The 138344-nt window shown below is 42.2% G+C and overlaps 11 protein-coding genes and 3 long non-coding RNA genes across 28 annotated transcripts in view; 3 read left to right on the forward strand and 11 right to left on the reverse strand.

Moving 5' to 3' along the window:
* Positions 1–1907: 1907 nt before the first annotated feature.
* On the reverse strand, positions 1908–13459 carry LOC125988571 (potassium voltage-gated channel subfamily H member 7). 3 transcript variants are annotated; one of them, XM_049753907.2, is made up of 16 exons: positions 13159–13455; positions 12183–12413; positions 9410–9565; positions 8886–9338; positions 7758–7972; positions 7251–7676; positions 6252–6483; positions 6019–6186; positions 5589–5788; positions 4268–4511; positions 3998–4203; positions 3771–3855; positions 3414–3605; positions 3206–3344; positions 2929–3101; positions 1908–2861 (listed from the first exon to the last, which is right to left on the reverse strand). In XM_049753907.2, exons 1-16 carry the CDS (start codon positions 13232–13234, stop codon positions 2779–2781), a joined length of 3279 nt encoding a protein of 1092 aa, XP_049609864.1. In that variant the 5' UTR covers positions 13235–13455; the 3' UTR covers positions 1908–2778. The 3 variants fall into 3 exon arrangements, with proteins under 3 accessions (XP_049609864.1, XP_049609863.1, XP_049609865.1); XM_049753906.2 differs by having other exon boundaries at positions 4268–4520; XM_049753908.2 differs by lacking the exons at positions 1908–2861; positions 2929–3101; positions 3206–3344; ... (1 more) ...; positions 3771–3855; positions 3998–4203 and adding an exon at positions 5259–5402 and having other exon boundaries at positions 4383–4520; positions 13159–13459.
* A 54-nt stretch (positions 13460–13513) lies between these two features.
* Positions 13514–16929, reverse strand: LOC125988572 (uncharacterized). Its single transcript, XR_007488405.2, has 3 exons — positions 16834–16929; positions 16291–16417; positions 13514–16191 (listed from the first exon to the last, which is right to left on the reverse strand). It is a non-coding gene; the product is annotated as an uncharacterized lncRNA (long non-coding RNA).
* A 9444-nt stretch (positions 16930–26373) lies between these two features.
* Positions 26374–44231, reverse strand: LOC125988667 (fidgetin). The gene is made up of 3 exons (XM_049754119.2): positions 43411–44231; positions 42890–42932; positions 26374–31676 (listed from the first exon to the last, which is right to left on the reverse strand). Exons 2-3 carry the CDS (start codon positions 42924–42926, stop codon positions 29437–29439), a joined length of 2277 nt encoding a protein of 758 aa, XP_049610076.1. The 5' UTR covers positions 42927–42932; positions 43411–44231; the 3' UTR covers positions 26374–29436.
* Positions 44232–48485: 4254 nt separating this feature from the next.
* cenpe (centromere protein E) lies at positions 48486–62249 on the reverse strand. Of its 2 annotated transcripts, XM_049754078.2 has the most exons (50): positions 62108–62249; positions 61749–61861; positions 61576–61665; positions 61382–61500; positions 61166–61285; positions 60814–60895; positions 60675–60742; positions 60460–60534; positions 60224–60275; positions 60038–60125; positions 59813–59951; positions 59366–59485; positions 59120–59272; positions 58894–59044; positions 58707–58803; positions 58402–58636; positions 58284–58325; positions 58001–58168; positions 57803–57877; positions 57564–57632; positions 57156–57287; positions 56858–57035; positions 56624–56778; positions 56407–56505; positions 56177–56326; positions 55853–55936; positions 55605–55721; positions 55402–55518; positions 55118–55333; positions 54814–54891; positions 54251–54361; positions 53963–54136; positions 53593–53787; positions 53295–53507; positions 52987–53220; positions 52731–52922; positions 52557–52652; positions 52401–52481; positions 52133–52258; positions 51861–52055; positions 51584–51781; positions 51148–51360; positions 50861–51064; positions 50549–50725; positions 50336–50436; positions 50157–50254; positions 49902–50037; positions 49500–49837; positions 49385–49423; positions 48486–48617 (listed from the first exon to the last, which is right to left on the reverse strand). In XM_049754078.2, exons 1-50 carry the CDS (start codon positions 62161–62163, stop codon positions 48556–48558), a joined length of 6621 nt encoding a protein of 2206 aa, XP_049610035.1. In that variant the 5' UTR covers positions 62164–62249; the 3' UTR covers positions 48486–48555. The 2 variants fall into 2 exon arrangements, with proteins under 2 accessions (XP_049610035.1, XP_049610036.1); XM_049754079.2 differs by lacking the exon at positions 49385–49423.
* A 437-nt stretch (positions 62250–62686) lies between these two features.
* Positions 62687–72497, reverse strand: arhgef19 (Rho guanine nucleotide exchange factor (GEF) 19). Of its 2 annotated transcripts, XM_049754121.1 has the most exons (16): positions 72242–72497; positions 68312–68948; positions 67778–68233; positions 67353–67479; positions 66869–66954; positions 66553–66791; positions 66328–66488; positions 66105–66257; positions 65584–65713; positions 65378–65452; positions 65224–65313; positions 64772–64935; positions 64446–64604; positions 64290–64369; positions 63868–63972; positions 62687–63800 (listed from the first exon to the last, which is right to left on the reverse strand). In XM_049754121.1, the coding sequence occupies exons 2-16, from the start codon at positions 68925–68927 to the stop codon at positions 63646–63648; spliced, it is 2796 nt and encodes a 931-aa protein (XP_049610078.1). In that variant the 5' UTR covers positions 68928–68948; positions 72242–72497; the 3' UTR covers positions 62687–63645. The 2 variants fall into 2 exon arrangements, with proteins under 2 accessions (XP_049610078.1, XP_068506012.1); XM_068649911.1 differs by lacking the exon at positions 72242–72497 and having other exon boundaries at positions 68336–69156.
* Positions 72498–73500: 1003 nt separating this feature from the next.
* plekhm2 (pleckstrin homology domain containing, family M (with RUN domain) member 2) lies at positions 73501–85109 on the reverse strand. 4 transcript variants are annotated; one of them, XM_049753111.2, is made up of 21 exons: positions 84960–85109; positions 84608–84820; positions 83285–83391; positions 83095–83204; positions 82928–83027; positions 82262–82349; positions 82010–82184; positions 81736–81795; positions 80550–80817; positions 79799–80476; positions 79659–79728; positions 79003–79093; positions 78844–78908; positions 78495–78583; positions 78285–78417; positions 78019–78191; positions 77807–77872; positions 77567–77726; positions 77190–77369; positions 76997–77113; positions 73501–76914 (listed from the first exon to the last, which is right to left on the reverse strand). In XM_049753111.2, the coding sequence occupies exons 2-21, from the start codon at positions 84665–84667 to the stop codon at positions 76777–76779; spliced, it is 2928 nt and encodes a 975-aa protein (XP_049609068.1). In that variant the 5' UTR covers positions 84668–84820; positions 84960–85109; the 3' UTR covers positions 73501–76776. The 4 variants fall into 4 exon arrangements, with proteins under 4 accessions (XP_049609068.1, XP_049609069.1, XP_049609070.1 ...); XM_049753112.2 differs by having other exon boundaries at positions 84608–84772; positions 84960–85107; XM_049753113.2 differs by having other exon boundaries at positions 80550–80814; positions 84608–85109.
* Positions 85110–85388: 279 nt separating this feature from the next.
* On the reverse strand, positions 85389–89088 carry ddost (dolichyl-diphosphooligosaccharide--protein glycosyltransferase subunit (non-catalytic)). Its single transcript, XM_049753115.1, has 11 exons — positions 88807–89088; positions 87599–87709; positions 87449–87535; positions 87268–87371; positions 87093–87187; positions 86854–86947; positions 86634–86782; positions 86396–86543; positions 86197–86317; positions 86016–86117; positions 85389–85923 (listed from the first exon to the last, which is right to left on the reverse strand). Exons 1-11 carry the CDS (start codon positions 89030–89032, stop codon positions 85919–85921), a joined length of 1242 nt encoding a protein of 413 aa, XP_049609072.1. The 5' UTR covers positions 89033–89088; the 3' UTR covers positions 85389–85918.
* Positions 89089–89757: 669 nt separating this feature from the next.
* On the reverse strand, positions 89758–96165 carry zbtb17 (zinc finger and BTB domain containing 17). The gene is made up of 15 exons (XM_049752066.2): positions 95890–96165; positions 94780–95030; positions 94529–94708; positions 94123–94428; positions 93891–93977; positions 93597–93823; positions 93378–93520; positions 93006–93306; positions 92818–92905; positions 92283–92399; positions 92100–92220; positions 91566–91696; positions 91241–91501; positions 90908–90997; positions 89758–90691 (listed from the first exon to the last, which is right to left on the reverse strand). Exons 2-15 carry the CDS (start codon positions 94982–94984, stop codon positions 90291–90293), a joined length of 2658 nt encoding a protein of 885 aa, XP_049608023.1. The 5' UTR covers positions 94985–95030; positions 95890–96165; the 3' UTR covers positions 89758–90290.
* A 240-nt stretch (positions 96166–96405) lies between these two features.
* On the reverse strand, positions 96406–98901 carry LOC125987707 (uncharacterized). Its single transcript, XR_011085600.1, has 2 exons — positions 98697–98901; positions 96406–98022 (listed from the first exon to the last, which is right to left on the reverse strand). It is a non-coding gene; the product is annotated as an uncharacterized lncRNA (long non-coding RNA).
* On the forward strand, positions 97904–103596 carry fam131c (family with sequence similarity 131 member C). Its single transcript, XM_049752076.2, has 6 exons — positions 97904–98039; positions 99012–99064; positions 100195–100279; positions 101865–102101; positions 102256–102345; positions 102753–103596. Exons 1-6 carry the CDS (start codon positions 98009–98011, stop codon positions 103019–103021), a joined length of 765 nt encoding a protein of 254 aa, XP_049608033.1. The 5' UTR covers positions 97904–98008; the 3' UTR covers positions 103022–103596.
* Positions 103597–103791: 195 nt separating this feature from the next.
* clcnk (chloride channel K) lies at positions 103792–113831 on the reverse strand. 8 transcript variants are annotated; one of them, XM_068648635.1, is made up of 22 exons: positions 112796–113831; positions 111878–112700; positions 111444–111570; positions 111217–111353; positions 110706–110837; positions 110431–110559; positions 109716–109855; positions 109554–109631; positions 109134–109206; positions 108806–108931; positions 108207–108291; positions 107919–108020; positions 107643–107727; positions 107264–107410; positions 106651–106720; positions 105756–105854; positions 105437–105653; positions 104812–104948; positions 104660–104733; positions 104159–104239; positions 103993–104079; positions 103792–103920 (listed from the first exon to the last, which is right to left on the reverse strand). In XM_068648635.1, the coding sequence occupies exons 3-22, from the start codon at positions 111485–111487 to the stop codon at positions 103882–103884; spliced, it is 2082 nt and encodes a 693-aa protein (XP_068504736.1). In that variant the 5' UTR covers positions 111488–111570; positions 111878–112700; positions 112796–113831; the 3' UTR covers positions 103792–103881. The 8 variants fall into 8 exon arrangements, 7 of the variants coding, with proteins under 7 accessions (XP_068504736.1, XP_068504732.1, XP_068504734.1 ...); XM_068648631.1 differs by having other exon boundaries at positions 107919–108026; XM_068648633.1 differs by having other exon boundaries at positions 109134–109209.
* Positions 107543–108307, forward strand: LOC125987706 (uncharacterized). Its single transcript, XR_007488143.1, has 3 exons — positions 107543–107679; positions 107930–107989; positions 108168–108307. It is a non-coding gene; the product is annotated as an uncharacterized lncRNA (long non-coding RNA).
* Positions 113832–113904: 73 nt separating the features above from the next.
* hspb7 (heat shock protein family, member 7 (cardiovascular)) lies at positions 113905–116799 on the forward strand. Its single transcript, XM_049752077.2, has 3 exons — positions 113905–114185; positions 116287–116411; positions 116538–116799. Exons 1-3 carry the CDS (start codon positions 114026–114028, stop codon positions 116715–116717), a joined length of 465 nt encoding a protein of 154 aa, XP_049608034.1. The 5' UTR covers positions 113905–114025; the 3' UTR covers positions 116718–116799.
* Positions 116800–122237: 5438 nt separating this feature from the next.
* Positions 122238–138344, reverse strand: part of epha2b (eph receptor A2 b) — a 22669-nt gene continuing 6562 nt past the window's right edge. Inside the window, exons 4-17 of the mRNA XM_049752065.1 lie at positions 131027–131182; positions 130017–130358; positions 129797–129927; positions 128895–129066; positions 128727–128826; positions 127682–127737; positions 127479–127604; positions 126869–127054; positions 126736–126797; positions 126330–126539; positions 126099–126248; positions 125821–126014; positions 124573–124728; positions 122238–123581 (exon numbers count right to left, since the gene is read on the reverse strand). Coding sequence (XP_049608022.1) covers positions 123473–123581; positions 124573–124728; positions 125821–126014; positions 126099–126248; positions 126330–126539; positions 126736–126797; positions 126869–127054; positions 127479–127604; positions 127682–127737; positions 128727–128826; positions 128895–129066; positions 129797–129927; positions 130017–130358; positions 131027–131182 — 2150 coding nt within the window. The 3' untranslated portion in view covers positions 122238–123472. The remainder of the gene's footprint in view (positions 123582–124572; positions 124729–125820; positions 126015–126098; positions 126249–126329; positions 126540–126735; positions 126798–126868; positions 127055–127478; positions 127605–127681; positions 127738–128726; positions 128827–128894; positions 129067–129796; positions 129928–130016; positions 130359–131026; positions 131183–138344) is intronic.

Consider the following 138344-nt stretch of genomic DNA (forward strand, 5'->3'; position numbering starts at 1 on the left):
GTGCTTCCCTCGTTAAGCGCACCTGCGTGAAAAGTTTTAGCATCTGCAGAAGCTAAAAGGAGCTAAAACTTTTCACGCAGGTGCACTTAACGAGGGAATCACACGGACACTCCATTAGGTACACCGCCATTTTCAAGTATACCTAATAAGAGGCCTCTTTATTAGGGAAGTATCATGGTCATATCACGGTGTACCTAATGGAGTGTCCGTTTGCTTCCTTCGTTAAGCACACCTGCGTGAAAAGTTTTAGCTTCCGCAGAAGGTAAAAGGAGCTAAAACTTTTCACGCAGGTGTACTTAACGAGGGAATCACACGGACACTCCATTAGGTACACAGTGATATGACCATGATATTTCCCTAATAAAGTGGGCTGTTATTAGGTAAACTTGAAAATGGCGGTGTACCTAATGGAATGTCCGTGTGATTCCCTCGTTAAGTGCACCTGCATGAAAAGTTTTAGCTCCTGTAGCACGTGAAAATGACCAAAAACTTTTCACGCAGGTGCACTTAATGAGGGAATCACACGGACACTCCATTAGGTACACCATGATATGACCATGATATTTCCCTAATAAAGTGGCCTGTTATTAGGTACACTTGAAAATGGCAGTGTACCTAATGGAGTGTCCGTGTGATTCCCTCGTTAAGTGCACCTGCGTGAAAAGTTTTAGCTCCTTTTACCTTCTGCAGAAGCTAAAACTTTTCACGCAGGTGCACTTAACGAGGGAATCACACGGACACTCCATTAGGTACACAGTGATATGACCATGATATTTCCCTAATAAAGTGGGCTGTTATTAGGTAAACTTGAAAATGGCGGTGTACCTAATGGAATGTCCGTGTGATTCCCTCGTTAAGTGCACCTGCGTGAAAAGTTTTAGCTCCTTTTACCTTCTGCAGAAGCTAAAACTTTTCACGCAGGTGCGCTTAACGAGGGAATCACCCGGACACTCCATTAGGTACACCATGATATGACCATGATATTTCCCTAATAAAGTGGCCTGTCATTCGGTACACTTGAAAATGGCAGTGTACCTAATGGAGTGTCCGTGTGATTCTCTCGTTAAGTGCACCTGCGTGAAAAGTTTTAGCTCCTTTTACCTTCTGCAGAAGCTAAAACTTTTCACGCAGGTGCGCTTAACGAAGGAAGCAAACGGACACTCCATTAGGTACACCGTGATATGACCATGATACTTCCCTAATAAAGTGGCCTGTTATTAGGTACACTTGAAAATGGCGGTGTACCTAATGGAGTGGCCGTGTGATTCCCTCGTTAAGTGCACCTGCGTGAAAAGTTTTAGCTCCTTTTACCTTCTGCAGAAGCTAAAACTTTTCACGCAGGTGCGCTTAACGAGGGAAGCACACGGACACTCCATTAGGTACACCGTGATATGACCATGATATTTATATTATATTGATACAGATCAAACAGCCAATCAGGAGGTGGGGGTGAGGGCGGGTGTGGCACTTTTCACTTAAGCTTTTTCCCTATTGAAGTGGCCTGTGATTAGGTACACTACACGAGGTAAAAAAAAGAAAAAAGAATAAATAAATAAAGTGTAGTGAACGATTCTTTTGAACAAATATTTTGAGTGACCCGATTCTAGATTAACTGGAATGCACATCACTAGTACAAAACAGTGCAGGCGAGCAGTAACTGGCAAGTCGACATAGCTGACTGGATAATGACATGAACTCTGACTCGGTAAGATCTTAGTTCGAGCCCAGGTCTGAGAATATACTTATGTCCTTTTATTGTGCAATTAACTCTATTTATTTTGTACCTTTATGTAGTGTACCTATTGAAGTGCCCATGAGGTATACCTACACATATAAAGCAGTTAACCAAATGTCAGATTTTTATGTTTTAATTGGCGAATAAAAAAAACAAGGAATAAAACACCAGACAAGTTTTAACATAAATGTTTATTTGAAAATAATAATAATATTAAAAGTAAATTTCAAAGCAGCAATCTAATGTGAAATTGCAGTAGATATATTGGATAACAATATTTAGGCGAATATATGCATACACGTTATTTAAAAACTACAAGTGTTATAAAACCAAGATGACCCAAAGAGAAGCATCATCTATCTCCCCGTTGTTGCATAACGGCGCATCCCTTCATGCAATAAAGTTAGCCGTTAGCTTGGAGAGAACGTGCATAAAAGAAGTGGTGCTTCTTTCTTTCCTTGGAAAATCGTATATCGACATTCTGGCTTACATAGTTCACGCCAGGAGGGAGACGCAACACGTTCACTGACTGATCCGTTGATGCACGGGAAGGAAGGCGGTTCACCCATTAACTCGTTCGCGAACGGGAAAGTCAGGATTCGTTCCCGGGAAGTGACGTCATTTTTTTCTTCGTTTTGATTTACGGCGTGGTGGCACCAGCTTCAATGCGCATTACCGACATCTACTGGTTGAAGTCGCAGCACACTGGTTGGGAAACACTGCAATAAAGAACATGCACCAGAAAATAAAAATTCTCTCTGGAAAAAAAAGAACATGCGCATTGTACTTGAAATACATTTAGGTCGATTATCTTCAGTATATAAATGGACTTAAGAAATCCAAATTCCAATTAGGAAAGGATATTCTGTACAGGAATGGAAGTCGTGTTTTGTTCCTTTGCATATTCTTCGACCCTGAGTCCAACTAAAAAAGTCCTTGGTCATCTTGGGGAGTGCCAGAGGTCAGACACACGGCTTGGTCCACGGAGTCCCGCTGGTACTGAGCTGCTGGTGACGTTGCTGGAAAGCTGGTTCGGGCATCACTCAATAGACGACGTGTTCCCCACTGGAAGTCTCTGCTCCACTCCAGCTGTGTTCACACCTTGACGAGTCTCTGTGCCAGGACCCTGAAAACAATCCAGAATGAAAAAGTCAGGGAAGTTCGTTTCAAAATCAAAAGCTTGTGTCGTCTACCAGAAGTGGATGTCGAGTAGGACTCGTCCGGATGTCCGACTCTTGCCGCACCCTGATGGTCAACCTCGGTTCCTCCGGGCTGGACGGCGCTGTAGGCAGGCGGGAAAGAAGAAGTTTGCCTCTGGAGGAGGTGGAGGACGGCTTGTATGTCGGCCGTCATCTGGGACTCCAGCCTGTAGTCAAAACAGCACAAGGGGGCACAGAACTGGAGTTGCACGGTCGTAGATGATGGTCATATCCCACCGGGCTCTCCTCGTCCTTTGTGCCCCTCCCGCACCTGTTGAGGTGCTGTTGCAGCCTGTCCAGCCGCTGCTCCACTTCCACGTAGCTGACGTCGGTATCGGTGTCGTCCTCTTCGACTCCGGGGAGTGACTCCTTTTCATGGTTCGTAAGTGTCCACTGGTCTTCGAGATGCTCTGTTGGGAAGAGTCACGGTCACCATGGTAACAGTCAGTGTTGTACGAGAACGTGTTGAATGAACCAACCAGAAGTGTCGAGCCCAGCGGCAGAGCTGTGCTGGTCCGAGTTGCCCCGTGCGCTGCAACGCCAAGGTTTCAGTTTCTCTTCCTCCTCCTCCTCCTCGTGCTCTCCAGCAGCCATGGCAGAATCTCGCCGCTCCATGGCTGTGGAGGAGGTTTGCTCTGGAGTGGAGTTGCAGAATGTTGATGCTGGAAGACCTACAACAAATCAGAAGTATTAATGATTTGTAACATTTTTGAAACGAGAGGTCGCAAGAGTTGATGAATCGAAATCCCATGGATTGAGAGTTTTTAGGTCAATTTGTTTAAATGGACGTGTTGATTTGAGCATTCACGAAAGTGAATAAACAAAAATGAGCATACCAATGGAAGACTTCCTAGCGCATGACATTCTCCTCCAACTCATTTGAGGGTCCACGCTGGAATCGATGTCTTGCGTGTTGGGTCTCTAGAGAGACAAATGGAATACTCAGAAGGAAGTCAAGTTGAGTTCAATGACGTTTACACAGGTCAAAGTTTAAAAACAAACAGTCCATAAGGATTGAGTGCAAATACTTGAACTCAACTTTTGTTGCAAACGGAATCCATACCTTGGCATTCTCATTACAGAGGTCAAAGGTCAGCTCCAGGTTTGTCATAAAATGGTCAGCAAATTCTGGATACATGTCCAGAACCTCCAAGAGCTCCCCCCGCTGGATGGTGTGCAGGTCGCAATAGCTCAGCACCCTCACGTCAGCGCACGATTTTCCTGGGTTGGCCGACGGGTAGATCATTTCTCCAAATATATCGTTCTTGCCTGCAGACCACACATTCATGTCAACTTTGTCACATGTTGCTAACTTTAAAGTTGTTAGACTCACCCAAGATGGCCACCACAACATCTTCTTTGAGGATCTCGATGGAGCCACGTGTGACAAAATATAACACGCTGAGCACGTCTCCGCAATGAACCAGTGTGTCTCCGGGGGGTGCGTGCGTGGTTTTGAACCTCATGGCCAGCGCCCGCAGGCAACCTTTGGTGGCACCGCCAAATGCCTTGCAACCTTGCAGGAGGTTCTTGTTGAGGTGAAGGCAGATATCTGCCTGGAGGCACTCCGGGAAACCCTTCAGGACCTACAAGCAGATGGATTTGTGGTGAGAGCCAGTGAGGAATTGGAAATAAAAATTTAAAAAAAGTAGCTTTCTGTGAAGTTGCAGTTTGGACAAATATCACAATTGCAAACTTGTAGTTGAATTTACATGATGCAGTGTACAAGTGGTTTGCTGATCAGCCTCGCAGTTCTGAGTTTGTGAGTTCAAATCCGGGCTTCAGCTTTTGTAGAATTAGTGGCTTTCCTCTGTTTTATAGTTAACTCAAGAAAAGCAATAACAATGTTTTTTTTTTTTTTTAATCAACTAATCATGTTTGTTTTACATATTAACAACAAGTTGGCTTAATAAAATTGTACCTTGTTAATGAAAGAATTTTCATTAGCTGGGAAGTCTTTCCATCATTTTAGTACTTTCACACTGAATCCATCATTGTTCCTGCTATAACTTTAATTTTCCATATTTACTCGAGTATGTATGAATATTTTCGGCTGAAGCATTCTGTGAGCATCAAAAACTGTCAAACTTTGTGCTAGTGCCGGACACGGCTAGTGAAGCTTTTTTTAAAAACCTAATCCAAGTCCAATGATGCCTAAATAATTGACTAGTCGTACAACTTTGCATTTTCAAACAAGACTGATACTAATATGCTTTTTTAAAAATTTTTTTTACAGTAAAGCGAAAAACTACACTCTGTGATTTTATGATTACCAAATGGACTCTCACTTGCATGATGCTTTTGAAAACACCTCCTCATTTTACCTATTGATGATGCAGCATCAGGAGCAACAGAGCCACAAGGGCCGAGGGGATCGAAACCACAACTTTCGGGTCGGGAGACGACCACCCTACCACCTGAGCCGCACCGCCCCGAGTAACAATCAACAAATGGTACACATGTACCTCCTGCTCTTACCAGAGTGGTCCAATCATTCCATTAGGCATGAGGCAGACATGGAAAAAGACAAACTTAAATAAGTACTGTGATGAATAGAAACACAAACAAATATTGTAACGCATATCATAATGTTATCGGATCAAATACTGGTCGTCGGCGCACATTGCTGTTGCCAGACGGCACGGCTCTCATACCATATTCATGTCAATGCCGTTGGTGTACGTCCACGCGTGTTCAAAATACTCCTCGAGCCGCTGCCTAAGCGGGTTTGGGATCTGGTGAAAGCGGATGAATTCTTTGACTCGCAGCATCTGGAGGTGGTAACGGGCCGTACTGGAATACACCCTTTGGATGATGGCCGACACGTTCCCAAAGATGCTGGCGTACATTAGTGCTGAAAAAGTCACATGAAGCTTTGAATGGACAACATGTCAAAGTCAAGGCCCGGGGGCCAAATGCGGCCCGCCATATCATTTTATGTGGCCCGCGAAGTTACCATTCATCTTTTTAAAATATTTGTCTTCTCTATCATGGATCAAACAGGAAGTGGATGCTAAGCTTAGAATTGAAAAATGAAGGCCTAGAAGTGTGAATTAATGAGAATATTTCTAGGTTGTCACTCACATCCAATTAGCATGACGCAAATCGAAAAGATCTTCTCTGAGTTGGTGTTGGGGGAGACGTTGCCAAAGCCCACGCTGGTCAAACTGCTGAAGGTGAAGTAAAGTGCAGTGACGTACTTATCTTTGATGGACGGCCCGGAACCTGGGTCACTGTAGTTGTATTTTTTGCCTGGGATGAAAAATCACAGCGGTATGAAGTGTCAAAGGTCACCAGTTTGATGAAGTATAACTCACCTATAGATAAGCCCAGGTTATCCAGCCAGCCAATTTTGTGCTCCAAATACGGCTTCTCCACATTGCCGATGGCATACCAGATGCAGGCTAGCCAGTGAGCGATGAGGGCAAAGATACACATGAGCAGCATGAGCACGGCAGCGCCGTACTCGGAGTAGCGGTCCAGTTTGCGTGCGACGCGTACCAAGCGCAGGAGGCGGGCCGTCTTCAGCAGACCAATCAGGGTGGTGGTCTGCAAAGCAAGGCCAATACGCCATCAACAATTTCAAACTACAGTCAACAGAATCAACACAAACCCACCTTGTTGGTTTTTTTTGGTAGAAAATAAGCATTTTTGGAGTGTCCCAAAAGCGCTATATAAATGTGATGCCTTATTATTTTGTTTATTATTTTTTTTAAATAATCTATATTAATCCAGTGGAAGGTGTGAGTGAGGAGGCCCAAGTGGTTGTCATAAATAGTTGTACTCTACAGAGATGATAGCGAGAGTGCCTCGTTGTGGACCAGCCACTTCTTAGGACCAGAACCTTATGGAAGGAATTTTATAAAGAATGTTTGGTTGGATTGTCTTTCTTTGATTAGCAAAACCTAATGCTTAGCCTGCTAGCTAACACCAGCTCTAGTTTAGACAGTGCTAATGTTAGCTAGCTTTTGCCCAGCCATAAAGTACAAATATGGCCCAGGCCTTGCCTAACAAATAGCGTTTTTATTTGAAAGATTTGCACACTGTTTTCATCCCCACGAGTTTAGTTTGAATTAATGTTTAGTCTAAAGAACGTTATCCATTTTACCGTCAAAATCATTCATGTCCAGTCTCTCAATTATCGCAGAAACAATTTCTATTTTCCCTATGTCTACTTTGGAATCAACTTAGCTGTTAAAATGTTCAAACTATGATGGTAAACATCATCATTTAAGTCAATGACCCCGTTTTTTTTTGGGGGGCAAATGACATCCAAAGCCGCCATTGGTGTACGCTACACATGACTATCATCTCACCTCATCAGATCCCGATCCAAAGATGAGTAGGTCAAAGGGAATGGCGGCCACCATATCTATGAGGAACCAGCCTTTAAAGTAGTGGACGGCTATCTTGCCTGGGTGGCTGACCACCTCCTCGTTGTTGTTGACGTACGTGGTGCGGAAATTGATGAGGATGTCCACGATGAACATGATGTCCACGATCAAGTCCACCACATTGAGCGGCGAGCAGGAGTAGCCGCACTCCCGTCTACTCTGCTCCTCCACGTCGTTGAGGAGGAAGGCGGCCGAGTAAGGCGTGAAAATGGCCGTGTAGATGACTAAGAGGAGGATGAGCCAGTCCCACACTGCCTTGAAGGGGCTGTAGTGAAGGATGGTGCACTTATCCATGCGCTGGCTCTGGAGTTTGTACTCAGGCAGGACGTCGGCACCCAGCGATAGAACCTGGAGACGGTGACACGAGGTTGAGGATGATTTATTTATTTATTTATTTATTTATTTTCATTCTTAACGATATGACCTTACCTGCGTGACCTTATCGGTGACATTGTGCGTTCGGTCTTTGACCTTGGGCGCAATCACGGTTTTCTCCGAACACGGTGGCGATGGGCATTTCTTCTCAACGTTGGTCTCTGAGAAGTTAAGCGTGATGAGGGGAATCTTGTTGATGGTGCTGTACTTGTTGAGATTGGAATCGGAGGTGGAGCAGAGCAGACTTGATTTGATCTGGATGAGAGGCCCTGAAGATGTAAAGGCAACGGTGCACATCAGAGGACAGTTTGTCATTACCATGAAAGTGGGAGGGAGTGATGAACCAAGCACATCTCAGCCGAGACCATCCAATATTTGTTAGCTTGTTTAAAATGGCTGCAACGATGCATAGTGAGAAATCAAGCAATGTTTGGGATGAAGTAAAATGGCAACGAGTATTTTTTTTTTTTTTTTACTTTTGCTGTAAGTCAAGGTACCTCTGTAAAGTTGTCTCCGCAATATTCAGCACTTCATTTCTATTTCACAGTGACAAGAGTGACCAAAGGTGAACTCTGGCTGACACAGAACCGACCCACTCCCCGCTTCTGCCGCTGCCATGGCCGTAGAATATCGTGATTGATGGTATAGGACAGCGCAAGAGACACATGAGGATGAACTCTGCTTGCGCAGCCTGTGGAGGAAAAATGGCTCAAACCATAGCTGCAGGGTACTCAAGGTGAAGGGTGGGGGTAGGGGGGGAAACCCAGGACTGACCGATTCTGATTCATTTTTAACCTAGGAGTAATAACCCAACAATCAGACCAAATTTATTCAAACACATGCTGATTTCAATAATTTGTCATTCAGCACAACTCATGCGGTAAACCCGCATTAGAGCTAATGAAGATGCAGGAAGCTTGTTAGCTTTCATATGGTGTCCTTTGTCAGATGGCAGCAATTAATAACAGAGAAGGTGGAGGGGACACGGAGAGGAGAATAGACCAAGGAGCTTGTGCGCTTCAATGTATGCAAATTGGAGCTGATATTAAGCGGCCATTTTGTAATACTTGGAATATCGGACAGGAGCTTTGGGGCTTTATTTTCTCTGACAGGCACGAGATGAGTTAAATAGAGTGCGAGCCTCAAAACATTCATCCAACCATCCTTTTTTTATTGGCCTACCTTCACTGTCGTGGCGATCCCTGAAGGCCTCCTTGGAGTTGGATCTAAAACCGTCCACGTCATAGAGGGATGAGGCTTTCCGAATGCTGCATACGCTCTCCCTGGATGCGGTGGGAGTGAGGCCCGGGATGGATGGCGTGGCCATAATTGTGTCCTCCTGACATTTGGCATCTGGATATAATCTGTCCCAAGGACCTTTGGGCGAGGAGTGATCCAGCGGGCCAGAAACGGGTGTGGAAGAAAAACTCGGGACGATGAGGGTGTCGTTGGGGTTCGAACGACTCCAGCTCTCCTGGATGTTGGCCAGTTGGTCGTTACACATTGTTATGGAGTCGTCACTGTGGCAAGGAGATTCCACCATCACATCGTCGGGGTCTTCCTGAGGCAGGGACTGCTTGCTGATGCCCAGAAGTGGTAAAACTGGCAAACGGAAATGGAAGAATCTTCTTTTTCCTGAACGAGGAGTAGATCATAGTTACAGATGGTTACATTTGAGGGTGGGCTTCCATTGCATTTTCACTTACGTTGGTCCGCTTTGGAAGGGGAAGCGCGGTTTAGCTTCTCCACCGAGTCGCTGCTGCCCTCGTCCAGAATGTAATCGAAATTAAGAATGAACATCATGACCACGCCGTCTTCATTCTTCACCGGAATGATATGTGTGGCACAGAGAAACTTTGAACCTGACCAAAAAGAGATTGAGTCATGGTTAGTCAATCTCTAGATCCATCAATTACATTTATATCATGTGACAACACTGAAATGAAGAAATGAAACTTTTATGATTGGACCATCAAATTTTATGACCTTATTGAATGTGACTTATCGAGTATCTTGACAACGGGCTCTGGAATAGGTTTAAAAGGATTTGAGTGATTTGGCCCAATGTGACCTCTATAAAAATGGATCATAGCCAAATGCGGGTTCCGAGCGAGAACACCTGCTCTGTCTAAAAATAGGATTTTATTTTATTTATTTTTTCTTAAACCTGCTTCAGAAGGAGGCTCGATTCTAATGCCAATATTTGCATGGAATGTTTCCATGTATTGTCAGGAAGTACTGCAATGCATATTCAGTTGTAAAATGGACATTTATAGAAGATCCCTGCCGTCGAATCAGGCTGCAAGTCTGCAGGCGAGTTATTTATAGCTCACGCTGCCTCAACTCATACAGCAGGATTTTTTTTTTCCGACAGGAACTTAACATTCTGTCCGCATATTCATTAGAATGCAGAACTGAAATTACCCATCCATCCATCCATCCATCCATCCATCCATCCATCCATCCATCCATCCATCCATCCATCCATCCATCCATCCATCCATCCATCCATCCATCCATCCATCCATCCATCCATCCATCCATCCATCCATCCATCCATCCATCCATCCATCCATCCATCCATCCCTTTTTTTTTTTAGCACAATTCTAGAAAGCATGTTATCTAAACAAAATTTATTTTGTGCAGCAAGGTAATAAATCAAATACTCCAGCTAACTTTAGGCAGCAAAGGGTAGTTTTTTATGTATTGGTGAGCCTTGATTCTGCTGGGCTAAGCTGTATTATGCCCATAATCGTACATCACTGTCATCACAAAAGGAAAAAGACATTAATAAGTCATGATAAATCTGCTGATATGAGGAGGAGGAGGAGGAAGCAAGGTGATCACTCATGAGGGAAAGTCACTGAATTTCCTACTAGTTTGCCCGATTACACACATTAACACACAAATATAAAACGAATGGTGTCCTCTGAGTATTTTTTTTAATTTATTGGTAGCTCTATTGACAACTCTGTTAACAGTAATATTATTGCTAATATTGGAAACTGAAATTAGGCAGAGTCCTGCAACGATTGAATGCACTAATAATGAGATTAGAGAGATGCACAAATTAATGAGTGCTTCCTGTTTGGCGATCAAACACAGAAACACAGAAATCCAGCTTGTGAAGAAGGTACTTGTACTCATAAATATGCAGGTGCAATTAAATGTCTGTAAAACTCCCCTAACAAGAAAAAACAGTGTTACCCATTACATTTTGAATGTACTACAGTGGCTATAATACATTTCAAATTATTGAGGAAATGAGGACTTGAGCGTGTCATTCGGTTTCATTTAATTTCACTTCCACTTTGAATAATTAACACACTGTAGCTCAGCGTTCATTTGAAACAGTTAGCTAGCTAGCTAGCAATGCATAAACCCTAAAAAGCATTGTGAGCAAGCTAGGTGGCTATGAGCTAACGATGAGCTAAAGTGAGCCAGCTCGCCTCACGATGACTCAAGGGATGTATTAACACCACCAGAGGCATATTTTCGTGGCTCAAACATCGAAGCAATTACAGGAGGGCAGATTTTGAAGCGCTCTGATTGATGGGGAAAACATTGTAATGCTCTATTAACTCTGGCCAAGAAATCAATCACTTTGACCTGAAAGCAAGACAGCCAAGGGTCAGAATTCTGTATGCTCTTTTCCGATTGCGCTGCCGTCATTTCATGTTCACGCGGTTGTCAACTTGAAAGTGTATACGTGTGTTTTGTTCATGTCGCATTGCAACCGCATGTGTACAGTGATAATACAGCAAAGAGCTAATCCATGCTGATACAAGAACTTATATGTAGCACATGCTTGACATTCCTTAGATATACAGCAGCTAGTATGAAGTGTTCCAGTGGGCAGAACACAGGCAAAAACTTGTCTTCTCATAGCCTGTGACACAAGTGTAGGGCTATTAAATATTTATAATTCTGACCAAAGACAAACTGCATTTTCATCAATACTATATTTTGGAGTAAACAATTGGACTGTGAAAAAATCTTTTGACCTCAGCTTCAGCCGCCACTTTAAAAATATCACTTTGACAACAGCAGCAACAAGTCTAAAGCGACAACATGCCTGATTTATGCTTGCCATGTAAACGTACACAATGTCAGTTTGTTTATTTCGAAGTACGCGTAGAAGGTACTAATAGTCTGTTTTCATCCCAAACTGGGAAAATTCTGGATTTTACAGGAACTCCTTTCAAATTGAACTGTGGTCTAAATGTCCCCAGGAATAGAAACAACGAGCAAAAGAGGCTGATGGGAGGCAATAAATGAAATGAAGTGAATTCGCTCTCAAAGATTCTATGAGGAGCCATCAACTCAAAAAGGACGGCAATTTAGATCTCTTAACTGTAATAATGAATCATTATAGAATGTTCTCTGAATAAATTATGCTACAAAGAGAAGTAGACAAACAAAGTAAGCACCACATCTTAGCTGAACCTTTTCACGCAAAGTCAGTCAAGGTCACTCACCGTCTTTACGTTGGTACATGATCTCCACCTTGCGTTCCTCCGATCCCAGGAGGGCCTGAGCGACTTGAGTGATGGCATAGCGGCTTGTGGACTGACCGTGCAGGAAGTCGCATATGCACGACTTCTGCATGACATCCGGCCTGGAGAAACCGGTCAGCTCGCAGAATCCATCGTTGCAGTAGATGATGGCGCAGTTTTGCACACAAGCATTGGCGATGATGAATTTCTTGTCTGTCAACAATAAAAACAATTTGCCAAAATGTCAGTTCAGGGTTTATTTAATTCGCCCAACTAACTTTCATAAAACTTTCAGACCCCACATACTTAGAGCTTGGTTCTTTTTTGTATTTATTTTGTTCATATTCGATCAATGACCTCTACAAAAATTTGTTCTAGTGGTATAAGTGACAAAACAGTGAAACTCATTTATAGACTCATTAAAAGGAGTGCAGTATTCCAAGATTTAATTTCTAACAACTTTGGTGATTATATTTGCTTATAGTTTATGGCCCCAAAAAAGATTTGCATGCAGTCAACGCCTGATTGGAACTCATTTGGAAAATGCATGTTCGAGGAAATGGTGGAATAATCATCATGATGATGACGCTAACATTAACCCCAATTATGATTAATATGTCCCAATAAATACCGCCAAATTACAGCAGAAATTGTCCCAATAAAATTGAGCAATAAATAAATAAATAAATAAATAAAATGACATAAAATTAATAAATAGATAAAAAAATAAAAAAATGTCCAAGCTTATTAATAACGACTTAATGTTCTAAGTGTTCACGTGGATAAAACTGAACTGAAATTCAAAGATAACATTCTTGCACCTGTACTCAAAAGGACAATAAATCACATTTAGTGCGAAAAAAAAAATCATTTAAAGAGGAATGAGACTCGTGCTTTTTACAGGCGCAGCATGCAGCGCAGCGCAGCGCAGGACACACACTTCATGCACTGTACTCACTTTGTCCTTCGAATTTACGAATTATGACTCCGAGAAATGTATTATGTGGCGCTACGTGGCCCCTGCGGACCGGCATTATTTCCTTCTTCACCCCCCCTCCAAAATAAATCCGTTCCTTTTGTCACCAGTCAGTCATGATGGTCAGAAAATTTCCCCCATGACGCACGCTTGACGGGCTTGGCTGATCGCGTACATGCGGCAGCCAAGCATCAGACAAAAGCAATCGCTTCTCATTTCCGAGATGCTCGTGTGGTCGTGCGGTCACGGGCGCGGTGCATTGTTTGTGGAAACGTGTGACAGAAACGGGGGGGGGGCTGTGCCATCGCTGCTGACCGACCAAGGTAGGCGTGTCTTCTGCCAAGCTATTTCATGGAGATATAGGCATTTTTTTTTTCCAGAGTTGAAAATAATTCCCAAACACTGACCATTATCCAATGGAACAAGAGTAATAAACTACATATGCTCACAAAATGCGTGCCTGACGCTCATAAACGGATGAACAATATTTAATCAACATTTTAGAAAAAATGAAAGTGTTATTTGATTAAACCCTTCCCTTTTTACACCCATTTTGCTACAGTAATCCCTCGTTTATCGCGGATAATTGGTTCCGCCCGCGATAAGTGAAATCCGCCAAGTATGGTCATCAACAAGAAGTACTGGGCAGGCTAACGAGTTAGCGGAAAGATGCAAATTCGCGATCGTGCTAACACGCGAAAACAGACTTCTAATGGAATGTAAACGAACATTTGGAGCAATACTACGTTGTCCTAAAGGTTAGACACATGTTAATTCAATTTAGAAGTTTTATTTTGACTTTTAAATGTTTTCTTAATTTGGAAAAAAAAATTCCGCGATGTAGTGAAGCTGCGATAAACGAAACGCGAAGTCGCGAGGGATCACTGTATATTGCAAGTACGTACATTGGTGGCTTGACTTTAGGGGCGGAGCTACGGTGGAACGTCAGAAAGTCAGGAAAACACAACGTGAGGGTCCTTGTCTATGTTCCAGCTATCTTCTGAGAGCTACACAGTTCGGTTCTGGTTGCATCAAGTAGCTGCTTTGTCTTGTCTGTCACATTGGCAGCTCAACCATCTGGCAAGTGCAGCCCACAGATCCTTGTTCATGACCTGGCTTGTCCTCTTCAAGGACTTTTGGAGTAAGATTAGATTAGTATTGGAGTCTGTTCCCACATTTTCCTTTCATCAAATAACACTTCCCTTGGGCCAACGGGTCAAACCAACTCACATGAACAGTCGATTAAAAAGTCTACACACCCCTGTTGGAATGACAGCTTTTGATGATTTAAATAAAATGAGAACAAGCTTTGACGTTCATTAAAAAAAAAAATCTACCATTGCGATCTATGATCTGTACAAAAATGGAAAATGATCATCTTTTTAAAAGTAAAAAAATGTATACAATGTAATTGCGTAAGTGTGCACCCCCCTCATAACTGGAATGGTCAATTTGAGATCATTTATCCCAAAGTTTACTTTAGCATCTAATTAACCAACCCTTTTGCAAGCAGAACTTGTGGTCTTCACCTGATTGAAGAAACCCCCTAGTGTGCTTCTTGTTAATCCTTTTGTTTCCTTTCCATGCAAGATCCACAGGAGTGCGGGAGCCACAGTTGCCATGGAAACTGTTATATACCCGACCATGAAAACTCAAAAGAAATATGTACAAATTCCTTTTGACATCAATTTGTATGGCCATATTATGTCTAATAACACTTGAAATTAATTTGGTTCTTGATTTGTATCACGTCAGTTCCGCTCTGGAGCAAATATTTCATCTAATGTTGTCAAAAATCTGTTCATGCATGGAGAAAATAGAGAAAATGTTACAATGATAGCCTCTACACTATTTTTTGTTTTAGCAGGACATGCTCCAAAATATTCCCAGTGCTTGAGGACAAGCTAAATCTGGACCCTTCCATGCAGACTCCATATTTCCAATACCTTGACAGAACAATCAATTTAGCTGTTGTCTTACAAGGTTAATAAGCCCACAAATCAATAGTCTATATTGATTGATAGCTAATGACGTTGCAAAATGCTGCAAGCAAGATTAGTGCTAGATTTGTAGCTGGCTGACACTCTGTCGCGGCGTTCGAATATTCATGTTGTCGTAAAGCAATCACACTCCTCTCCAAAAGTAGTTGAACTGTTTGTTAACTATTTGTTCTTGTACTCTTTCACGTACCTTACACATGACCTTTCCCCTCTTAAAAACATGGAGCCTACATTGTATGACTTGACTCAGATGTCTCCAATTTAGAAAATTAAATGTAAATCTATACTGCCCTCTGCTGGCGATATTATGAACAAGCGTGTGACAAAATGACTGACTGGAGGAGAAATCATCTGTTCACAGCTTTAGCATTAACATTAAACATCTTGGAGATGATTTGATTTCGTTTTTGAAAAGCAACTCAAGAGAAAAAAAAACTATATTTTGTATATGTGGCGAACTCAAACAACTCAGGCTCAGAGGCCAGCCTACAAAATTTCAATATACTCTGATATCAATTACTACTTTCTGATTGATCACAATTTTGGCATAGCATCTAAGGGAATTCAAGAAGGTTCACAAAAAAAAACGTGAATAGGAAGGAGCCTATTTAAACCGACTCTTGGCAAGAAAAATCAATGACATGAAATGAGCATTTTTATTAACATGCTGTTCCAGCTTTCACCAAAGGAGAGCAGTATTTTTGCATAAATATAAAAAATCCACGAGCTAGTATCCAGTGGCTAGTAAAGACTTTAAATATTTATTTATTTATTTTCAAGTTTCTTTTTCATTACTGGAAATTTTACAAACTAATCAAATTTTAATAGGAATTGGAAAAAAACAACTATTAGATAGCATGTTAAAAATGGTTCTGTGGAATTCCTCTTAAATTGTTCATTTTTATTTTAAAACAAGTGTTCATTGTCATTGTTGCACAAAATCCAAAATAATCCAAATGCTCCGCCTTTCCTCAGCATGTCCGCTGGATTAACCTTTACATGGACGTTTCCTTTCCTGATGTGTGGGAGTTTTTACGAGGATCAATAATACCTTCTTATTAACATTTCCTACTAATTACGTGATAAAGATATTAATAATTAAGGGAAAAATTACCTGTTTTCCTCCCCTCCTTCCTGCCTCGAGTCCATGTTTTCAATTGGAGGGCCACTTGAACCCATGACACAATAAATCTGTTCTGTGTGGTCCAAGGTTCCTCCTCTTCATTTCATTTCACGTGCTCCTATTCCAAATGAAGTCCAAAAACAAATCACAGCAGTTAGGAATGGCTACATTATTACAATAGATTATTCGACCAGAAATTCCTTGACACCCACACTTAAATCCAAAAAGACTGTCCGACTAACACAGGCAGCCTGGCACCTCTGGCCACTGGGCTGTCTTTCACAGTTTCAGAATAAAGATAGGGCCTCACGTCCACCCACACTTGTCCACAATACTGTAAAATTGCATTTCAGGATTTTGCATGGTGAAGTTCCTGCCACAACACTAGCTTACTCAAAGAAGCAAATGCCGCAGGATCTTTTGGTAAACATTTTGTTTTTCAGACACCAGGTTGCTTTCACATGGTTAGCAAACATTTAAAGGCAAAAGAAAACATTTGCAGGTAAAATGATTTTAAAGCAATAGTGCACTTACTTAGCCATTTTTAGCAGTAAAAACTTATTTTGTCTACCTTCGACTAAAAATGACATCACTTGTGCTAAGGGCTCAGCTAACAACCAATCACAGCTCACCTGTTTTCTAGGTGTGGTCATGTGACAGCTGTAAACTGAGCCATGATTGGTTGCAATCCATTTTACTTTTGGAGCCAGGCCACAAACGATAAAGAAATGTTTCATCTGTATGACATCTTGTATCGTGTGGTAGCATTTTGAGCTGACCTGGTAGAATCTTTGTGTTCTGATGCTCTTTATCAACTTCTTGTATGCTCAGCTGAGAGGACTGCTGGTCTTTGGATGTTCCTGACCCGACATTCAGTGATCACATTGGTGGCTTGCTCCATGCGCCCGTGTGTGCCAAATGTCACTACTACAACAGAGGCAAAGATCAGCTCTTTGCAAATAATTGCCTTCCTTATTTCATGAGAAAATAGCCCTGGAAAAGAAATGGGCAAAATAAAAAAGACATAGCAATGTTAAATGGAACCCCAGAGATGGTTAAAGGGAGCAACCTGATTTTCAAGAAGAAGTGAGGGTGGGGGTTGTAATTGTGATGTGAGCCTACCTTACAGTTTTGATTTTTTTTTTTTTTTTTTTTTTTCCGTTTGCCTCCGAGCCAGGCTATGAACTTTCAAAAAGGCAGCAGGGTAAAGCTGCCATGAAAACATTGGCGGAGTTGGGCAATGGATTTTAGCCTGTGGCTCTGGAAAAAAAAAAAAAAAAAAACAGGAATGCAGGTTTGGGGAATGAACGAAAGAGGCAATTTTATCAGGGGCATTTCCAAAAAGCCAAATTAAATATGGGTCATAACAGGGACTGACAAGGCCGCCTACCGAGATGGAAAGGCAAAGGTGACAGATGAATGCCACTTGCAACTCAAATCTCCCTGCATGAAGCCATTGTGCCCATAAAGTAACCCCTTTCTTCAACAATAAAGTCGTTGCTTGGTATCTCTCTAACCTCCACAAATAGCAACATGAAATATCAAACTAAAAAAAAAAAAATCTGAAAACACTGTACCATACATTTTTACCTGGTACATTACAAAAATCTTTCTTTAGAAAAATCTTCATGAATTTGTTTTAAAAATACCATACGTTAGCTGCTACATTTGAACATGCTTAAGAAAAATCCTTCTTTTCAAATTTTCTTCATCTGATCTAAAACACATCCAAAGAAGATACTCTCAGTTATTCTCATTTGTATATTTTATATTTCTTTGTTTTCAGTTTAGTAAAGCTATGCCAAAAGTCCAGCCTAGCGAGTTCTCAAACCTCAACATGCAATGTGAGTTGTATTTACTTCTTCTAAGTAAAAAAACAATTCATACTAAGTGGAGAATTTAGCTACTTTTTATGATCTATTTAATTAATTGCATTCAACTTCCAATAAAAATTCTTCTACTATTGCTCTTGGGTACACCATTTTGTTTTTATTATTTGTTTTGTCATCTGGACAAAAATGCCGTGGCGACCCCTTTGGGGAAAAAAATGAAAGGAGCCAAACTTGAATATGGAGGTTGAATCACTACTTCTACTTTCGTTTTTATTCAACAAGTGTCTGTGTTTCAACATGATTTAAGTACAGCGAGAAAGAAAGCACACTCGTGCTATAGAAAAGTGTGTGTGTGTGTGTGTGTGCGTGTGTGTGCGTGTGCGTTGGGTCCATCAAGGTTACACTCTTGTTAAATTTACAGGCCAGCCTTGCACAGGATGTAAGGACACAATGCATCGCTGTGTATTCATTAAAAAAAAAAAAAAAAAGGAAATCTGTTATAACTCAGGCACTTAAGATCCACATAGCGAATGTGCAAATTAAACTAGCTTTTGTGTGTATTCCAAAAAAAAAAAAGCTCATCTTCAAGAATGTTGCTTTAAAAGCTTGAGGTGAGCGTCAAACAAGCAATTACCTCTCGTCTTGTTAGAAACATTTGCTCAGTATTTGGCCACTCTTTTCTTTGTGTTAAAAAGCCTTGCGGTGATTAAAATGATGTCCCTGAACTTTAAATGCATGCCTACTTAAAAAATGCATCAAATATGGATTGAGCCTGTGCATTTTCTGTTTGTTTTTTTCCTAGCTGACTATCGGCAAAAATACATTTTCTAAGAAATCCATTCAATTCTCAAAGAAGCAAACTCTTAAATGAATTGAATAACAAATGATCTCATGATTAAATCACAGCAATTTTATTTTATGCTTAGTGAGCAATTAGAAACAACAAAGTCGTTTTACAAAAACATGCATATACAGTATAAATATATTTTTTAATGAGCATTGTCTGACAATAGTCTATGAAAAGGAAATGATGTCATCCAGCTGTTCTGTCAGAGAAAAACTAACAGGACTTCATAATCAAGCAATTATAACATTATATAGGTCACTCCAAGTATAATGAGTGTGCATTAGCAATTTAGTAAGATTTTTTTAATTGAGGAGATGGTGGCATAATATTGATTGCAAGTCATTTAAACCATGCACCGATCGATTGTGGACGCACACACGCACACACACAAACACTTAAATGTCACGAAGGTGGCTTTTCATAGACGCGTCAATTAAATTTATAATGCCAAGAAATTTGGTTACGTGACGGCTAATTGCAAGGAAATATAAAGATGATTTAAGTCAAGCGTTCATTTTATGATTACATTTAATAGCTTGCTTTCTCATTCCAGGGTAAACTGGATTGAAATGATCACAGGTAGAGAGATGTTCTGAGTGCAGGCCATTCATCTCACAGGAGGTCATTTTTAATTGGTGACGCACGCACGCATGCATGCACACATTTCTTCTTTATCTCCAAATGCTCCACCCAAGAATACAATACAGACACGCTTGCTTTTTTTATGGGCTCCTCGTTACGAGTTGATTTTGCATTCCAGACAGACGGCCATCAGCCTGCTCGGAGACAATTAGACAACACAGAGGTGGCGCTACATCACAATGAGGCCCCCCTCAAATCATTAAAACATCAGCAGCTCTCTAAATAACGCTGATGGCCAAAGAGAGAGTGGAAATTGGACCATTTAGAGAGAGACCGAGAGAAAAAGCTCTCTCTCTCGCTCTCTCTCTCACTCTCTCTCTGTCCATCCATCCGTCCGTCCGTCCGTCCGTCACCGCTGCCTTGGGGGGTCCGGTATCATTTTCTTGCGGCATATCGACAAATTTTTCTTCTGCTTTTTCCATTGGTTACCTGTCAGTGATGTGACCTGTTCTTGAAAAGGTTAAAAGGTGACACCCAACATCTATTTTTCCACTGGCAAGCCAGTTTTGTATTTTAAGCTTCTTTTATGAATTTTCTTTGCTCCCCACCCCCCGTCACTCGTGCGTCTCTCCTTTTTTGTTGTGGTTTTAAGTTGAAAGAACACGGCGCGTTGGAGATGTCGCTATTTGAGGATGTTGATCGCTGCCAAATTCTGCTAATTTCAACAAAGCGCACCGTGCAGCCATCAGCCATCTGAAGGACGGTGCCGCACTCGGGCTTCTTTTTTTTTTTTTTTTTTTCCTCCCCCACTCTATCTCATCATCTGTCGAGCTATTAGCATTCAAAAGTTTTCATGGACATCACACAAGTCGATTCGGATGATCTCAAAGCAGCAGAGTCAATCTTTTATAAAAGCCTTTCACAGTTTGTTTACCTAACCAGAGGTTACTTAATTCCTTTTTATTTTATTCTGTGAAATGAAGTTTTTTGAAGAGCACAATGTGAATAACCGTCATTGGAGCTAGGGTGACCTCTTATTGAACATATTTAAATGCTCTTGACGTATTTGTTAGACCACCAAAATGACATATCAATTCTTATATTTTCGAACGCACTATATTTCAACTTATTAGTATTAACTTAAGGTGATTCTTCTAATCCATCCCTGCATGTCTAAATTGTCTTTGTTTGTCTCATTTTTATTCCTACCTTATCTGGCTGTCCCTCGCTCTTGTCTCGCTCTATCAAATTCCACGTCACTCCCCTTCTTCTTCCATTCTCTCTCCATCTGCCTCAACATTTCAAAAGAATGAATTACTCAGAGCTGTCACTTGGCCCTGGCAAAGAATTCATTTTTGTGGGTCAAGTGTTTCAAACTGTCATCCTTGACAGGGACCATCTCATACAATAACTACATGGATGGACCTTGACTTTTGAGTGCTTTCGTTTTAATCCCCCCCTCCCCCCCTTCCTCCTCCTCCTCTTCCTTGTGTGTATACTCAAAGAATCTCGGCCATTGCGGAATACAAGACAGGAGTGACCGAGAAATCCCGTATGAATAGCTTCAACTCAACCACAAGCCAATAAATGAAGGGCTGAAAATGAAATTTGAATCCTAACCCTGTCCAACGTCGCCACCATTAGTATTCAGCAAGCACAATTACGGAGATAACAGATCACATGATCCAGCGGGCGGTAAAAGTCACATTCACTTTTCCCCATTCAAATGATTTTCAAGAGCAGGATTGAACTGACAAACAAGCAAATGAATTTTCACCTTAACCTTTGAAAGAGAGGCGGCCTTTTAGTTCATCTAATCGATGTCGCTCACACCCAATGCATATTTCGCCCCATCAATTGACATTCACAAGGAATCGAACGAGCGGCTTTTTTCTTTCCCCCACAGGCTTCATAATTGCATCGAATTATTATTGCGATAGAATCATTTGGGTCAAATCATCCCTTAAACTCTATTGTGCTAGTCACGTTGATTTAGATGAGCAACCTTCACTCTAAATGAAGTTTAAAGCCACACATGAGCGTCTTGATTAAATGCATGCGCTAAATGGGATCAATTAATTATCCGTGACTAATTCATGGCGCTGGCTGGAAACAATGGCAGCGATAGATTAGTCCCTTGTGGATATAGAACAGCCCTCCAGGAGCGGCAAATGAAAACACAGCCGCTAATTGAAATGATCTCATGAAGCCTAATTGAGTCCAATTATGTGGCATGAATTATTCCTTTATCGGCCCGCGTATCTCTGGCAATGTCGAGTACGCAGTCAAATTTCAACCTAAGGGAAATGACTCACAGATGTGGCGCCACGATGATTGAGAGTCAAAACGAGGATTTAGGGAGATTGAGACGAGGACAAAGATGAGGAAGAACAGCTGTCTGATGTTGCCGTTAAATGTTGGGCATCAGAAACTTCCTTGTTTGACCTGAACTCAGTTAGATGGAGGATATTCAAATGAGAATATAGAATTCTTTCTCGCTTCTTCTTCTCACACCAGGGTGATGTTGTAGGAATGTTGAAGTTCAGTTGAGTGTTTCAGTGTCACCCGCCACCTCCATCCATCCATCCATCCATCCATCAGTGGATAAAAACAACAACCTGTCTTGTCGCAGGAGGCTACCTTCGGGAACTTGTTTGGGTGTGTGTGTGTGTGTGTGTCAGGGTGGCGACGCTTCCCACAATGTTCGCAGTCACTCTGGGAGTCGGACGGGTTAGCAGAACGACTGACATGACAGCTAGCTTGCTTGTTTTCTGGAGGGTTCTGACTGAGTGGGTGTCACTGAGTAGACTAGCCGTACATTTCTTGTGGGTCATTTTCCCTTCCTTATTTTTGCATCAACCGTGTCTTCTTTTTTGTCAAATATTTTGTGTTTGATCAATTGGATTAATCAAATAAATTATTATGTTTTAATTTCCAGACACATAGCAAAGCTTTAGAGTTGTTTGGAATAATGAAGTGCTTTTATTCGCTTATATTTATTTATATTTATTTATGTTCATTTTAATTTAATTTAGTTATTTTATTATTATTTTTATTCTGTGTTTTAAATTTAATAAGCATCCAATGGGATTGGAAATATTTGCCTTTTTTTTTCTTTGAACAATTGTTGACGATTTCCTGCAATCAGCCGGTGACCAGGGTGGGCTAGGCCCCCGGAAATCCGAAAGCGTGACAGAGAATGGACGGCTGGATGGAAGGATGTTGACTACCTGTCAAACTGCTGCTTGTGGCCAAATATAAATATCTGGAAAATGTTGCTCTCAAGTCAAAATCCCAAACAAATTCCTAATGACAGCTTGCATCTCAATGCAGCACTATAATCACAGAAACATTGCTATGGTAATTTGTAGCCATGACTGAAATTCTTTGCTTGGATAAAGAAGTCAATATTGCGTGGGGGTTGGGCTCTTTGGCGGGGACTGAAAATCGTACGCAATCATGCGTGCTGACAACGGCCTTGGAGAAGTCCAGTAGCAGCGGAGAAGCAGCTTTGGGGTCAAACAATGGAGTAGTATTGGGAGTGACTGAATCCTTCTTTATCTGGCATGTGCTGGAGGAATCTAAATCAACAGCTGTCACTTGGATGGACCCCAGGGCAAAAGCCGTGTGCCATGTTTAGGACTTGCAGGATTGGGGTGGGAGGTTAGGGCCATTCCAGGGGTGGAGGCCTGACTGACGAGTACGCAGTCTCCTCCACGGTTTATCGCCTCATCTTTGTGCATCTCTATCTTGAATTCATTAAACCACAACGTATCTGCACTGCTGGTTTTTGTTTTGAGTTCACACTGGTACATAATGAGGAAAATAGAATCGCCGGTGTTGCCATGGCAACAGCTTGATGTCTTAATGGACTACGGAAAGTTTTAAGTACACAGTACTGATGGAATGTCCACCTTTGTTCATTTCAACTTTGGCCATGTCAAAGAAGCGAGATGGCTCTTTTCACTCCCACGACGGCGCAAATGCCCCTTTCTAATGGCGGCCATTTTGGAAAATACCAAAACAAAGAAAAAAGACTTGCCTGGGTATGCATTTTTAGGTCCATTTTTTTGTCATAACCAAATCATGTGCAAGGCATGTTTAAGATGATTTTGAAATGATTGGGATCAGTCTGTGGATTATTCAACAGGATGATCTTACTGATCTAAGCAGTTTTTAGAGGAAACTTTTGGAAGATGTGTCACCCCCCCCATCATCGATAGAGTAGCAAATTCTACGATCGACTGTGCACACGGAGGTTTTCATTCAGTCTTTCTTAAGCGAACAATTGATTGCAGAGCTTAGAGGAAAAAAAAGGAGAATCCAAGCGTGTATTGAGGCCAAGGGGAGTCACATTAAACGTTGTTTAGAATGCTTGTTCGATATTGAAGAGCGTCTGTTAATTAAAATGCGCTTTCTCAACTTGTCTGCATATTTAAATGAAAACATTTCCCTCTATGTGATTATATTGTATACAGTTTGTTCTTCCAGGGCAGCTTATTTGAATGATATCAGATTTCATTTCATCTCATGAAAAATGTCTTTATCTCAATGAATGCTTTTCAGTGTTTTTTGAGACAATAATTGAGTGTAATTCAATCTGAATTATGTGTGGGGGCATCTGCAGGGCGAAGAGTTTATATAGTCGTAAAAATTCTAAATGGTGGCTCTCGTCAGACATTTCTATTCTGAGCATTACATTGAAGTCAAATAAGAATTTGGAATTTTTTTCTGAACTTTTTGTGACATCTGGCCACTCTGCTCTTATTTCATCCAATCCTTCTTTAGTACACGTTCAATTTTATGAAGAAAAAAAATGCCACAAAAGATAGCAAATCTTTGGCCCTTTTAGTTTACAACATTCATAAAAATGACACTAATTGTATGAATACTGTATTTTTCTGATGGTATAGACTTACATATTGTATGGAGCGAGCCGCTGATACAACAAAGCCAAAGCACTTAGCATGTGTTCTCCTCGTTAAGCTTCCCTCTCAGCAGTTAGACACCGTTTGCTGCAAAACAAGGGGAAGGTCACCAGCATCAAGAATAGATGTTGATTCCAATTATGTGTAATGCATTGGACAAGACGCGCTAATGATGCTGTCGTCAGTAGAGGGGAAAAAAAAAAAAAAAAAAAAAAGACGATAAAGGTGTTTATGTGCACACTCAACGAAGGCGGCCGCAAACATTTCCATAAAGGCTTCAAATGACAATTGAAAAAAAACTATTTTTACTTCAGCACGGCAAGTGTTTTGTGCATTTACCTTGACGACCATTCCATCAAGATAGAAAAGACCAGATGAAAAGTCATAATGAGGATGCAGCTCTGCTACAATGACAACTGGCATATTTAAGGGGGGGGAAAGGAGATGTTTTCAATTAATTTCAAGGTGACGGAGGATTGGTGTCCTGTGGGATGTGGATTAACCACTCTTGATGATTCCAAAGCTCAGTCTCCCACTGCACGACCCCCAATTCACCCCTCTGACCGCACCTCAATTTCGTTCCATTCTCTTCCTGATCTGAAGCTGGTTGCAGAGGCGCAAACGGAGCCGAGTGGTGGGAAGATGCTTCGGCCATTAGTGCATCCTCAACTGGTTTATCACAAGCAAAGCAAAGCAAAGGGGGGCGGAGAAAAAAAAGGAACGATTGAATAAAATAGAGAAAGCATAAGCAGGTAGTAAAGAAGGGATGGCACAAAGGAAGGAAGAAAGGAAAGAACGGACTCAAGAACACAAGTCAGAAACTTCACTTCGCAAACGGTGAAGCAACACATGTAGACATGAAAAATATAAAGATATTCAAACATTCTTTTTTTTGGGCTTCTAGACAAGCCAACAGATGCTAGCTAACTTCACCCATTCGCCAACACAGATCTTTACAAAAAAAATCATTTTTTAAATAAATAAAACTAATAGAAATAGTGAACACTCATTAAAAATCCTTTTGATACTTTAGTACAGCAAATGTCAGACACTTTAAAACCTTGACTCAAGTTATACTGTAAAATGTGTTTTCCATCATACCATGTACACAAAAGACGAGGGTCATAAAGAAAAATAGAAAGTGGATTGGTATGCTTACCAATGCGTTGAAGATGAAGTGGCACAGAGACTGAATACAAAAAGAGAATGCAATCAGGGTCAGGTGGCACCATGGTTACCAACTTAAAAAAATAAAATTAAAAAATCAGCCTTTAGTGACTTCTGTGATGTTTCTCGCTTAAAAATTGAATCTTGAAGGGTAGCATGAAATGATCTGATTATTATTATGCTATACGTACTAGCAATGCTGTTACTATTTGACATGATGTGTTATTTGTTGTACTCACCATCGTCTTGGGTGGATCCGCCTTGTCGCATCACTTGTGCCTCGTTGTCCTGTAAGTGTCAGCCTTAGTTTGGAATCCATGGATCTTTCTTGACTTTTTATTAATTACTGATTATGTTTTAGAGTGAAATCGCAAGGCGAAATATTATCAAAGGTCACATGCACATTCACTGGCATCAAGATGCTGTTTCTTTTTTTTTTTAACATTTCTGATTTACTTTTGTGCAATAAGCATTTCTTTGTTTTTTTGCTTTTGACAAATTTGACAATTTAAGTGAGGACTGAAAAAACAAATGCTTGAACACAAAATTTTTAAAGTGTCTGTCAGTACCCATTGTGGGTTTTTTTTTCCCGCTCACTTTTAAAGACCAAATACGTGCAAATTATCATTTTATTTTTCTTCAGTAATTTTTGTAGACTTCAGGGACCACTCGTGGAGTTGTAAAGTATTTCTTGGATCAAGCAAACTTTCGTACACGGTTGTTGGGAAATGTGTTTTATTACAAGTGATAGGGATCACACACTGTACACACTTTAAGCATTGTTTACACTTGAAAGCTTTGGTTGTGTAAAACTGCAGTATGTAAGTCGGTTTAAAAATCAAGTCTGGTACAGCTGCCGATCATTTTTCTTCCCAACCAAATATCACCACTTCTGCCAATTCCCATTGCCACCATCGGACACCTTTAATTTCTTCATTGTCCCCGGAATTCTTTATCATTTTTTTTTCTCCTTGAAAAGACTTTTGATTTGCTGCCGTCTCTGCTGCTACTACTCATCTATTTTCACCCCCCCAAATAAAAAGTCACAACTTCATCAAAAAGATGTTGAAATTTTGTGTACTGATACAAACGGCCGTTCAACAAAATTTTCGTTTCAGATTCTGAATATCCGAATGATGTATATTAAAATATTATAATTTACTGGCAACAAGAAGGGCAGTAAGTGAAAACTCATAAGTGCACATTTGGATTTTCATGTATTTACAACAAACACGACACACCGGTTAAATGTTGAGCAGGTGTGTTTTACTGGTAAATTTAACACCCAAACAAAAAAAAATTGTAAATAAGTGTCAAAAAGGTGCTCGGGTATATACACAATGACTGCTCGCAAAAGATTAGACATCAAACTGAATGTGTGTTTCTGTGAAAGCATCAGTCGAATGCAAATTGGGGATGTGATGGGGAAAAGTTCCGTCAGTTGAGGTGGACTGCACCAAATGTTCCATTTTGTCGTTACTATTTTTTGTTTTACTTCTCAATGCGTTTGATCCGAAATCTGCGATATTTTGAAAGAATTACAGTAAAGTAAACAGCATGAGGGTTTCCATAGCCTTGAGGTAGAAAAAAAAATTTTTTTTTTAGGAATTTCACTTTTTGTTTCGATCACTGCACTACTCCTCGTCTTTTGTCTTTCCTACCCATCAACTGTAGCTGCAACACAATGCGGCGCTGCCCGCGTCACGTACTAACTTTTTCCATTATTTTTTATTTTTTTTTTTACATCAGAGGTTAAAATAAAACACAAGACTTACTCGTATAATGTTTGAAGGCATTGACGGAGCATAATTCCTCCCAAAATACATTTCAGTGCGACACAATGGACATGAAGAAAAAAAAAAAGAAAATCTCAATTTTCTCCATAAATTTCACGATTTAGCAAATATGTATAACTATTTTGCCAAGCGTTCAAATTGACAACTTTCATTATTTCATCAATGGGGAACATCTTAAGTGCTGTACATTCATCGTCACCTGTGTAGTTTGCCAGGAACCGCTGTTTTGCAACCACAAACAGATATTTAAAGAAAAACATACATTTTCAAACTGTACCTTGTACATGCAAAGCGCTCAGTGAGGTCAGTGAGTTGGCTAACTTTTTGGAGGCGTAAACAAATTTGCCTTGTAGACAGAGAAAAAAAAAAAAAAAGCTTTTTCTTGATTGGCCATTGTTGTCATTTCTGCCGAAAGCTAGAGGGATTTATTAACCCAAGAATTATGAAATTTCATTTTAAGTACATACTGTGTACGATCTATCCACACTTCTATTTAGAGATTACAGTAGGTTTCACAAAATCTTTCCTGAGTTTTTGCTTGGTTGGAGGGATCAGGGCCAAGAATATTGTTGCGCCGATAAAGACGTAAAAAATTGGACTGTCAATTGTTAAACACGCTGGTTTAAAGCTCAAAATTTGACATCAATTCCATCTAGGAATGTCAACTATGGTATAAATGGAATCAGAAAGCATCACTTCAGGCACTTGGATAAGCAACTTCATCTCCTGGAGGATTGATCTGATTTCTTTATTTTTGCTGCCAATGAAAACATTTGGGTTTGACAGCAATCTTAAAACATCGTCTACACTCGGTTTTAGATTTGGCTTCTGTATTCCAAGACTAAATTGATACTAGTTAGCGATGACAACTCTACATAACATGATGGCAGTAGCAAAATGAAAATACCATATTTACTTTCTCATGTCAAACCCAAATGTTTTCCAGTTTACAGTTAAATGAACAATATTTTTAGAAGGGAGTGTATAAATAAATACTTGCATGAACAATATATATATGCAATATATATAGACAGTGCTATACAAATTTGTCGGCCCACCACAAGTTGTGAGGTTTATGGTCAATTCCCACCAAATTCCCAAAATGCTGTTTATGTGCTTCCTCTGTCTGGAATCTTTTTAAATAAAATATTTGTCAAGCAGAATGATCCAATCTATCGCGGAGCAAATTTGCTGGCAAAAAGAACAGTAATATGTTTGTCCTTGATTCCGATGTCAACTTATAATTATTTTTCGAACATTCGTCTACAAAAAAGTGTTTCAGTGACTGAATGAAATGCTTAATTAATTAGCGCCGTTTGATAACTCACTAAAATCAAAAATCAGCATTCAAGCACTTCATAATGCCAGATGGTCTAATAAATTCATTAAAACTCAGATAGACTAGGGGTGTAACGATAAGTCAATTTTCAAGAAAGCAGTGTTTAAACATATTGATTCATTGCCATTTGTGTGTTTACTGTATTGCTCTCTTTTCTCTCTTAATCACTATCGTTGCTCATTTACAGTTTGTAGCTCGATACGTTCCGCTGTAAAATGATTTGCAGTTGGAATACTCATGTTGATTTGCAACATTACATAGACGTTAGCTTTGGCAGTTAGCGTGTCTCCTGCCATTCTCATTGGCTGCGTGTCACATGTTACTCCTCAAACCTTTGTAGCGTTAATGGTACTTGTAATAACTGAAAGGAAAGACTTCAAGCTAACACGCTCGGCCGTCAATAGCAAGTTAGCTTATCAATTAGCGTTTGACTAGCATGAAACCGGGGAAGCTGGGTGACTCTTTGGATAGTCTTCTGTCGCGAGGAACAAACAATCAGATACATGTAGCTTACCGTTACACCCCTAGGACATACACATATACAGTGTATATACAAATCCTGTGGTGTGAATGATTTTCCGTGAGGCCCTTACTGTTGTTGTTGTTTTTCCCACTCCAGTACAATGCTTACATCAACGATGTCCTTTCATTGTCTGCATCCAAACATTTTGTTCCACTCGGTGTGCATATCCATCTCTTTTTGCGAGACACTGGCGCAGAATTTACAAAAGACCCTTTCAAAGTCCTGGTAGGTCAGTGGCCGAATCATATTGGCCATCTCCATGCCCTGTTGCGTGGATATGTGTAACAGACCCACATGGGCTTCCTGGCAAAGTCTGGACAGGTCAAGTCCCGAGAAACCCTCAGTGCGTTGGACAAGCAGTGCTAGCTCCTCGTCACTCATGCAGTATTTGTGCTGGTATTGGGCGAGGAACTGGCTGACAATCTGGTGGCGAGCTGCACTATCGGGCAGAGATACCAAAACCCGCCGAGCAAAGTACCTATGCAAGCCCTCATCTATGTCCTGGGGTCTACTTGTGGAGCAAACCACTAATACTTGGTGTCTTCCATCCACACCGGAGCCCATTAAAAGTGAGTCCAGCTGGGAAAGTAGCTCCCCCTTTAGTCTGTTGATGGGACTTTCTTCAGTGAGGTGTGCCGATAGAAGCACGTCCACCTCACTAATGAACAGTACAGAGGGTTGACGGCAGCGAGCTACCAGGAAGGACGCTCTGATAATGTCCTTGCCGTCCGTCAGCCACTTGGTGACTAAAGTTGACGCGCTGAGTCGAAGTAACGATGCCCCAAGCTGGATGGCCAGGCAACGTCCTAGCAACGTCCTGCCACTGCCTCGCGGGCCAAACAGCAGCACACAACGTGGACTGGCGCCTAAGGATCTGAACATGTCAGGGCGTAAAATGGGCCAGAGAACCTCCTCTTTCAGGGTCGCTTTGGCCAATTCTAAGCCTGCAATGTCACTCCAGTCCATGGGAGGGCCCTGTTGAACAATTTCAGAGGTGACCATGTCCAAAAGGTGCGGGTCACAGGTTTTCAGTTGCTCTTCAGCAGAGCGTGAGGAGCACATGGTTGAAGAGGAGGGAGCACCTGAGTGGGAGTGATGGATATGATGATCTTCCGCACTTTGCTCTCTGAGGGGTGGGGATATAAAGTTGACGAGAGAGTCGGCCATGCGGGAACCCCCGAGTGACGAAGTGACGTAGGCTGATGGAGACAGTGGGTTGGGTGTTGCCCGACTGCTATACTTCCTATGCTGCTGCTCCTCCGAAGGCAGTATGGACTGCTTCTGCGGATTAAAAGGTAGAGATGGCTTCTCAGAACTAAGATTAAAACCACTACCGACGGGACTGTTACAGTTTCTGTTTGTGCTGCTGCTGTCTGCCACTCTGTACATTGGGCTTTCGGTCGCGCTTCGAGTCTGGTCGTAGCCAAAGTTTGCATAAGAGGACTCCATATCTCCCTGGCCTGTCACGTAGAAGGCTTTCCTCTTCAGCAAGTTGGAGGGGCAACTGTTAAGAGGGCTTGGGGTGATTGGGGTCAAGTTATGGTTGTGGTATGGATAAGGGGGAAGGGGGGTTGGTGCAGCGATGCCTGAGGGGAGGTATGAAGACGGTCGGGGCACTCCTCCACTGTTGTATCCGGGTCCGACTGAGCTCTGGGTAGGGTATGCCGCAGGGGTGTAATTATAAGTAGACAAGTTTGGGGAGCCTCCGTTGTACGCTGGCACTAATGTCGAGTGAGATGGCGGTGGTTGCATGAGGCCAGAGCTGTGCAATGGGGCAGGATGTGCAGGGGCAGGGACAGATTGGGAATTGTAACTAGTGTGCAAGTAGGAACCGCTGTAAGTGACATCAAATTCCTGAGAAGGCAATGAGGACGAGTGGAGTGTGGTGGTAGGGTGGCTCCCGCAACTGCTACTGGAGAAGATGGGCTCACTCAGAGTGCTGGAGGCAAGACCGGGAGAGCTACACAAACCGGTTAGCACCTCAGAAGCTGCTGCAACACCTCCCTTGCGGACGGGAACCCCCTCAGGTATGCAGCTCATAGGATAGACGCCGTCCTGCCATGATTCCGATTCACCTTTCCGTCCGTTTATCCCTCCTGGGACACTGGGGGCTTCGGGGTACGAGACGGGCAATTCCAGGATGCCGGAATATTTCTCCGCATATTTTTTGAGCATGTTGGAGGCGGTGAGGGCTGAGATGTCATCGTTCGCCCAGGCGTACTGGTAGGCGACGGAGCACTGTAGGTGGCCGGGTACCACGCGGTACGGCTCTGCCTTGTGGGCCGGCGAGCATGTGGTCGAGGAGATGTCAAAATGCTGTTCGGCCCACTGGCTTTGCTCGGGATGCCACTGCATCTTCAACCCTGGTGAGAAATAAAAAGCACAAGGGGAAATACAGTAAATGCAACAAGGACTCAGCCTTCAAACGATTCCACACTATGGCTCTGCTATTTGGAAAATGGTCATTTATATATATTTAGCTAAATATACATATAGTAAGACATTCAAAAGTTGTTCACGATTCCAAGTACTGTGGTAACTCGACTAACAAATTCAGTTTGCCCCATGGCTAATTTGTGTCTTCGTTTTCTTGAAAGTCAAATAAATGTTTCCCTATCCAAAAGAGCTAAAGAGAGAGAAAAGAAGTGTAATTGTAAAATATAAATATTAAATAGGGCAAAACTAGAAGATGTGAAATAAGGCAATGTTAATAAACAGGTCACAGGGACCTTTAAGGGGCGTGGCCTAGTGAGTGACATCACGATAGAGTGATTCATTTATGTTTCCTGCAAGTATTTTCATTTTCTATTGTAGAACTGAAACTAGATTTGAACTCAAAGCCAAAAAAAAAATACATAGATGAAAATAAAAGTGATGACAACATAAGTTGAAGCACACGTTAGTCAAGGTGGAAAGCTAGCAGCTATATGATCACGTAAGAGAGGCTGGCTTATGCTCCCCCATGCAACCTTGGCTGGACTATTAAGAGCCTGGATCTTGGAGGCTCACGCTTTAATTGCCCGCTCATCTAAGGTGTCTAGGGGTGGGCTTTTAAAAAAATGTCTGGACCAGCAGCCGCTTCACACAAAGCCCTCTGATTTCTCCAAACACATAATCAGACACACGCGAGTGAGCCAGCCAGCCAGCCAGCCAGCCAGCCAGCTTTCGTTCAGTGACCCAGATGAACAAACACGAGCATGCGATTGCCGCAGGCTATGAATCACAATGGATTTGCTTCCTTCCTGCACAGTTCCACCTTGACCTCTTGTCAATCTGTAGTACCTCTCCCGGTCTGCTGGCTAGATCAACTCCATTATTTGATTTCCTCTAATCACCATCTTTTATTTTCACAATATTTCTAATTCCCATTCCTTGTTTGCTAGCCGCCGCCACCCCCGTGTCTCTCTTATTTCCTGCACTCACTCCTGCTTCTTCCCCAGCTCCCTTTGCTCTCTCGCTCTCTCGCTCTCTCTCATGTCTGGCTACTTTCACCTGCCCCCTGCTAGCCCTTTTTTTTTTTTTTTATTGCCTCGGGAGGCTGTTGAGGGACTGTTTCCTTTAATCCGAGCCAGCGCCATCTGTAAACATGGACAGTCTGCCATTGACTCACTCCACAGAGTCCGACGACCAAAGGCGGTGGGAATTCATCACAGCAGATTTCAACCCTTAGTCCCACAAAATATAATAAAGGTGTCTTGCCTTGGTTATTGATTGTTAGCGAGAAATCCACAGTTGGGCATAATTCATTTACGCTAGAGCAATTCAGAGCTAGCGCTAATCCACTTAAACTACGGCAAATTAAAAATAGACTGACACATCTTGTGCTTTGTTTGGTAACAAAACAGCTCAGGTGAGGGATCACAAGTCCCCAGACTATTTTCTCCTCTGCGAATCTCCTCTCCAAACATCTCTCAGCAGTCGCAAGTGGCTAATTAGCACAACGGTAATCTGATAATTGCATTCACTTTGGCCGAGAGGAGTCTGGCAGAGGCCCGCGAGCCTGTCAGACACTCACTCGATGCCTGACAAGTCTGCCAAGTCCCAAAAGACTAACCTGCACCCCGACAGTAAACAAGCCACTTTTGCGGTTGATCTTTTGACGGTATTTTCATGATCATATCGTGCTAAAGCAGAGTCTGTACCAAAACATTTACAACTTTCTGCAGTTGTGTTGAAGCTCTCCATAAAAATCTAAAACTTGCATTTATAATCATTGAAAATGGAGCACCCTGGCCTGGGCCATGTCAGTGGACGACAATAATAGACTTGCATCACTCCTCTCATCCTGGATTTCGGAATACCGCAGGGATTAGTCCTCAGTCCCCTTCTTTACTCATAACAGTTTTGCAAAACATCTGATGATGGCACCCTCAACAAAATTATTTTACCCAGGATTTGTCATTTTGCATTAAATTAAACCTCTACCCTTCCTTTTTAATTATACCCATCACTTCCAAAGTCCACATGTATCAAGCTAGTTGCCCATTAGTGTGTGTGTGTGTGTGTGTGTGTGTGTGTGTGTGTGTGTGTGTGTGTGTGTGTGTGTGTGTGTACGGTAGTAAACAGATCTTTAGCAGAGGTGCTAATGAGCTCTTTTAAGTCCAGCACGACACCAATATTTTGCCAGAACGGGTGGAACTGGAGCTTAACTGCCCGTTTTGGTCCCGTCGCACTAATGTGTGTGTGTGTGTGTGTGTGTGTGCGTGTGTGTGTGTGTGTGTGCGCGTGTGTGTGTGTGTGTGAGTGACAAAGTGGTACATGGTGTTATGTACAATGGGGAAGTAAGTGGGCGTCAGGACATAAGTTAGGATTATCACTCGCTCGCCCACTCACTCACTCACTCACTCACTCACTCACTCACTCACTCACTCACTCACTCACTCACTCACTCACTCACTCACTCACTCACTCACTCACTCACTCACTCACAATACTACAAATAAAAAGTACGCTGGTCTTTGAGTGTTGATAAAAACAACATATGCATTTTCAAAAAAAGAATTAAAAGCACTAAATATAAAGAAGAGAAATTTGAAAATTCAGAAACTCATCTTTGCCTCAAAGCACTGCGTTTGAGAAGTGCTCCAAAAACAACGTCTCTCACTTTTTCCTCGGAACAAAACAAAACCAAATGCACTTTGAAGTGGAACTTGAGCTCCGCCTCAGCTCACTATGATGACAACCAGTCTGTCAAAAGCAAAAACAACAACAGATGAGGGAAGTAAACAGAGTGAGTTCAAAGTCTCCCATGCTTGAGCGCTGACCCGAAGAAATGAGCTGTCACTAATTCAAAAGACACTAAGGGCTGCTGGTGCTTGGCTGCTGCAAAGATGACAGCTTGCGCTGGCAATAGAAAGATACTTGACACATGTCAGCATCTTTTAAGAGAAAAAAAAAAAATGTAATATTCATGGTAATCAATGCTCTTTGACATCACGGTGTGACCATCAAACTCTAATCAGTGGAATCATCAGAAGATCAGCTTTGACAAGTTTACCGGCGCTAGATAAATCCAAAATATCATGAAACAATCGGCAAAGCTTTTAACAATGTCGCTAAATTTAGTCAGACAAACTCGACACGCATACAAAGCAATCTTTTTTTTTTTTTTTTCCGTCTGGCTGACAGGTGAAAATGTCATTGACATTGATGCTCACGCATTTCCCAGAAAAAAAAAAAAATGGTGTCGATGCTAACAGTAGAAATATTAAGACTGTTTCTATGCAAATAAAAAATTTAAACACTTGCAGGGTGCATGGCTGCTGGAGGGGGCTCCTGACACCCCTTCACTGGGCAATATGCCAACACACACAAATACTACAGTGCATGCATGCATGTTTGACATTTGGCATGATTTAAAAATACACTTTATATATTTGAATTTTACAATGTAATGCTATGTTTTTATTCCTATCTTTTTGGAGGTGCTGGAATGGATTCATTGCTTTGTTTAAATTGATTGTTATGCAGTAGAGTAGCCCAGCCCATAATTAACATAACAATAAATTTATTGGGGTGAAAAAAAAAAAACTGTCAAAAAGTGTTAAAAAAATATATTTACCACCACCGCCTCACATAAATATGCACAAATAGGTGAATCCGTGGGTGCCAAACTGAGATATGACCTTGTACAAAAGCAATTTATATGCTGCACATATTTTTATGCACCAATATTTTGTTCTATTATTAATGCGCACAATTTTTATGCTACTGCAAACTATTCCAATGTCAAAATCTCCGTTCATTCGGGACATGTTGGGAAATATTTGCATTTCTGAAAATGTCTACATTCTTCATCACATTTTAAACCCAAAGAAATAAAGGCATTGAAAGCGACTTACCGTCTTTCAAGCTATTTTAGTCACATACTGAAACGATCTAACTATAATAAAGATTTTTGTGTATTTCCAAAATCATATTTTATTTTGGCTTGAATTTGCCTTGTGGTTGGCAGATCAACTCCCTCTCGACAGCCCAGAAATTTGGGAAAACTTATGTAAAACTGAGCTATGTACGGAATACCCCAAGGCGTGCTTTTTGTCTTTTTGACAAAGTCTATTTAGCTCATTCGAAACTTTTTCTCCCCCAGACACATTTAAACAAATACACAAATTGGTGTCACTTTCAATAATCCTCCTATCTGCTACTTGACACCTTTTCTATTTTTAGCCGGAAACGTGATTAAAACACCGTCAATCGCTGCTAGCCGTAAAATCACAACAAAAGATTGAAGACACCATCTCGGTAAATTTGCTTGGACAAGACAGACACGTGAGCGGGGTGGGTTAAACGGCTAGGGCGCCGTTAAACAAACGCTCGGCATCAAGGAAATTGCGCACGGCTATGTTTCAGTAGAAATTGACAGGAATTCTATCTTGTACTTGTGTAGTCACTAAAAAAAATGAAAATGAAAACACAATACAGTCACCTATCCACAAAAAATTCTCAAATAGTCTTCAATTAGTTAAATAAGGCATCTAGAAGAGATAACGTATCTAATACCATTTTTAAAAATTGAGCTTAAACTGTTTTTTAGGGAACAAACAATGCAGACAGGTGCAATAGTCGTAGTTTAAGTCAAAATGATTACACTGCACCGATCTTCACGTTCGATTTGATAAGTTTGACGTACAAGGAAACAAATTTGTCTGTAGTATCACGATAACAAGAAAGCACAGTACAAGATGGAGGAAGTGCTGATCCAGTCCCATTCCAACAAGCTTCCGCTAATGGTGGCAAACCTCATCCCGGGAAGTCACCTCACGGCAAACATAATAACGGGGGATCAACAGATTGAAGAAAAGTTTCTCTCGGTGTAACCCGGAGGTTAACTTGGGAGGCCCAGGTCTGGGAGCCACTTTGTTTACCTGCGTGTCAGCCAAGTCAAATAGATTTTATTAATCCTTTAAGAAACGAGACGGAGCCTGAAACTAATGGGGGCCAAAAAAAGACGAAGAAGGCGGCGGATAATAGAGAGGGCGCCTGTGTAAGCTCATCTAACGGTGTCCATCCCCGTAAATAAAATGAGATAATCGTTTTTAACCCCACCTTTCACGCCACTGTCACCTTCCTGTCGCCCGTCTTGTAAATCTCAGCAAATGTGGCGCTTTTAGACATTAAGTGCTCGCTTAGCGTACTGCGTGCATCATATTTCAAGTGATGCTGAGGAGCAAGTGTGTGTGCGTGTGTGTGTTGTAATAGTTATCCATTATCATACTGTACATGGCGACGACGGCCCCACGATCATTTTCAAGTGACTCATTTCTAGAAGTAGCAATCCACTGGCCACTTGGAGGGACGTGCTGGACGGGACTAATCCCAAAACAACCATTCAGGAGGTCACTGGGCGACCCCCCCCTCCCCTTGTTATTTGTCTCAGCACGAAGTACAGTGTTGCCGCGACTGTTTGGTAGCTCAAGAGAAAGATTTTGGAAGACGTCCATCTGTTCATTTTCTGTTCGTCTGTCTATATTTCGAACAAATTTCTCTCAAGGGTTTTTCAGGGGGTTATGGTCATTTTCATGCAAATATGTCTTTGGTTACTATGACGACCAAGGGCACGAGATGGAGCGAGCGGCCTCTCCCTGTTGCCAACTCACGTGGCTATATTTATGAACTATTGCAACTCCTCTGGCAACTACTTTTTGGTGACGCTTGATGATTCTCAAACTCCCTTCGTGTCCAGACTCTAAATTAAAAGGCGCTTACTTTGAATTTGGAGTTTGAATTTTTGCCAAACAATGAAAAAGTAACAATATTTACGTCCCCTTTCTTCTCTTCTGGTCCACAAGAGATGAAATCAAGGACTCGTAGAAACAGACGACATGAGAACACGGCGAAAACGACAACTTGTGCTCTTGTATGCCGCTTATGTGTTCCGATTGATTAAGAAAAAACAAATGCTAATCATAATAAGAGTCGAAACGACGTCTTCCTTGTCAGCTCCTCTTTGTTCGTCCTGGAGTCAACAAAACACAGATCACAAAGCTAACAAACATCACTTTGGGCAAATAAAAATGAAACACTTTGTAATTTGTTCACTGCTTACTGATTGAAGTTTACTGAAGTTCACCGCTCACTGATTTACATACCAGAGGCGGAAAAAAAACCCCACATCAATTACCACGTGTGCTTTAAAAGAAAAACTAAAAAAGACGGTTATTTTGGAGTAACTCACAAAGGGGGAATAAAAAAAAAAAAGAATGTCGGGCTGCTTGATATCAGATCTCGGAGGAGAAACTTGATGTGAGCTGATGAGCAGAAGGTATCTCAGGAGGGGGTCCGATGGTGGTGGTGGGGGGGCTTAATGTGATCATAGGGGACGCTCGACTTTCAGGGAACGGGCCCGTAATGAGCAATCAATAACATCCTTAACGGAGTTAGAGCGAGTGGCTGACAGCAGATGCGAGGCTACGACTAACAGGCTACGTCTGATCTCGCATTACCGCACGCACACGCACACACATGGTCTCCTCGGGTGTTAGCCATCCACATGGTGTCATTGTCTTACCATCGATCGTTGTAATCACATCCACAGCTGATGCCCCGCTACCTTTCACGGTTTCATCCCACCAACTGTTGGAGATCATTTATAATCATGTTAGCTTGTCGCGAGAAGAGGTAAACAACTGTTGCAGAGCTCAGCGTGTGGCCTGCCAGGAATGTTGATGACATTGCTATCATCTAAGTACCTGCAGCATAAGTTGGGTGAGCGGAGAATATTTTAAAGTTTGAAGATCATCAAATGAGTTGGCGACAATATGGCGCTGAAATCATGGCTAACAGGAAAGTAGTAATGGTGTCAAGGAATTATGTTGAAGTGAAACATCTTAACTGAGACACGAAGCTCTTTTGGATGCTTGAAAGTGTCTGCATGAATTCTCGATCGGTGCTTGTGTGAACAAAATGTGAAGATTTGTGAATCTTAATGGTGTAAGGAACCTTACCCACCTTCCTGGACCAATGAATTTTCTTTACAATCTATAATTCAATTTATCTGACTTGGAAGAAGCAAAGCTAAAAATAATATTTTAATTATAATTATATTTAATTATAATTCATTATATTTTAACCTGCTAGCAGTGAGTCATTGTTTATACTAAATTAAATTTTAAAATGTATATATATATATAAAAAGTAAAAATGTGAAGACAGCACCCTCAGAAGAGCGCCCAAACTTCATGTGAGCAGACCATAATTCCACATTCTCCACAGTTATTCATTCTTGATGAGCATGAAAATCCATTTATCGACAAAAAAGAACTGTATACGCCGGCCTCTGGACAATGTCGCTTTTATTGTCCCGTTACAAGGCCCAATTCTGGTCCACAAAGCCACCCAAGTGACTTGAGCCTGTGCAGAAAAGCCAGCCGTCTTTCATTTGATGTACACATCAAGAGGGACGCCATCACAAAGAAGCAGAACTGAAAAATGTTAAGAACACAAAGCAGACCTGCTTTTCAAATAAATTAGGCTGACCGTATCCAAAAAAGAAAATGGTGCGGGTCAGACAGCTGCTTTAAAGAACCATAATATCTTAATTAGGCTCATTTGGAATCATATTTGGGATAAAATACCATTGAAGATGTGTCTGTTCCATCTTAGGCTAGCGCCGCTAATAAGTGACAAATGCACTATCAAGGTCCGAGCGCTCCGATCGTCCTTCTCAAGAGATCACGTTGCGGCGCGGAGACGGATCAATACCATTTGCTCACCGCGTAGGAGGCCCAGAAATCTATTAAAAGGTGGCTTTTATTGAGTAATTAAACGGCCATTAGTGTCCCGTGCAGCCAAACGATAAATGTGATCAGCCTCTCGTCAAGGGCAATCATCCAAATGGCTTGAATGCACAGTGTGTGGGAGACTTATTTCAACTAAAAAGTCTCATGGTGACTTAAGAAAAAGGGGGGGGAATAATCAAATCAACTGCAACCATTTGAGAACCACGGAAACATTTTTACATGCACGCCTAAATTGATAATAATATTCATTCCAGTCAATTAGATGAAATGGCATCTTTCCATCATGTGTCCCCTGCCTGCACCCGACGAGAAGTTTTCCCCACCGGCACAATTCAAGAAGCTGTGACAATCCCACTTTTGTTGCATTTAATTGTTGTTGAACCAACAATACGGCATCTGTGCAATTGTCGGGAAAAAAAAAAAATATGAATGAGCCATTCAGGCGGCCAACTCAATGGAGTTGCTTGACAGCGGCCACCTAGTTTCTCTCCTTGCCTTCAAAACATTCCCAATGCCTGGGCACTTGACACTTCCCCTGGAAGCCGGTACTAAGCCTCTCTCGGATTCAAGGGCTTGGCGCAAGCGTCGCCACAAAGGGACAAATCGGAAGGTGCTTTGTGAGACTTGGAGGACAAAGCCCACATTAGTGAGCATGTCATCTGGGCTCCCAAGAGGGGGATCGGGGTGGCCTTGAGGAATGCGGTGTGAAGAGGATAAATATATGTTAGTGAGCACCAAGATGGAGAATGTGGCCCTTCATCGAGCAACAATAAAGAGGGAGGAGGGGGGGTTCTTTTATTTGATTTTTTTTTTTTTTTATCTTGGGCCATCATGACAGATGATTTTTGCATAATAGACTTCTTTTCCAAAATGCGCTAAATCAATTTGAACTAGCATTGCAGCATTTTGTTAAATGATTCATTTTTAAACATGCTAGTGTGCGGCAAGGGTTAAAAAGTGTGTGCAAAAGTGCAATCCAGGATTGGAATTGACATGTATAATTCTTTAGTTTATTTTTATCATTATTAATCATAGGGGGAAAATCTACTTTTTGTTGCATGCATTACACTAGACAAAGAACCAGCGCAGGCACAGAAAGCGCTTCTCCCGCCAAACATCTCACATCAGCACCCCCGAGCTCCATATATCATTTCCAAGCGCATCCAAAGAACATGGAATGTGCAATATTGTCTGGTCAAAAAGCTGAATATAAATAATCGCACTCCCACCATATCATCATATGGACTTTCTGCCAAATGAAAAATATGAGGGTTTTTTTTTAATTTATTTTTTATTGTGTGCTTGTATTTTTTTATTTTTTTTACCTAAATACTGCAATTTGCGAAACACCTGATTTTCATTGTTCCTGTGTAAGCGGCAAAAAGTAACAATTGAAGAGTGATCAAGAGTATAGAAAGCGCTATACAATAAGCTTTTATTAACAACGTTAAGAAAGAATGTTATAGCTCCAGCTCTGGCAGCTATTGTGACCTCTGCAATAACACGGAGGCAACCGCGGAGCAGCGGACACCTACTCAAAAGTCAATACCATGCGTGAATCCTCATTCTAGTGCATGATTAATGCATCACATAGGGGAGAAGGTTGCGGGAGGACACACTCATGCATGCTGCCATTAGAATTCCGCCCTCCTCCTTGCCTCCAGGGGACAACCGTGTACGACAGCAACGATATGTACAGGGACTGAACACTGATAGCGAAAAACGGACTTTTTCTGCCATGGCAATGACAAAGAACGTCTGCGCCTCTTCTGAATTCAATTGAAAGGGAATGAAGGGGAGCTGCAAGTCATCTGTGTTTACTCCCACAACAGCGCAAACATCCCTTTTGACACAGCTATGACAATATTGTGTGTGTCGGGGCGGGGGGGACACATGCTTAATATTTTTTGAGACTCTTTTTTGATTAAGGCCTTCATAAATACACTTGACTTAACCACAGACACAATGACTTCAACTGGAGCATGCAAGAAGCATGCAATTGTGGAAACGGATCCTTCAACACACACACCTACGCAAAAAGACAATGCAGCTCGTATGCTTGCTTCCCGAACAAAATAACAGACACTTAACAAATTTGCCCAAAGATGACAAAAAAAAGCCTTTCCTGGCCTTGAAGGCATCACATGTGGGAGAAATCCACTGACGCTGACATAAAGAAGCGCACATCAACTACTTTACATCTGTCAGGGGTCCCGTGGGGCAGGCGGAACCCGGGATGGTAAAACAGCTTTTAATGGTAAACATTACAGACTGATAGAAAGTGTCAGGATAATTTATCTATATGGCCCCACTGGGAGCCGCTTAAACACCTTTAGCGCTCTTTGCAGGGGAGGGAAAGACTCGGGAGACAGACGCTCCCCTTTCTGTAGAGCACTCTCCTTCCCTCGGATTTACTCAGCTATACTGAGATGTGAGACGATACGCTACAAATATAATCAGGCCAATTATTCTTCAGAGGAAAGACATTGTACACTCGACACGTGGTTTCGGCTTTAGCATAATCAGCCAACATGCTATGGTAGAAAAAATGTGCTGCACTTCAGCAATCTTCGCATCTTTCCATTTAAAGTTACAGAAATAATGCGCCTTTTCATACAGAGAAAACAGTTTTTGATCAATTTGAAATGGTCCAGACCAAGTAGATGGCGTTCCTATTGGGACTTGATGGCATATTGGGCCAGTTGTGGTCATTATGATGGAACCAATTGATGAGATATTTACTACTGGATGCTGCTGTGCCTGCTCATCACCTTCAGTTTTATTCACTTTGGAGTTTTATACATTATATAATCAATGTCTGGTAGAAATTTGAATTAGAAGATCATTAAATAGTGATAGAGACTCAGACTCTATTTTTAGATAAACACAGTGATGTCAGTGATTAAATGCAAATGCATGTTCATTGCTTGTAAAATGAATTATTGTCCTAGTGTAAATTTAATGTTCAAACCTCAAGTACTATAAGTGAAATATATATCATGACATTTGAATAATACAAAAAAAACATCTAGTTTGATACTTCTATCAAATGTTACACAAACATAAGGTGAGGTGAAAGGTTGTAATGACCAATTTGCATATACTTCCATTTTAAACAAAGGGGGAGGAGGTGCTAATTCAGGCATGACATTGCATGCAACAGAATAATGTTTATTATAATTCCATCCAATTATGCTAGATTTTCGAGACTTTTTCTTCTATTGAATAAAAAGTGTCGAATTGTACTTTTTTTTGTTGAACTTGTTGACACGAGAAGTCTACTAAATGAACAATTACGAACAAAGTGACAGGGAAAGGAAAGAAAATATCCTTACCATAGACGCTACTGCTGTTACTGCTGCTGCTGATCATTTCGTGCTGCATGGAGGAGAGCAATTATTTAGTGGAGGAGAGTTTTATATTAGAAAAAACAACTTCGACACAAATTTCCTGTGCTGACTGGGCGAGATTAATATACCATGATTGTTTTTTTTGTTTTGTTTTTTCCATCTACTCATGTCAAGTTGAAAACGCAGTTAAGGAGCCAAATCAATTTGCATCGCATTCACGCCAAATTGTTGTAAAGCAGATGCGGCTTATGTTTAAAAAAAATAAAATAAAAATTGCGCAAATTGCCTTAATTGAAGGGTGGCTGAGACAAACAAAAACACGGGAAATCCTGATAGGAGCGTATGACGATCAAAATAATCGTAATTATTTTTACAATCAAAATAAAACAATGACGCGTCGATGAAAAACTTGTTGAAATAATTCCCCGTTCGTTTAAAACGTGGCCCTCTTTATAAAAAAAAAAAAAAAAAAAAAGATCCGGTGGTTAATCCACCTTTCTCCTTACCTGTTATTTTAGCCACAGGTTGAGGTGGGATTGTTTGTCGTTCTCGGACAGCATGGGAACCCGGAGAGGTTCGCTTGTTCGGGCCGGGCGGGCGGGCGAAGCATGCCTCCCTCCTGGGTGTCTCAGCAGACGCTGTCCACAGCCGCCACTGCCATGTTGAATCACGGCGGCGGCGGCGGCAGCAGCGGCGGCGGCGGCGGCGGCAGGAGCAGCACTTCTCCCCAACCAACGGATGCTTCTCACCCTCATTGACGCCACACCACGCCAGCAACAGCGCGCATGCGCATGCGCAATGCTTGCATTCACACCAATCATTGGTGGTAGAGTCACCAAGTCCAAATACTGGATTTTGTGTATTCATTTTTCTTGCTTTTTGTCTTTGTGTCTATATTATGGCGGGGAAAGCATTATTTCATAGTTAATTGGGTTTAATTAAACCTTTAAGGTAAAAGCGTTTCACAAAATGTTAACTAGTTTTTACAGGTTTTGTTATTGTCCAAGAATGAAATGCAACATGATTTAAGCACATCAACGTCTCCTTCTGAAATTGCCAAGTCAAGAGTCATACGACAGCCACTGAACCCTTTTTTTGTATAGCCTGACCACACCGTCCTGACTGGGATTAGCTCATAATTAAGTAGTGCCATGACATTATTGTACAATCAATGAAAAACATTTCATGTCTTCACATTGGCACAAATCAATTGTATCTTGTCCTTTACTACTGTTTTAAAGTCGTTATTTTATGTCAGCTCAAATAATTGTCGTCACTTAACCCTACCCCTTTGATACGTATCTGCAGACTTCAAACAACGTGTCAAAATAAAATGAAGCAGACTTATAGCATAAAAGTGCTGTGGTACACTTACAATAAAATCGATCTCATTCCCATGGCAATTAGGAGAAGTAGTCTTTTATCCTCACAATTAAAAACATTTTACAGGTGCACGATTAAAATGTATCGGACATTCTTTGGTCAAATTACGCAAAGGATTCCACTTTGTTGATTTTCTAGCAAAAGTACGTTTTGTTATCGCATCTCTGATAACAATCATTATTACATTAAGGTTAAGTTAGTATCATTCATGTTTCTAATTCATTGAGAAACAGGAAGTGAACTCTGCTTCCGTATGCCCCCTGTAGCACATCCTGACCTCTGACCTTTATTGTGCCGTGGCCTGCTTGTATAAGCAGGGCACCAGCTTTTCCTATTCTCATTTTGAGCAGAAAAAAAGATGCCCTGAGGAAGTAACAGTAAACAACACAATTGGGATGGCTGAATGCTCGGACACTCATGCAAAATTCAGCATTTTGTGCAGAGACGGACGGAGCCAATGCAAGACAGGGCTTATTTGAACAGGCGAAGCCGTCTTGATTCATTTGAATTCTGCAGTAAATGTTTGGAATTTTGAAACTTAAAAACCTCCTAATGCAATGAATTGGATCAGATGCACCAACGAGTTTACCTCTTAGCAGTCTCCATCTTTGTGCTAAATGGTATGATCACCATTACGTATGCTATAAATCTATCAGGGAAAGCCTTATGGTTCAAATTAACCCCCACTCAAAGTGTTTGAAATTCATGAATTGTGGTAATACTTACATCACAAGATACATGAAGTCATGTCTCTGTCTCCACAGTTCAAATATTGAAAGTACAAAGTGGTCCCTTGGTAGGCTTGTGATGTATTCTTACAGACTGGAGTGGCCATGCAACCCCCACTTGCTCATCGTTATGATTAATATTTGACAAGTGAAGAACATTCAAATGGGACAAAAGTAGTCGTTATGTATTTTGTCTTCACCACCATGCTTTAAGATAAGGACTTGGTGTTGTGGGCCATTACACAGCGAGGACCGAAGCAACCACTGACTTGCTAGCAAGAACTAAAGAGCGCTACAGCTAATAGCTAAACTGAATTTGAGCATTTTTCTCATCTTATTCCTGTATATTACTCTTTCTTCTTCGCATTATAGGTCATCTTGAGGCCTTTAGACATTGTGCATCATGCATCAACTTCTTTTGTTAACCCTTACCAGATATTCATTATGCTCACAGTGGCGGATGCGAATTAGCATCAAGCTAGCAGACCTTTCTTTAATCACTTGTTTGGTGCTTTTAATTTTGTCAGAATATGGAGCGAGCCAGCATAAATAAATAAATGAATAAATAAATGAATAAATAAATAAATAAACCAGTCATTTCTGGGCCTATACTTAGGACATCGTCAAAGTCCTTGTGAATCCTTCTGATGAAATCGTTAACACCCAAAGACACGCACACGCACACATATACACACACGTCTTTGCTTCAGCGGTCTCAACAAAACAGAAGACTAGAGGAAGCATCAGAAGATGCCGGGAGGTGCCCTTACCTGCTCTTTTACTCGTATGCCTCGAGGAGCCTGAAGGCAGCGCTATCACGTGAACACACACATACCTGCCCAAATCAATAAACACACAAAATTTCACCCACATTGTCTGTTCCTGCTGGGGTTTTTTTTTTCCACAAACACCCTCAACCCATATCCTTTTGTATGGCATACACAAATACACTTCCCCACCTGTCAGGTAGGAAAGACACAGCAGCTCTCTGGCTTAACCTTTATGACAAGCTTTATCACATGCACTCATTTTTTAGCTAACAGCCAATCACCAACAGTTGACGCCATTTTGCCAACCATCATTCAAATTGTACCGAAGAAGCACAATGAACTGTAAATGTTACTTTTTACTTAGATTTGTTGTCAGCTGCAAATATAGCCACAAAAGCTCCAGTGAAGGAAAACACTTGCAGAAAATTTGCAGAACAAGAAGCAATCCAGAAGACTTGGAAAATGGAAGCATACCCATAAGACACTAAGCAAGAGTGGGCTGTTGCGTTTGTCTAGGCTAGGGGAGGTGTCTTCCTGCAACTAATTACTTAAGCAGTTGTCAAAGGTTCCAAGCAAGCTCTTGAATTCCAATGAAGAGGGCCGGGTGAACAAGCTGTGGGTTTTGCATATTTTATCACGAGTTCAACTTCTCTCGTGTAACCTTGGTGTTGTCGAGGCTGGCAGAGAGCCATTGAAAATCTACGCGTGTTGCCAATGGCGGGAGGCAATACTTGAAGGCATATCTGCGCTTGGCAAAAGGACATTTGTGTTGGAAATTGCGAATAAGAATCATGAATTTGTTTATTCTAGCAGCGGCGGAATTAACGAGCGGAATTTAGTCCACGGCTGAGATGCTGCAACTTGAACGTGCCTTTATTGTAATTGGAGTATTTTTAATTTGATGAGTTTTAATTAGTTGGACAAGCTGGTTGCTTTCTAAAAATGCTTAGTTTTTATTTAGCTTTAAGTAAACATATCTATTTTTTTCAGCAGCAGCCAAGCCCATGAAGTTTGAGAGCGAGATTTTTTCTTTTTTTTTTTTAATACTTGCCGGTGTTGATAAGACATTTTGTGAGGTGTCAAATTTACAAGACGTTTATTTTCACTTTTCTTTAAATGTCTCCCCTACCTTTGTTTGCACTTTCAATTTGCATATCAAAGTAATCCCATTGGGACTTTCTTTGCATATTTACATCTGATTTGGAACGTTAAATGAACATGTCAAAAACAGTCGTGTTTGTATCGTTCTCAAGGTGCGAAGACTCGCGAGCTTGTATAATTAGCAGCAGAACATGTAACATTGCCAAATGAACAAAAGAAGCAAAATTCAAACGGGATTCAAATAACACCAAGAGGCACCTTTCATATGTTGCCTTTCATACACATACTATTCAAATATTCCCATTTCACCTTTGGACCATAATGCTTGCTGAAATGATAGCTCTCTTTGAATAATAAAAGTCCAAAATATATATTGTGGCTATGCTTCTTAGCCAGTGGTGACATCAGGTCTCCTAAATTCCATCAGTTTCACTTTTGAAAGGGGGCAGAATGAATATTTTTAGATTGTTCACATTTGTGAAAGGTTCAAGGTCGTTTTTTTTTTGTTTTTTTTCTCTCTGCTTGACAAAAACAATCTGTCTCCTTAACGTCCCAGAGTTCAAAGTCACGATACAGTAAAAGCGATCTGTCATTTTACCTGACAGCGGAACGTCTACGCACTGATATGTTCATCCTCTGAAACCAGATTTAAACTTTTTTTTGTCACATGTTGATGGGGGCAGAAGATGGGGGGGAGGACTCAGAGGTCCCCCATTCGTGGTGACATGTTTGATGTGTGTTTTCTCACAAGTCTACAAATGAAATCGTTCGTTCGGCTTCTCCCTGCTGAAAGATAAGCTTAAAAATGGGATTATTGCTGGAGCCAGTATTTTGGATTGGCACACTGGTCTCCTGGGCTTACAAACATGATGGTTTGGTTTCTTCTATTGTACCATTAATTTGGCTTATTATTATTGATTAAATAGTCTCCTGTCATCAGTCTAGAAATGGTAACAAAGTCAAGCTTTAGCGAAACATGCCACAAATGGAGAAAACCAAGAACAGCCAGTTCGTAAAAAATGACCCCCGTCGCCCGGGAGGCCACAAAAGACCTCGGGACCAAGATTGGAACAACTGACTGGAAGCCACCCTCGCTTCAGCGAAACCTAGTTTTCATGACTCAATATTGAGGAAGAGACTGAACAAAAATAGCATAGTTCCGAGAAGTAAACCGGTTTTAATATTCACCTGGGTTATCTTTCTCTGATAATTCTAATTGTTTGATGATATCAAACATTAAAGTGGTGAAACAATGGGTAAAAGGAGTTGAGAGGGGCAAATCCTTTTTTTTTTTTTCCACGCCACTGTTTAATTCCAGAAATCTGTTGCATTTTTGAACGGTTTGATTTATACAATTCTGTAACTGAGCTCAGTGTGCCCCCTGTTGGCTTGAAGGTGACACTGTTATAGATTATTATGGCAACCATCCCAAAAAAAAAATAAAAAATCTTACATGACGGATGTTTAAGATTAAATGCACAGACCAGTCTGTTGAAAATTTGACCTCTCATAAGAGCACGCTCTCACTAGAAGAGAAAAAGCAAAAAGGTTTCCTCAGTCAATTTGCAGTTCCCACTGTGGAATCAACAAAATGGCAACTACAAGACCTCGGTTCTTTATTTAATTCTAAAAATACCTATTTAAAAGGAAAGAAGGAAAAATGTTGCGTTCACTGCGTGACACAATCTGGGACGTCCGACGACTGAGAGGCGCACCCATCCGAGGTGGCATCTGCAAAAACAAGGGGAAAAAAAAAACACTTTTGAATAACTGGTGTTCAGGAAGTAACCCCAAAAGTGCTCGTGGAAATACACCACTTTTCAAAGACTCGTAAAATTGTGCTTAAAACATCCCCCCCCCGGTGTGTTTGTTTTGCAACGGATCAATTACTTTGCCTTTCAGAAAAGCATTCAAGACCGATACCGATATATTGCATACTTTATATTTCGACAAACATTTTGGTAGAGGTTAGTTAACAGACATAAAATAATGCGGCGTGCCGGATTTGGCCCACGGTCCTCGAGTTTGACACCTGTGCTATAACAACATTGCTGGCGTCGGGCCGAAACCTCATATGTCTTTAGTCAATTTGGTAAATGAAATATTTTATCGCACAAATCTATACTTTGTACAAATATTTGACCAATCTAAAGTGTTGAAAATGGCTCGCTCTCTTTGCCAATGCCACGTTAATGGTTGAACATGCACGCCATTTTTGGCGTCTCCAGAAAAATGACAGTTTTGGAGACACGAGGATTTCTGCCCAATGCCAGCGATGTGTTACACGTCTGCCTGTCTGGCATCACCGAGGTAAAAAAAAACAACAAAAAAATCGCCAAGTGACACCTGTGGAGAAAAGTAAAGTCACCCAAAAAGGAAGACGGTTGCAGGCCCACTTGAGTGTGTCAGTGCAGTCGAATGAAAATGGTCACCTTCTAACTAAGCATTATTTTAAGAAAGTGACAAAATCCGCAATGCGACCGACGGCAGTTACCGACCGGTCTCTGAATCCGTTTCGACGGGAACGTGGGCAACCTCTGCCAGAGATAAACAGCCTTAAATTGCAGCTGAAGTGCACCCACTTCCAGCTATGATTTGTTCATGGCGGTTTACCTGCGCTGAGTCCAAGGCTGGAGTTATCGAAGAACTTTCTGGGAAATGTTCTGGAAAGCAGATCCGTGTTTGCGCCTTCGTCAAAAAATCGGCTTTTGGGAGAGTTGAGCAGGGGGATGCGTGGTGCATCCAACTGCCTGACGGGGGAGTCCGGGACCTTGTGGGACGTAAGTAGCAACTTCTTTGGTGACTGAGGGAGGAGGTCCGGGCACATGGGTAGTCCACGTTTGGTGGGGGTGCACGGCGGCGAAGGCTTGATGTCCGCTTTGACCATTGACTTGATCTTGAGCGCTCTGTTCTTCCATTTGCTAAGGTCCGCCTGCTGACTGGAAATCACGCTGAGGCGGAACACAAACACGTCAAGAGGGAAATCGGAGCGATGCGGCCGGCCGTTTGTCTTACCTTTCAAGCTGTGCGATTTTAACTTGAAGCTGTTTGACCTCCTCCTCCAGTTTGCTGTTTTGGAGCATAGCGCTGCTCTTGATCACCACACCACGCGGGTTCATAAAACGGTCACAAAGCTCCTCACCCTTCAGGACTAAAGAAGCATTCAAGAAACATGGGAGGTAGAAAATGATTTTTCGATAATCGATAAATAAGAAGTGATTCAACAATAATCGTTTTTTGTGCACGATAATGTGAGAGCCGCCGTCTTACATGGATCTGCTCCTTGCTGCTGCACCACCCTTAGCGATTCCTTCAGTTTCCTCACCGACTCTTCCTTCATTTGCAAGGCGGCGGTCATCCTCTGGATCCTGAAAGGTAATCGGGGAGCAGAATGTGAAGAGCGGCAAGAAAAGACGGTACAGCGCCGGTTGTGGCCGGTTCTTCCTTACTCTTGTTGGTGTTTATCAGAAGCAACGCTCAACTCCATTGTCTTCATGTACAACTGCGCTTGGGCTTTCTGCAGCTCGGCAACTGAAGGCGATGCACGTTCCTATCAGACAAGAGCATGAGTCGTGAAAAGTCTGAAGCGTTTCATTCCGCTAATCCCGAATGACATTCCAGATGGCTCCTCGTAGTTTTTAGGTGGCGTTGTTGGAACCAACCTCAGATTCGTGCAGTTGGCTCTTCAGGATTTTCACGTCGTTCTTTAGTTCTTCAGCCTTGACCCGATTCTCCATAAGCTCGGTCTCAAGTTGCTGAATGGTCTTCTTGTAGCCAGAGATGCAAGTGTTGTTTTTTTGCTGCGTCTCTTCGAGCTCCTTGTTCTTGAGACACAACGCCTGATGAAGAAAACGGCCATTTACACGTCACGAAAATTGAAAATGTATACATGCATGAAGTGCTTCAAATAAATGGAGAACATTATGACTGATTGAAGCTCTTCACAGTTATCAATCTGAAATGATGAGACTTACTTTGACTTTCTCCTCAGATTGCTGGAGTAGACTAGTAAATTCTTGGTTGTTACCGAGCAAAGTCAGCTCTGGCCTTTCCGGGTTCTCCTCCAGCTTCTGCCGCAGAGAGACACGCTTGCTTTTTTCTTCTTGCAACTGGGACTGAGCCCGCGCCGTCACCTGCTGCAATTCCTGATACTGAACATCGCGCTCGGTAAAGATGCTCTGCAGGGGGTTCAGAGAGACGTGGAGTGAGCACTTTCCTCAGAGTTAGGTGAGAAAAAAAAAAATGAGAGCACAAAACTTACCTGCAAAAGCATTTTTCTGTTTTGCAGCACCGCAGACCTGCTGGCGGCCTCAGCGCTAAAGAGGCCGTGCATCCTACTGGCATCTAAAGGTTGTCTGGCGTGCTCCTCCTGCACCAGCCCTGAGAACCTTGCCCTCTCTTTGTCCTCAGCAGAAACTTCATTGTGGTAAGAATCCAAGGCTGCATCGAGGGTCTCCAAAATGTGGCCCACTTTCTGTAAAACAAGGCATGTTTGTCATTTTTAAAAGCATCAAAGATTAAATGTGGAATTGCCTATATTAAGAAATTAAACCGCCACTAAAAAAAAAAAAAAAAAAAATCTTACGTTGGACTTAGAACATTGATGTTAAAAAATGCTTGAAAAAAAAATAATTAGAAACTAGTTCCCCATTCTAAATGATTATTGGGAACACTGTCGGTGAATTTGTGAATCTCACCTGCACGTAGAACTGCCTTTTGTCGATGAGTTCAGCCAATCTGTGAGTCTGCTCTGAGGAATAGTCCAGGTCTGGAGGAGAGTCGGCTTTGCAGCGCAACACATCCTGCAAGTGCCACTCCTCAAAGATGGTCGCATCAATTTGGATCGACTCCCGGAAAATCCTCTTGAATTCTTTGGCCTCTACCTGAAGGGCATCCTGGGGGGGAGAGAGAATTTCATAAATCCTGCGCGGGCTTAGCGAAAATATCACATGGAAGGAATAGTTGGTTATTTACAAGCATAATCTGGAGCGTGCTAAGATTCTGCGCTCCCAGCCTGTAGACCACGTTGGCGACTTTCCGCGTGGCTTGAGGAAAGGAGTTGTACTCCTCGTTAGTCACAAAAAGTTCCGCCTTTAGGCTGTCGCCTTCGAATGCGGGTTGAAGCTGGCCGGTTTTGTGTATAAATTCCTCCAGGCGTCCGAATAACTCCTGCAAATGGTCGGACAATCGTTGTGATGTCAAAAGAAAAGCGAAAATGATTCGTCCACACTCGGCGATGCATTTACCTCAAGTTGCAAAGTTAAGTCGCGCAGCCTGGATTGTCCCGTCACCTTGGAGGCAGTCAAGTCCTGCTCGCAACATTTAAGCTTCTCATTGAGTACGGCCACGGTTGCGTTTGCTTCCGCCAGCAACTGAAAAGGTGAAGAAAAGCAATGTTCAAAAAAGTGTACATTGACTCTTTTCTGGGCCATGGCAATAATAATAATAATAAATATTTTCTTTTGTACAGATATCTCCATTTACATTGCAGAACTAAAAGTGGAAAAAAGAAACCTGCTGTGACGTGGTCGCCTCAATTTGAACTGCCGTTTGATTTTCCTTGATGCTTTTGAGCTGCTCCTCCAGCTGCTGCACCTAAAGTATTTGTGAGAAAAGAACATGGTTGGATGAAAAATCCAGTCACAATGGAGCTTTGACGAGCATCTCCACCTCTTGTCGTAGGTCGCTCTCCAATTTTCTGGCCTCGGCCTGCTGCAGCAACCTGGACTCCTTGTGCTTGTTCTCGCTCTCTTGCATTGTGGAGACCTTCAACAATCATTTGAACGTTTACCCAAGCCACTAGCCCGGAATTACAATTCGACACGCCAACTGTGCTGTGCTCACCTTGTCCTGCAGCTCCGTTTCAAGCTGTTTTTTCTCACGCTCAACTTCTTCCAAGGTCTCCCGCAACTGCGCGCGCTCCTCATCGAGAGACTTCACTCTGCAATCGAGCTTCTTTAACTCCTCCGACGAGCTCTGATGTCGACTTTCCAGCTCGTCTTCCATCCCTTTGACCTTCTCAATTAAATACATTTTCTGCAAACAAACGCTCGACATTAGTAACAACAACAACAACATGAACATTTCAAAACAATCCTACCTCCGTTTGAAACGTTTCAGTCACACGCTCGAGCTTGGCCGTGAGCTCATTTTTGTCCTGTCTGAGTATTTCCAACATCTCCTGCAGCTGAGCTCGCTCCTCACTCAGCGACGTCACGCCGCAATTCAGCTTTTCCAATTCATCAGTGGCGCTCTGAAGCTGACGTTCCTTCTCATCTAGTAGAACATCTCTCTCCGTTTCAACTCCTCGGAGTTTTTCGGTTAAATGCATTTTCTACAAAAGATCCAAAAAGTCTTTGTTTAGTGAGTTGTACTGTAACGCAGAGAGCATTGCAAGATCTTACAAACCTCCTCTTGATAGGTTTCCACCACATCCTCTAGCTTTGCTAGAATCTCATTTTTGTCCCGTCGGAGTAGTTCCAGTGTCTCCTGCAACTGAGCTCGCTCCTCACTCAGAGACATCACTGTGAAATTCAAGTTGTCCAGGTCCTCAGTGGAGCTCTGATGTTCAACTAGTAGAGCAGCTTGCTCAGCTTCGACCCTGGCAATTAAGTGCATTTTCTACACACACACACACACAAAAGAAAAATGCAAAAATCAGTGCCTTTGCTTTAGCCAAGTGTCGTCTCAGTACAAGATGACCAACCTCCGCTTCTGTCACCTCCTCCAGCTTTACTGTCAGCTGATTTTTCTCTTGAGTGAGCATCTCCACCGTCTCCTGCAGTTGAGCTCGCTCCTCAGCCAGAGCGGCAACTTTGCGCGTCAGGTTCTCCAACTCCTCAGCCTGTTGGGCATTTTTCTCCGCTTCGTCACACTCCGACTTGTCTGTTAAAGCCCTTGTCTGTAAATCGGACGAAATAAATAAAACAATTAATGATTGACAGAGGCCCCAACACTACTTTTGTGTGTGTGTGTGTGTAAAATACATATTAAAGGCTGAGGTTTAAAAAGACCTCACGATTACTAGAAGACTGAATTCCATTTCTTGCGTCAAATCAACTTCAAATTGACGTCACCTCCAGTTGTGCTCTGAGCTGGCTTGTTTCCTGTCCCAGTGCCTCCAGTTGCTCATGCAGCTGATGTCGCTCTTCACCGAGAGAAGTCACTTGACAAAGCAGCTTCTCCATCTCAGATTGGAGGCTGCTTCGCTCTGCGGTGGCACGCTCAAGCTCCTCAGACAGCCTCTGAACCTGTGAGGATGTGAGACTTCACTGGAATGACCATGACTGTGTGCACACAAGAGCTAAGATCTACACAGAAAGAAATCCATGGCCATATAAAAAAAAAAAAAAGTTTGTTCTTGCCTGATTTTGAAGTTCTTGGCATTTGTTTTCATTCATTAACAGGTTGATCTCTTCCTGGAGAAGTCGGATCTTCTCTTCTGCTATTGTGAGCTCTGCTTGAGTCTCAGCAGTCTGAAAATCCCCAACATGAACAAAGACAGTGTTCTTAAATAAAACCATACACAGAAAATTTTTGTTTTTGTAGAGCATACAGATACGATTCCTTATCATGATAACACTGGATTACGGTTTTCAAGAGGCCCACTTACTCCTCAGTGAATTATCGGAAACATGCATTAATTTAAAAGCAAACCTACCACCTTGACAATAAATTCCGCACCTTCAATAGGACATTAATCCAAAACGAGAATAGCAAGTTAGTGATGTACTTTTTTTTTTTTTTTAAATTGAATGTATTCATCGTTTCCATTAAGCAGCTGTTTTGGCACCATCTGATGGCATGTTAAGATGTTCCAGAAAGAGTAGAAAACTTTTTCAGTGACTCGCTGCGTAAACAAAATAAGGCAGATCGGCAAATTGGTAGATCACAAATTGACCAGATTCGAGTGTCAGCAGAACCTTACCTGTGCATTCTGTTGACCCTCGAGCTCTTTCAGCAACGGCAGATCTGACTCGATCTGTTGCTGCAACCCACACTGCATCTAAAACACATCAACATTTGAATTGGATCTCCAAGAACAAGGACGGGGGCAACTGGGGTGACCCATAATTCATAAAAATATGACATGCTCCTTTTTGTGAGGCGTCATGAATATTGAAAATTGCAGTTTTGTTATGCATCTGATTGGGAAATGCGTCGTCCTGGGACATTGTAAAATCGATGGATTACTATGACTAACCCACATTGATCTAAGTACACTCCCTTACCATCTCCATATTTTCCTCCAGTTCTGTCCTGAGCTGCATCTTGTCCTGTCTCAGGTGCTTGACCGTCTCAAGCAGCTGATCCCTCTCCTCGGTGAGAGACGTCACTCTGGACAGCAACTCCCGAGTCTCTTCCGTCAAAGTCTGACGTCCGGTGTCCTCGTTGAGGTCACCCCCATTTGCGTTTGCAGTTTCAAGCTCTTGGCTCAAAATCTTAATCTGTTTAAAAGAAGGTTTATTTTAGAGGCACCAGCGGATAGAAAACAAATGGGTAGGACAAAACCTACACTTTGCTTTAAATCAAACTCTTTCTCCTCAGTGATTTTGACAAGATTATTGTTCTTGTGCTTCAGCTCTTCAAGCTCATCTTGAAGGGACTGGAGAAGAGTTTGAGACTCTTCAACCTAAAAAATAAAAAAGGAAACAATTGACTGGAGGTTTTGGGTATTTATGAAAACGAGTCCAATTTTTTAAGGTGCTTTCAACAAACCTGCTGCTGCAGCTGAGCTTGTTTCTCTCCAGCCGATTGCTCAATATCATCATTTCTCTCAACTTGCTCTTGAAGCTGAGATTGGAGGGAATGTAGAAGGCTTTGATTCTCTGCAGCCTAATATTTAACCCCCCCCAAAAAAGTACATCAATTCAGTTATATAGAGGGAAAAAAATGTATTTACCAAAATCAATTCATCATCTGCAAAAATGGATTTTGCCATGTGGAAAAGCAAAGCCTTCACTCACCCCATCAATAAAGTGCTGCAGCTCTCCCTCTAGTTTGTCCTTTTGCTGGTTGACTACTTGTAGAGTCGCCTCAAGTTGCTCTTTCTGAAACGGGGAGAAGAAAACATGCCTGGATGTGGAGACTTCCGAGGGGCCGACAAGGCTGAAATCTCAACTGACTCAAACATGCAGAACATAAAATAAAAAGACCAATAGGAAAGTAGTAACTTCTTTTTAAAGGTTGCAACGCTACACCAAGTCAACTTTGCGATTGAAAACCACAAAAGTGTGATATGAATAAAATTTGACTTTTGTTAGATATGGCAAATTTTGGCTTTGACTTACTTGTGCTTGCAACGTCTCAAGCTCTGCAGTCAAGTCATCCGAAGGCTTTTCAAAGTTGTCTGTTTGTGACTCTTCCAGCTGCTTAATCCGTTCTTTTAGAACAACTTTTTCCCCGAGTTCCGTCCTGAGCTCCTCCTGAAGCTCGATCATCTGTTTTGACGACAATAAATGAGCAATGAGGCTTTGGCCTTGGACACACCCAAAAAGATATTAAGATGGCGAAAGCTGACCATATCTATATTTTCTTGCAGATCCATCTGGAGCTGGTCTCGCTCCGCTCTGAGAGTCGCCACAACCGATTCGAGCTCCTCCAACTCTTGAGAAGAAATCTGCAAATGAGACAACAAGGTTTTGAAGCACCTGTATGGACTGCCTTTGCTGTCAGTACATCAAGGGCCACCAAATATTCAATTTAAAACTCTATTTAAGTTTGGTTCATAAACAAACCGGTTTCTCTGGATTGTCGGCTTCAAATGTGGGAGCCTGAAGAGACTGGAGTTCCTCCACTTGAGCTCTGAGGACACCCTCAGCTTCTTGAGATGCCGCAAGCTCCTTTTTCAGCTCGGTCACTGTTCTCTCAAGTTCCACGCTCTCCATCATATCTGCGTACGGAAAACATTGCCATCAATCTGAAAATCCGCCGCGGTCGGGATTAGTAGGGCCCATTTTGTAAAAACCTACTTTTGGGGACTTTGCCATCAAGTAGACTGGTTAGCTTCGTGTTCTCGTTAAACACGAGGTTGAGCTCTTTCTGGAGATCCGCCTGCATCTTCTTGAATTGTGATTTTTCGGCCTCAAGTTGAAGACGCAGGCTGTTGACTTCAGCTTCCATCTTTTCGTGGCTGTCAGTCAGGGTGATCTGATGAGAAGATGAGGACGACAGGAAGAGTGGGCTCACGAACAACAATCTTTTTCCAGGGGGATCGGTGCTGATGAATTCAAGTTCAACCTCCTTTGCCTATTTTTGTTACCTACATACCTTCAACTCTTGCAAGGCAATGTTTTCGCTGCGCAGAACTGCCCATTCTTTCTTTGTCTCTCTGCCGAGGGCCTCCGAGTCCTCGAGAGAAAGCTGAAGCTTTGCCACTTCTTTGGACAAATCTTTGCCACACTAAAAGAAGGAAACAAAATAGCCCTTTGTAGATGTGTAAAGGTGAGCTACTAGAAAAAAAAAAAAAAAAAAAAAAAAGAAGAAATCCGGATAAATTACTGCTTGCAGTTAAATTTTTTATTTATTTTGATAATATTTAATTATGGCAATACAAAAAAGACACTTTAGACGAAAAAAAACATTCAGCATTACCTTGTCTGTTATTTTCTATTACTCACTGTTTGGATAATGTTACCTACAAATGTGAACTATATATAATGTGTAAATACTCCATACCATATTCTGAAGATCATCAGCAATTTTGGTTTTCTTCCTCAGCTCTTCAGAGACGGTCTCCAAATTTGTCTTTTAAAAAAGAAAAACAAAAACATTTGATTTTATTTATGCACTGCCAAGACTTAAAAGTGTATAGCAATAAAAGTATTTTTTTTTTTAATCAAATTGAACAGTTGAAATTACTTCGCAAAATAGTACATTTTAGTCCTATTTAGCTGGGAAAAAAAAAGCCTCCTCACCTGAAGTTCCAAGTACTGAAGTTCTCGGGATTCCATAGCTTCCTTCAATGAGCTAATTTTATTTTTCAACTCGCACTGTGAGATCACAAACAACGGCAAAATGTCAACATCTATTTACAAAGCAAGACATCCATCCGCACAGGTATTGAAACAGGGAAGTCAATTGCTTTCTTTTTTTTTTTTTTTAAATATACGTACCTCCTGTTCGTTTCTCATCTTCTCCTCAAGAGATATGAATTCCTGCAATTCCGTTTTTTCCTCAAGCTCCTGTGAAAGTGCAGTTTTCTCCGTCTCCAATATTTGAGTGCGCTCCCGGGCAAGGTCCAGCGCCTGCTTGAGATAATCTCGCTCAGACGCCAGCATATCCTAAAAACACATTCAAACAACGAGAACTCATGAGGTCATGGTTTATTTTTTTCATTCTGACACGACTGTTTATGCTGTTTCCGTTCCCAACAGTAGAATTGAAAATCATATTTACCATTTCAGTGGCTAGAATCTCATAACGCTGATCGTCTTCCAGCTAGGGCGAGAAAAAAATAGAGTCAAATAAAAGCAGCAAAGCGACCAAGAGACTATGAATTCAGTTCACGACGCACTTGTTGACCAGAGTTCAACAGCTGTTCCTCAAGTTGTAGTTTTAGATCTGTCACGCGGAGCTCCAGCAACTGGACTTTGTCTACGGCCTGGGATTTTTCCTGCATTTCGCTTTGGAGCTTGAGGTCAACTTGGGCTGCCTTCTGCTCCATTGCCACGATTTGATCGCGGGCTTGCTGATTTTGCTGGCCGACAGTTTGAAGTTCAACTTCCAGCTCTGCCACTCTTTCAGCCGCCCTAAAACGGTCACCAATAAAATGAATAGACGGCAAAACTCACGACAGGATCATTCGAATTGCACAAGTACCTGCTAGCCATGCTCCGGAAAGTCACAAAGTCTTGACATTGGCTTGTGTCATCTGACGACTCATCAGGAATCTCCCAGTCGCCATCAAAGTCTTCATCTGTTCAAATCCCAAATTATGAACGTCACTCTCAATCTTGCAGTACAAACAAATGAACATGCATGATGACTAAGCGGTTCTTGTCCTTACCTTCGATCTGCTCCATCACAGAGGAGGAATGGACTTTCCTCTTCCGACTGACGGACGCAGCAAAGCTACGGTCCGACAGACAGTCTTCGCTGGGAGACGGGTGGGCCAAGCGTAGCATTTTCCCTCCCCACGTAACCCGACGTTTGGGAACCTTCAAAACAATCATCGGAAGGGTTGTTAAGACAGCAATGAAGGAGAGGATTTTCTTATTTTCATTCTTAGTGACCTTTTGAACACAAGTCAGGTTGTTGCTTGTGACCAGAAGTTTGGTGAGGTTTCTTATTCGGTCCTCTTGCTCCACTTGAAGTTGATGTTTTTCTTGGAGAAGTTGAGAGAGCACCTCTTTCTCCGTTGCCGTGGTCTGTGTTATGGAGGAAACCTGCAGGGTGGGAGTCATTTGGTCAATACAGAAAATGATTCGGATATGCGATCCGTGGAGATTGAGGAATAAAAATTAAAAAAAACGTCATGCCTCATGAAGTCGTCTCTTGAGGTCGACAATTTCGGTGCGGTATCTTCTGAGAAGCGCGCCGTCATCTGATACTTCCGTGACATGTGGATCATTTTTCATTTTCTTTGCAGTGCTGGCAAACTGTAGAATGAAAACATACGAAGATCATTTAAACACTGATATAAAAAAAAAAATAACTAAACCGTTTCAGTTCTTAGTCCAACATGTTTATGGGTATCACACACTCCTGAAAAATGATTTAGGAACATCTTGTTGGAGGTATGTAATTGCATTTAAAGCAAATGTAAAAAGGCCAAATATCTTCAGCTGAACAAAAAAAATAAAGTAGAGGTTTGTGGTTGGTTTTCCAAAAACACACCATTTGAAAGCTTACTTTCGCTGCCTGTAAATTGAAAGTCCTCGCAAAAATAATATCGTAGCATTTGGAATGACATCATTGGTGTGAACCTGCAGAGTGCGGAGCGTCTCATCAAGCGTCGCAGTGGTGATTGTGCACAAGATGACCGTTTTGGCGTTTCCGCCGAGGGAGTTCTGAAGAATCCGCGTTAACTTGCTGTCTCTGTAGTTGATGAAACTTCTGGAAACACTGCCATGTGAACAATGATTCAGCATTTTAGGACAGAATACAAAATGTAAACAAATCCAGTACATCTTCCCACTTGACATACGTACCTTTGGCTTTCTTCACTGAGCTTCTTGATCACTTGGCCAAGTGTGAAAAGGCTGCGATTGATATTGCAGCCTTCCTTCAAGCGTGTACCTAAAAAGTGGATTCATTCAAGTCAATCCAAGCATTGTTTATCCTCAAGTCGACGGAGCATTAAAGCAAGTGTGCAAAAAAAAACTCCAGTTGTTTACCTTCGGCCCCTGTTTGGCTTGCTCTTTCTGATCCGGCCAAGTCAACTAAATTCTGAGACAGGGAGGGGAAAGAAATAGAAGGATCAAATGAGAATCTAATTTAATTTATTAATCATGCACTTTCAATTTAACAGCCACTGTTGACAGGGTTGTAATAGTGGAATAAAATGGAATGAACAGAGGGGGGGAAAAAAGAATATACTATATACTATGCAAAACTATATATGCCGACTTACCAAATGGGAAACGATGATGGCGCCGTCGGCATTTTCCCCTGGTCCCAGGTCACTTCTTTCACGACTCTCGAGGATCTAAAGCACAGTAGAGCATTGGTTATTGCTTATTTTGATAATCGTTTATTTTAGATCATTTAGTAGTCCTTCATTAAAAATACAACCATGGACGATTTTTAAATTAATAAATTTTCAAGTGAATTGGAATAGTTGCTAACCATTCGAAAGACGGTGTGCGAGCGGCTGCTGCGCTCGTTCATTTCCGTCTTTCCGTAGTGCCGGTTTTCTGCAGGGTCAAATACACAATGAATGAATCACTGTACTGTATATCCAGATGAGACAATTCCTCAGACTTACTTTCTCCTTTGCGAATCCAAGCCAGTGCTTGTGCAGAGGAGGTCACCAGTTCCTCAGTCAGGTCAGCAACATAGATGGTTTTCTGCCGATAAGTGTCGATAAGAAATATGAAGATTCAAAATTAGAAATGAAAAGCTAGCAAGTGTCTCGGGATTGTTGCCTTCATCCATGGGACTGTCGCAATATCAGATAAAAATATCACTATGCATGCTAATGGATTATGCTGTCCCTTTTTGACCCTGAAAATAAATACATTTTAAAGCTTTGATCTTGGTACCAGCAGAAAATGACATGATCAGCCCCCAATTTACAAGAATATAATGACATGTAGAATCAATAAAAGACAACTTACATTTAAACTCTCTCGGACTTCCAGAGGTTTTCTTTTCCAGCTATCTACTAGCAAATCTGTCACGGTTTCATTGTATATTTCCATGTAAGACACCCTGAGAAGAAACTCCTTCTCTGGACACTGGAGGCCAAACAGAACATTGTTGTTAAAATTAGACAAAAAAAACCCCGCATAGCCTATCACAAAAAGATGAAATAAATCTCCAATATATTTGACCTTTTTAATGGTTTCAAAGACACCATCAATAGCGAGTGGTATGACACCGGGAACATGGTCACTCCCCATCATTGTGAATGTCTTTCCAGAGGATGTCTGACCGTAAGCAAAGATGGTTCCTGTTTAAAGCAAAAAGGTGACACACGTGCACAAGAACATGTTTATATATCTCACTTGAAGGTGCAAACACTAACCGTTGTATCCTTGCACAGTTGAAACAACCAATGGCTTTGCGATTTCCTGGTACAGCTGATTGGTTGTTTCTTCAGGAGTGAACACTCTGTCTGTATACAAAAGATTTCACGATATTCTCACTGTAGATTTAAAAAGAGCATACAAAGTCCATTGTTTTGCAGAAAAGCCATACCAAAACTGAAACTCTTTGTTGAGCTCCCATCATCAATCTGATGAATTGATTTCTTATCTGTTTTCCAAAAAACTTGAACAGGCGCTGCTTGTTCTGATGGAACACCTTCTTCTCTGTAACAAGGAAACATTGTTGTTTCATGGAATTAACGTTTTTCACCACTTTGCTTTAACTAAGGCGTTAACAAAGAGTCGCGTATCATTAAAGCCATTCACGGAAAAATAACGCTTGCAAAAGAGTTGATACATCGTTTTTTAAAAAATGTAGTCCACCGCTGTTTAACTTAAGCGTCGACGTTATCTTATCAACTTAGTCTATAAAATGAGCATTTTTGCGGAAAAAGTTACATGATAACTCACCTTTTAATAATCGGACGCACTCGAACACACACTTTAACGGCTGACTCCTCAGCCATTTTGCTGCTTTATAGCCCCACAAAATCAAACTAAATTCTTCTTGCCAACCTTCTTTCCGCAACGCACCCGAGTTGGGTCGTTTAAGAATTCAAATATCTTCTTCTATTGGTAAATAACGGAGGCTTACAGCGTGTAGACACACTATCGCCATCTACTGGTAAAAAGTGTGTATCACGTACGATAATGTCACTCTTCCATCCATTTTCTATACCGCTGATACATTTCACAATAAATCAAGCAGCAATTCATGTAATATTGTGATAGTGACGGATGAATATATGCATTTCATAAATATGTGTTTACATATTTCCGCATTGTCAGAACCCGGTGTGGATAGACGTGAGAACAGTGACCTCGCGTGGACAACAATTATACTACAACTTCATCTCTACACTGTAGCTGTATATTTGTACTGCACACACTTGTTTAAAAAACTCTATGAATTAATATTATTTGAAAGCATTTTTCATTTTAATTTTCTTAACCTTTTTTAATGCAACATTGCTCCAAGACAAGACAAAATAGAATAATTGCAATTTATTTCCTTGTGTTACAGCAGTGGGCAGCCATCCAGTCTCATACAATATGTGTAAATAATAGACATGGATGATTGTAAATTCTGAACATAATTCCTATTCACATAAATTAGGATAAATGCATCAACTCTTAACATAGAAAATAACAGCTTGAGAACATAAATACAAATTTAAGTTACAAACAACCATGGAAGAGGTGATAGAAATGTTTGATGTGAATTAAGCTTTGTATATTATTATTTTTATATATATTATATTAATATGAGTGGTTGAAAAATACAAATTTCCGTTGCGGTGTAGTGTTACTAAATATGGCAGTGTTGATAATGTATGTCCAATAAATGTCCAGGCATTTTTTATGCATGAGCTTTACAGAAAATCTTTAGCGTTAATATCAACTGTAAAAAACTAAACAAAAAAAAATTATTTTTTTTAAATTCGGACAGTACGATTGCTACTTCTTGATTTTATGGCTTAAGGCTTAAAATTAAATTTGAGCCTGCTATCAGTGAGATGGGAGATTTAAGATGACAAGTGTTTTGTTAGCAGACTTAAAACCTAAAACTTTATGGAGTTGTGGAGCACGTGTGCTGCACAACAATCTATGAAATGTGATGCAGGGGAACACAATTTTTTTTGAGGCATCCAGGAGTGGGTCTTGCAGATGAAGACAGTGGTGCACACGTTTTATCGAAATAAAATGTTCAAGTCCACAACAGAGCTTAGACAGTGTAAACAAAGAAAGAAAAACTTTGTCACGTTGTAATATTACAATACAGATTGTGTCAGCTGCGAGTCATTTTCCGCTTATCTCGTACTATAAAGTTTTAAGAGCTTTCTAATATTCCGTTTGTCTTTCCAGCATGCAACGGAGGAATACTCGCGCTGGCCTCCACATTGGGTGATAAACGTCGATCACTCGAGAAGTTGCAGGAGCATTAGTGGCTAGTCCTCTCCTTCCAGTTTTTGCGTGACACATTTGATGCGAATATTTTCTCGAAGGTTGCGGAGACGTGCGCTGCGACTGGTGATTTCCTCCACGTAGGGTTTGGGGAACCAGCCCCGTTCCCCGTCAGACAGCCGGATGCCTTCCACCCAACCTGGAGCAAAGATCAACATCGGTGTGTTCCTCCCTCGTAGCCAAAACAAATCAAACCTTTTTCTCACCGTCATTTGTGATGGTCTTGGCATGGAGAATGTCTGCTTTCTCCAGAGTTAACTCATCATGTTCTTGTGCCTGATAGCTTCTAATGCACTGGACCTGAGATATGTCTGAAATGAGAAGATAAGGAAATGCCACAATTCAAATGGCTTGCGTTGCTACAGCTGTGCAGTAAGCCTGAACAATTCATTAATAAATAAATTAAATAAATAAATAAAATTAAAAAATAAATAAATAATAAAATAATAATAATAATAAATAAATAAATAAATAAATCTGACAGTTTCTTGCAATACAAATTCAATCATAGAAAAAGACATGGGAAGAGACCTTTGAAAAAAAATAATTACAAATTCACGATACTGAGGCAGGGAAGCGTCACAGTTTGATGAATTTTCAAAATGGTTCAACCCTGCTGTGTACTCACCGTCGTTTTCGCTGGCTTGCTCGATGTCTTCCAGAGGATTGGATGGAAACATGGCTGCGATCCATCGCTGCTTCCCGCTCCTTGTTGCGCACAAAATCAACTCAATTTAGAGCAGAGTTTGGATGAAACGTGTCGACTTGTGATTTCAGTACGCACTCAGAGTTTGATTTGAGCAAAATCTGATGTTTGAGCTGCTGTCCTTCGCACAACTGAAGATGGAAGATGAAACCTGTGATGCCTTGTAGCTTCTGACTCAAATCCTTCACTTTCAGCTCTCCTATCTTGGCGTGGACAAACACTAAGAACTTCCATGTGCTGCAACACAACCACAGATACAGTTTAGAGCCAAATTCAAAGCTGTTCATTTGGAGGATGGCTTGTCTTTCTTTTTCATGTTGAAATTAAAATCATCATTTCTAAAAGTTCAAAGTTAAACATATATTTTCATTTCATTTCATTTGAAATAAATGATGATGACCTACTCCTTCCTCCGAGACAGTAGGAGGCAGTCATTGAAGAGGTGCAAATACACAGGCTTGGTTGGCAGCTTGAGTTTGGATCCAGAAATACTCATAGTCTGTGTGTCCACCTCCAGAAGTTCCCCGTGCTTCACCAGCCAGCGAGACTGAGAAATCAGAGGAAAGATCTGGAAAGAACGAGATGGCGTGTTGAAATCTCTGCCTAAGCAACGTTTCATGTCGTCACAAACGATTTGCGTAGTAAGATGGGGGCCCGTAGAGGCACTGCCCCACCTGAAATATGCTTGAGCCCTCCAGGTGCCAGACCAAATAATTGACTTTTGAGTTTTCTTTGATTTTTTTCCCACATTTCCACCCGGTTAATTATGCATTAATAAATGTATGTTTGCATATTATTAAAATGATATTAAATTAAAATAAATGAAAGGAGATGTGGCAATCAACAGACTTATCACCTTGCCCTCAAACTGAATTTTCTTATTGAGGTGAATGAGTTCCTCCATCCTCTTCATGGACTGCACGCTGGAGTTGCACTCCTTAATGATCTAAGACGTGACAGAAATTAAAGTTGGGATTTTCCACCAGTCTTTTGAGAATGCTAGCAAGTACCTTTTTGAGCTCATTGAATGCCTTTGTTGCAGTGTCCTCATCTCTGGAGCCTGGTGTGGTCCTCTTTAGGATGTTCTACAAACATTTTTACATTCTTTTAAACACGTCAGAATGTCATGTTGTTCCCAACTTTGTTCTGGTTTTATTTTAGCGTGATTGGCTTTCAAGTGTAAATCTAAAGTGTGTGCAGTTTTCTCCAAGACTACCTCCACCAGCATTTTAAGCCGAGTGATTCTCTGGAATGGGAGGATTAAAAAGGAGGTCAGAGGTAGTCTCTGGCAAACGCTGTCCTCCTCCAGACGGGCCAAAGTGGAAGGAAAGCGAGCTTTCTCCTGCCTGACAACACAAGAGATCATTTCAAGTGCTTTTTAAATTTCACATGACTTCATACTATTAAGAACAATATGAAATTCGTTTTTTAATTTTTTTTTTTTATTCTAAAAAAAATTCACCGTGATCACTCCGGAGCCATGTTAAGCATCAAAGGGAACATTTCTGCACTCGAGAAATTCTTCAGCTCACTACAAGTTAAGTCACGTCCAACACAACCACCCATGTCGACTAGAAGATATATTTAGCGCCATGACATGAGATATTTTTCTCTTGCTCAGACCAATCAATAGAATTGCATCGGTGCCTTGTGACACGGCCACCAGGGGCAGTATAATAGATTGATTTAGATAAGAGAGGCGATAACTTTCGGAACAAGACAAAAAGCTCTACTCACAGGAGACGCTGATAGGTCTGCTCTTGGTAAGCCTGGTTGGTTACATAAGGTAAGTAGACCCTGCGCAAAGCCGGGCAGTGATCCAGAACGATGTCACACACGTCAAAACGCAGTATATCTTCCTCCAACCTGTGCTCCAAGTCCTGGAGGAACCTGTCAGAAACAGAGAGCGTTAGCTACACCCTCAAGATGAACGTGTTGGACGACACGTTCGTGACTTCACCTCTCACTGACATCTTTGACTTCGGCCAGCTTGGAAAAGAGCCACTGCTTGTCCTGAGCTCCGAGACATTCGGAGAGTTCCTGTGACAGCATGAAGTGATCCACAGCGATGCTCAAACTTCGGATGTACGAAGCCTCGGATGTCACCAGTTCAAACTTGGCCTAAAGGGAGGAGAAGTGGGGCTCTTAGCTCTGAGCAGGACAACATTTAATGAGCAAAAACAACCTCCTGTAATTTTCTTTGCTCATTGCTGAAGTTGTCCAGCTGACCACTGGAGCGCACGTCCGGGATGTCCTGCCACAGGGCAAAAGCAGAACCACGCGAGGAGCAAAAGGAGCCGGATGGGGATAGACTGGATGGAGACGGGGTCCCATCTGAACCTTCATCCGTGCCCGGCTCCTTGCCTTGTTGCCTTTGGATTTCTCTATTAATGGCAACGTCGCTGTATTCTTGATACAGGATGGCTACGGGAAATACAAAAACATTTTTGGGCTATTGAAGAGATGCAGGAGAACAAGAGCTGGGAAAGAAGTTCACTTACAACTCGGCAAGAACCTTGATAAGCGATTGGAGCAAGCGACAACGGGCGGCGTGCACAAGTCTTCCTCGGTGGATCGCTTTCGCATTCTGTCAACAGCAATATTAGATAACATCAATACAGCGAACCACAACTTTAATTTTTTGTGGTCTTTCTATAAGATGAAAAAACAAAAAACACTTTTTGTCGTAAAAGTGATGGCCTGACAATTTTCTAAAATGCCTTTCAGAGGTGGAGAGACCTGAGGCCGCTGAGCGGATTCAGAATGATTTAATTCATTCTACATTCCATTAAATAAAACTTCAAACCAAAAACATTTAGTATTATAGTAACACAAAAGCCAGGCGGCCAACAAAGCAGCCGTGACAAATGTCTAGTTAAAGACATATTGCACAATATGCTGCGGTGATGAGTCATGATTCATATTTTTGTTCGGAAATGTTATGACAGACAACAGGAACATATTCATATTAAAATTTATATTCACCCAAGTTTGCTGCTCCACCAATGCGTTGGCATTCCATTGTCACTGCTGGGTAGTGGCGGTACAGGTCCTACAGGACTGTGGGGGGCGCTATCGCTGTAGGAGCCTCGTTGTTTTGCATTGGACTTATCTAGAAAGGGATTGAACACAAATAGTATTAAGATGACTGCTACTAAAACATTATTCATATACCTGCCATTGTTGTTTTGTTTATATTATCCAAAAATTAAACAAAATATTGCTTTTAAGTATTGCTTTATCATTTTGGTGTTCCAAAAAAATGACAATGTGCAAAAATAAGTTTAATAATAAATAACTGAATAAATTATTCTATTTCCTCATTTTAAAATCATCTTTTGAGTCTAATTGATAATGAGTTTAATGAAAATGTCACGCCATATATCCTTGAGAAGGTTACTATTACTCACAATCCGGGCTCAAACTCTGTCGGTCCTTGGAGGCGACTCGGGCTGACAGTGACTTTCCCAGCTTCAAGGTGAAGGAATTCTTTTTTTGGGACAGCTGGAGTCTGGAAATCAATTCTGAAGCTGAGAAGCGCCGCCGCTCGTGGTCTGCTTGGCGACTGCGTGGCACGCTGCTGCCCGCCATCGCCACCATTGACGTGTCCTGACTATCTTCTCTCAGGCCTGGAAGTGAATCCTCTGTCGGCAAATGGAAAATATCATCCTGACTGAGATTACGCAGGTCCGGAGTGGCTTCTGTCGACGAAGGGCTGGTGTTGGGATCTTGTGAGGATTGTCCACAGAGGTCCTCCTCCAGGAAAGACGTGAAGGTTACAGGGAAGAGGAAGTCGGCATCCAGGACGGGGCTGCTGAGAGAGTCGTCACTGAGGTTGTCCGGAGAATAAACTTGCATCTTACGGCCTGAAAACAACAACAAGACAACTTCTAGTGGAACACACATCTAACATTTATGAAGAGCTCAAGGAAGAGCACACTCACGAATGGACTTCTCTTTAAGCGAACCTTGGGATGTTCGCCTCTGCGGTTGGTAGGAGTCCAAGTTGTGAAAATCTGGACCCTCAGGTGGGGATGGAGAGCAAGGTATCTGGGAGTCCCAGGAGTCTCTGTTTGCGTAGAGTGGGGACAGCGGGAAGGCCAAAGGGAGACTAAGAGGGATGTGGTGGGGATGACACACTGATGCAGCTCCATCAGTATGTTCTAGTAAACACGTCTTATGACTACTTTGGCATTTGATCTTGGTAGGACAAGAATTGGAAGTTAGCTGTTCATCCACCTTGCCCAGGTAGCTTTTTGCCCAGTCAATCAGTTCACCCGAGTGTCCAAAAGAGTCGAGGGGTTGGGCGTAGGTGGAGCCAGGAGAGCCACGGCGTCCATTCAGTTGAGCTTTCACTGACGGCTGAAGATCGATGAAGGTCAAAGTCTCCTGCTGGCACACGGCCACGTGTTTGTGGTGAGGGAGAGCCTCGTCGTCGTGGGGGTCAGAGATCAGAGCCGCCGACTTGCCGGGGAGCCACATGGCGGGACCGTCGTCTCTGCGGTGCAAAGCGGGATGGTGGAAATCAGGAAATGGAGAGAAGCCATAACCGGGAAGCATGACCGCTCAGGCACCGCAGATCTGAGGGAAGGAGACAGGAAATACAATATAATCCAAAAGCGCACGCATGGGGAATTTTCTTTCGTTCCATTAGACAAAGTTAGTTCTTCAAAAGTGTTTGCCTGCAGCCAGGAAATGAAATTTCAACTTCCTCTTTGCACATTTGTTGTCAGTGTGCAGCTGTTGGAAAGCCACACCTGTTCACGTGAAGGCGCCTTAGCCCCGCCCCACCACACACACACACACACACACACACAGACGGCAGGTAGGTAGTTAGCACAAATGCTTGTGTGTTCCCAAACAAAAGGTGTCTTTATGCGTGTTTGAGCCTGGCTGACACTTGAGAGTCTGTGGGAAGTGCTAACACAGATCTGCTCATATGGTGGCAGTGGAATCTATTTTGCATAAAATGACACAAGCTGATTGAGTGGACAGAAAACGTCATTTTTTTTGTGTGTGTGTGATAAAAAAGATGTATCAAAAATCCCTGAAAAAGTATGAAATGATCCGATTCCATCTGCGCATTTCTCAGGTATCAAATCCCACCATTAGAAATGGAATTGAAATTCAAGGTTACATTTATAGTAAACAGGGGTGTGTAGACTTTGCCATACTAACAGAACTCCGTCTAAAACAAATCTACTCTTCAATTAATTATTTGTCATTGATTTTTTTTTTTCATCAAACTTAGAGTGACAGCTAACAATCTGACCAGAAAGTGAATGCACATGAGAAGGAGAAGTGAATGTCTGTCATCATGGTAGCAACTCCGGACATGCCAATTTTGTGGTCTTTAACATGGATGGCCCGACCCCAACCGGGACACAACGCGGTGCCTCCAGTTAGTCACACCGGGGTGAAATTTGCTGGTGTCTGTGCGTTGTGTGTGCATGTGAGATCACAACAGCACACTAATTGCATTGTCTGTGTGTATACACACACACACGCACACACGCACAATCCCATTATGATTCAGCAGCACGTGTGTGCAAAGTCTGGTGGGATTATTCCAGCAACAATGTGCATGTGGATGCCATGAATTTATTTTTTCAAACAATCAGATTTTTATTCTCATGATGCCATGTGGGTCTTCAGAAAAACATAGTGCTGGTGGATGCAACTAAACTAAGCCAACAGATCATTAGGTGGGTTTCCATCCACCTATATTTATTCAAATGTTCAACAAATGCAACAATAAAGCTGAATGGATGGCTAAAAAGTTTTGACAGCCATAGTGAGCTCATCAGTACAGCACTAATATTATATTATGGTCTTTACAAACGACTCAAAGACTCTTTTTTGAGGAATTGTTCACCAGAGTATTTGCCAGGTCTGGAAGAAACAACGACTATTTCACAAGTAAACGCCAACAAAGTCTGGACCTTTGCCCCCAAGCTGCTCCACAAGACCAACCTTTGCCGTAACAAGTCTGCTGTCATGTGACAAAAGAGCTTTTGGAATGATTACATCATCTGAATCATGACGCACGGTGTCATCAAATCCTCCAGTCAGCATCCTGTCAAATACATTTGAATAGGAGCCACTCCATAAACACCTCAAAGTCTCAACCTTATTGATGATTCAGAATCAGAATCAGCACTGACCTCCTTTCTTTCTTTCCTTGTGTGTGTGTGCTAGGAAGCAACATTTGGCTGCAAAGACTAAGAAACACGCACAGGTGTGTGCAGCCATGGCCTCGGGCCTCCTGCTTTAAGCGGCTCAAGTGAGCCAAATGTTCTCAGCCGTGCAGAAGAAATGAAAAAAAATCTTTGTATCAATCAAGTTCATTATTAGACTGTTGCACACTAGGTGGTCCTTTTAATAGTCCAGCTTTCAAGTTCATGTCCATTTTCAAGGGCCTCTTCCTCGTCGTATTTCTACTCCCACCCCCAGCAGATAAGACCCTGGGATTCTCTCAGACACTTTTCCACATTCCCAACATGCCTTTAGAACCACATTCCTCTCAAATGGACTGCTGGGCCGGCCCAGGCCGAGGACAATCAAAGAAACGCAACTGCTCAGGTTGCTATTATAAACTACATGGAGCACTGTTATTTAGGACACACGCCCTAAAACCCAAAAGAAAGCACGAAAGGGACACACACACAGACACACACATTGGGGTTTACGGTTACACTGAACACGCAACAAAAAGAATAACACACATCAAGACTGTACTTCGAAACATTGCCGATGCTAATGCTAGCAGTCAATGTAAAATGTTAGCATCAAGTGATATTTCTTGAAATAATGAATATTCACACTTAAACTCTGAAGCAACACACTAACAGGTAATAAATAGAATAACACGCAAAGGCATATATTCTTCTTTGCTGTCAAAAATGAGTTTCTTCAAAATGTGGACTCCACACTGCCCCCATGAGGTCAACACACACAGTAGGAGCAGCTTGGATATTTTCCATCATCGCCCAGTTGTACTTTTTGTGGCACTTTGGTAATGTGCGCTGAGATTTTTCTAATGTAAAGCATTTGCTTTGCTTTATTAAATAAAGTTTGGGCAACACTCCAACGGCTCATGACAGAAAATCCTTATTTCAGAGACTATACACACACACACACACACACACATTTGACATTACAGAGCATTTAGTCATCAGCGTGGCAGACAGTCACCTCAATTTAGCCTCTCATGGCAGACTGCCGATGAGTCAAAGTGTCCACAGCGTTAATTACGAATGTGCCTTCACAAGCGTCTCCCCCCCCCCCCCCCGAAGCTTGCAGGTGAGACGCAGAAGTTGTGAATATGGAAGAGTTTGTAAGAAGCTGTGGTGCAGCATGAACATACCCCAAACATGCGCTTACCTGCCCCGATGCGCAACGCCTCCTTGGTGCACGGTAACCAACATCATCTTCGCAGCCGATATAATCGTGAATGTTATTATGATCAGGGAAGAAAATACTTCCATGAGACAACTTTGATGTTTAGTGACAGGTTTGTGTTAAGAGTCAACATAAGCTGTTGACAAACCAAACGGAAAGATTCACTAGTTCAGTCAAAAGAGAATCTCAGAATATTTAAGCCAATAAATAATAATCATTTATAACATTTTTGCCCATTTTCTGACAGACTAAAACAGACACTGAATCATAATGAAGTCATGTTTGTGTCAACATGAAATACATAATGTCCTGTTTTTTAATAAAGGGATGGAAATCAGGGCAAAAAAATTAATGGATTATTAAAATAATCATTCATTGCAGCCCTATTTGACACTGAAGCAAAGTTTTAGCAACTAACAATGTGCCAAGACCTTTGCACATTCTCTCATTGGTGAATTATGAAAATGGAATACCTGAAGGCTGCGTGCGAGCAGCCTAACGCGGCCGTCGCACCGACTCCATCGGCTCCAGCGTCCTGCGGGCCGTCCGAGGCTCAGACTGAGGATCTCCGTTGTCCATCGCTACCTTGTCTTCCTTCTATCCTCCCTCCTCCCTTCTTTGGAGAACTCCTCTTTGCTTACTTGGAGAAACAAACAAAAAAGGTTAGAACTGACAGTGCAGATATCCTGCCTGCGTCTGTCCCTCGTCTCACTCACTCACTTCCCCTTCTTCTTCTCTTCCTCCCCTCCCCTCCCCTCCCCGCCTCTCTCTGTCTCTATTGCTACTGTTGGTTGCTCACTCACTCATTTTCTCATTCTCCAATTTCCTCCCTCTAACTCGTAATGTTCTCGCTTACAGCTGAGCACCTGTCCGAAGAGAGAGAGCAACAATGACCTTAATGACCTTTATGCACATTTTCATCCATGCTGTTTTGACACATAGCATTTTTTTATAGACACAATATATTGGTAAACAAGTCCAAAATGAACAATACAGTGGACAGCACAATATCCATCACTGGGATCACATGTCTAATATGGCAGCCAATAGGATATGTCATTATTTTGATACACGATGTTAGGCAATCAGACATATTTGTGACCCCAGGGAACATGTTGATCGCAATACAATATTATGCAGAGGTGTACATAAAAAATTTTTATGCATGTATCAACTGATTCAAACGTTCTAAATACTCTGCTCCTCAATTATCATAATGTGAAGGCAGATCATAAACATGTTGAAACTTAGGCTCAAATGTAAAATACATACTTGAGTGACATGATTACAATACCTCGAACTTGGCTGTGATTCCAAAGTTGATATATGATATTTGATGCAAAGGGGAAACTCCTCTGAATTGCGGTAATGGCGCCATCTGTCGGTCTAAGTGAGGAGAAGACAGTACATGTCACTAAAGTATACGGTTGAGTTAAAAAAAAAATAAAAATCAGGCTTCAGCCTTTTTATTGATACTAAACAGTTCAACTTTATTGTCAAATTAAAATTAAACACAGAGAACTTTGTGTAATTAAATATCACACACATACTAATGGCTATCGCCAGAAATGTATATTTATAATATTAATAAAGTTTTAGAGAGACTTTATTCCTCATTGCACACTTTCTGAATATCATTTCCATTCATTTCAATCGGTAAAGATGATTTGTCTGAGCATTGTGGTCACAAACTAAATTAAAGATCACATCACTGTATATAAAAGAACAAATATTCATTTCACTTTATTTTATTTACACATAAAAAATAACATTTTGGTACGAGCCAGATCTTTTTGCCCGACAAAATTAGAGTTTTACATGGTACATAGAAAGTCAACTTTAATTGTACAGTCATGATATACACAAATTGTGGGCAATCTTGTTCATGTGGACTAAATCAAACCAAATGTGATTTGTGCAAAACAATAAATGATGGCTCTTCTTAACACACATGCTCAGCATCTGTTTCAATTTGATACTTTTATTCCACAGTCAGAACAATGTGATGCAACACTGTCATTAAAATAATCATTTGCATTACACACAACTTGAACTTTTCACTTTATTCTGATCTGCCACCAGGTTATTTTACAGTCATTAGCACAGTTAAGAGTAGAAAAAAAAAACCTGGCATGTGCGTTTTCTATTTCATCAGTGCTCCATTTACATCCCGATAAAACAGCGTAACTGAATACACATTTGACTTGCATGAAACGAAAATGAATAAGATATCATCCATCATTGGCCAGCAATGTTTGACTTATTGTTGACATGACCTCTTTACACTTAGCACATCTGAACTTTACTGTCTAGTACTTTTTCTCCCAAACCCCCCTCCCCAAAAAAATGGGGGAATCCCACAGATCTTTCTTTCAACACCAACCAGCCGCAACATTACAATAGATAAAGTTCACTTGTGATTAACACAGTTAGAGAGGTATTTATGTAACAATATTTTTTTTGTTGTGCTTGCACAAGCACGTTGTATTAGAATGAGAGTTTGTGTTCTCAAAATTAGCGAGAACTCTCAGTAGCTGTACACGACTGCAAACTGGCAGCGCTCGTAATGTTGCGGCCTCTTGGTGTAAAAATGACGGAAACTAAAGTGCGCTTGGGTACTCGACCGAAATACACTCCCAACAATACCATGCAAGGCCCAACTTGACTGAACATTTTTGCTCCTTTTGTGTACATACAAAAAAAAAAAAACCTCTTCTGAGCTCCATTGTACAACATGAGCAGCAATTAAAAATAGTTGTAAGAAAGTGGTGAATTTTGGATGCTCAGTACCTTTTTCACCTGAGATTAGATTTGTTTGTAAAAGGGCAGCAGAGGCAATCAAGTGGCACTTGGAAACAATTAAAGCACTCCATATGACGGCACGTGTAAGTGAAATAGCGACAGTAGATATGAAAAGTCTACACACCCTTTTCTAAACGTTTTCCACAATGTGAACTACAACCTGTACACATTTGAAATAGCCATCGAGCTAGCTAGCCAGACAGGTTGCGAGCGAGCTAGCTGGAGAGCAAGACAGCTTTCTAATACATAAATAAAAATTTTAAGAAGAAGTAAAAACAAACAACTGAGATGATGTGGTTGCACAAGTGTGCACACCCTTTTGGCAATGTGGCTATTCAGAATGAATCACAGTCAAAAGATGGGAGTCAGCCAACAACTGCTACCATTTAAAAGACCTCTGAATAACCTCAAATAAAACCCAGATGTTCCAATGGGCATGTAGCTCTTCATAATCTACTCCTCCTTGACAAAAGACTTAAGTTTAGCTGAAGAAAAAAAAAAAAAAAAAGCTACACCGACGTATAGCGTTCTTTTGGTGATGACCACTGTTGTGTTTGTTCCAAAATGCACCTTTTGAAATCATGGCCAAAATCGTTTTTCTTCCAAAACCACACTTGAAACTTAACAAACGCATGTGGGTGAATTTAGTAGTGTTCAATAAAACCAGGGCTGAACTTTATGGCCATCATTTCTCATTTAAATGAAATAAATAACAGCAGTCAGTGTTAGCGCTAAACCTTCAATGCTACAGTTTTGGTAAGCATGATCTCAGTTGTTTCATTTTACTTCCATTCTCGAAACAATTCAATAGTTTTACAATGACGTTAAGGTTGTTAGTCACGTTTATAGTGTAAAAAGTTTTCTCCCGCGTTTGAAACCACTGCATGTGTTGCTACACTTTTTCTGTATTGACCGCAAAGACTTTTTTCTGTTGACACAAACCAAACTTAGAAGATAAAAGCACAACGGTTGGTTACAGAGACAGAAAAAAAAAAAAAAAAAAAAAGTGCGTGGTATCATGGCGATTTGGTGCATTATGACACAAGCAGCAGAGCAACTTGAACAAAATGCTTCATTGGTACCGTTAGGAAAGCAAAGTGCAAGTCTGCGAGGAAGCATCTGCCCATGTCAAGCTCACAAAAAAGGCTTTCATCATCACATATACACCTCAATATATTTTAATATCGAAGAAAAGTTCATTCATGTCAGTAGTTGATTTGATTGAAATATGGAGTCATTCAATACTTTCCAGAAGACTAATTTCGTCTCACTTTCTTAATTTCTTGAGATTGTCAATTTCATGGAGCTGTAACCTACAGTCAAAACCGTACTTGAAATCATTTTGAATTCAAGTTCAGCTTTTTGAATTGGACTACTAAAATATTGACATTCATTAGAATGTATCGGTGTAAATACACAATATATTCTTATCGTAACAGATGAATTGAATTTGACCTTTTGAATCCACCTGTTTGATGTTCCATTACTTTTTGCACAACTTGCTGACAAGACAAAATTCCCGACATGGACTTTACTATTCAATTATCAAATGAGTTGCCTGTTGTTCATGAGAGCAGACTGACCTGTTGGTGAAAAACATCTGTGTTTGCATTTTTCTTGATTTTTCCGAGAAATGTTACAGGTCGAACCAGCAACTGAATCGTCATCAGTAATTTGTGTGTTTTCTGCATTGGCTATTTGAAATACTATTTAAATCCGATTAATCAGCCAAATAGTCGACAGGATTGTCAATGATAAACAACAGCCGTAAAAGTCATTTCAGATTGAATTTAACCAGCAAATGTATCTATCAGTCCATTTACGGATCAAAGACCTATTTTGATTTGAAAGCATGTTGTGCAAAATGCAAGAAAATACTGAACAGGCGCAGATATATATTTCCAACTTTAGAAAAATTCAAACAAGTTCACCTGTAAAGATCCCACTTAAGGTTGAATGTGAAATTTCATCCGACAGCCAAATTTTGTGAGTGCCGTCTGTCTAGCCTGCCTTCCTATGTGAGGGTCCACGTCGGCAGTGTGTTATTTGTGCTGCAAAGCATGTGTGATGTTGTTCAACATGCAGGAGTTGTCAAAATGGATTTACTTGAGCAACCATTTCTATCTGGCTGCGCCGGAAGCAGACTTTAGCCCGTATACGAGTGTGCTGACCTACCACTGGCAATTGTATGCATATACTATGTGTGTCAGCACCAAGGCTCGCGCTGCGCCCGGCCTCGTGCCAAACTGTCTGCCCGCTGCCAGGCGCTCTTCATTAAAGCGAGGCCTTCGCTGCAGCGCTTCTGCAGCGACGGCTCGCACACCTCTCGGTGGGGGAGCGCCACCTGTGGACAGTATCCACACGCTGGTAAACGGACAAGAATCCCGACAAGAAGGAATATATTAAAGCCATCCTTCCTGACCCACCTGGAATATGTTTCTCCACACCGTGTCCAATACCTCCAACAGTCTGTCTCTTTCCTCACAGCCGCTAAAATACAAGACCCAAGGTGGAAGGAAGCGATCACGATCCGTAGCAAACTCCTGCCAGGTAAAACAGAAAATGTGCAACGGTGAATGAAAGCTACTGCGGAAGACATCTTCACGGATGTTCACTCACGATGACACAGTACTCCGCGTCGGCTTCCAGACTGATGGCCTCCACGTCGCTGATGTCGGCGCTGCCCAGCGAGCGGAAGAAGCTTGTCTGGCAGTCCTGATGGCAGGTCAGCAGCTTGCTGTCCGTGACAACCAGACAACACGGGATACACGGGGCGGGGGCCGTGCCTTGGGGGATGACCTGGAGGAGCGCAACTCGCCAATAAATATTTGTGGCACTCCAGCAAATACATGCATTTGTGTGTTGTTTTTTTAGGCACTTTGAAACAGCATGGTGGCAGTAACTTTTTTTTTTTTTTACCTACTGCAGTTTTTGGAAAGGTGCCATAAAGGTAATAAAACGTTTGGTTGAGTCAAAAAGAAAAAAAAAAGTCTTACTCCTATGGAAACAGACTGGCAGAGCAGCTGCATCCACTCAGCCATGTCCTGTTCGTTGTTGGCACTGAGCTCCAGCGGGGGGCGCTCCGTCAGGATGACTTGAAAGGCATGCGGACGCTCGGTGCTGTTCGAACGACGGCACCCTCCGCAAAATTCACCCCTGACATAAGAAGGGAGGGAGCGTGGGACCATCAGCTGGCATCAAAATAAAAAGAAATAAATAAAAGAAAGAAAAGTTACCCCATAGTGACTGAGAGCACAGGCGTCACATCAGTCCTTTCAGCATAGAGATACAGAATTCCATTGCTAGAAGAAGAACAAGTCATTAGAATGCTGACGGGACTCTTAATCGAAATTCTTACAGTTTTCAACAGAGTGAAATTGCATGCGCCCAATCCAATGTAAACTGAGCTCTAAGCAAAATAACGCAAACACTCAATTTGTATACGAACTTGAGAACGAGGTAGCAACTTTTCCACAGTTCCTTGCCCAAGTACGTGGAACCGGCCCGGTACTGCATCAGCCCTTCCTTAGCGCTAGTAGGTGACTTCAAGTTGGGCAAGCTTGCATCCATGGGATCCTCCCAGTGGACCAGGGAATACAGTTGGATAGAGACTTCAGAAACCTGGCGGTAAACACAAGTGGGTTTGAGCGATTCCCTTTGCTTAAGAGTATCAGATTCCACATTTTCAAATATTGCCATCAAGCGCGTCTTCACCTCACAGTGAGATTCCTGGGCGACAAATTTGGTGAGAGCAAGTTTTTCCATAGTGGCGTCAGTCAGGATGGAAGGATACGGCGGCTCGCGACAACCCTTCACCATAGCCGTCTTCAGAACGGACAAGAACCATCTGGAGGCGAGAGACAAGGAGATTGCTGTTGGCAGCCGACGTGGTAAAGAAACTCAGAGTCACGTCGACGCACTCACAGGGTCAACGTGGCGTCGGCCGTGTCGAGCAGGAACTTCCGTCTTCTATTAGTGCAAACTATGTTCACTGTTTGTTGATCGAGGCCCACCTGAAGTCATGAAAACATTTGATCTAAATTTTGATTTTTCAATTGAGTTCAAGAGGTTATAGGTTATATTAAGGGAGTTTTGAAATGATTTATATCGGTCTGATTTATTTTTTTAAATCACAAAAAGCTGGCAACCAGGGTGTGTAGACTTCTTCTATTTACTGCAGACAGATACAAATTGAGCTAGATAGCTAAAGGTCCATTCAGACAGAAACAGATATAGACAAAAAGCCAGATAAGGAGAAAAAAAATAATCTTACTGAGAGATAGTCAAGCTCATTGTAAGAAACCGCATCTTCCACCGTGTAAGGTTTCTCTGCTGCACCTGTGCAGGGTCAGAAGTTTCATCAGATCTTAAATACACAGAGGCAAAACCAGCACTCAGAGGTCACACAACGTTTCCTTGCGGACCGACTGACCTTTCCTCAACAGGTAGATGTAACAGTCTGTCAGTAGCAGATAAAGAGGCTGCAGGTCTCCTTCCATATGGCCTGTACTCATCCTCAGCATCTAAAAAAAAAAGGTTGAATGTTGTCATAAAGACAAAATATCAGCAGCTGCTTAGGAATGAGTAAAAAGTTCCAGTGGTGCCTTGAGAGCCAAGTACCTTGACTTACGAATTTTTCAAGATACAAGTTGACCAACAGTACAAGGAAAACTTGTGACTCAAGTGCATGTCTGACCCCCACCAATAGATGGCAGCAGCACACCTCGCAACAATCAGAGTCACCAAACATGTTTCCTTGCACCGTCAGTTGGTTTTAGGAATTTAATCGTTAAACTGGTTTGCCAAATGTACAAAAAAAAAAAAAGGCCACTGCATTAGGTACAGTCAAGTTTTGTGCTTGCACAATGGGGTGAGCAATTGTTTTTACAAAGTATAATCATTTTGAGTTTATTTTTTTTAATGAAATACATTTGGGGGGTTTTTAGAAGGGCAAATGGAATGAATTTCATTCCTACGTTTCCATTCATTTCAAAAGGGGGAGATGATTTAACAAATGAGTTTTTTTGCGATCGTCAGGACACTCGGACCTCAAGGCGTTCCTGTGTACAAACTAATAAAGGTGATCACCCTGAAGAGTTGCTCCTCATTCTCTCTGAACACATGGATCATGAGGAGTAGTAAGTGGTTGTTGTCCACCCTAAAAGACAGAAAAGTGGACATGAAACACACGTGACGTAATTCGAAAGAACAGGTGGTGGTGTCCTTACTTAAATTCTGCAGGATGGGAACTTTCGGAGGGACTGAGCTTCTCCTCTTGCGCGGCAGTCGTTTCACACCCGTCTGCGTCATGTTCCTCCTCGTTCTTCACGTCGGCTTCCCGTCCTGCTGGTGCTTTTGTCTCTCCTTGATCTTCATGGCCACCTGAAAATATTTGCGACTGGCGATGCTCTGCAGGGTCATGGTGCCCACCACTTGCGGGAGCAGAGTCTGGATCGTCGGGGGTAAGGCAGAGTACGTTTTGAGCGGCCTGCAGGAGGTCTGGGCTTGAGTCTGGGTCCGGAGGGTCCACCCGGGAGTCCTTTCGAAAGGGCTGCTGCGCAGGAGGCTCGGAACCTTCCGCGTTCTCGGGCGGGTCCCAGACCTCCTCGTTAAGTCTGTCCATGACATCCCGGAGGGGTTGGCCAACGCTATCCATGGAGGTATCTGTCATCTCGGGAAGCCTTAGAAGATCTTCCACGCCGTCCTCGGCGCATTTATCCGCCACCTCTGTCTCGGTCCTGTCGAGGTGGATTACAGTGCAGTTCAATGAATCGGAATCCTCCCCGTTTAGCAAGCTGCTGTCCATTTCTACGTGCTCGGACGATATGGAGTTATGGATGCTGCTGATGGACTCTGTGAAACTCTTGCCACGTCGTTTTTTGCTGGATTTCCTCCGTCTTGCCATCCTGGATGTGGAGAGGAATAAGCTGTTGATCAAAATGTTCCCGCTGCCACAGAAAAGTCGGAAATAAACTTTACCGAATGACTTCCAGCTCGTTATTGGCGTCGTCGCCAGCGCAAGCCACGTGAGAGGCGGCCACGTGAACCGGCGTGACGTCGGCTGAGGTGTTGGTGTCCGACTCGTGATTGAAAGGGTTGAATCTGGACGTGGGACTGGGCGGCGACGGACGAACACCCGCTTTCATCTTGCCGTTGCGGGCGGGTAAGACCAGCGAGTCGCTGATGACAGTCAGGGGATCAGAACCGTTGGACCTCGGGCAGCTGGCCTGGTCGGTCAAGTCACCTTCTTTTGTGGAAAGTGACACCAAAGGCACCGAGTTAGGACGAGAACCGTCTTACATGGTTTGCTTTTGGAGTTGTAGAAATACACAATAACATTTTAAAAATCTGTGTCTCATCATAAATCTAGCCGTTATATGAGACAATATTACATAAATCTATCTCAGAGTCAAATTGACCAGTGTTGTCAATTTGTAGACATTGTGTATTTCTACATCCCACTTCACACAACACATGAGTTTGGGCTTGCGGCATTCTTGGTGTTCATCAGCAGGGTCCAAAACATTTAGAAGGAGCCATTAACTAGTAGTAGCAGACAGGAAGACGTGGCACAGGCCTAGTTTAAGCAAGGAGAAATCTCACATAGTACGACACCACATTCGCTCAATTAACCAAAAGTAGTCCTTTGCCGCCAATTTGTGGCATTGATACGCAATTACTGTGCAGTTGGAATTTTTTTTATTTAGCGTACTAATTGTCATTAAAATCAGTCAATCAAATGCAACAAATTTAGTTTAGGATTCAAAAATACAGCAGTTTTAAAACACTACTCTGGTTGCAAACTCTAAATCCAACTCCATTATTCAAAGGTTGAATGGTTGCAACTTGTTTGTCTATGTGTGCTCCAAAGTTTGCCGACACAGGCTCAGGCTCGACTTTAATGAGGAGAAGCGGTAAAGAAAACGGATGGCTGGATATTTGCTGATGACATTCTAGGCTAGTGTCACGTATCACACATCGAGAAGAAGCGTACAAAAGATGAGAAGAGTGACAAGAGCCGCATTCGTCTCACCGTGCTAAAGGAAAAGAAGGATTAGGATGACGCCCCCCCTCCCCATCATGGCACAGTTGTGCATGCGACATACGTTAAGCAAAACACAGTGCGATGGAATAGGACGGAGAAAAGGATGAACCAATGTCCCACCTTCCCAGTCTGCACTTGGCATTGCCTGCAACACGGGGAAGATGTCACCAAAATCATAATCTATAGAAACAAAAAAAGGATGGATAACATGAAACATTTAAGAGAGGTTTATACAAAATCAAAATTGAATTATGGCATGCGGACGAAAAAGGTGGGAGTGTAAAAAGAAAAGTCGGAGCTAGAACTATGGAATTCTTCACAGTGAACGCCAGTGACGCGCCCCATCGTCGTAAGGCTAAATCTCAAAAGTTAAATTCAATGTTGTTCAGCTCACCTTCACTTGAGGGCGCAATGGCACTGTCATCCCATTCCAGGTTGGTGGAGGTCAGGGAGGTGAAGGAGTGAAGGGACAAACTGTCCGAGCTGGGCAGCCTCTCCTCAAAATCCAACAGGTTGTGCGGTTTGTAGTATTCGGGCATGTAGGCGGCCACGTCCAAATAGGGCACATCCTGGAAACATGGCACGGGGAAGGTTAGACACACAGCTCGGGTTCATTTGGGAAGAAGAGCGTTAAAGAGATGCCGACCAGTTCCAGATCGAAACGAATGAACTCCAATCCGGCTACCAGCGTGAGGAAGAGCGTCAGGTGGTCATGACTGCAGACCAGCGCGTTCCTACAGAACAGACAAAGAAATATGATTCAACTTCCATCACGTTTGAAAGCGCTGCAACTTCTTCAATTTTTTTGCTGTCACGTCTATTATTTTAGTGCATTCTTTGAATGTAGAAAGGAGCGCCCTCTGGTGGACAAATATGAAACATTTAGATTTTTTTTAAACACATTTAATGATTGATGTTTTGTATTAAAATACATATACGAGTTTCAAAAGTGTGTTTTAATAAGTTTTAAATTTTAAAAAGTTTACAGCTTGTGGGAATGGTAAAACTGTTCATAAGTTTTTTTTTTTGTTTTCAGCAATGTGACAAAAAATGACAATGTGTCAAAATACGCAATCTGGTTGCAAATGGCAGCTTTAACCTGAATACAGAGCACCAAGAATTTTTTTAATCTGATGAAATATTTTTTTATGTTAGTTCTTTCTATGTAAATATGAGATGTCCTACTTTGCGAGAGGTCAGTAAACACACCTCAAGTGACCAAGTGGGGACAACGGAAGTGCATGATAGTCCTTCTTTATAATAATAATTAAAAAAAAGTATGGCATGAGTTGTCCCCTTGGATGGCACTTACTTGAAGTAGTACTTCTGTAGTAGTGCTTGATTCTCTTGGAAGAGGCGTAGGTAGCTTTCTAAAGAGCTCTCGCTCAACGCCAGGTATAACCACGCCCGACCTAGCAGCACAGTCACCGTAAGGATTCTTGAAGCACGAGTGCAAGTGAGGATGCACGCAAGACTCACTTCGACCCAGGTTAGTTGCGATGTGCTGAAGATCGTCGATCTGTCGAACAGCCTCTCGCCTTGTGAAGTGAAGGACGAGAACCCAGTAGCCTGAAGAGATATCCTGCAGCCTGCGGTGGGTTGGTGGGGGGGTCATGCTTAAAGGTGATCTTTTTGTGACATTGTTGTAGAAAGACGACAAGTTTCTTACCCGTAGAGTAGCGCGTGGTCAAGGTGCTCGCAGAGCCGCTGAAGAACCCGGTCGTGGTTGCGGATGGCTGGAGTCTCATCTTCACAAGCTGCAAAGTAACTCTGCAGCTATAGAAACACAACATGACAACTTGAACATTGGATCGAAAATACAGGAACTAGTGGAGACGTTGGTTTTATTGCAACATTGGTGGAACGAACTGTGGCACAAAGCATGAGACTAATTAGTATTTGAAATGGAAGATTTGGTTGCCTAATCAGTCTGAATTTGTTATGCTTGCCAACTAATCCCTAATGTGAAAGACATAAATAAATATGGTTGAAGGAGGCCAAGTGTGTCCTACATTGCCAACACAGAGGCTTTGTTTCATTCATCCGCCTTCCTTACAAGTCACAAGTAAACATAGTCAAATTATTTTCACTTTCACAGTGACTATATGTTGCGTTATGCTGGCAATAGGGCAAACGGTCGATTGATTGATAACAACATTAGGGGCTTTCCCAGTGACTACATTGTGAGCAGATTCAAACTTCCTCAAGCAATATCAATGTTAGGCCAGAATCCATTGGACATTCACTGGCCTAAATATTTTCATAAATTCAACAAACTATTGCAGATGTCACGGTACACTTTTAATACTGTGTTACACTTATTAAGTGGATCAAAATAAATAACTGGCAAATATCATTGCAAGGCAGACAATATAAATATGTCCACATATACCACCTATAAATAAGTGGTATGTGTCCTGTCTTGTTCAGCCCCATACCACAAAGGTTTCCAAACAAAGTAGAACATAGTACAACTGTTTATTAGATGAAAATTAGTTTATTTAGTTTTCTTAATTTAAAGATTTAATTCACTGGCATTGTTTTATTTATTTTTTACGTCAAATTAAACCAAAGTAAATCATATGTTGCCTTGAATATAAATGATGTAAATAATATATATATAAAATATTCAAAATAAAGAAAAAAGGGGTCTTTGTTATTAAATAACGTTTATGGTCATCTGAGCTTTAATGAGTTTACACGCGGCTGTCACAGTTTACTGATCTGGGATATTAATTATTGAATGTTTTCACTTAGCCCCTGCAATGTGCTGACATTCCCGAATCAGGGAAACATTTCCCGTGTGCCGCAGTGTCGCGATGCGGTCGTCATTTACTGGAACATGATGTCTCGCTATTGTTGAATTTGAAATGACAGGAAATAAGCAAGGGGAAATATTAGCCAAATGATTCGGAATGGACGCAAGGTGCTGTACGATAGCTGCTCAAACCTTAGCGCGTTCGAAAATAACAAATACGGAAAGGGCTCTTACCTTCTTGACGGACAGGGAGATGTTTTCCAAAATGCGGTCCTTGACTTTGAGTTGATCCATCGCGCGTCTTTTGTTGACAACAGCGGCGGCGGCGGCAGCAGCAGCAGCAGACGGAAGCCTGTCAGCTGACTCTAGCTGGCCCCTGCGCAGCTAGTTTTGCTAAAGCTAACAGCGCCGTAACCAGCAACAGCGTTGGCGGGGCATTTACAAAACCTTCAATAAACGCATTAAATATCGTCAGTTTTATAAAATCTGAAAATCTTAATAGTACAGATAAAGTCCTACGATAGTTAGCTAAAACACATTGAAGGTATTAAAAAGAAATCACGGATAACCAGAAAGAGTCTCTTACTATAATGTCAGCAAACGCGACGTCTTAGCATTGCTTAGTGGTCAAGGGGTTACTTTACTAGTACTGTTGTCCAAGTTATATACATTTTAGGTAGGGGCGGCTAACTTGTGCTAACTTTCTGCCCAGCATGGCTATCGGTTAATACGTCACTGAAAGTCACAGCAAAAAAAAAAAAAAGGGGGCCGCCCACAAAATACTTTATGCATAACCGAATGTTTTCCCAAAGCAATTGTACTCTCACAATATCAAAATAAAATATATTACTATATATTTTTTTTACGTCAAGAGATTTGGACCAACTTGTGGCTTCTTTGTGACTCTTCCGGTCGTTTACTATATCTGTTGCAAACTGCTGCTGAGACTTTGAACAAAATCTATTTTAACACTGAACATTTGTGTATGTGTAATATGTTGTAAAAACAATCTTGGTCAGTGTGGAATGTCAGTATTTTATTGTTTTTAAAAAAACAAGGCTTTGGACAAATTACCATTTGCAGTTTTTTTGTTCAGTGCATTGTGGCTATCACATTGTGAAACAAGGGTCACTTTAATATCCTGTTGTCGCGTCATCATTATTCCAAAACTTTTTTCACACCAAAGTATTATTCCAAACTTTTTTCACACCAAAGTATAAAGTAACAAACAGAATTCAGATTTTTCACAGGCCTCAATGTGTAAAAGAAAGCCCAAACACCCGCATTAAAACATCCACAAGCCACTTGAGTGCCATTGTACGCCAACAAATGAATTCAAATTCGAGTTGCTTTTAAAGTTCTCATGTCGTTTCACATTCTCCTCTTTCCAACGGATTAGTCGGCCTTTTCCTTCTCCTTCATGTGCAGGAAAACAAAGCTGAAGATAAAGAGTCCCGACATCATAGAAAAGACGCTGGCGTAGTACGGGAACGCCGTCGGGATGAAGCGTTCGTACTGGGTGTGCTGCAGGGGACGCACCGACACCTACGGTGACAGGAAAAAGCGCAAATGATCATTTATTGTCAGGTTATTTCCTTATAAAAGTCTCAAGAAGCAGATTATAAAGGGGGACTAGCCTGAGTGGAGGAGTAAAGATGTGTGTATCCCAGTCGGTTGTAGTCCACCTTGAATTGGAAAACTCCATACACGTCGGGCAACTTGAACTGGACGCTGTATTCGCCATCTTTGAATGAATCAAAACACCTCATTGGGCTTGGTCTACGTTAAAAAGATCAAATCGCCGATAGCTCGTAACTCCGTACCTTCTTTCTTCAGGTAAGTCCTGACGAAGGGGTCGATTCTCACAAACTCCAGTTGAATATCGTCACCGTCGAAAGGAACCCATCGGCCCTCGGAAAGCATCTCGATGACGATGCTGTACTCCTGCACGTGCGACGCATTTTCAATTTCCAGCCATTCAAACCTTTCCGCACCCTCGGACATAATTCTGTCAAAACTCACCACGAGGTCGGTGACGGTGTACGCTGCGGGGGGCGAGTCCTCTCCCACGGGATGATGGCGGACTTCACCCACCCGGAGGACGCCGGCCTCTTTAAACACCCAGCGAGAGAGAGCCTCAGCCAATTCCATGTTGCCCGTCAGCTTGTATCTGTGAGGAACAACAGAACAGCACAATTCCACTTAAAAAAAAAAAAAAAAACACGCTGCTATGATTTTGATACAGAAAAAGGGGACTGACAGCTGAGATCCAGCCGTGGCTTTCTGCACGTTGGAGGTGAAAAAAGCGTCACTAAAGAAATCCAGCGAGCCGCTGAAAACCACTCTGGCGTTGTTTCTGGCTTGCAGGCCGGCAATCAGCAGGGTGTTTTTGCCCACGGCATGGGGGTACTACAGCAAAGAGCACAAATTAGTTGCGAAACACACGACTGCAGCATAGGGGCCATGCGTTGCATTGTTACCTGGGAAATGGGTCTGTCGGGGAAAAATGAGTAGGCAGTTGACGAGCCGGTGAGGATGTCCAGGACGAGAGGGTTGTCGGGGTCGGCCACCATGCTGAAAGAGGGATAGAGGCGGCATGTGATTCACATTCATCACTACATGTTGGGGGAACTCATTCAAGACAACATGTCATGTTAGAGGACATTCAAAATGTCTTCATCTTCAAAAATAATGGCCCTTTAAATGTCATCTTACTTACCCAACACCCTTAAACAGCACTGGTTTGTTGGTGTCTTTACCAACAATGGTCGGAGCTTTCAGAAGATTCTCTGGGTCAGCAACAATCAATGTATGCTACAGGAGGAAAAAAAAAAGAAAAAAGATGACCTTGGGAATAACAACGGAGCGCCATGGCATGGGTACAATTCTATTACCTCTCCAGGATCAGACTTGTCGTAATTGTGATGGTCAATGACGGCAGTCCCCTCCTCGTCAAACTCGACGCCACATTCGCTCCCCAGCTCCCTCAGCGGGTCACCTGATTAACGGGCATAACATTTGAACATTCCAAATAATATTTAGACTAAACAAGAGAGCAGGTAGAAGTCAACTGACCAATATCAGAACTGGCCGCAACCAAGACATTTCCGCCACCATCAATGAATGACGTAATGGTCTCCACATTGATACTGCCTCCAAAATCTGTAGGAAGACAATAATTCAGAACATACAGGACAAAAAATGTGACAAGTACAAGTAACATACCTTCAACAGATGGTGAAAAGATGATGAGATGGTCATACAGGAACTGGCCATATTTGATCAGAGAAAGCGACGGGTCATCGGCAGTCTTGAACGTTAGATCAAAGCCACGATCTGAAAAGTCAAGTCAAAGTCAACTAACAATGTCACAACAACTGATTTGTTCCCAAATACTGGCAAGGAATCACTGTAAATTAGTTACCCTGGTTCAGAAATTTTTAATCTGGATGGCGCAGGTTACTGATCTATAAATATACGACCCCCTGCTACATGAAACTCACAAAATAAATGTTTTTCTTCTTTTCTCTGCAAAGCGTTTCCACACTTGTTAGCCACATTAGCATACACGTTCATATTGTGATTTTGTTTTTTGTTATTTTCAAACAAAACAATTTCTTCTGTGGTTGTTTTGTTGCTTTTAACTTGGACTCTTAAGAGGTTAGTGTCTTTATTATGTTAATTTAATTTAATTTATTGACTGGTCAGTTAAGGAGTTAACTTTTGTGCATGTTTTCTTCTTTTCTCTGCAAAGCGTTCCCACACCTGTTAGCCACATTAGCATACACGTTCATGTGAATAATAAGTATTCATGTTTTTCCATAATAACTTTTTAAAATTATTATTATTTTCACCTTGTGATGTGGCAGGGTTCTCTTCCAGCACAAAGCCAAATTGAGGGCCAAGTGTGGAATGGGTAACACCACTGCTCGTCTGCTCTGCCTCCTGCACTACCACAACCAGAACCAGTACTAAAGACTGGACCGGAATGGAATGGAGGCTAGTTCCTAAAAAGGTTCCACCAACTGTCGTTGATCCGGTACGTTAAAAATTATGCGACGATGGTGACGTCATTATGGTGCGCCAGAGATAGACAACCATTTCATTCGGCTGATTGTACTTTAAGTGACGTCATTATGGCGCGCCAGAGATAGACAACCATTTCATTGGGCTGATTGTACTATAAAGTCCTCTGAATGAAAACTGTGTGTTACAAACTAAGTATTATTCCTGATCGTTGTGTACTAATATTGCATAGAGCGGCTACAGTGAGCCGATTTTAATTGGTGGATCATGCAAACGTTAACGCAGCTAGGCTAATATTAGCCATCCTTTTATCATGCTCAACACAGCGCTACAACCGTCAATGATTGCGCTCGTTCTTCTACACGAGGAGAACAGACATAAAAATGTAGACGTATATGACACCTTACCTGACAAACTGCGGAAAAACATTGAATGTGTGTCCCTCATGTTGACGTTGTCCAGCAGGACCAGGGTCTTGCCGTCGGCCTCAGCGCAGTGCAACAAGGAGGCGAGCGAAAGCAATAAAGCAACAATGCTGCCTAAAATGGTGGACCTCCTTTGAATCATCCCTGTTTTGGATGACAATCTAAAAACGTCCCGGTTTGTCTGCTTGACTGCAACCGACACGGCCATTATGCTGCTGTGGATGGAAGTCGACGTCAGCGTTAGTGCTCGTGTTGGGTCGTGAGTGAACGATTTGTTCAAAAGACCGACTCTTTTAGTGAACGAGTGAACGAATTCTTTTTTCTTGGAAAACATGTTGGAACGCGGCCCCGAGGACTAGAGCTTGACACCTCTGACCTTTGACCATGATATTTCTCTAATAAAGTGGCCTGTTATTAGGTACACTTGAAAATGGCGGTGTACCTAATGGAGTGTCCAAGTAACGTTGAACGATTCGTTTGAACGAATCTTTTGAGAGAACTTATTCCAAAGATTCAGTTCACTTAAAAGAATTGTAATGCACATCACTAGTTAGTGCGGCACTTTCCTATGACCCTAAGAAGCAGCCACTCAGAGAAGGGAACGCGTCATCTGTAGTTTTTCTTCCACCAATGGGATAAAAGCAAAGTTGTAGTCCACTTCTGCCTTATCTGGAATACGTCGTTATGGCGCCACAAAGCATGTCTCGCAATTTATGTTTAGTTTTAAATGGCATTAAATCGGTTCAGTTTACAAACAAATTAGGCCGAAGGTGCGCCAATGCACCACAATTCAGGATTTTTTGGGTGTATGGTTGCACCCTCAAACCCAATTTTTCCGCGTGTGGACATAATGAATCCTAAAAATTGTTCACCTGCGAAAGCTACTGTCATATTAGTAATACAACCAATTATTCCACAACACCACCATCACTTGCCATTCATTAATTGCCTTTAATTCAACTTGTGCTAATTGTATATATATATGGCCACCATTTTACATTTGAAAAAGGGAACTCCACAACGTAAACAAATTGACGTCACAGACTTTGACGATGCAATTTGGGACAATTTTAATGCAATGCATTTTAAATTGTCCTTAAAAAACAAACATAAAAGTGGTCATATTTAATACCACTGTAAGACTTGAAAGACAAAATAAGTATACTGTGCTCAAAAAAATCTTTCTAGGAAAATACTTAATACATAAAATAATTTCTTCAAGGAAAATGTACATATCCAAAGTGAGGACACCATGGTGACAAACAACAGCTCATAATGTTGTCTTTTTTTCCATAATCGACGATGCACTGTTCAGCAATACAATGCAAAAAATAAAGAGGTTATGTAAAGTACAGTGTTGGAATGATATACATCGTCGACGGCTACCTTCCAAAGTATTGCGTCCACTGGAAGGTGTTTTGAACTGCTAACACAGCTTGAGCGGAAACTTTTAAAAATAACAATGACTACACCTGAACCTCACACACGATTAGCTCTCCTTCAACTTTTCGATCCGTCTGGAGGTCAGCCAGCATCTCCATCTGCCCACCGTCCCCCTTCTTCCCATCGAGCAGTCCATCTTCCCCTTGTGGCTCCTGAATCACGCCCTCTTCCAAATTTCCCTCTCCATCTTGGCCACGGAAAATGAGCTCCCCTTCCTGGATCACCTGCTCGGATGCCGTTTGCCACGTTGCGGCGCCGTCCCCCTCGGCGGCGCTGACTGCGGTGTACTGGTAGAAGTCAGAGTCCGCTTGAAACATGACCAAGGCCTGGGCTGTGTGAATGCGGACGTGCTGGGCTAGCGAATTAGCGTCCAGGAATTTATCCCCGCATGAATCGCAGGCATAAAGTATCTGCGTGTTGGGGTCTAGAAACAGAAAGGGCAAAAAAGGAGCCATTATATTATTGCATTCTGTTGAATTTGTATATTTCAGTATATGTAAGTAATTGCATGAATATTTTCAAACAATAAACAACTTGAAGTCTCTTTTTGAAGTATTGTCCAGTATTTTTCCCAAGTGTTGCTGTTGTGAAATGAGTTCTTATACTATCCAGCCATTTTTATTTTCTGTTTCAGTCTCACCTGCTTCCTGCACTTTCTCGACTGCCTTGGTAATTTCTGCTTTCAAAGCTTCGGTTGCGTCGGCACACACGGATGCATCCACCGGTAACACTGTGAACACGTCAACAAACATTTTTGAGTTCACTCAAAACTTTGACATTGCCTATCGGTTTGAATATGAATGTTTTGTCTATGTCAAGGCTTTGTGCAAAATACAAATACACCGAAATATCCTAGTTAGAAAGAAACACGTCACAAGTCGCATATTGGGCTTCTAGTGACCAATATGAGAGTGAGAGCAAAGTTAAATGCCACAGAGATATTTGATCAAGTCTAACGTGTCAAATCGCTAACCTGTAAGCTGAGCCACAGCGCTGGCGGCCAGGGCTTCCGTCGCCAGGGTAACAATGTTCTCAGAGACGGTCACGATGTTGAGCTCGCCGTCCGAGGTGGATGCCTCGACGCAGCCGTCAATCTCCTCATCGGTACCGTTGCCGGGCCGCCGCCGCCGCTTTATGCCGGCCTTGCCGCGGTGGACGGTTTTGATGTGAGAGCGCAGATTGTCTACGCGATTGAAGCCTCTGCCGCATTTGTCGCACAGGAAGGGCTTCTCTCCTGAAAGGAAGTCAACGTGAAGTCAAGTGAAAAACATCTAAAAAGGGAAGCTGGCACACGTTACCTGTGTGAACGATGACATGCTTGGAAAGGTCGCCCACGTTGACAAATGACTTGTTACACATTTGACACTGGTGAGGGCGGACGTTGTCGTGGTGGCGAATGTGATTGGCCAGTTGACTGGACTGTACAAACCTACCAGGAAGAGACAAAAGATGCAGTACATTCAAAGTCACTTTCTAATTTTAACTTTGCGTTTATTATATATTCATGACTGCCGTTGACCTTTACTGACGAGAGATAGGCGAGTATTGATAACAGGCCTTGATATTGGATCTATTTCAGGGTATCGGCGGATGATACCAGTCGCCAATACCAAGGAGCCCTCTTGTAGCCTTTTTACCATCAGGAAAAGGAATCCTATCCATGTCAATCCTCTTACGTGCTCATTTAGATGCAAATGTTGTGATTAGCATCCTTTTAATGTCATTGATTAAATGTATTGTGGCGACATTAAAGCTCACAATAGTGGTTAATTAGTATCGGCATTACTCGTACTGGTATCGGACTGCAAAAAAGTGGTACGGAACATCCCTACCTTTTCCCACAACGATCACACACGTAAGGTTTCTCTCCGGTGTGCTGGCGGACATGCGCAATGAGGGAGCTGGCCTGGGTGAAGGCTTTGCCACAGGTGGGACACACGCAAGGCTTCTCTCCTGTCAGACGGCATTCAGTCAAGGCTGGAGGACGGGAAACGTTTTGCCTTGCAATATTGTACCTGTGTGGATGCGCTCATGGCGCTGCAGAGCTCCAGGATCGCTGAATGCTCTTTGGCAGTGTGTACAGACGTATGGTTTCTCACCACTGTGGACCCGTGAATGGCGCTTCAGATTCCCTGATACACGCACACAAAATTACGGAATATACAATATAAATGTTTTTCAAGTCCTTTTGACACTGCGATTACAGTAACAATAGTCCATGTGAAAAAAAAAAAAAAAGATCCCTGAATACACAGGTGTTAAAATAAAGGCCGGGGGGCCAGCTCTGGACCACCACATTATTTGATGTGGTCCGTCAAAGTAAATCATGTCTGCCAAACTTGATGACGCTCGCTAAAATGTGGTCTCAAATATTTGTGTGTTGAATAATGTGATTTTTTCCCCCCCCATTTTCACAGCAACGTTTTACCAACGGCTATCCTTCATATTTTATTTAAAAGCTAAGCCCGCGCCAAAAATACATTTAGCAGGGCAGCGGTGGGTAAATTGAGACAGAGCAGGAAAGCAAAGCGCTGAAGACATTTTTCTTACCTGAGGTGGTGAATTGTTTGCCGCATTCTCTGCATTTCAGGGGCCCGTCCGTGATATGGATTTTTAAGTGGGCCTTCAGATTTCCGGGCTAAACAGACCACAAAGTTTACACACCCATTATTAACTCTATAGTAACATCTCTGATGACTCAACAATTTCATAGCAGTTGATGACAGCGTCTGCAATACCTGATTGAAACGTTTGTCACAGTGCGGACACTTGTTGCCTTTGTTGGCGTCGTGCGTCTCCAAGTGTCGCATCTTGGCGGTGGGGTCGGCGAAAGCCTTGTCGCAGTATTCGCAGTGGTACGGCTTCAGACCGCTGTGCACCAGGCGGTGGCGCTTCAGGTTCCCCGAGGTGGTGAAGAGCTTGTCGCACGACTCGCAGCTGTAGCGCGCCTCGCCGGTGTGCCGCTTGCGGTGCAGGTTGAGCAGGCTGATCTGACGGTAGCTCTTTCCACAGATTGAGCAGCAAAATGGTTTCAGGGGGCTGTGAGGGGGGGGAAAGGATGCTTACTCAGAGCTCAGGAGACTGAAAGTACAATCCAACATGAATCCCACCTGTGCGTTTTCTCATGAGCTTTACAAGCCGCCGCGTCAGAGAAAGCCTTGTTGCAGTCTCGACAGGCGAAAGGTTTCTCCCCCGTGTGAATGCGCACGTGTCGCTTAAAATTGCCAGTATGCGTGAATTTCTTCCCGCAGTCCTTAAAAGAAGAAAGAGCACAACATAAAGCATGTTCTTGTAATGTGCGTGTGTGTGACACGAGCAGGGCCTCTCACCTCGCATTTGTGCGTCATCGAGCTGTAAGGCTTCGATTCGGATCGGCTGCTGATAGCGCTGCAGTGGGCCGCTCGTTCATCAGCGTCGTTGCTTCCGTCTCCCTTGGCCTGACCGGTGTCCGAGTGTGCCTCGGCGGTCTTGTCTTCTTCGCCAAGCTCTTCGCATTCATCGTTCTCGCCTGGTGGTGTCGTGCTTTTCTCCGCTTCCGTTTTGATGCCTTTATCGTCTGTGTTATAGAATTAACAAGTGAAGCTGAACAATTGCTACAGCAAGTTGCAAAGCTGAGGGCTCACCATGAGGGAAGTTTCGTCGAGGTTTCCTAATTCGCCTACCACGGGAATTGGTAAAAATCGGGGTGGTTACTGATTTGATGGGTGCACCTGGAAATACAAAAAACAACCCATCACAGACATTTTTGGAACTGCTTTGACAAATCCAGCATAACAGTGACATTTCAGAATCTTCCCTCGATAAAACAAAAGCCGCCACGTAATCATTCATAGCATTTCCTCATCAGGAACTTACTGGGGGCGTAGTCGACGTCAGAGGGGTCATCCTGAAAAGTCGACGTAACGTCTTGTGCAGCATCACTATCCTCCTCCTCGTTCTTCACAAATGCTTCCTTTTGCGTGGCACTACTTTTGGCGGTGTTCAGCTGTGAAACGTCTGTCTTCTGTGTTTTCACAGAGAGGTTAGTTTGGTCCTGGCCATCTGTTAGCTTGTTGTTGTCTTCCGTGGTGGTTGTGGAAGAACTCTGCTCTGCCTCTAATGCCACCTCAGCCAGGTCATTTTTGTGATTCTCTATCGGCGGGCTTTCGTATACTTTTTCTCCTTTACAAGAAAAAAATAAATACAAGAAATTGTAAATAATTAAAGTGTCTTCTCAAAATGTCCCACATGACCTCGAATCCTTCACCAAGACTGGACTGACCTTCAGCAACATCGAGTATGATATGGGATGGAGCCGGGTCGGCCACCGACTGGTACAAGGAGCAAGCGTTTACAATCTCTTGCATTTGTAGGAAATTGGCAACGCCCATCACGTCCTCCAAGTTTTCAGGAGTTAAACTCAGCTTGGCTGTGTACATGAATTCCAGGACCTGGGCCAAACCTGCACGGCAAGAAAGCACATTAGAAAAGGCTGCAATTGCGACGGAAGTGGAACAACGCACCCGTTACAACCTGCAGCATTGCTGATGTCCAGATGCACCACGTCCTTCTGTTCCAGGAAGAGCGTGCGGAAGTAGACACTGCAGGCTGCCAGCACGCATTTGTGGGCCTTGAAGTCCACTCCATCCACAACAAACGTGCAGTCACACAACAAACCCTGCTTGCGCTGGTTGTTGAACTGCTCTAGAACCTTCCCACTGTGCCACGGGAACTCCATTGTGCTTCAAGGTTTTTTTGGATGAGCAAGAAGCTGACCACAGATTCTGAGGGCAGTCGACGAGCGGAACGTTATGTCATTTAGTTTTTAATAATGATAAGAAATGACAAAACTGAAACCACCCCTAGACTCTTAATAACAAGTCATATTGAAATTGTACAAATGCTTATAGATTGGAGAGAATATGAATGTAATTGTTTTCAATTTGTTCCAATTTCTTATTCGAAAAGTGGGAATGGGCAGAACGAAATGGTTTCGTGTTTGTTCAAGATGTTTAATATTCGGAAGAACTCATCTAAATGTTAATGTGACTGTCAATTTGTTTTGTGTGTGGTTTTTTTTTAGGGGGGGCAAAATCAAGCTGGTTCAAAGGACAAAGTCTCAAAGGTAAAGAAAGCTTTGGCAACCTGAATACTTCAGTCTTAACAGTTATCGACCTTCATGTATATTCATGGCTTCAGCTTCAATCCCCAATACTATTGTGAATGATTATATTTGCTGACAGTAGTGTCACGCTCCTGGATGAAAATGAAACGTCTCATTGATCAATTTTCTCCAAAACGATTGGCTGAATACAATCATCTGATCTCAGACCAAAATAAACGGTTCGACATTCACGTTTTAGCTGCCGGAGGATTTAGAGACGCCATTCAAAACAACTGCATGCACAGCGATTGACTCATTTCAACGTTTTCGGTCTTTTCTCCTACGAAGGCTCGACAGTTCAGTCAATCGATTACAATGTCGCTCTACGATCCTCGTTGTCGTGTTATCAGGGATGAATTTAGTATGCCTAGCGAGGATATCGTACGGCGCAGACAAGATGGCGGACGCTTGTTGTTATTTTCAAAGCTGGCTCACTAGCTGTTCCGAAATGCCCTCGAGCCCCGCCGTATTCTACCTACCACCGGAATCGCGTGTTTGGGCTCGCTCCTTAGATGCGTCCTCGAACCTGCGGCTCGGCTACTACCAGGAAAAGTTGATTTTAATAATGGACCCGATCGAGTTTTTCGGTGATCGGTCCTGTGCTATTGACTTGGTTCAGCGCCATCTTCCTCTCGCTGATCGATTGATAGGGACCAGTCGGATGTGTTTTCAGGAGCATGCGCAGTGGAAAACATTTGTAGTTGCTGTGTTTGACCGCGTGGCTGTGCTCAAACTCAGCTGCTCGATGTGTTTTCACGAGCGTGCGCAGTGGGAAATATTTGCAGTTGCGGTATTTGACCGCTTGGTTGTGCTTAAACTCAGCTGCTTAAACTTAAACTTTAAGTACCGGCAAAATAAAGATACTAAATACAGAATATTGAATACAGCGGAGATAAAATTAGACATTTGGCAGATTTATGTAGATTGAGTTCCGTGATTTAGTTGTTGATGAAATGAAAATGCATTCAATGCAAAAATACTTCTTTCAAAATATATTAGTGCATATCTGTCATCTATTGATCTAGAATTATAACTGCAATAAATTCCTGACTAAACGAGAAATGTCCTGATGTGTTTTGTTCTTTTATTTCACTAGCAGCGGCGATTTTTATTTTTATATCCCGACAAAGCATTTTGTTTCCCTCTTATGAACTGAAAAATTCCTTTAGCCCCTTTTCATCAGCACCACAATCCCTTGTATTATGTAAGACACCTCTACATACATCTTCGTAAAATGGGATGTCTCAAGGTGGGGAGAAGCTTGGTTACTATGGGAACAGACTTCTCATCTAATAATTGGAAGCAAGAGTGCTGTTGCTGGTAGTGATGTATGCGTTTAGCTTCCCCAAAAAGACCCACAGGTGTGTTGTAGAGTGTACCTGTGTGACAAGTCTAGAAATGTCTTAGTTTTTTACTTCATACCTATGCACAAACACACACAGCAGTGATTCCAACCACTGTTCATATTAGCATGCTGGAAATGGTCATTAGTTATTTTCTGTACAGTTTATCTTCTAATTTTCCTTAAATGGGCCAGAAAGTATTATTTAATTAAATCAAAAATTTTATTTAATTTGATTGTGATTATGATTCAGTAATTCCAGTCAATACATTAAAGTTACTCTGAATTATACATGTCAAGGTCAACATGAGCTGGAGCCTCTCCCAGCTAACTTTGGGCGTGAATTACCAAGCCCAACAAATATTCACACCCACGTTCTCACTAATAGAACATTTCTGTGAAGTTGGAGTGAAACTCAATTGTGGAGACAATTAAGTAGTCCATGTTTTTAAGCTTAGCACTCTGCTCACCATGCGCCTCTTTGTTCCAAAACCTTTTGTAGATCTTTTTCCCACCAAAATGACTGGAAAACACAACAACAAATAATAAACCTCATCACATTCATTTAAAGATCAGTTTAAAAAGTTAGCAATGGATGATGGTTGCATGTTTTCATGGTGTTATGAACCTTTCTGTCATTAAATGCCGTGATATAATATCGTATATTACATCAAGTATTTAACTAGTTCACATGATGGTGTTATTTGTTTATATTCTGCTGTGGCCAGGTCGGCATTTCAAATGTTCTCAATTGCTTCACCTCGACAACTAGAGTCCAACAAAAAAAAATTGAAAAGACATATTACATGTATGCATGTTTTTGCTATGTTGGATCAAGGCGACGTACCCACTGAACACAAGCCTAGATTCCAACTGAGAGATCATGAAGCAGAAGCACATGTGCCTAATATACATGGTAATTCAAATCTGAATCAAATTTAAATGATTCCACTCAAAAGATATATCCTTCTTGCCACTATCATTGTAATCATCCCCAGACTGGATTTTTCCCCTCACACATTTGAGAGAGCAGGAAAAAAAAGAGAGGGGAGGGGGTTCATTGGAGACGTCAGCAAACATGCATTCATACTTTCTCCCCATTTTCTGCTCTCTCGCTCTCTCACGCACGCGCTGCGCTGCACTCTCTCGCTCTCCTTCTGTCTCTTCCTTCCTCCCTGTTTGCCAGCTGCCCTCCCTCGTCATCTTCTAGCCACCATGAGCACCAGATAACCGCCTGCAGGCTTTCCACACACATCATGGGTTGCTGCCTCTGTAAAAGTCATAAAGGTCAGTCTCGAGATGTGCGTTTGTGAATGTGTGTCACAAAGGTCAATGTCGAGATGTATGTGTGTGTATGTGTGTGTTTGTGACCGCAAGTCTGAAAGTTACTCTGATCTTTTGCTGCTCGCGAGAGTGACTGACATGTCAAGGGCATGAAGCGTCAGACCCTAAAAATACCCCAAACAAATAAAAATACAATCATGACCTAATTCCATCCAACAAATGACGAGTCTGAAGCACAAATTCATCTACAAAAAAAAATTAAAACTTATCTTCATCAGCTAGCTATTACCACCGCATGAGTCCGGGAGCAGCCATACCTTATTTGGATCAGAACTAAATCCTGATAGGACTAAGCCATTGAAAATGCTTCTCGTCATTTGTATTCTATGAGGTGATGTTTACATGCAAATGCTCGCTCGGGGCCTTCCTATTTGGAAAACTTCAAAATGAATGAGTTGCTGAAGTGAGTTGACATTCTTATCAAAGATGAGATCAAAGTCTAATCATGTGCAATATTTTCTGTCTGAATCTGTAATGCACTCTGAAAATATTCAGAGCGGGAGGATGGCAAATCAGGGGTGTGTGCTTGTGTGTCTGTGTGTGTCTGTGTGAGTTTGTCCCCGCTCTGGTGACTTAAGTAAATGGAAGGGTATCACTCGCCTCCTGTTGCTGTAGTGTTTCCATAGCAACAACCAATTGTCTTGACGCCATCTCTCAGGGGGAAACCCCAAGTGTGTGTCCACTGACCTTTTCAAGGATGTTAATTGTCATTTCCTCTTGTCATTCAATGAGCCTTGCTTACAAAATTATCTTGGTAAAAGGATTCAGTCGAAGGGATGTTTGGGAAATCGCTTCGCTTGACCTTTGGTTGGGAAAAAGAAGAAAGTAAGAGTTAGGAATGGCCTGAGCGCTGTCCAGAAACACACATGAGCACTCAGACAGCAGACGTGTAATTAGCGTGTGCTTCATCCGCAGAGCTCTATCCCCTGGCAGTGCTACACGAGGGTCATCCTCCAATCTCCACCAAGGTGAGTCAACCCGCACCCCAGAGGTCAGTCTTTTTATTATGTATCAGAAAACTAATAGTGTATGAAAAATCTTATTTCTGCTCAATTTACTTCTGTTTAGAAAAATGTATACTAGAACATCTGAACTTTACTTGATGTTAATCTGTGGCACTCCTCGATTGAACTCAGCTACATCCCCAGATTTAAGCGGGTGTGCACACTTATGCAAGCACATATTACCAGCTGTTTATCTATATTTCCCCACCTGCAAAGATTTGTTTTCTTTTCATAACAATCATATTAGTCTCTGTTTTTATAGCATGGAAACCTGGCATTTGAATAGGGGTGTGTAGACTTTTAATCCGCTGTAGTCATCCTTCTAAATATAGGTTTGAAAGTTGCAAACAATAAGTCTTTTCATTTCATAACAAGTGTGAGGTAAGCGTGATTCTCAGCAGATTGTGAGTCTCAACAGATTCAATCTGCTCTTGCGTCACACTTGAGAAAATGCCAAAGATAATTCCAGTCTTCAAAAAAAGGTGTCCAGATACTTTTGGCCTTTTCGTCGTTCTCTGCCAATTGAAGGGGAGAAAGAAAAACAGGTAGCGACTCCCCATCGATTCTCAGTATGTTGTAAACAGGTTAAAGTGAACGAAAATGGGGCCAGAGAAAAAAATTGTCACCATAGCTACTTTGCTGCAAACATTTCATGCGTTTGACATAAGCCCCTTTGATTGCATTTTTTTTCACCATCGTCATCAATCTGTCCTGTTATTATTTTGAATACAAGAGGAGCATTGTAATGCGCTCGACTTTCAGACGAAATACCAAACAAAACACATCATTACTGATTATTATCAATTACTGATAATAACATTTATTATTATCATGAATGATAACCAACAATGGCAAAAAGTTCAAAGATAAACCAAAAGGTGCTTTTTAACATCCATCCTATTACATTTAAAAAAAAAAAAAAAACAGTTTCAGCTAGCTAGCTAAATAGCTAATTCTATCTGAAAGCGATTCCACATTTCCAATTATCATTACGTTATTTTGTTCTCATTGACAAACCCTATGCATGCTTCTCAACTGAAATATTTGTTTATTTTCCTCAAAAGCTGTAATGAAAATATGATGTTGGTGTGCAGGATGAGCAGGCTCCATCAAATGGCCGAGCAGCAGAGAAAAGCAACCATTACAACATTGGCGAGCTTGCCACGTCCTCTTTGTTAGGTGAGATTGCGTGCACATTTGGGATGACACAAAAACAAGATGAGCTTCACCACGGAAGCACAATGTGGGAAATGATATTAGTGACATTCGTAATGTGATTTGTCTCTTCTGTGCTGTATTATACTGTATGCATGCCCACTTTTCATAGAAAAGTGGACAATTAAACATTTAAGTATGATGTCTATTAGTCTCAGCACAGCTGCATCCCTCTTTTCATCATGTACTTTTTAATCAATGGTTTCAAACTGAGTTACAGAGATTTAAAAGCAAAATAGAGATTTTTTTTTTTACAAATGGCTTACAGAGATTAATTAAAGTGTACAGAACTAGAACAGGATTTATGATTACATGATTTTTTTAAAAAAAATCCCACATTGAAGTTTTAATGTGGAAAGGGAGTAATATTGAGAAGTTTGGTCAATATCTGGAGTTCTCATTTTTGTGTCTAGTCTTGTATTTGCCAAAATAATCCAATTTATGACCATTTAACGCACAACGCCATGTTGTTAACTGACTGATGACATCATAACATTGACTGGACCGTCCATTTTATCCGCCAATTTCTGTTGAGTGTCAGGCCAATTGCTTGCCTTTTCGATGGAATTCTTTTTTTTTAAACCACGATGGGAGTCCACGTTAAACAGACGTCCAAGGAATAAATATTAAATAAATAAATCTGAGTCCATGTTCAAGATGGAATCTCGACTGGCATCTATTTATTTAGTATGCGGAATGGTTGATTATGCGCTGCAGTCTAACCGAGTGACAGAAAGAGCGCGTCATCAGTGACAGATTGACAGACATTCCGTCAATATTGACGTTGCAAAATTGCCAGAACGACTCAAACTTGTTCGAATCAGGTCTTGTCTACTGGTCGGGTGGATGCCGAGTGCATCTTAATGTCAAATGTGGAAGCAGGCGGTGGAGGAGGCTGGCTTGCTTGCAGCCTGCCTGGCTGGCACTGGCTTTTTCCCTTCATATGTCGGCTTATTAAGGCCGGTAATGATTAAAAAAAAATGGAAAGAGAGTTGTTTCAATTATCAAAATAGCCATCTGATTGCAAATCAAAGAGGAGTGTTTCGCATCAGGAAATATTTCAAATTTTGTGGACATGGAAATAGTATTTTTCTGTCTTCGATTTAGTCTTGATCTCATCTGGACTTGGAATTGGACCTCGGGGACTCGGACCTAACTTGGTTTGGGACCTTTTTTGTTGTGACTCAAACTTGCCTTGGACTCGATAAAGGTGGACTTGACTATAACCTTGGTTTGCGTGGGGGTCAGTGTACTGGAGAAATAGGACCAATGAATATTTCCGAACAGCCAAAAAGAGAAAATGACGACAGAAAATGCCGTTAATTTTGCTAATCCAACAAAGCCGCTGGGACTGTCACTGCAAGATTTCATTATAAATTTCAACTTCTATTAATTCATGAAAGATCAATATTTTTCCTTTTTTAATGGAGTTGTTGTTCATTTTATGACCTTATCTCACCTGAATGACTTTCCACATTATCCCCATCCTGCCTCTGCTTGCACATCTTTATTTCATTCCCTTTATCAAGATGTATCCCTCCCCACTTAGGTCTGGTGGCCACCATAAAGGAGCACATCACCAAGCCCACAGCTATGGCTCAAGGGCGAGTGGCTCACCTGATTGAGTGGAAAGGTTGGGGAGGCGGCGGCGGCGGCAGCGAGGTCCGGGCGGGCGGCGGTTGGAGCAGAGGCTGGGCGCAAGGAGGCGGAAGTTGGGGCCCTGAGGAAGATGAACAATTTTACTCTCAAATGACGGATGAGATCAAGGAAGCTCGCTTTGCTGCCGGTGAGTTAGACAGAAGAAGGAATTCAATAGAAGAGGGGCGAAAAAAAACACCTGAATGTTTTTGTTCTCAGGCGAGCACAATCGATACAGTTCTCGGGAACAATGTCTCACATGGCGGGGGAAAGAAAAAAAAAAAAAACATGTTTGTGTGCAGGAGTAGCGGAGCAGTTTGCCTTGGCTGAGGCCGCTATGAGTTTTTGGTCCTCGAACGACTGCTTTGAGCAACCTTCGACGAGCTTGCAAGGTTGGTTGTGTTGGTGTTTCTTCTTCTCTGCATTGATGATCGAATTCCGCTCCAGAGGTTTCTTGACGTTCCTTTTTTAAAATCTTCGCAATGATTGCATTCTATAGAGGCAACAATGAGCACACAAAAGATTTTTACCACGTGTCGTTGGAAAATCCATTTAGGCATCCATGTGAGAAGAAACTGCCCGTTCATGCTCACCATCTCAGTTCTTGTGCATGGATGTTGATTAGCTGTCATGATGGAATGGCAACAAAGGAATAATCCAAAATGGTGAAAGGTTTTGAATTCAGACGTGACATGGTGGACTCGCTGGAGTCTGAGCAGGAGATCAGCAAGCGCAAAATACGTTTTTTTTTTTCCTGTTGTCTTGAACGAATCAAGTTAATTTTCGACATGTTCATTAGGGGCATCAAGGAGCCACCTGTTGTCTCACTTCCTGTTGGATGACGCGAGCGTGGCCACGCCCCAGTACCTGCACAGCGTCCAAACCGAGACGCATGGCGACAGCCAGCTCGGCGGCCCGGTCGCCCCGGAACCACCCACCGTGACCTCCATTAAACGGCAGGACCAAAATTGGAGCGGCGAAGATAAATGCAGCGGAGTCACGGCCGAGGCTGCTGTGCGACACATAGACAGCAGCTCGTTGTCTGAGGATGATGTGTTTTATAATTAAACACCTTCACATTTTAATCACAGCGGTGCCTTGAGGTACAAGTGACTTGTGAGCAGGAATCGGAGACACAAGTGCTCGATGGTGCCATTGAACTCAATTGAACAGTTTAGCAAGTTGTCAATATCAATCTAACTATCAAACTAGACATAAGAGAACGATTGATTGGTTGTGACCTGAGACCGGGCCACTGTGATGTCATTTTTAGTCGCTAGCAAAAAGCAAAATGGCCGCCCCCTGTATTTTGCTGCTTAACACCATATTCATCAGACTGCCATGTTTAAAGACTCGTAGGAGCTCGTACAATTTAGTGAAAAGAAAATTGAAAAGGGAATGAATTCAATTTGTATCTCAAGGCACCCCAGTACTGTATCTGGATTTGAACAAAAGTTTAACACCAGCAGTCACTGAAACTAAGAATTTCCGTCATGGTCAACATTTGTGAATGTATAGTTGCTTCGCGACACTGGACTTTTCTATTCATTGTACATTAGATATATTTTATTGTCTGTTGAAATTACAGCCAATGGAAAGTGTAGTATTGTGTAAATATCTTGGGATAAAACCAACTGTATGATTTGCTGCCCCTTTCTTGTTTATGATCCATTTGTTGCTTCAAAACGAGAGCCAACGAGAACTGCTACAGGATGTTTGAGGAATTGTGAAAATGTAATATTTATTTAAATATATTACCAATGGAGATAGTCAAGCACCGTGCAAGAATTTAAACAGCTCGTCCACAAACTCACACTGGCTAATTTAAAGTCAACCAATTAGTGCTCAGGCTCTTTATTCAAATGGTTCTCAAATTAACTGCAAATTAATGAAAAAGGTCAAACGTGGCTGTAATTCCTCTGGGCGCCTTAGATTTCTTTGGCTAAATCTTCTAAAATCCTTTTCATCTGTAGGACAAAACACGTGTCTTCTTTAAAACGGCAAGAGGACAATGATCCTGAGCACGCGACCCGAGTTACCTCTGACCACGTGACCCGCCCGAGCAGCCTTCCTCTGTCGGTGACAAACACAATCTGATCCCCAGCAAGGCTCAAGATGCTGAAAACCTGAACGAAACAACACACTTCAGTCAATATCAGGCACCATGCTATCGACAGCCCAATAATTGGTGGGCCCCAAACTCACCTCCTGAATGGTGCTTTGAGGACACAACACAACAGAAGAAGGTCGAATGTTGCATACCTTCTCTAGATGTCCATCAACTCTCTGAACAAAGAAAACAAGACTTTTTATTTGTTTGCGTGTCCAGAAAAGTCGATGAAGGAAGAAAGAATGGCACTCCTCTGTAAGCGGCTTATTTCGAGATTCAAGATGAGTTGGAAATGATATTCAACTGGATTAATAGGTTGAGGTGTACTTGGGTTTAATTGTACTTTCTTAGTCTGTTACAGTTTTTTTTTATGATTCGCCAACTCTGCTTGGGTGGGGGGGGGGTTTACGGGAATACAATACCGTTCAGTCGCCCATTATTAAGCAGCTTCTCTGTTTGTATCTTTTGGGAGAATCTTTCAGCAAGCACGTGCCCTTTGTGAGTGCCTGTGCTTTGAAATTGAATTACCTATCCGAGCTTTTCGCTTTAATACTGCTCTCGTGTGTGTGTGTGTGTGTGTGTGTGTGTTGTTTAACCTGAGAATTCCCGCATCGACGCAGGAACATCAGCAGCTGCGATCGCATGACAAAGCCCAGCAACGTTGGTGTCTCTTCATTGCAGAAAAGAGCACATCACAAAGATTACTGAGAAACTTTCCTTTTCGAATCATTAATTACCATCAGCCCACCATGCGAGTCCACCACGGGGATTTGAGTCTCGCTGCTGCTGTTGACAACCTGGCGGACCTCCTCCGGGCCGGCCGCTTTCTGCAGCTGCACTGGTTTTGACGCTCCCAAAAGGTGTCCCACCTGAGTGGAGAGAAGCCTGTCAAAGAAGAGACGCGTTATCCTCAAAGCAACTTCCAGTCAGTGGCAAATGTGCTTATCGCAAATTTGTCAGCACAATTCCGTGGGGATTTAGGCTGCTACAGAAGGATATATTTGATTTGCTTCCCTGTCAACGGCGTTAAGGTTTCTTCTGTAGATATCATGCTCAGCATTAAAATGATAACTTCTTGCCTTTTTTTTTTTAGGGAAATATACTTTAAATCATGCCACACCCCCCACGTGTGAAGAAAACTGCTATCATCGTCCATCTGTCTAATATTCCCGACAGCATTTGGTGACCTTTCGAATATACAAGCTCCTGAAAAAACGATTTTCAAGAGTGTTCACATCTCCTTGCTCAGGGACCAATAAGTTAGCCATAAAAGATTTGGATATTAATATTAATACGGCAGGACCTTTTTTCAAATGTGGTCTAGATTTACCAATCGCAGATGAGCACATGAACGTTGCAAAATGTTGACATACCCGGGACGTGCCATGACGAGTGAGGGCAAGTGTGGCAGCTTCTTGCTGATGGAAACAGCGTCATAGAAAGATGGCCGGCCGCCCGCACGAGCCACGCCGTTGGCCAGCACGGTGGCGAGGAGGGCGGGAACAACATGGCTGAGTTGACCGGTTAATTCCAAGGCCAAGAGGGCCGGTGATAAGGTGTGCGTCACAGCTCCGGAGAAGGCTGCTGCACCTACACACAATTATTTATGCACAATGGTGTCTTGGGTCAAATATGTTATTCCACTTCAACACAATACGATTCCACAAGTGTTTACTGAAGCGGCTTTTTTACCGACAAGTGCGTATCCCCCAGGATTGATAGAAGACAATTTCTGTGGATGTGAGGAAATGTAAATGATTCCTTCTGCAAGCAAACGGCCCAGAGCTGCCCCTGGAAAAACACAAAAGAAAAAAAAAAATCTGTATAAACTAACAAACCTTCTCTACAAATCACAGCACTTTTTTTATGTGACAATTCCTAATCCAACAACCAATATTCCATATACTAAAAATGCCTACACATCCCAGTTCAAATGCATTGAGAACGTTTTTCCACTATTCATGTGTCCCAAAAAGAAAAGAAAAACTGCTGATGTAAATTAATTTGTGCAACGGAAAATTACTATAATTTGTATATCCACGTTAGCACAAGTGCAGTCGTTTACAAACGTACTTTATATACGCTACTTTTGAAAAACACATTTTATGAATTGCTCTTAACTTCCTACAAAGGTGGATGTCGACTTAGCAATAGCAGGCAGTGGCGGTGCTAAAGGGTGGGCTGCAGGGCAATTGCATCTTTCTGAAATAAGACAAGATAATTGACTTTTGGGCATTCTCTAATTTTTCCAGAAATGTTTCTCCACATTTCCCCCATCACCAAGGAACATATACTGAATGTTAATCAGCATTAAAAAAAGGAGGCTGTACTTGGCCACCCCAAGCTCCAGATCCAAGAAAAAAACAAATCTTAGCTCCGCCAGTGTTCTACACTGGTCCAAAAATGCCATGAAAATTCAAATAATGTTTTTTTTTTCATTTAAATATAATCGAAAATGTGCCGTTGGGAAGGTCAATCAGGGCTATCCACCAGAAATCCAAATATTTTCACACAATTACCAAATGATAGTCATCTTGTTTGGCTATTGTGATGACACATCCAAAGCAATTGTTACTTCCTCACTCACCATAAATGAAGACTGGCATGAAGTACCCGGCCGGGAGAGGCAGAGTGCAGGCAAGCGCTAACATCCACAGCTGAGAATCAACAACATAAATATGACTCACCGCAAGCCTCGCTAATCCAATTCACCGCATCAATTTAACGCAAATAATGGCGGATGAAAGGTACAAAGGCTTATTATAGACAGACTGAAGAGAGGGGAAATATGTTTCGTCATGAGTGAAAGGACACAAATAAAATAAGGAAGTGGAGGAAGAAAAACGTTCGAGAGAATAACATAATAAGAGAAATTGTGTTAAGATGAAGACTGTTGAGTTCTTGTCAACTCACCCTTCAGTAAAAGCTTGCGAACACGGAAATTTCACAAATATATATTATTTTGCCTTCCAATGTTTGTTTTGCCCAGTAACAACATGATCATTGGTTTCTCCTTAATCTCACATTTTGTAAGGAAACAGAAATGCCAGTCACGATAAAACTTTTCACAGCCCGCTTTAGGAAGACGCTGCTGCCTCAAAGGTTAAATAATCTTTAAGCAGCTCATTGTCCTATGAAAATGTCAGCCGCTCATATTAGCACTCATTTTGTCTCTGGTACATTCAGTCCTTTATTTGTACCTTCATGAGCAGAAAGACGGTCAGGGACAGGAAGACAGGATGCTCAGAGCAGCCCCAATGAGTCTCCAGCTGCCACGAGGCGTTGTGAGATTGAGACGTCCATGCTGCCTTTTCAAGCAAGGAGCTAAGCAGCTGCTTCATGGTGGACTGAATTCAACAGAAAAGAATAAACAGCGCAAAGTAAAACAAATATTTAGACATATGTGTAAAGTGCTTTGTTGCAGCCGTTGTCAAATACGCTGTGTCAATAAAGTTTTATTGTATTAACAAATTGCCATCTAGTGGAAGAGCGTTTCAATATTTTGTTTGTCACAATCTGTGCTGTGCTTAATCACTTCAACTCTAAAGCCTATTTTTTTTTTTTTGGATGAAGACCCACCTCGGAAGCCATGTGATGACCCACGAAGAGCGGAAAGGTGAGAGACGCCAAAAAGAAGGCGACGACAGCAGAGTACACTGCTTTCCTGCACACAAAACATTTCATTTTCATTTGATTTATCTCGGCTCGAGTACATTGAGCCATCTTGCGTATGAACGAGTAACTCCCCCTTAGAAATAAAGCAACCTTGCCTTACAATTATTATACTCAAGTAAAGGCTCCACCATTTTGTGTGTGTGTGTGTGTGTGTGTGTGTGTGTGTGTGTGTGTGCTCACTCTGTTTTCAGCATATTGATGAGGCCGGCGTTTGTGCTAATGAGCTGCAGCATGAGGCGATGCAAGGAAAGGTACAAGCAGCTCACAGCTCCACAAAGCAGCCTGTTTCTGGCACAGACACACACACACACACACACAGACACACAAAGTCATTAGCAGCCATGATGAGGCTAATTGGAACAATAACACAACAGCTCAGAGTTTCCACATGACCTCATGTGAATATGAATCAGTCTGATGTCTTCACAGGGTTTGGAAGGAAACTGGATGTGAAGAGTCAGAGCTCACCCCAGCAGAGCAAAAAGCAGAACCTCCGACGGGAGGAAGGGGAAAGCCGTCGGGAAATTGGTTTGAAACAATACCTGAAGAGTCTCTGGAGGACACAACAAATCAAATCTTGCCTCATTGATGTTACTTTTTCATATCAGCTGATATATAACTATTCAATCCAAAATAATGATTAGGCTCATGAAAACAATTTTAAGGTGCGTATCTGTTTGCACACCGATAACGATTTGAAAACCGGCAGGGCTCGACATGCTGAGTTAAAATATCCGACATCAGGCAGGATTTCTATGTCACTCCATCCTCTCTATAAATAGCTTTCCGGAAGCCTTTGGAACCTCGACGTATTGATTTGTGCCCTCCGAGCTGGAAGAGCATTAAAAAGGATCTGTTGCCGATGTTTGAGCGATAAGACTCAGTGGGAGTCTTGTTGTTCCTAGCTGTGAAAAGCGCCTTGAGAAAATCTCTTGGAAGAAAAAAGATCAACAGATTGCTTGGACCAAATGGCCAACACCAAAGGTAAAACTAATGACTCAAAATTTTAGATGGATCTGTCCTTATTATTCATTGGATTAAAAAAACAACAATCAATGATATTTTACCTTCATCTCCACTCAACACTGATAACAAGCGGAAGGTTAAAGCACCGCAAGCCACTGAGAAGAAAGATGGGAAGTAATTGCGCATAGCAAAGTGGGAGGACATCACCTCCATGCTGAAGAGCACACCTACGGGAATAGAAAAGGAGAAAACAAACACTCAATGTCATGAACTGTTCTGTTTGTAAATTCTTTTAGGTGTCGTCTTGGTTATGACGTGTTGAATAAAGCTGCCTGGCTTTGATTTGCTGAATAACAATAAAAAGACGAAAAAGAAGATGGAGGACAAAAATTGACAACTTAGAAATAATTGAGTGTTTTTTTTTCATACCACTTATAGGTGCTCCAAAGCAGCTAGTGACACCGACTGCGGCGGCGACAACTAGCATGTCTCCATCTGCTTTCTTCTAGAGAACAGAAAACACACACACACACTGATTTATTTAAAATTCCATTTACCAGAATTATGTGAGCGGCAAGCTAACCGTTAGCAAGTCAACGGTGTTGAGCTAGGACATTCTTAAGTCTGTGTTGTCAACTTGTGTAAATACAGAACGAGTAATTCTTTGTTTAATGTTTCAACTGAGAGCTACGTTAAACAAATTGAAGCCTTTTTGTTGGACTGTTCAATATATGCCACATTTTGGTGTTAAGTGAATTGAGTTCATCCTCAAAAACCTATTATGGAGTATCACTCATATCCCCAAGTACCATTATATTTATATTCAAACAATAAAACATGTCCATTCACCTTCTTGGTGGTTTGCAGCAGCGAGCAAAGCTTGCTCAGGTAGCTCGCCATCATGGTGCAAAGATGCACAAATGGACCCTGATATTAAGAAAGAAAAAAACCTTGACTACATAAGAAAAATGATTTTGCAGCCACATGTGGAGGAGGTAAGAAGCCTCTCACCACTTTTCCGAGGAAGATTGTGCTCCCTGCTGCCAGTGTACAAATGAGCCCCAGGAACTTGGCCATCATGTTGGTGAGCGATAAGTAATGTGGTAGTTGGATGCCGGTCAGCATGGTCCTCACTTCTGGTATTCCAGAACCTGATGGAACACCAAAAACGTCTCAAAGTAGGGCTAATTAAGATCCACCCATCCACTAGGGGGCAGACTTGCAACGTACACTTGCTGTGTATTATATATATTTCTCTGGGATATTCTCTCTTAGCATTTACTGAAAGGATCCATAAATATAATTTTGAGGACTTTAATATAGTATTAAATTTACAACTGTATATTTATATTGGGAAAGGAATGAGTGGTTTGCACTGCCATTCTTTGTCTAAATAAAAATAAGCCATTTAAAAAAATTGAGTAATTTGTTAAACTATCATTAGTTTTTTGTAATAAACAATAAACTCCATTGCATAATTGTTAAAAATGATCATGAAAATTGTTTACATAAACATGTCTCCGGTCATTTTTTATGCTATTTTATGTCTGTACGGCGACCTTGAGTGCCTTGAAAGGCGCCTTATAAATAAAATTTATTATTATGTCTTTTTTTAAGCTTAATGTCAATTCTGCCTTTTCATCTTGATTTGACCATTTGATTATATAGCGTACATCACAATCAATTGCATGATCATTGGAATTGACCTGTGCAGTGGCAGACAAACCTGTGGAGAAGGGGCAGATGTTGTGGCAGAGTGAAGCTGAGATGGCACATAGGCATGCTGGGTAGAGAGTCCAGCAAAAGAACTGCAGAAGATTGTTGCCCTCCAGCTGGCTGTAAAGCCACTGGTGAGCTACAAGTACACACGCCATCATATACTGCATCCTATTGATGACCTCCAAAAATTACTTAGTAGGATTTATAAAAAATAAATAAATAAACTTGAATTGATGGTTAATATAGTTAATGATAATATCATTATGTGCGTTTTTGTTGTACCTGTGAGGAGCTTGCTTACAGTCAGGTCCATAAGAAAGCTGAGAACGGCGCTTAGAATTCCAAGAGCAGCATAGATGTACCATTCCATCGCACACATTCTTTCCAGACAACATGTTAGCTTCAAAAGACAACCTGTGGAATTAAATGAAATAACATGCATAAATTAAAATCTGTCAAAATCATCTTTAAAGCATTGTGGATTTGCTATTTGTTTCCTTTTCTGTCTCTCGTCACTCACCACACTATAAGCGTGCGGCGGTCGACCGCAGTCTGGTTATTTGCATTTACAAAAAGACATGCTGTGTGTATTTTGCACATGCCCGAAATCGCAGCATATTTTTTTGCCATCCATCCATTTTCTTCATCTCATCTGAGCAGAAACCTAAATGAAGAAAATGGATGGATGCTCGATCCTGTAGTGAAAGAAGAAGCTTGACCTCAATTATCTTAATACTGTAAATGTCAAGTGCACTAAGGTGATGTATTGATGGATCAGAGTGGAATGTCAAACCTTTGACAAACCCACGGAAGCGTCTGTGTGGTTTCCCTGGATGAACTCGGAGCAGCGTTCTACTCTCCTTTTCATTTCTTCTCTCCTGCATGCGGCTGTGGCTTGCACTCTGACGAGTCTCATCCGGGAATCTCATGCTGCCTTGAAATGTTTGGGTTAATTCTTGCAACTAAAATGGATGTCGCCGCTTGGTTATTCAAGCTAAACCCCAAACTGGAAGGACTTACCTGAAAGACGCTGTGGATATGTGTGCAGGTACGAGCGTGGACATTAAGACAATTGAGCCAGTCGCACTTGAGAGAGCTGCAAAGATTGCTAGCGGCCATTCATATGACCTGACCGGACAATCATTTACTAAAAAAAAAAATACAATCAAAGTCACACTTTTAAATGTAAATTTGGAAAAAAAAGGGAAAAAAATCTTTTATATTGTTTACAAAAATACTGCACTAATATTCAATTGTGTAGAAGTGTAAATGGCAATTATGTTGATTATGAAATGCCCTTCATTTGACCTTACATGTTGACCTCTGTCTCAAAGTCAGGCTCCCTTTAAAAGGAGAGTGTAAACAATGTCTTTCGTGACTCCCATGACACACACACACACACACGCACACACACACACGCACACACACACACACACACACACACACCCGCATACCTTGAGGAAAGAATGTAGTCGTTAGTGTTTGATTCTGCACATTTCCACCTCCCCTTCACACTTCCAATTAGCACTTGTGCTATTTTAGAGATTTGAGATCTGCAAGCATCAGTTGCACACACACACACTCGCACACACACACACACACACACACAGGTAGAAACTTACAAAACTTGTTTCCATGGAAACACTCCACCAAAGGGGAAATCGGAGTTGATTTTTGATTAACAATAATTAAACCCAGTAGCAGGAGTTGCATTTGGCACTTGGTCCTTAGCTTGCTCTGACCAATCAGTCGAAGGACAGGAAAAAATTCTGGCCCCCAGCAACTAACAGAAAATCTGACTGATTAGACGAACAATGTAATTATTAACATGATTTGAGTTGGATGGCCCAGGATGAGTGATTTTGAAGGCCCTGGGCAGATTAGATTGACATGGTAACAGGCAGAGGCTTAACTTTTAAATCTAACCGGAAGCATTTGAAAGCACCGAAAATCTAGCTGAAGCATATGAATGCATCATACATATGAAGAGTCAATTCACACTCGATGCCTCCATCAATGCACGAGCCACTAAGGACACTGTGACCTTGTGACATCACTGGCTCAGTGCAGGGCCGTAGCTAGTCAAGTATGTCCAGCCACTCCCCATACTTTTGTTCAATTTTGAATAAAGGCTGTCATTCCGGCTACTTTTGTCCTGTTTTGAAACTAGTTACAATCATCTTGTATTGCTTCTCATCCACTAAAAGTTTTTTTTGTAACATGAGAAGATCTTCCATCTACGGTGATGAGCTGTTTGCCTTATGTAATGCACAGCAGCTGAAAGAGAGAGAGAGACACATGGTCTGTTGGGAATGTACACAAACAAACGCGTGACGCAGATTTAATGTCACTGCTGAGACAGGCTGGCTTACTTATTTTTCATTTCTTTCAATGAACGCATCCCGTCGAGTCACTTTCCCTTTTAGAAGCTGTGATAGATCTATTGTCCATTTGAGCTTGCTTTCCATCAAATAATTGGAGTTATTTCCGTAGTTGCCTTTTCATGTCTTGCCTTCCCGATGATTTGCTTATCTGTTTTGACAAGCGGACCATATAGAGTCATTGGTCACAACTTTAGATGTGATAACATTAACTACGAAAGATGGACCCAAAAAAAGATAATCGTATTATGTTGTATGGAAGAGGGAGAAAGCCAGAGAAAAAGAGAAGATACTGAGAGTGGGAAAGAGAGAAGAGAAAAATAGGAAAAAAGAAAACAGAAAAAGAAAGAAAAGAGTGAGGGAAAGAAAGACAAAATTGCCATTTTTTTTTATGCTGACTTGATTGTTGACAGTAATTTTCTAACCATCCTGTCAGTCACCAAATGAATACATTGCTGTATGAATTGTGGTTTCCATCTGCTTTGCATCTGACTTGCAATGAACATTCCCAGCATGTGAACAAGCTCAAGCTTGTGATGTACCGACGACCCAAACACCTCCTAACGACATACACCAAAGCCATGAATTAAATGGGAATGTTTGAGATGCCATCGTGCAGACGTCACGTGCTGTAGATAGCGCTAAAAGCACGACACCGCTAAGTCCCCGTCCGTCTCCCGGAGAGCTTTGTTTTCCAGCGCATTCTTTCCGTCTTTGTTTGGCTTGCAACTTCACCTCAGAGATAAGATTTTTTCCATGCTGCTCACAGCTTTGTTTGTCCGTCATGTATGTGTCAATCATTGTTTTAAAAAAAAAAATGTTTACCGAACTTATGAGCAGTCGGGTGATGCGGCACAGTAAGCACACACAATCTATTTCAGGCTTGACAAGGCAGGAATGGCAACTGTTACAGGCGATCTTCATGAACTTTTCCAAGAGCAGAGCCTTCCCGTCTGTCGCTCGCTCGCTCGCTCGCTCGCTCGGTGATAAAAATAGAGCATTATCACACACGTGCACACCTCCTGCCCCCACAAGGGCACTTGATGCTTATATGGGACATAAGAGGGGGGAGTGGCTCTTCAAAAAAAGGGCCAATATAAGCGCATGCTCAAAAACAAAATTGCAATTGATGATAAGGAGATAAAGAACCAAGAAATAAAGTCTTGTGATAATTACTAGCTGGAAAGTGTGGAAAAAAGGAAAGAGCTAGCTCAGCCATCCATGAGTGCGAGCAACTCTTCTGCCTACCGATCGGAGCGGAGTTTTCATCAGACGTCGTCGTCCTCCTCCTCCTCCAGTAAGCCGTACGTGGAGAAGAGTCACGGGATGTTTTCGGAGGACTTTGGCCCCTTCATGAGGCCTGGGGGAGACAAATTTTCCAGTAAGTGAAAGGCAATGTCAGATGGAGACAATAGGCCAGATGAACGGAGCAATGTGTAACAAGTTTTATTCCTTCCATGGCCACGCTTCTTCTATTACCCATCCACTTGGAGTTTTTAAAGGTTCTAGATCTTGGACATTGTGTCTCTGGTTTGGCAAATTGGGGTCCCTCTTTTTGAGAAGGTTTGTTCAAAAACTCCTCTATGGTTATATTAAGTTTCCTTCAAGTTACTTGGGGCCCAGAATAGACCTGCAGCTCCTTTGCATAGGAAGGAGCGAGATGAGGTAGCGAAGGCATCTGGTTAGGATTCTTCACAGACGCCTCCTTGGTCAGGTTTTCCAGGCGCAAGCCATGACGCACTTGAGAGACGTTGGCCGTTTCTCAATAGCGTGCTTGTGATCTCCAGAAACTTCATCAGTCACCGATCGAAAGTACGGATAAACCTAGAATACCAGGATGTTGTCCTTGGCAACGAGCTTAAAACCAGGATGCAATGGTTGGTTTTGTTCCTGGTGGTGTTTTTTCTGTGACGTGTGAATTCCATAGATCAATTTGAAGGATGTCACACAAATGAACTAGTTGGCGCTGAAGATAACAAGGACGGATGATATATGGTAGACACGCAATTGAATGGGAACAACTTCCATAACTGGATTGGTTGTGTCTCCAACCCTATTAGTATGTGAAAATGCACTTTCCAGATAAAAAAAAAAAAAAAAAAAAAGCTCACTGGCACTGATTCTATTTCCCCCCCACTCTCAAGGTGTTACCAATCAATGACGGTGAAATATATTTCTGTAGCCTTTGCGAGTTTCGGCTTGGTTTCACACTTTGATTTTTGTCTCGATCCTAAAATTGAAAAATCTCTCCAAATCAAAGTCAAAGTCAGCTTTATTGTCAATTTCTCCACATGCCAAATGTTTGGATATACCAAAAATAAATATCTTCCATCAAACCACTCATATGTGCACGTATGACCTTGACATGAACTCCACAGGACGACGTGTCCCACTTGTTTTGGGTGCACTAACTGGAGAATGCTGGACTGCCTGCCATCAGCGTGACTTCAGACTATCGGAATAAGAGGCATAACCAAGTGGTTGCTCGGTTACTGGGGTGCACACAAATACACGTGCGTGCGTGTGCGTGTGTGCGTGGTATAGCTATGTCGTGAGGTCACAATGGCGCATGCACCAAGTCATGCAGACAGCTGACACTGTCCACACTTCTATCATTGTTGACATGCGCCATCTTGACTCATCTATGCGTCATAACATTTACTTGGATCCACTGATAAATTGTCAGTAGGAAAGAGAAACTATTTCCTTACGATATAAAAAGTTAACCATTTGAAATATATACAGTAATTATATTTTCACAAGATTAAAATCGGGTTGTCTTTTAAACGTTATTCTAGTCAGAAGTGGCAAAAGTAGTGACACTATGACGTTAAGAACAAAAATAGATTGATTAGAAATAGAAGTACAGATTCAATTGCTTTATGTAAGGACAGAAATCATACAGACTCTGAAAGTACTCTTTACAAAAAAAAAAAAAAAATCTTAGAAGTGCATTTACAGTGTTCCCTCGCCTTCCGCGGTGATGCGTTGAAAATCGAGAAAACAATCACTCCAACAGTCTCGCTTGTGTCTAAATAGTCGAAATAGATGATGATGATGAAGGTCTAACCAGAGGCCAAAAATTGTACTCAAGTAAGAGTACTTCAAAAAGTAGGGATCGAGTACAAGTAAAAACAGTCCTCCAAATAAATACTTGAATTCCAGTAAATAAGTATTGAGCGAAAAAAAACCTACTCTGGTGAGTCATTATTCTAACTATTATTTTAAGAATAACATTATTTGATCAGAGCAATAAATAAAAGTAAAAAAATGTGTGAAAATTCAACTATCCAAAGACGATTAATAATCGATTATTTAAGCCGATTAATCAATCCATAAAAATTTTTTCTATCCCTATATTTAAAGAGGAAATTTATTCAAGTTGACAATGTGGAAAATGCACAAACAATTAACATTTAGTTTGGTCTGTATTATGTCATGACAAAGATTTAAAAAATAGAAAAATTATCATTTTTTTGTAGGCGGGAGCGGCAAGATCAAAGCACTCGGAGATTCCTACCAGTTCACAGTGGACGTTCGAGACTTCTCCCCTGAAGATGTCATCGTCACCACATCCAACAACCAAATTGAAGTCCGTGCGGAAAAAGTAAGCAATGGTTTCTTGCACTTTCATCAAAAATACCAAAGTTTACCATCTTACTTTTCACACAGTCCAATTGCAGTTACAATAGCTATTGAATATCTGTCACTTTATCTACTGTTCTTTTCCCAGCTGGCCCAGGATGGTTCCGTGATGAACACCTTCACCCACAAGTGTCAGCTACCTGAGGACGTGGACCCCACCTCTGTGACATCATCACTCGGCCCCGAGGGGACGCTAACGGTCCGGGCGCGGCGGCAACCGGCCAAACATGAGCACGCACAGACCTTCCGCACCGAAATCAAGATTTAGATTCACGTTCCAAAATGCACTTGAAATGACTTCTTTTCATGTATTATAGTAGCAGTTGTGTGAATAAAATGCTTACGCTTTTGTGTTTTTGTCCTTTAGAGCCATCCAACATGTCCTATTCATCCAAAATATTCAAATAATTCCAGAGAGAAAAAATTATCATTTGTCAATGAAAAGAAGTATGTAAAAAAAAAACAGAGCAATTAAGATAATAATAGAGTACTTTTTTATATGCTGGATAAGCGTGTTTGAGTCATTGGCTGGAATTAATCTAACAATGTGTTTTTTTTTGGTTGTTTTTTTTTATAATGGTGCTTGACCTCGTTAGTCACGGGTGAGCAAAGCATTCGTACCACTCACTCACTTCCTGGTAGGCCGCTAAGCAACCACTTCCAAATATGGCCACGCTCGCACCAGCGTCGTCCAAGAAAACAAGTGTGGAAGGCTGCTTGGAGCCAGTCTGACCCCTTGTGGTTAGATGGTAACATTGCAGGACTAATTTCATTTATAATGTATAGTGCTGCATTTTGTTGAATTCAACCTATATACAATACAATCAAGCAAAATGATCCAATAAAAAGCAATACTAATCGCTTGTGTAGTGTCTAAAATCGGAATTCTATCACTTGGCCAGCAGGGGGAAGCAACAACAATGTTTGGAAATACCTCAACTGTACTGCAGTAGTTATTTTGAACCCTTATCCCCTTGTTAAGAAGTTGGGACTTGCCTACAAGATTTACACTTTGAATGTTAAAATGTAATATACAAAGAGTAAATTTGACTGTTTTTCTTACAGGGATTCTTGTTTTGTCATCCTATAATAAAAAAGAAAAAAAACATTGGCTAGCCTGCATCAACAGACAGTTGGGATGTCAAGAGTTCGAATCTCAGCTGCAGCCTTCCTGCGTGGAGTTCTTCATGCTCTCCGTATGCTTGCGTTGTTTTTCTAGCCTAGCACCTCAAATGACCTTTTTTTTTTTTAAAACAAGTGTCAAAAACGTTTTATTTAATACGACAATATATGTGCATAATATCCAGTGTGTTAATTATGGATCTATTTAAAAAAAAAACATGAGTATGTAAATATGCAGGAAAATTCATGATGAGGAAAAAATGGCAATACAAGTGAGTTTAAAAAAAGGCCATAGCTATAAAGGGAAAATAAGTGAACAAGTGTATAAAATGAGGTTCCAGAGATGTGAGCAATCAAGGCGTTGTCCAACTCTCAAATGTTGAGGGAATGTCAGAAGCATACATGTAATTGCTTAAAGCCGCTGGTGGCTGGAATAGTGTTTATCCCACCGCGTCGTCGCAGGGCGACGAGTCTCTGAAGCGGCCTGTCCACATGTTGGTTGTCAAGTCTAACTTTTCTTTTTTTTTTTTTTTTTACCTATGCATTACGCAGCAAAAATCCACCAGTTCTTATCTATCTCGGGGCGGCCATTTTGCCATTTCCTGTCAGCTGAAAATGACACTCAAAGAGTTCAGCTTGCAAACATCACATGACCCAGCTCAGAAAACAGGTGAGCCGTTACGGGTGTTATCTTTAGGCCCCTCAGGCCCTTGTAACTTTGCAACTGACAGAAAAATCAACAAAAATGAGCTTTTTTTTCCTTGATGATTTTTTGTTTCGGACAGCCATGTTTCAGACATTGTGTTTATCTGGAACAAACAAAAAAAAAAAGTACAAAACAATCTGCAAAGAAAAAAAAACGGCAGATTTTTAATGATTCACAGTAATCATTACTGTTAATTACCGTAATTGTTAATAATTACCACATGGTAACCATAAAATTAAAAAAAAGTTCTCAGCATGATGAACAATGGACACTATTGCACAAGCCATCAACATTCTCACGAAGCAAGAAAAAAAAAAAAGAAATAAAAGCACACTTCTTCAGCTTACATTTACGGTTTGACATCGACAGGCCTTTTTGTCCCGACAATAAAGACGACCGCGTTTGCCTGGACACTTTATCTTGGATCTGAACGTGAACGTGACCTCATCTCCAAACCGCCGCTTTCATTTTGAACATCCTTTCAAAGACGACCTGTAACAGCAGCTCCTTGTTCCTCGCCGCCCTTCCTTCTTATTTTCTTTGCGTACGTACGCCAAAGACAACAAGAAGAATGCTGGGAAAAGTCCCGAAAAGGCCGCGCAACGGACAACCGTTTTGTCCTCCGTCGGTGCGGCGAGGAAAAGCGCGGGGAACTTTCTGCGGTTTGCGTGCACATGTGAAGCTTGTTTGGTTTGTTGAATGGCTTGCATCTGCGAGGGACTCCCAAGGCGGCAGACACAATGAGAGCATAATATTAGGCTAAGGCTCACATGACATGACAGGCGTGGTGATCTACGTATGTGTGTGTTGAGCGCTGCAAAACCACCGTCTGCTTCCCTCCCATTTGCCGAAGCTCTAAAATAGTCTTCAGAGGATGTGAAAGCGGCAAAGCTGGTCACAAAGCTGGTGAGATCTGCAACGGCGACACCGACAGGAAGCGCCTTCTTTGCTTCTTTTTAGCGAGCGGACCGCCTCAGCCCTCCCGATGGAGGAGAGCCGAGCCGAGCCTCGGGGTCTAACTAAAACCTGCCCTCCATGTGCTCCATTAATTGCTTTAAAGACCCTAATTATCTGCCGGGGTGCATGTTGGACGATTAATGGCCTCCACAACATATGCAGACAGGCGGAAATGAAGAGGGGAGGGGAGGGGGGTGAAAAGTAAGGAAAGAAAATCCATCCACTGTGGATAGACATCCTGCTGGCTAAAATAAATAATCATGACGCAGTACTGGCAGTCGGTCTTTTGACGAGAATAGCAAATTGGTTCGACCGGTTTTTGCTTCTTGGCAATTTGGACATGTGCAAAGGATGTGGAACCCACGCACATCTAAGTCAATAAAATCAGAGAGGGGAGTTATTTATTGAAAACTCTGAATGTCATGTTTCAGAGGCCTTATCTAGCAAACAGTCAGCAGCTCGATTGTGGGGAAATTTAAAGAAAACAAATAATTGCTTTATGACACACAGTTGAAGTCAGGCAACTTGGTCCAAATGGAAGCTTTCGAAAAGTGTGTCATCTTGGTTCAAGGCGTAAATTCTTACAGTTGAGCCATCGCGGAGCTTGGAAAAGGGAATTATGTGCAAAATCCCCATAAGGAGAGACGCAGGACGACCGATATAGACAGAAATTGGAGGATGTGTTTTCTGGTCAGGAACCCAAAGCTAAAGTTAGCCAGGATGTAAATTCCACAGCATGGCTTTTTTTTTTTTCTCCCCCTCTCTCTCTTGACAAAGGAGGACATAAAAGAAGTTCTTATTTGAAGGTTCCCATCATTCTCTCTCATCTGGCCTACACACGGAGAAAAGATGTGAAAGACGACGCAAGAAGATAGAAAAGCAGAGTCCCCACGCTTTGGGCACAATGGGCCAAACATGCTAATGTGACCTGGGGTAAACTTTCAGCACGGCTCCAAACGCCAGCGAGGCTCCCTCCTCTCTCGCATGGCTGGCTGTTATTTACAGTCCTTAATGACAAGATGCAAAGTTGCGCACATTCAGCCCCTGCCGAGCCGGGATAATCGCATTACGGGCGACGACAGGGACATCAAGCGCGACTCTGTCGGCCAGCCGGCCGGCCGGCCGGCGCTGGATTTGGACACGCTCGCGTGTGGATTTGCATAAAAGTACAAACCTCTGCCCCTCTTTTTCCAGCTCGCACTGGAAAGAAAAAAAAAAAAAAAATCCACCACTGTGAGAGAAGGGATGGAAAATGTCTTTCTTCGTTTTGAGCTGCCACACAAAGCCGCGACTATTTTGAGGCCTTCTATTGGTCAGAGGGGGGGGAGAGCGCCAAGTCAAGGACAAAGCCTTGCCGGAGACTTTGTGACAAATCCCAGTTCCCAGGCTCCTTTCTTATGGATGAATTCAATACTTAAACATTGACATTCCTCTTTCTTATCTGAAGAATGTATTTAAAAGCTTTGTACTTGAATCCGTCATTTTGAAGGTGACGGCAAGCGTGATAACACCCATCGACCTTGTGAAAAAGAGTCAAATGTTCATATTGCAAAGAAGGACCTGAACACAAATGCTTTTGCTAAGCCTTTTGTGATTTTCAAAAACTAATATATGGAATAATTTGTGCAATTAATGCACTCTTGGAGGAGTTGCATGTCAAAATGTAGCTGGTGTATTTTTTAATTTGAAGAATTACCATTTTAAGATCAAATCATCTGTAAAGGCCCTTTTAATGTTTAAAAATAAAGAGGTGAGCGCTTGGGGGGGAAAAAAGTTTGATTGGAGCGCTGTGGTGAGTATCCACGACGAGAGATGTTGGCCAAGTGATTTGAGAGTAAATATTGGCGATGGGTGGATAGATCCAAAATAGATATATTGATATCAAGTCAGTATCATTATTGGATCGATACTAGCATGAGTAGATTGATACTGAAATGTCTGTTTCGCGCCTGTTTTTTTATGCAGTTTGGGAATTTTGATTATAGTTTTTATTTAGTTAGTTTTGATTAGTTTTCATGTTGGATTTGTTAGTTTTTATTGTTTTTAAAATAAAAAAACAATTATAGTGTCGGTTTTTTTTGGTTTGTTTTTCATTTGTACGTAAGATTTAAAAACTAGTAACGATTCAACAAAAACATGACTTTGATAACACAGGAACACTTTAACAGCCCACAGACTTTGAATTACAAAAAGTGCAATGCACACTTGGAGAAGTTGCATGTAAAGTTAGATACGTGCATGCATGCACCCTACTTTATTAAATTAAATAAAGCTAAGGATGTCTTGTTTGCCAACTTGCCGATTTTTGTGGCCTGAATACCTTTTAAGAAATATTAAACCCAGGTGTGCAGTGTACTATTTTCTTTAAACACTGAATATATATACTTTTTAATATATGAAACAAAATTATGAAAGCACTTGTTACCTCGCGTGGCATTTCAAGATGAGTTAAATCACAAAAGCAGGGCAGCCCAGTCGAGCCGAAAACGTAAAAGGTGCAGACGCCAAAACGTCTCCTGGCAATGTCGTCATCATATGTCATTTTTTCTTGGATGCAGGTTGATGACGTCACTACTATGCCAGACAAGAGGACTGCAACACCCAGAAAACTGTTCGACCAAATCAAATGATTAAAAATAAATACATTTAAAGTTGTCCTCAAAAGTTCGTGTATTAAATTAATTGCCAAAGATGAAAACGAAGGACATGTTTGCTATGCTATAGTTTTTGTTTTCTTAAAATAGCATTTTGGTTTTTGTTTTATTTCGCTATGAAATGTTTTTTCAATTTTGTTATTTGGTTTTTGTTTAACAGAGTGGCTTCCTTAGGGCTAGTTTAATTGCTAACACCTTTAACAATTTTTCAATATTTGATATGAGCTTGATCTTTTTAAGCAGAACTCAATATTTTCTCCACATGACCCAAATCTCATTACTGTCACTTTGCAGAACTGTCATTCTATGTACATGCAAAAAAGCTCACATACAAAAAGGCTGGACAGCATTGCGTGTCAAAAATCAGGATTCCAGACTTTATTGCTCCACATGTGCATGAAAGCAAACTGAACTTTGAATATCTCAGCTATAAATGCGACACATCTTTTTTTAATGACAGAGCCACCTTCAATTATAATCCAAGCTCAGTGTTTTATCAGGCTGAATAAATAGAAGTAAAAAATAAATAAACTATTAAATACATTTTGAAAAAAAAAAAAGGAAGGTCTTTGACGAAAGATCATTTTTGGAGAGGAAGCTAAAATGGCTTTGGATAGAAATCATGGAAACTGTACACAATGATCTGTTAAGTGACATCATAATATGTAACACCAAAAGAGTCCCTTATCCAAAGCTACATGTATCATCTACAAAAGGATCATTTGAAAAATTCAAGTCAAGAAAAGTGTACATCAGTAACACAATAATTTGCAGTCATCAATTAAAAAAACAAAATCAAACAGGCACTTCATTGTCAAAGCATTTCTTCCCCATGTTCTCCACAACAGCACATGAGAATGTGGGTGTAGTTTACAAAAATAGACAAGGCCAAACTATTATTTAGTCGGAAATCATCCTCACCGCGACAAGACTCATCCTCTTGACATCTTTTTTTTTTTTTTTTTGCATTCTGGCAACGCTTCCCCGCTCCATCTTCATTACCGGCAGATCAAATAGAGCGCCTTCTCATTTGCACCATTGCTTTTCATTTTTAAAAGCACAACAAGCCGTTTCCTGTCACTTTCTAAAACAAACCAAAACCACAATATTTTCAAAGCAAGTGCTACATTAGAAATTCTTTAATCCCAGTGGTTTGGGTGAATTCCCAAATACAAAGAAAAGTGGATTATTTACAGAGTACCTCATACATAAGCCTCATTTTGCTTACAAGATTATAGCTTAGTTTAGTTTAGGTCATCTCCAGCTACTTTCAGACGTCCTCGCCCGATGAACAGGAAGTGGAAGCTGGGCCCTTCCCTTTCTCCCGCCCCGCCCTCACTGCCACACCTTCTGCGTTTGCTCCATGTGAAGCCATTCCCACGAGTGCTGTTTCTTTTTTTTTTTAGTACTTGAGTCCTTTTGCGTATTTCCTCCATCGCTGGCCGATGTTTGCTGCGAGCGCGAGTACAGGATGTTTGTTTTTGCTCGTGCTGCCCCCTGCGGCATCGCTCCAGCTCAATTTGGGAGTCCAAAGGGGCCTTTCAGCAGCTTCAGTGCTTTGAGTTCAAGTCTCTGTGATGGCGTTCACACTGCAAACACACTCAGCGTGCTGGTCTGGTCCTTCAAGCCCAAAATGCTGTAGGCGATTCTTTTTAAATGGCCAGGCAGCCTCACCCCGATGTTCTTGATGTCCCTGTGATGGAAGCGACATGACATTTTGTGAGCGTTTGCAAGTCCCGGTCGGTCGGCCGGCCAAGACTTTTCACGCTCCCGTGCCTTGAAGTTATGAAACATCCGCTCGCCCTCCGCTCATGTGGAGCGGGGTTAAACGTAACAACATGAAAGGACGACACTTTTGAGCAAAGCCTTCATTAGCGGCTTTAATGATTTAACAATGATTCACTTGGCTGCCGGTGGCCTTGAGAGTGTTTGCAGATGGCGGCGCCGCGCAATCGCACCATTGGCCACGACAAACACTTGAAAGGATTTTGTCATCTGCTTGGCAATCATTGCAAATCACAGCCACTTGAGATGTGAACGGCCGGCGTACAGCAGGCAGGAAAGATGCCGCCTCTTCTCTTGCGGCTTCCTTTTGGCTGCTCGCCCGCTTGGAAAAACCTCTGGCCCTCATTATAGTCCCCAAACAAGCAGATATGATGTGCTTGACTAAGCCTTTTCTCCAAACGTTTGGGCAATTTCATTCAATTCACTTTAAGTGTTCCCATACATGTGAGAAGATAAGACTTAACTCCTCTTACACCTTCAAATTGTGAAGAATGTTCTCTTGCCTTTCAAGCCAGATTGAGTTGGCCCTCAACAGCCAAAAGTGACTTTTTGAGGCTTTGCAAAAGCGCCGCTCGGGGCAAAGTGTGTGGGCAGAGGGATGAGAGAACGAAAAAATGGCGTGACCTCAAAAAAAAAAAAAAAAAAAACACGCCACGTCTTTCTTCGTCCTTTTTCCATCACAGGCGTTTGTCAAGTTCTGACTGAGGCTGCCGATGAGAATGACGCCAGCCATTTAGCAGATTCAAGAAACGACTTGGACCAAGTCGGGAACAGATGTCCCGCTGAGAGTAAAAACACACTCTCTCAATAGAATGTCACGAGCAAAAGAAACCCCCCCCCCCATGATAATATAAAAGAAATATGTGGCGTCAGCAAACATGAGCGCATGTCCAACTTACTCGTTCTTCATCTGCAGGACTTGATCCATGCTGACGATGCCGGCGCAGCTGAAGTTGTCGCTGTATTGGCTCATTTTGATGGATTCCAGCCACTCGGACACGGACCTGAAGGGCGAGCCGTCTGAACCGCTGACGCTGGGCAGGCGGATGGATACGCTGCAACAAGTCAATCCCGTGGTCATTAGAAGAAGGAGAACAAAGCAAATGACTTGAATAACAGTAGAAAAAGACATAAAACCAGTTGAGGCAGTCAGGGGGAAAAGTGACGATTGAGATGTGACAAAGTTGGCCTTTTGTCTCTTTTCAGTGTTATAAAAAGGAACAAAAAAAAGACCTGGCTTCTTACACACTCACACAGACACACAAAAGACAGTTGACTGTTTCTTGACAACAGGGTTGTCAAACTCTGGCTCGTGGGCCAAATGCGGCCTGCAGTGTCATTAAATTTGCCCCGTACATCGATAAAAAAAATTGCAAACTGTCTTCGCTTTAAAAAAATAGAGATTATTTATTACATTCATCTTTTTTTAAAAAAAAAAACAGATTTGACTAGTTTCTGATTTCAAAACTAGTTATTTATCAGTTTGTTGTGTAGCCTATATATAATATGAGATGTTCATACATTTATTTGGGTTGACACTCATGATTGCTCTCAGAAGGAAACTATGACTACGATGCGGCCGGCCAAAAAAATAATTTGACACCCCTGCGTGGTTGATGCTGAGACACACCTGTGACAAAATCCATCCATCCATCCATTTTCTGAACCGCTTAGTCCCCACAGGGGTCGCGGGCGTGCTGGAGCCTATCCCAGCCGTCATCGGGCAGTAGGCGGGGGACACCCTGAACTGGTTGCCAGCCAATCGCAGGGCACACAGAGACAGACAACCAATCGCACTCACACTCACACCTAGGGACAATTTGGAGTCTTCAATCAGCCTACCAAGCATGTTTTTGGAATGTGGGAGGAAACCGGAGTGCCCGGAGAAAACCCACGCGGGCCCGGGGAGAACATGCAAACTCCACACAGGGAGGGCCGGAGGTGGAATCGAACCCGCACCCTCCATACTGTATGATCCCTGTCCATTTTTGTTAGCTTGCCGCTATCTTCTACTCTTAAAACGGATGGATGAAAAGTAACACCCTGTCCTGGAACTTTTCAGACACGCCTCATATATTGTAGCCACAGTTCATTTTTTTCCCTTCCATGTCATGTCATTTGGATGATTCTATTGAAATAATGCTTACCGTGGATCAAAGTCAGCAATGGTCTTGAGGGAGTCTGGACTCCGTAGGAGTTTGTCCAGCAGGCTGACAATGTCCCCGAAACGCGGCCTCTTGGAACGATCCTGGAGCCAGCACTGCAGCATGAGCTGGTAAACGGCCGAGGGACAGTCCATGGGCGCCGGTAGCCTGAAAGCCTCGTTGATGGCCTTCATCACCTGCGGACAATTAAGCCCCCCCCCAGCTGATGACTCCAAGCGATGGCGAGACATAAGGTGCGGCTTAAAAGAAAAAAATCTCACCTCGTGATTACTCATGTCCCAGTAGGGCCTTTCGCCAAACGCCATCACCTCCCACATAACGATACCAAAACTCCACACGTCGCTGGCTGACGTGAACTTCCTGTACGCGATTGCCTCCGGAGCTGTCCAGCGAATGGGGATCTTCCCTCCCTGTCAAATCAAAATGCCACTAAACTCTTCCAGACGTGCCTTCAAATCCTAGCCATCCAACTGTAGTGTACTTCTACTCACACTGGTGGTGTAGGTCCCCTCGGGATCGTCTTCCAGCACTCGGGATAAACCAAAGTCCGAGACTTTACACTCCAGGTTGTTATTGACCAGGATGTTGCGAGCCGCCAGGTCGCGGTGGACGTAGCTCATGTCAGAGAGGTACTTCATGCCTGCGGCGATGCCACGTAGCATGCCCACGAGCTGGAAGGAGGAAATCTCACCGTCTCGGTCCTGACGGAAAAAAAAAAAAAAAAACGTTAACAGATGAAGCTAATCTTTTTTTATTTTTATAGTAGCGGTATAGAAAATGGATGAAGCTAATTAAAATGGCTGTGGATTATGAAAGTGTAGCATGGAGCCATTTTTGACTCTTTTGGGCCACCGTACATCCCATTTGACCCACTATTGGAATTGAGTGTGAACTCACCCTGAGATATCGATCCAGTGCTCCGTTTTCCATGTATTCCGTCACAATCATGGCGTGTTTAACTGCACACAAACGTAAAAGCATGTTAAGAAACAAGTGAAACCATGCTTGAACTGCAAAAAGTCAAGCTTACATTTGGTGACCACCCCCTCCAGGCGGATGATGTTCTGGTGGGAGAATTGCCCCATGATGGAAGCCTCGCCCAGAAAGTCTTGCCTCTGTTTCTCCGAGTAGCCTGGCTTCAGCGTCTTGATGGCCACGGCCACTTCCTGCCTGCCTGGCACTTTGAGAATACCACGATACACCTCGCCAAACTCTCCTGTCAAACACAACATACTGTTAAAAAAGTTGTATTTGTGTAAAATGGATGCAGGAAAAAAGGAAAGTGTGTGTGTGGCTGTTTGGCTCGAGGCTTTCCCGCTGAGGTGTGTTCAAGGTTGAGTGTTGTTAAAGCGGCGGGTGGCCTGTGGTGTGGGAGGATGGGGGAGAAAGACAGGGAGGGGAGGGGGTTCGGCCATGGGAACCGAAAAAAAAAAAACTCCCACTTGAATAAACATCTCACGCGTGGGAGATGGGGAGGGGCCGATGTATCACAAGAGTCGGCATTATGGGACAGGTAGATTGTTATCTTTACCGAACTAAGCCGCTGTCAGTCGACAAGTGAACTGGTGGAAAATGTGCTGTGTAAACAGCCCCGCTGGGGATTGCGACATCACTCAGCGGGCTGGCCGACTGTCACTCACCAGCTCCGATGACTTTCTGTTTACTGATGTGGCTGGGGTGGATTTCCGTGGCAAACTTCAGCACGGCTGTGTTGGGGTCCTCGTAGGTGTGCGGGTCCACGTAGGTCTTCAGGGGTTTTAGTTGCTCTAAGGGGTCAGAGGACACCAAGGGTCATGACATGAACGATGTGAGAAGAAAGATTGTTTTTCTTATTTTCAGGTACCTGAGCTAGAGAAGTATGCGTCTTCCGGTCCTTGTCTGGTGTGAGAATTTCGTTTCCTGAATAAGACACACAAAAGATCACTTTGATTGACCACAAATTGAATGGGAGCTCATTTGAAGATTGTTTTGAACCTCCTGTTAAGTTGATTGACTCAAGGGGTTGTCAAAACAAAAGCCAAACATAAATAAATAAATGAATAAATGAATAAATAAAATACAAAATAAATAAAATTCTTCAGGAAATGCTGGTCAGAATTCCTAATATGTTCCGTACAGTTGGGTGGAAATGTTGACAAAAATTTCCAGAAATAAAAAAAATTGGCAAATAACCAGAAATCAATTAACTGGCCTGGATCCTGAAGGTTCTAGCATTTTTTTCAGGGGGGGGGTTCAGTGCCCCCACAGCCCACCTCTAACTCCGCCAGTGCCTACAACACCTAAAAGTACTTTAAAAAAAAAAATTACATACAGAACGTGCTGGCTTCGTGCTATTCTTTAATTGTTCATATAAAAAGATGGAAGGAAAACCAAAATTTGTATTTTTTTTTCTGTGCAAGTATAAAATAAATTCCATTGTGCATCATCTGTCGTTCTGAAAGCGAAGTGTCTGGATGGGGGTGGGGTGCATCTTGTGCTTCCTCATACACCAGAGCCCGCTTTAATATCAATGGCACATAGCAACCTTTGTCACGGCTTTCACAAAGCACCTCTTTGATCAGCGCTAACGATGGGCCGTGTTTGCCGAAGCCATTGATTCAAAGAGGTGACAGAAGGAAGGTTGAGGAAGGCGGACGAGTGCAACCTCCAGACCGCTACGACAAGGCTTCAGAGGCCTATCCGTCTTGTCGCCTTTCAAAAAGGCCCCCGACAATGCCGAGTGGAGAACCCGTGAACGTGCAACACTTTGGTTTTGTTCCCTCGAGGGTTGGAACAGATTCAAATAGTTGACAAAAAGGAGGAATGAAAAGAAGAGGTGACAAGCGATTGAATGCAAAGGCCGTTTGGAGGCCCTGTCCAGGAAGAGGAGCGAGCGCTTGCTTACTGACCGTCTGCGGAGGAAGACGACCACGACCAGAACGAATAAGATAGCCGCGCCTGCGACCGGCACGCCGAAAATGAGCCCCGGGTTGGTCTGAGTCAGCGGTTCTGCAAAGACACATGAATCAAAGACACGCCGCGGCAAAAGGTGTCAAAGCAATTTGAGTGATTACTACCTGCAGATGAAGTTTCAAACTGTTCCTCCACACTGGAACCTGCGAGACTGCCGTCATTGCCGACGGCCTGCACCCGGAACAGGTAGGCCGTGCCTGGGGCCAGATCGCTGATCTCGACAGAACTCTTCTCCAGGATCAGCACCGTGTAGGTGGTCACATCCAGATTGTCATCCTGAGAGGACACAGTCATTCAAGTAAGCCCAATTTGCTTTTATTTTGTTTTTATAATGTCTGAAAAACAATTTAAAAGTCAATTTATCTGGCAGGTGACACGTGTAGCAGAAAAAAAAGTTTTGGGAATTCAGACAAATTTGCAACATTTTTATTTATTGGTAAGTGTTGGTATTATTACCTCAATTTATATTAATTGACTAATAATTATTTAATATAATTTCTTGGCTTTTAACTGGTAGGAACTTATGTTTTTACTCTTCACAAATAATATCAAGTCAAAGATTTTAATTGAATATTGTGTACAGTATCATAGTTGGAGCAGATTTCTTTTTAATTGTTTAAAAAATATATATTAAATTTAGGGTGGCAATCCGGTTTTATGTTAGCCCATTTTACATTTACTCTCATCAACCCCCTAGCGTAGTTTCAAAATTCCTCTGCTCAACTTCCCGTGGAAACTTTCTGGACTTCTTCCCTGCTATATAGCAAGCACAGTCACAATAAAACTCTAGTACATTCTCTTTATTCACTGAAACGTGTCTCACCTATTTTAAAACCGCAGGGCTTAGTAGTGCAGATTTGAACGCATAAAAAAATTTAATAAATCACCTTTATTCTGCATACCTTTGACTTTGATTCATAGAAATTGCAAACAAATTCTTCACTTCAGATGAAAGGACAAATGTGCTGTTGCAATAGTGTGACTTGAAATGTAAGAAGCAAAGCACCTTCTTGCGATAAGTCAGCTTGTAGCGGAAGGGCCGAGGTTGGAAACGAGGTCGGGGGGACACGTCCCAGAAGATGGACAACTTGGTGGCAGTTCTCTCCACCATTCGAACGGAGGTGATTTTTGGGGGTTCTGAGGAAACAGGGGGGACTTTTTCAGTTTTTTTTTCCAGTTCCAGAAGAAATTATATGACTACAGAAAAAAAAAGCATCCCTCCTCACCTGTGTAGTGCAGAGATGTAGTCAGAGCACTGGTGGAAGGCGTTGCCGGACTGGCAACCATGGACACGCCGCTGTGAGCCGCCACGATGAAGGTGTAGTTGAGGTGAGCGTCCAGCTCGCTCACTGACACCTTGGTGTCGGTTAGGCCGGAGCTGGATGGGTCGTAGTGGATCTTGTCTCCGCACGGCTGACAGGTGGCGCCCTCGCAGCGTTGGCATTCCACGCTGTAGGTCAAATCTGTTCGACCTCCGCTGTCATCTGGCGGGCTCCAGGAAAGCAGGAGTTTTCCAGCTGATAGTTGTGTGGTGGTGGCCATGAGGTCTTTGGGAGCAGAGGGGAGGCCTGAGCATGGGAAGAAGAAGGAAGAGATTCAAATACTGAACATGGCTTGGCAAAATTAGGGGGCCTTTTACTGCCGGCAGCGTCTCCTAAAGTTAGCTATTTACTTGGCTTACTTAATGCTAACAAATAATCCAAAACGCTATGAAGGCCTAATGAATTAGCCTTGGTGTCACTTTAATATAAACACAGTACTCGTATAGGCATATATTCTTTATCCTCTGCAAAGAAACATCTAATATTTTGCTGCAGCTAGTGACAATCCGATGCACCACTAGTTGAATCACTGAAGCAGATCAAAATGGCACAATTTAACATCTGCCCAGGACACCCACATCAGATTGGATCTCAATTGGATCTCATTTTTTGATTATGAGTTTGTCAAAATAGAAAATGAGCCCTGAAATTTTCCCAAAATGGCTGTTGCACAACAAAATGGCCGACTTATTTAAAAAAAAAAATGAATTATTATAATAAAAATTATTATTTATTATATATATATTTTTTTAACTCTTTTTGGAAAAAGATTTTGAAATTTTGTATAAGCCTCCATTTTTTTATTTTTGCAAGACTGAGCCAAACAACACTTTAGGGAGCCGTAATTCCTGTCCCAATACTTATGTCCATATGAGGTCACACTTGTTAAAAAGGAGATCAGGGCGTGTCATCACCTGAGCAGGGTCCGGTTGGGGGGTCAGTGGGGGCACGAAAGAAGCCGTCCATGCAGGAACAAAATAAAGCCCCGGAGCCCGACCCTTGGGTGTTAGCAGGACACGGCTGACACGTCTCACCGGAAGCTTCCGCTTTGAAGAAGCCGGGCTGACATTCTGCAAAGAAGAAGAAAAAGACATTTGCAAGTGTGACTTGAGGCAAACATTACGTGTGACATACACAAGCCGGTCCGGCTGCCCTGAACATTTCACCACCGTGAACTTTTTACCTCTTGTGTGTGAGACACCAAGCTTCAGTGAACGTTTCATTAGTCAAAGGTCAAAGGTGACAGAGATATGAGAAGGAAAACAGGGGCTGCGCAGTGTGGACTCAAGTCATTACATCTCGCCACGGCTGCAAGACTGCCACCGATACGTCTTGTAACACGGCAAACGGTTGCCTCTCTTGTAACAAAGGCAACCAGTCGTCCCACATTCCACGGCGGCAAGATGAGTGCCGTGCGAGGCTACAAGTTCCAGTCATGCGTCATCCGTGTGAAACTTTCAAATCACATCTGTGCTATATGAAACACTGAGCCTGTGTATCAGGGATTGTCAACCGCTGGGCCGTGGCGGTATTGCAAGTGGTCTGCAAACTTGGAAATGGAAAATAAATTTTAACATTTTTCAAAATAAAATTGGTTTATTATTTCAACTTGGTTTATTTCCCAGCTAATTTTGATTTACCTATCCAAATGATGTCAAATGTAGCTGAGATTGCCAAAATAGACCGATGCAAATAAAGGGCCTGTATAGGTCTATCCTACTTTGGTGCAAAATAAAATAATATTCCGTCAAAGCATTGTTCCCCGAGTTGCTTCTTGGTTATAATAGTACTAGTCCCTTGGACAAAACCAGTTGAAAGCCAAAAGAACTGCTGGGTTGAAACTTGAATCGACCCAGGAAGTCAAATTGACCCAACTTTGGGTTGCTTTGAGCAAACCAACCCAGGAAATTGAGTCGGTCCCAAATTGGGTTGTTTTTTTAAACCAGCGTTTTTAGGGGTGTCATGAAAACAAAAACTTGCTAGAGAACATATTGTGACTAAACGAATGATGGTGGTGAAATGACTATTGACTTGTTTGTTTAATGATTGAGAAATATTTTGTAAACATCTGAAAAGCGACTGAATAGTCAAGTTGTGATGAAAGAAGGGCACTCAACATTCTGGCACATTCTTCATGCTTTTGAAAGCCCAGATAAGGTGACACTTGTTCTCACACGTTTGGCTTTAGTGGACAGAACTGCAGGTAGCCTGCCTGCCTGCCTGCCCCCGCTGTGTGTCGGCCTGATGAAATATGAACTTAATACGGCGTGAAATGTCCCAGAGTGCCATCCATAAAAAGTGAAAACGACGGGGCCCTCTTTTGGCCGCCGACATTCCGCCCGCCGCCGGCGACGGCAGCGATGGCGGCCGCTGCTCGTGTCTTCACACCATGGCACGTTCACACCAGCCAGCCAACATACGTTGCCCGCTCGTGAGACACGTGGCAGAAAGCTGCAAATGAACGTGAGGACCGTCCGAAAACGGATGAGACCACAAGCTGACTTAAGCCATTGAAATGGACTCATGGCGTGTCTTCCAATTTACAGAAGACTTTTGACTCGCCTATCTGCTGCCGTCGCCAGACCATAACGCCAGCAGCAGACGAGCAAGTCGAAAGTCCTCTGTATAAAACACGAGATGACGAGACAAATGTGCAGGACGCCGACTGAACTACAGAGGAGAGGTGAGGTGTCTTTTCAAACGTTTTTTTAACGGTGCAAAAAAAAGTTAACTGTTCTTTAAAAAAAAAAAAAAAAAACCTCATCGACTAATCGACATACTGCTTTTCAGTTGCACACCCAAAAAATATATAGGTATTTATAGAAAACCAAATAAAGCCACCGATTGGCTGAATTTAATCTTTTTATTCCTCCCCAAATTGGAGCTATTGTGAGTTGAAAATCGCATTCCACGACAAGGCTCAAAATGAGCGGTTTTGCATTGCAATTTGCGAGTGAAAATGAGCATTTTGTGTCTTCGAGAGTTATTATAGTTAACTTTCACTGCATGTCCATTTTTATCTGTTTTCATCTACACATTTCTAAATTTAAATTTCACTGGTGAACTTCTGTTCATATGACTGGCCGTACCGGATAAAGTGAGTATAAGATGAACAACAAAACAAACATTTTGCGCCTTGGACAGAAATTTCAAAAATAAAGTTCATGACGGCGAGTGAAATCTATTAGGAGTCAAAATATAGCTTACCAAAACACAATTCTTCCTGAATGCTAAAATATTGGATAGCTATAGCATTACATAAAAACTCCTTTATATTTTATTGTTTAATAAAACCTATGTGCCTGGTGTAAAAAAAAAAATCTAAATTACTAAATTGCTCGTCAAATGAAAAAAATTACTCAAGCCTCAATTGTATCTAGAAGGCAGAAAAGAGAGCACCCACTCTGCATCATATCAATAAGATTGACTCCTTGACGTAGAACAGACGAGCTCCTGCCAAGAGGTGAAGTAGTACATTAACTCGAAGGGCGGACACAGGAACAAAAAAAAGACTAGTTTGCGTGAAAAGAATGCGCCGGCGTGTCACTCAAGCCTCCCGATAAGACAGAAGCTCCTCTCTGCCTCGGCCAGCTGCTTCTCTACTTATTAACCGGGCCAAGAGAGGTGCCCTGGCAGAAGCTGAGACTCCCGCCGAGGATTGACAGAAAGAAAGAAAGAAAGAAAGAAAGACACACACAGGGCAGACCTGACTCGGACGCTCGCTCGCTCGCTCGGGCTTTTGAGAAGGCAAAGCAGCTGCTGCCCCGCAAGTGGCATTCATAGCTCTACCTCTCCACACTCGTAATCCCCAAATTCCTTCCTCCCCTCTCCCCAGCTAAGCTATTAACGTTTGCTATTCACCGGCAAGCAGCAGGCGAGGAGAATGCCACGCCATTCAAGTGCTAAGAGAGGAGGGGAAAAGCCTTGCGGAGGGATAGATGGATGGATGGATGGATGGGAGTTGCCCAAATGCCACATGGCAAGTGAAAAAAAAGAAAGAAAAAAACCACAGGCTGGCTTTTCTGTCTGCAATGCATCTCGAGCGACCTTCCAGTCACATGGAGATGCATTCCAGTGAACAGCGCGCAACAGGAGGTCCCAACCATAACAAGCCGCTCGGCTACACTTTCAGTTCCTTTCTCTCGTTGACTTTGTTGTCTCCATGAGGAGGGATTCAATGTTGTCAAGATATAAACGACACAAATGAAACCAAACACAAAAACAAAATATTTTTTTCTTGAGCTGACAAGAAATGTTGGCTAAAGCTGATATGAAAGATTCTGATTTGTCATAATTTGCACGTAGACTACCTTTGACCGTAATCACGTTCATAAAAAGGCAAATACATTTTACGGATGAACTTAAGTGCTAAAGTGCTTTTCTTTTTCTCACAACTTTGTTCTCGAAAAAGTAGCTGAATGGCAAAATTGAGATGATGCATCCATGAATGAACTAATTCTGTCTCTTTGTGACTCGCCCTTGCAATCGCTCTCTGTCTCAACTTGCTGACAATACAATGAGATTCTACCTCTGGTAAAATGTTTTTTTTTAAAGCTTCGTAACAACGAGGTATTGTTGATCTATTGTTAGCGGAGTTTGATTTTGTACCGGTTCACACTGGATCCTTTTGACTGCTGAGCTTTTAAACACGCAAGGTGTGACCGACTGCAAGGTGTGGTGAAGCTAAACAATATAATGTTCAGTCAAGGTAAATATGGCTTGAACGGAGACTGAACGTTCCCAAATGGAAGCCGCAGAGCTGCTAGAACATGATGACAGAGTAGAATGAGAAGCTGTATCAATCTGGAAGTTTTTTTTTTTACTTACCCCCAAAAAAATTCCACCAGACCAAATAAACATTTTATGCAAGTATTGCCGGACTAAAGTAGCAACATGAGCAATTTGCTCCACCACGTTAGCCGCAAGCTTGTCTTGGAATATCAAGAATGTATGAGGCAAGCAAAAGAAATGCCGAGACATATGTTTCTTCAACACGCGTTTGCTAGCTTCTCAGCTACGCTAATCAAAACACTTGCTAGCTTATCAGCTACGCTAATCAAAACACTCCAGCAATCGGTTTTTAACAGCGGTGTTTGTGGTCTTAAATACGTGTTCTTACTAACTACTTTATCTATCCAAGGCCTTTTTGAGCAGGAGATGACCACTGAGTTGTTTACCAAGAGGATAGTTGGGCAACAGTTGGCGTAGAAAGCGAATTGTTTCGGGGACATGACAGGAAGCAGGAAGCGTGAGTTTGACGCAGCGCTTCCTTCCTTCCTTCCTCAAGGATTCAATGAAAGTAAGAAAACACCGTAAGCGTGACCAAGAAGCGGCAGCCTTGAGTCTAGCTTAGCGTTGACCTGGCGACAACACAAAATGAAAGACTCCAGATATGACCGTGAACAAAAGCCTTTTTAAAAGAGTCCAAACATGTGATGAACTTAAGGCACCCGTTTTCCCCGCTTAGCGCTCCAAACTTGAAGTGCTGTTTGTCATTTGAGAGGCCTCCGCCAACTTCCAGCCGCTCTGTTTGTTTATTGAAGCTGAGTGCAAGGGGCCTGTTACATTCCCCCCCCCCCCCACCGCCCTCTAGTCCAGGAGCTGGAGCCACGACGTGCCCCTCCCGGTCGGTGCGTCTGCACAAGTTAAGATGGATGAGATGGTGACAGTGATGAATGCGTGCTCGGATAGATGGATGAATGGCTAACATGGAGACTTGACAGGGGGAATTGCCCCCGAGACCTGAGGCCTAAGTGGTAGGGGTTGGGGGGGGGGGGCCCACAATGGAGTTTGGCAGTAAGGTCATGTGTGCCTGAGGGCAGCAGTGAGTTAAAGTGTGCGTGGCTTCCCGAAACTCACCGGCCAAGTCAAACAAAATCATGTTAGCGGCGAGGAGGGAAGGAACGGGCAGAAGTGTAGCCAAGGAACACAAAAACATATTGAATGAATGAGAACAAATAAATGTGTAAATCATTATCCGTGACTTTTCCGTTTTTCGCCTACTTGACTATGACGGCAATATGTCATGTCATTCGGGTGACAACACGTCATTAGCATTTTGAACAATGCGGGGCTCTGTTGGGGGAGCTTGCGTGAGGTAAAAGGTGGTGGTAGGTAGGTAGAGGACGGCGGAAGCGTGTGCGTGAAAGGGGGTCGGCCGGTCGGCCATTAGCCAAAAGGATTAGCAGCTGTGAGGGCATTACATCTGTTTCACAATTGCACTCGGGCTTTCATGTGGCTGTTAACAAATACAATCCATTCTTTTCTCCTCTCGGACCACCGGCAACAGGGGATTGATGGGATCCACCCAGTGAAAAGATGTTCTGAAGTCAAGTCGCCTTTGAAGCGGACTAAACAATAGGATGACTGGCTTGAAGCTTAACTTTTTAACTTGTGTGGAAATTTGACGAAAATGGTCTAAAACTAAATTGTCATTGTGAAGCTAACAAGCATGGTCAAGCTATTGCAGCTTGTCTGGGGTAAATCAAACCAGACGGGGTGAAAACAGAGTAAGACGAGAAGCTGGGAATTTTTGAGGGTACCAAGACTTGGAAAAGGAAGTATCTGCAAAAGTTGCAGGGTCATGTTAATATATTCCTGTCGAGAGATGAATAATTTGAAACAGCTACCAGTTTGTTTTAAAATGATCAAATAAAAAGTCCACCAAGCAATGGCTCAAATTGCAAAGACTTGTGAGTTAGGGAACATAGCGCCACCTACAGTTGTGGAGGCTGACTGCTTGGATTGTATACACAGTCAAAATAACAGTAATAATGACCAAGAGTAAGTCTGGAAAAACTCGACAGTACTCCTATTGAATATTATCAATGGTTACTTTTCCATTTTTCATAACAAAGTGGCTTTTCAATGTTGTTTGTCTAAGCGCTTAGACAAGCTTGTTGGCAATCATTTTCCAAAATGATCTATGGCAGACAACACGTTATAACTCGTACATGGAATGCAGCGACGGCGTCGGTGCTGAAGAAAACAACTTTGGTATTAAGATTTAAATGACTAGGAGCCTTGCGCATTTGGCAAAGTCAACAAGCAGAATAGCCAGGTGGCAAACACAGCAACTTTCCCCCCCCACCCCGATGCTCTCGACTTCCTGGTGAAATGCACCAATAAAAAAAATCTATGAAAGTGGCTGAGTGTGGCTGGGCCACAATAGAAAGCTCTGAGCCAAACGGGTCGGGGAGTCAACCAGGGATTAGGTGGCCTCCGGTTTCCGCTCGTCCTGTTGGCAGGGACCGACGGACGGACGGGTGGCTGGCTGTTGTCAGATGAGGAGATGAATGACACACTGGGAAGGAAAGTGCTGAGCTCACCTCGCACAACAGAAGAACACAATGCGCTTCACATTGTAGTGACGCCCCCCCCCCCCCCAACCAGGCTACACCACCACAAACACACATACCATTCCCAAGTTCCCTTCTACCAGAAAAACACAGCCAATAACAATTTGTACTAGTTAAACCACATCTATACATCTCACAAAAATCCACTTTGTTCTATACGGAAAAACACACAAACCCAACAAAGCTCGTGAAACCTCAGCTCACACATCAGAGGAAGTTGGGGTTTTTGTGTGTCATTTTATATATGTTTACACCAATTTTCATTTGGCTGGACTGCTTGCAGTTATGGATGCTGGATTTCTTTTTTTTGTCCAATCAAATGTCAGCCTCTCTGTGTTGCCATGTCAGTCTAATCTGCCCAGAGCCTTCACAATCAGTAGAACTGGCTGATGTAACTTAAACTAAATTAGCAATTGTGCTGTTTTTTTTATTTAATTTTTTAATTTTTGTCTTCACATGTAATATATGTCAATGTGGTGATTTTTTTTTTTTTTAAATTATGACAAAAATGAGATCTGGTGATAAATGTTATGATGGAAATATTTTTAAGTGGGCTGCATGTTCCTTTGGCAAAGGTATTCAATAAAAAAAATTTAATTGCAAATCTTAGCGCCATATTTGGAAAAAGAACTAATAAAGCAATTATTTATACTGAGGAATACGAGATAAGAGTCGATATATCGTCAGCCAATCATAAAGTACGTGTCAAGCACCTACTCGCTCACTCCTTTCTGGAACATTTTTGACTTAATCCGTAACTGTGGAACAAATCGAGTCAAGTGCCTGTAACAAAATATGGACAAATCGGAACACATGGCAACTCTGGTTGATAAAGCGTTCATGACGGTCGGTCTAAACCAGGAACAGAGAGATA

The sequence above is a fragment of the Syngnathus scovelli genome, chromosome 2 (genome assembly GCF_024217435.2).
Source record: "Syngnathus scovelli strain Florida chromosome 2, RoL_Ssco_1.2, whole genome shotgun sequence".
NCBI classification, from domain to species: Eukaryota; Metazoa; Chordata; class Actinopteri; order Syngnathiformes; family Syngnathidae; genus Syngnathus; species Syngnathus scovelli.

What these genes read in the sequence shown, in the direction of transcription:
- LOC125988571 (XM_049753906.2), bottom strand. Translation starts at nt 13,234, where the DNA reads ATGCCGGTCCGCAGGGGCCACGTAGCGCCACATAATACATTTCTCGGA. An exon ending in TCGTAAATTCGAAGGACAAA is followed by an intron (nt 12,414 to 13,158) that starts GTGAGTACAGTG and finishes TATTGTTGACAG; the next exon opens with ACAAGAAATTCATCATCGCC. An exon ending in CCCTTCCAAAGCGGACCAAC is followed by an intron (nt 9,339 to 9,409) that starts GTAAGTGAAAAT and finishes CTCCTCGTTCAG; the next exon opens with GAAAAAGAAGATTCTTCCAT.
- LOC125988667 (XM_049754119.2), bottom strand. Translation starts at nt 42,926, where the DNA reads ATGATCAGCAGCAGCAGTAACAGCAGTAGCGTCTATG. An exon ending in TAACAGCAGTAGCGTCTATG is followed by an intron (nt 31,677 to 42,889) that starts GTAAGGATATTT and finishes ATTTCTCACCAG; the next exon opens with GGTTGAAGATGCAGTGGCAT.
- cenpe (XM_049754078.2), bottom strand. Translation starts at nt 62,163, where the DNA reads ATGGCTGAGGAGTCAGCCGTTAAAGTGTGTGTTCGAGTGCGTCCGATT. An exon ending in CCATCATCGTTTCCCATTTG is followed by an intron (nt 60,276 to 60,459) that starts GTAAGTCGGCAT and finishes TCCCTGTCTCAG; the next exon opens with AATTTAGTTGACTTGGCCGG. An exon ending in GCAGCAAGGAGCAGATCCAT is followed by an intron (nt 50,038 to 50,156) that starts GTAAGACGGCGG and finishes ATGCTTCTTTAG; the next exon opens with TCCTGAAGGGTGAGGAGCTT.
- arhgef19 (XM_049754121.1), bottom strand. Translation starts at nt 68,927, where the DNA reads ATGCTTCCCGGTTATGGCTTCTCTCCATTTCCTGATTTCCACCATCCC. An exon ending in TGGTGGAGCAGCAAACTTGG is followed by an intron (nt 66,955 to 67,352) that starts GTGAATATAAAT and finishes TGCTGTTGACAG; the next exon opens with AATGCGAAAGCGATCCACCG. An exon ending in GTCAAAGATGTCAGTGAGAG is followed by an intron (nt 66,258 to 66,327) that starts GTGAAGTCACGA and finishes TGTTTCTGACAG; the next exon opens with GTTCCTCCAGGACTTGGAGC.
- plekhm2 (XM_049753111.2), bottom strand. Translation starts at nt 84,667, where the DNA reads ATGGATCAACTCAAAGTCAAGGACCGCATTTTGGAAAACATCTCCCTG. An exon ending in TCTCCCTGTCCGTCAAGAAG is followed by an intron (nt 83,392 to 84,607) that starts GTAAGAGCCCTT and finishes GTGTTTCTATAG; the next exon opens with CTGCAGAGTTACTTTGCAGC. An exon ending in GTGCTCTCAGTCACTATGGG is followed by an intron (nt 77,727 to 77,806) that starts GTAACTTTTCTT and finishes TTCTTATGTCAG; the next exon opens with GGGTGAATTTTGCGGAGGGT.
- ddost (XM_049753115.1), bottom strand. Translation starts at nt 89,032, where the DNA reads ATGGCCGTGTCGGTTGCAGTCAAGCAGACAAACCGGGACGTTTTTAGA. An exon ending in TGCGGCCAGTTCTGATATTG is followed by an intron (nt 87,372 to 87,448) that starts GTCAGTTGACTT and finishes CCCGTTAATCAG; the next exon opens with GTGACCCGCTGAGGGAGCTG. An exon ending in GCCACGGCTGGATCTCAGCT is followed by an intron (nt 86,544 to 86,633) that starts GTCAGTCCCCTT and finishes TGTTCCTCACAG; the next exon opens with ATACAAGCTGACGGGCAACA.
- zbtb17 (XM_049752066.2), bottom strand. Translation starts at nt 94,984, where the DNA reads ATGGAGTTCCCGTGGCACAGTGGGAAGGTTCTAGAGCAGTTCAACAAC. An exon ending in CAAACAATTCACCACCTCAG is followed by an intron (nt 92,400 to 92,817) that starts GTAAGAAAAATG and finishes TGCGTGTATCAG; the next exon opens with GGAATCTGAAGCGCCATTCA. An exon ending in CGCTGTGGCTCAGCTTACAG is followed by an intron (nt 90,998 to 91,240) that starts GTTAGCGATTTG and finishes ACGTGTTCACAG; the next exon opens with TGTTACCGGTGGATGCATCC.
- fam131c (XM_049752076.2), top strand. Translation starts at nt 98,009, where the DNA reads ATGGGTTGCTGCCTCTGTAAAAGTCATAAAG. An exon ending in CCTCTGTAAAAGTCATAAAG is followed by an intron (nt 98,040 to 99,011) that starts GTCAGTCTCGAG and finishes CTTCATCCGCAG; the next exon opens with AGCTCTATCCCCTGGCAGTG. An exon ending in TGCCACGTCCTCTTTGTTAG is followed by an intron (nt 100,280 to 101,864) that starts GTGAGATTGCGT and finishes CTCCCCACTTAG; the next exon opens with GTCTGGTGGCCACCATAAAG.
- clcnk (XM_049752073.2), bottom strand. Translation starts at nt 111,487, where the DNA reads ATGTCCACGCTCGTACCTGCACACATATCCACAGCGTCTTTCAG. An exon ending in TGCTGCAAACCACCAAGAAG is followed by an intron (nt 109,210 to 109,553) that starts GTGAATGGACAT and finishes TCTGTTCTCTAG; the next exon opens with AAGAAAGCAGATGGAGACAT. An exon ending in ATCAATATGCTGAAAACAGA is followed by an intron (nt 107,728 to 107,918) that starts GTGAGCACACAC and finishes TTTTGTGTGCAG; the next exon opens with GAAAGCAGTGTACTCTGCTG.
- hspb7 (XM_049752077.2), top strand. Translation starts at nt 114,026, where the DNA reads ATGAGTGCGAGCAACTCTTCTGCCTACCGATCGGAGCGGAGTTTTCAT. An exon ending in TGGGGGAGACAAATTTTCCA is followed by an intron (nt 114,186 to 116,286) that starts GTAAGTGAAAGG and finishes ATTTTTTTGTAG; the next exon opens with GCGGGAGCGGCAAGATCAAA. An exon ending in TTGAAGTCCGTGCGGAAAAA is followed by an intron (nt 116,412 to 116,537) that starts GTAAGCAATGGT and finishes TTCTTTTCCCAG; the next exon opens with CTGGCCCAGGATGGTTCCGT.